Source organism: Micropterus salmoides, unplaced genomic scaffold (assembly GCF_014851395.1).
Source record: "Micropterus salmoides isolate LMB-PRFRI ecotype aquatic unplaced genomic scaffold, ASM1485139v1 Ms_hic_scaffold_4, whole genome shotgun sequence".
NCBI classification, from domain to species: Eukaryota; Metazoa; Chordata; class Actinopteri; order Centrarchiformes; family Centrarchidae; genus Micropterus; species Micropterus salmoides.
This window is the reverse complement of record NW_024043372.1, coordinates 23,628,649-23,768,600: the sequence shown is the minus strand read 5'-3', so window position 1 is coordinate 23,768,600 and position 139,952 is coordinate 23,628,649. Positions and strand designations below refer to the sequence as shown.

The following is a 139,952-nucleotide window of genomic DNA, read 5'->3' as shown; positions in this document are numbered from 1 at the left end:
TGTAAGGCGTTACTGCCCAACACTGGTCATATGTGTTTCCAGCAAATAGTCATATGATCCATATTAAAGCTGCTTTAAAGATGTTGGAAATATATTAAGGAAAATGTTGCTTAACAATCTTCTTGGTTATTTCTTCAGGAAAATGTGTGCTTAGCTCTGTGATTTCAAATGTAATGGTGATACTCGAGTAGTGGTGGATGTAAGTAAATTTACTCAAGTAACTTAGGCTACTGTTAAGTAAGTACAAATTTTGAGGTACTTGTAGGCTACTTGAGTGTTTTTCTTTTCGTGCCACTTCCTACTTCTACTTCGCTACATCTCAGGGGGAAATATTGTACTTTTTACTTCACTAAATTTACCTGACAGCTTTAGTTACTAGTTACTTTACACATTAATTAAGAATTTTACACACAAAATATATGAAGAATTTATAAATATTTTGTTAAAAATTAAAATCCCCAACAGTTTAAGTACAGTTGAAACGATTAGTCGATTGACAGAAAATTCAGTGGCAACTATTTTGATCGTTATTTTTCATGTAAAAACATTTATGTGACAGCATTTCTCACTAGTTTCAAAAATTTTACAAACCAATCAATCAATTAATGGAGAACATAATCAGTAGATTAATGCATAATGAAAACAATCATTAGTTGGAGACTTTTACAAAATGTGTAAGTAATAATAATCTCATGATATATAATAGTTTAGCACTCACAGGGGACATTTTTCTTTCTGTATGGAGTATTTTAATTTTTAATACTTTAAGTACCTTTTCCTGATTATATATTTAATTAAAGGTTCAGTGTGTAAGTTTTAGTGGTAATTGCAACCACTGGCTCAGTCACTGCTCCCTTTCCAAGTGTGTAGGAGAAGTTACAGTGTCCTGACACACTCTGTTGGCGGTGTGCTCGTCTATTTGGCTAAATTTGACTTTTCTTCTTACTTCTAACAAACCAGACGACGACTACTACTACTACTTCTTCTTCTTTGTACATAGTGATCAAACTCTGTAGAGCAATTTGTGCAACTTTCATGTAAGGGGACCCTAAAGATACCTTAGAATGGCTCATTCTAAGGTAATAAAGACATAACGGTTCATTATGTAAGGTCTTCACACACCACTGAAAACATAGTTATGTGTATTATACTGCATTTCTGTCAATAGATACTCCTAAATATTACACACTGGAGCTTTAAGTAACATTTTCAATGCAGTACTTTTAACAGTATTTTTACAGTGTGGTAAAACAAACTGATGAGAGTCACAAAGTGGGGGATAAGTGAAAACATGCAGATGAGCTTTTCTTTTTCATTAATTTATTTTATGATTTGCCAGAGACAATATATTCATTAGTTGAGACTATACACAAGTAATTTTTCCCATCTTGAGGCCTGAGTATTTGACAAACTCCCTCCATACGGAGATCTTTGAGACATTTTTTTCATGTGGTTCAACATCTGTTAAACAGCTAAGACATCTACCCTCTTTACCAAAATAAAGGGACATACTAACACATGATGGAAAAAACCTAACATGTCCACAGAATAAAAATAAACATCTTACAAACAAAGACATGTTATAAAAAAAACATCCAGAGTGAAAAGGGGAAAAAACAACATGATAGTCTTGGAAGTACAATGTGGTATAAAATAAAAAGGGTTTCAAAACTTAAATTTCAAAAGAAGCACCTCGCACAAGTATTAAGTCTGCTTCATGATACAAGACGGCTTTTCAAATGTTGGAAAGCACCGAAGACTAGGACATCTGTAATTCAATGTAGATGTGCACTAATCACCTATCTCATTCATTCAAGAATATTCATCTTCACATTTTCTCTGGTCACCTCATAACTTTAGCTTTCAACTGAAATAGACCAAGCCCCTCTAAGCGGCCTACACATGTCAGCTAAATGCAAGAACATTGATATTCAATAGAAAAATATATTGCACTACTCTTTCCTTAACTGAAATGCCATGGAAAATTATTTAAAATCTATTATGTTTGATTCTGATTTAAAGGCCTTCTAAAGCTAACCATTTCAAGGGTGTTACATTAGGACTGAGGATGGAATCCTTACATAACAATGATAATTTTTGCATTGATAATTTGATGCTATAAAACAGAAGAAAAGCAGATCAATATACAGTGATAGTATGATGATACAAACAGTGGTATTCTTCAGCCTTGAGTAAACCATGCAGTCAATAGGGTTTAATACATACATGACTAATGTAATGACATCCATTCCAAAATGGCTTAAAAAGGGTGGTAAAAAAAGTCAGGCACACACTCACAGGGCAAACTGTGTACACATCTACAATTTGGTTATTATTCAGTCAGCTGACTAAACCATCATGTGTATTTAAGGAGAACAAACTCAAAAGGGAGATACAGACAGAAAACTTAAGGACAGGTTGAAAAGTAAACAAAAAAAATAGCATTAGCAACACTCTCCAGGTTGCCTTTTACTGCAATCAGCCAGCCAATCTCTCACTGTACTTTCACTGCATCAGCAAAACATTATGAAAACAACCAGTATCAGGCATAAAAGTATTTTCTTCCAAATTAAAAATACTAGTAAAATTATCAGCCTGTAAAGCAACCAACCTCATCACAGCCAGTGTGTGGGACAAAGTTGGACTGAAGATGCATTTCAAGTGAAATGAAAACAAATTTTCACAAAAACACTTTTCATCCCAATCTAAAACCTTTTCCAACTGCCATACCTGAACAAGAAATGACCCCAAACCCTGCAGAGTGAGTGTCCGACGTGTTATTCATATTTACATACAGAGAGTGACGAAGCTTTCTGAACAGGGAGCCTGCTGGGACTGGAGGGTTGACGGAGGCACTGTGCCGTGTCTTTGTGTGATTATCATTGGCTGTGAGGGGAGGAGAGTATCTTAGTCTGGGGTTGAGGGCGGGTCCCTCTTTTCAAATACTTTGCACTAGTCCGGCCTCCAAATGCCACTCAAGTTCATACTGGCCACCTGCGTCAGCACATCATCTTGGGGCTGACTGTGACTGCGACGTCATTACAATCCCTCCCGGATGACCCGATCCCATGCCGGCCAAGACCGACATAGCCACCGCCTCTGCAGCGCGGACGCTCAGCCCGTTGATGGTGGCCCCTGGACTGGATGCCGAGGCGGGAGGTGATGGCCCGTGCTGGATAACTGCCGCCGGGGAGCCGATGGGTTCAGTGGAAGTATCCCTGGAGGTTTCCTCTCCTCCTGCAGCTAGAGACAGAGACAGAAACATTCACCCTTAGAGAGGTGAGCGAATAAAAAGAATACATTAGATGGATGGGGTGATAGATGGATCCTGACAAAACAAGTAATACAGTGCAGGACAACTCGTTGATCAGTTCCTGACCAAAATGGTTACCTAAGAACGCTGCCTTCTTCTGCATGACAGTGACAGGGCAGTCTTTGTGGGCCAGGAGGAGCTGCTTCAGCTGGGCCACCTCATTCCTCAGTAGGGTAACTTCATTCTGATGGCAACACAAAACATATAGGATACAAGTCATTCCCAGCATGCCCCGTCTTGTGATGTTATCAAGGAGACCAATCTGTGTGCATGCTTAAGTAACTGATACAGCGGGAAATGGAAGACTCACCGTCAGGGACACATTCATGTTGGCGAGATCATCTGCCTTCTTCTCCAAAGAGTTAACCCATATCTTTCGTTTTTGCCTGCAGCGGGAAGCGGCTGCCCGGTTTCTCTCCAGAAAACGCTGCCTCCTCTCATCAGGGTCCATTTCTGTAGCTCGCCGCCGCCGGCCTCCTGTTGGCTGAGCAGGGGACACCTGGGAGAAGGCGGGAGGAGGCTGTGAATACTTTTAGGTTACATGGCATGTCCGGACCTTTACACGTGGAATTACAGAAACTGCTTGTCAGAAAGATGAAGATTTGAACTTTGCTTTTGGCATAGAAAGTTTTGAATGACTGCATTTGTGCTACGTACTTCTAAGAATAAAATGAATGTTAATAGCAGACAGAGTAAAACAAATGTGATCCCTATGTGGGGGCTGAAATGTGAACGTTCATTCATTCATCTTTGACATTGAAATATCAACTTGTTAACATTCCTTAGAGGTGGGGTGTGCGATTCTAATTCAATACAAGTCTTTTTTGTTTAATTCAATGAATCTCCTCAGGGTCTGCGCACTGAAAAGAAATCTGGTGTTCGTACACAGCCCTGGCCTAAATGGCAAACAAAGTGGGTTGGACTGAGCCACACAACACTATTCTAGCCATGATTTGTGTGTCAGGTAGTGTTAAATTACTCTCCCACGGACGTTCGGCTTACTTTTCAGTTTGCCAAGACATGCTGTTGTTGTGATATTAGCTATAGTAGCAGGAGAGTTGTGGGTATCGCTGTCTGGAGCTGGTGTGCTGGCTCTGGGACCATCTCGTGCACTCTGCATGTTAGCTTCACAGCAGCAACTGTAGCAGCAATTTGCTAACCTTTTGTATGTGAAAACTACACCAATAAAGAACCCAAGTGAATCCAAACATTTAACTTTACCAGGGCAGGTCATTCAAATGTTAACATAGAATAGAAAAAATTATTTGCAACCACTTTCAGTCCAGTATTTTGTAGCAAAAATGGCTAAATATGATATAAATTCACATCATTCAAATATTCCTTATTTAGTAGGCAAAGGGGGATCTGTATGTAAGCTTCTATGGCATATGTTTTACCTGGGGTTGGGCAGGTGACGGTGCATCAGAGTTTTGAGTGGGTTGCTGGCTCTGTTCCTGCCGCTGAGGGACAGCAGGGATGGATCCTGCACCCCCACCAGCTCCATCTTGTGCTCCTGGGCCCTGATGAGTTAGAACGGCCTTCAGTCGCTACAAAGACATACAGATAACCTCCATGTAGGTCAATTAATGTTAAGCCTGCCAAAAGAGTTGTTAATTCACATGTAGTATAATACATTTAAAGTGTAAAGCTGTTTTACAATATATGTAAACATTTCAGAGCCTACAGCTTACAATCATGCCAGTATGACTGATCATCTCACCATCTTGGTCTCGGAGTGCAGGCTATACCCAGACGGGGAGGACGACCCACTGCTGGCCCCTCCAATTGGAGGTCCTGGAATCCCGGGGATGTTTGGCACTGAGTTCACTGGCCGTGCAAGCTCCACATTACAACAAATAGCCAGTGAGAGAGAGAGAGAGAGAGAGAAACAGGGGGATATGGTAAAAAAATATGATAAAAATTATCATTTACAAAGTATCATTAGTTATATTTCTTTTCCAAGTTTTGAAAATGACTTACAGATATAACTGAGGTCATCTGCACAGGACTGGGCAGGAGAGGGACTGTCTGCCCATTGGGTAGGTGCCTCACAAGTGGATAAGAGCCTGTTGGGGAGCTGTTGACAAAATCAGAAACTTGTAAATGTCTGCTCCTCCATTCTGTGCCCACTGGTGTCTAGAGAGGGCATTTAAGGCTTGAAGTGGGGCTATAAAATGTTCAACAAATGTTCAATAAGCGTTTGACTTAATTCATTTGAATCACGAACGAATTAGCACTTATTTTTTCTTTTAAGATATATATTTTTTCTTTCAATCTTAATTGTTTTGAATATTTTACCACAGATTTGTTAAGTGATACAATGTTGTATGTCATGTTCTGGCCATAAAGAACAGTTTAAAACCACAGTAAACCATCTGGTTCCTTCAACTTTCACTCATGATCAACATTAAAAGATGATCTAAACACACTGTCGTTTACCCAAGCTGTCTGTTGGAGGGTGGAGCTTGCGTGATGACAGATGTTGGAGACGGCAGAGTTGGGTGTAGTGGGTCATTACTCATGTGAAGAGGAAGAGAACCTGGACGCACGATAGTCGGAGTGGGGGCAGAGCTTGCCACAGGCTTTGTGAGAATCTCCTGTTGACAAATCAAACAATACTACTTATTCTCCATTTATAAATGCATAAATAGGTAAACCAGCATGCTGACCACACAAAGCACACATTGTGAACATTGTGTCGTACCTTGCCTCTCACCCTCGAGTCTCTACTGTCATCTGACATGCTGGACGAGGAATCTGGACTTCCGGGAGAGGAAGAATCAACTTGTAAAGGACCCTCATCCTCATCTTTTGCTTCAGATGGAGTTTGTAAAGGTGCAGCCTTAGAGCAGAGAGGAAAAGAAAATATAGCCTAATCTCAACTAATAAAATGGTGATATCATTTTTATCTGAATAATCAATGTGCCATAAATTGAACATGTACATTCGTCATTTTTCTCACTGGGTGTTTTATCCTCTGCTCGTCTTCGTGTGCTTTGCAAAACTCCTGTTCAAAGGAGCTGGCTAGCTCATTGAATAATCCAACCTCCTCACAGTTCTTCAGGAAACGTGTGGGTGTGGGAGTCTGGTCTGCAAAAAACAAAGAAACCCAACAAACAGATTATTACATTAGTCAAGAGGACAGAAATACCTCCTTCCCATCAGATATTATTGTAGTATATCAATACAGGTATTCAGAGCATTGACAACTTTATTACTCCTCGTTTCAGCTTCATTTAACAAATACTAATGTAAATTGTAATGTCATTACCTGCAATGATAACAGAGTCTGTTCTGGCAGGACCAAATTTCAATGTCATTTCATGTTTGTGTTTGTGGACTGACAGGTGATCTTCATTTGTGAATCTCTACAAAAGAAACAGCAGATTAGAAAAATACAGTAATTTAGTATTGATGTAAAGAATATAAAGTTGAGCATCAGTGTATCTACTGTGCTGCTTACAAATGACATCAAAGTAACTTAATTATAGATGATGCAAGGTAAATAACAAGACCTGCTTCCTGTGCAGATGATCCACAGTGAGGTAGGCCAGTATAAACACAGTTGTCTTAGTGCCTTTTTACTATCTACTATTTTGGCAATTGTACAGGACCTTAACTGCAAGCTAAACTGCAGAGACTCCATGTAATAAGGTAATAAGAAAGAGGCAAGGACTTGTTTCAGATTCTGGATGATGAGGGGTGTCAAATGAAAACAGAGTGGATGAGAGTGTTATGCATATGAATTTATGCATTGAGAAATCATACCTGCCCACATCCAGGGGCATTGCATACAAAGGGTCGATCATCCCCCATCTCAGACAAATGTTCTGCAAAAGACAGCAACAAACTCTTTATTGGTTTTATTCATTTCTGCATATGAAGGAAATCAAACAGCTGATGCTCATGTTAAATAGAAAAGATGTTTCTGGTAATGGCTGAATGTTACTGAATGCTTCATAAGTGTATTATAGAGTTATCATTGATCGATACTGGCTGTAGGCCATTGACAAATGTAGGTATCTTAGCCTGTGTTTGTATGTATCAACCAACAGCATCAGTCTACATGACATTAATGCCATGCACCTGTTGAGAACTACAGTCTGTTTAGCGCCATTAATTGCATATGCTCACCCGTCACCAAGAACATAAAAAAACATGTGACAACTGCCGCAAAAAGGGCGATGACCGTCGGCCTGTTTGGACCATTTGCTTCGGCCTCGGACGATCGAGTCCTAGCGTATAACGGGAGCGATGAGGCAGCAGAGCAAAGACAAGCTGGCATGCAACCTACCCTACAGTGTCACCAAGCCATTAGCGTAAGCTGGCTATCACTGTCGAGGTCGTGCGGCTATGTAATATAGCTAGCTAGGTGGCTGAGGTTGCGGACTGTGGATTGGTTAAACTACAGTGCCAATTATTTGGCTAGCTGTGACTTTATGAGAAATGGGCCTTAAACTAGCATAATCTTATCGCCAACCCCCACCAAAACATTTGTTTCCGACACATGTCAGTCGTGTCATTATACCGAGCGTGGAAGCTAATATCATGGACACTAATAAGAGATAACAGACGGCCGGATACGCCGAAATGTGTAATGTAGCTTACCACTCACAACACAGCTAGCTAAGCTAATGCGAACAGCTAACCGTAGCTACGTTTAGCTCAGTGTGAGTTACCATAACGTTATGCAGCCTACGGTTCACAGCTCCGCCAAGTTAGTAGCTAAACGTTAGCACGCTAATGCTAAAGAGAGCTGTACTCATAAACTGAGCAACGATCGCGTGAAAACATCACATGCTTCATGAATAAGTGACTGAATATATGTCGCTAAAAATCAGATTTGACGTTAGATGAATTTAAATGTTAGTGAACTCACCCGACATTTAAACAGCCTCTTGACTCCCCCCTCCCTGCTGCTGCCTGGCCGTTGTTGACACTCTGACACTTCCATTAACAAAACACCGCGAGAGCTGGAGCTCGGGAGAGTATTGCGTAACAGGATTGATGTCAGGGTGGAAAACGTAAACGTGCAGTCGAAACGACCAATATTTAACTCAATCTTTACATTTCATTTGTACGGTAGTATACCACCATTACTTCATGTCGATACAAATGCTATTCCGCTGCGTTAGTGCCACGCGTAAATTAAATCTTCTGAACAAGCTCACAAAAAGATCAAATATGCTTAAGAGTTACATAATGGTCAAGGGTATTTCCGGATGGTTACTTGGCAGATGACATGTTAAAATCCGTTCACAAATCCTCTCTGGTGCGGTGGGACATAAATACTGCCCATGTCTGTCAATGTCCTGTCTGTTGTGCTGAAAAGAACAAATTCCAGGTTTAAAAAGAGGCAAAGCAACAATTCACACATCTGATAACTTATTCACTTCTTGATAAACACACACACAAAGACATGACTGTTTAAAAAATAAATTTTTATTCTCCTACATTGGGCTCAGCAATAAAATATTCATTTAATAAACCAGTGTGGCTGAAAATTGTTTGATTGTGAGAGTTATAAGCAGTATTTTGATATAAAACTGAAATTGCATCGACAAGAACAAAATAAACTGTATCCAACACATAATGGACATAAAGCATGTGAGCGTGCACACACACACACACACACACACACACACCACTCCAACCAGCCCCAGCCCCGCAGCTACATCTATAAGATTTACATTGGACAAGATATAGTGTTGGTTGTCATAAACGGATAATGTTGAATTTTGAAAACCAACTAACCAGCCTTGTTCAGTGTGAGAAATGAATGTGCTCAAAATTCTTGCACTCTGTATACCGAAATGAAACACCGTAAAAGGCACTGCGGGGGTTTGGTTTGAGAGAACAGTTCCATGTAGTCTGAAGCAGAAACAAGCGCTCTCTTGCACACACAAGTTATCACCACGAGACAGACATATTTACAGAAGACAACTGCACTACTGATTTTAAAGACAAAGTACTGTACACTGCGGTCAAGCCCCTACAAGTGTAGGACTCAAACACTTATCTAAGGCAAAATGTTTAAAATCTGTAATTTATCGTCACCCAATTTATGTTCATTTTCAACACAGACTATTCAGATGAAATGCATATAAGCACAAGCTGAGCATTTCTGTGCGACACCTTTCTATTTCTTACTTCTTAAATGATTAAAAGCCTTGAGATCAAAAGATTGTGAATTTCCATTCAAAGCACTACAGGTGAAGGCATTTTCTGCTCACTGTTGAGCCAGAAGGGGCTGTATGGAACGGTATCCAATTCACTTGCCCACAACAAAGTTATCTTTTCTCAGATCAGTCCACACACCAATTTTCAAATACTACAGAAACACTGAATACCATGGGAAAAAAATCCTTACAAATGAATAGAAAATGAATGTCGTCTACAGCAGGTCAAAAAACAAATGTGTATACAAACTCAAGGAAAGCTACCACATGAAGACAAAAATCAAGCTTGAAAGTGGTTTTATGCCAAAAGTTGTACATTCAAAACAGATGCAGGAAATCAATGTCACCAAATCAAGTTTAAACACAGGCCATGGCATCAAACGTCAAAGAAGAAGAGGCAACAAAATTCTAGTGTGGAAAAAACATCTAATTTCTGCTCCTGAGGTCCCTCAGATCATCAAATACGTTTGAGCTATTCACATGCAGACGCTAGTCAACGACGACGGACAGCTCATTCTTCAAGATTTACCATCCTACTCTAAAAACTTTCCTTAAACTGAAAATACACAAATATTCATATCTGAAGCCAGGCCTGAAGCCAAAGTTAGTGGTGTAACCTCTTGCTTTGTGAGACAGGCACCAGCATTACTGATATCTGATAAAACACAAAGACGACTAATAACCCTCAGCATTAGTAGGTTATTTGGCTACTATTCTCATGGTTATTTATGTTCTATACTTCTTACAAGACAAAGTGATTAGCACAGGAGTTAAATCCCTGATTCAATCTTGCAGATCTACTCCTACAGAGCTTATTTCAAATGTTAGCAGTATTGATCTAATAGCTGCATCACAAAGAAAACTGCTGTAAAAACACTGAATGACTATAGTCATTACATGACGCAATATTCTGAATCCATGTAACTTAGTATTCACCACCATCACTTGTGGAGCAAAGCATCACAATCATGAACAATTCTTTAAAACATGAATACCCATCATTAAACCTCAAACTTTCGGTGGTTAAATCACCCCCAACCCCCCTGTTTCTGATTCTGCCATGGATTCTATTCCATTTAATAAATAACTCCTCCATATATCCTTGATATAAATGCACAAAAAAAGTGGAAATCAAGAGTCAAGATGAATCACATGTTGACAATAACCACTCAAAGAAATTAAATGTGTGTTGTCATTTTGGATGTTCACAACACCTGCTAAATGTTAGACTACTTTACATTTAAAAGTAACATGATCCTTCTTTCTCCTGCTCATGCCCTCTCTCTCTCTCTCTCTCTCTCACACACACACACACACACACACACACACACACGCCTTCTGATAACGTCATGGTGATATTACTTTAAGCAAAGTATGTTTCATCACCCCAATAGTCTGCAGGTCTGTCAGCAGACCATATGCTTTTTCCTAAAGAGGGATATCTTACAGTCTTCCCAAATAATTTCAGGTCTGCAATGTCAAGAGATTTGTTGAAAAACTCTGTCAAATGAATATAACATCTGTCTATTTACATATATTATATATTTACATACATATCGTTTGTATTTCTGTTTTAGAGGTTCTTTTTACTTTAGTTATTTTGTTGACTTTGGGGGAATGTTCTGTTCTTTGCCACTGCGTCTGGCTCCCCTCTGTGGGGAAAACTGTTTGCCAGTATTCAGGCCTCTCTGATGCTCCTGAATCTTCAGCGCTGTACCTCCAGACCTGACTTGGCCATTCGCCCCTCTGAAGGAGCGCAATGGTTGACGAGGAGGACGGTTGTCTCTGGATTTCTCCGGCTTGTCTGTAGCGCGCCTGGAGTTGGGCCTAGGCTCCTCAACCCTGTTGACCTTGAGCTCTTGCAGGGGTTGGCTGGCTGAGGAGGCTGGAGGGGAGGGAGAGGCCATATGTGCTGGGGGCGGGTCCTTGGCCCTCCTCTGGCACACCTCTGCATAGCTAAGTTTTTTAGGCTCCTGGTTAGAGAATAATAAGAGATAAAAACAAAAAGGTTATGGCACATGTGAAGACCATATCATCCAAAATATTAAAACATTACTCACACTGACCATTAAGATCAATGGCATAGAAGTGGATTACGCTGCAGTGGTAGTTTGAAAAGTGTTTTTTTTTGCCTCTACTCTCAATTCACAATTGGAATCCACTGAAATTGCTGTGAATCCAGGCTCACTACAGCTGCCTCCCTCCATAAAGAAGCAAGCTACAAAATGTACAGAGCCAGTGGATACACCTACAAGCAATGCATACTTAGACTAGACATTTTCAGTGGTATAATCTTTCAATTTCATACAAGTTTTATACAATGGCTCCATGTTTATTGCTACAACAAACTAAGCACTGTCTAAGTGGCTCTTGGAATGAGTCAACAGGGAGCTATAAACTGATGTTGCAAGCCTTACCAGCTCTGATGTTGGAGTTGTGAGAGAGGAAGTTGCAGTTATGGAAGGTGCTTCTGTAGAAACCGACCGGCTGCAGGTGAAGGGGGCATGTTCAGAGGCTGCTGGGGAGGTAGCCTGCGTGGACAAGGAGATTTTTCCCTTTGGAATAGGAGGTTCAGCCTTATCCTCTTCCTTTGCTGGAGGAGAAACACTAAAATCGACATAACAAGCAAAAGTCACACTTCATGTAAATTCCCTTTTCGTTCAAACTAATTTTATTATTAACTTGAAATTAACCTTACCTCGATACTGGTGGCACCACTGTGTGCGGTGTCACAGGAGCAGGTTGAGCAACCGGGGTCACAGAATCGGGTTTGCTTACAGCATCTTCTGAGATGTTTGTGTGTTGGGTCTCGTTAACCTCTTGGCTCACAGACTGAAATGATCATAGATTTAAAACAATGATGTGCATTTATACAACTGTCAAACACTATATTCTAACTAAAACCCTAAACTAGCAAAGAGGACAAGATATCTACCTTGTTGGTCACCTTTAGGCCACGAACAACATCAGAAAGGCGCATCTCTGGCGTAGTTTCTCCCCGCTTGCTGACCACAGACCCCGGCAAAGGGGGGAAATTGGAAGCTGCCAGGTCAAACTTTGGCGGAGGTGGCACCACAGGGACAGGCCTCTGAAATTTTCATTGCAGTTAAAGTCAAACGTAAGATAAACATTATGTGAAGTGGGCCCAAACATACTATAGTTAAAGACAACTTTTTGATAAGGAGGTCAGAATCACACTTTAAGAAAAAACAAAACTGGGTAAAAGGAAATGTGCTTACTGGGGAATGTTCATCTTCTTTTTTCCTCCTCATACCTCTGTGGCTACCTCTCCTGCACCAATAGACAGATCATTTAGTTTAGAAAGTTTTACACCAGAAAGTTACATTTACATGTAAGAAACACCACCACAAGCAATGGCTTGTATTTCCCTGGAACTGATTGTGAAAGTCAAAAACAAAATTGATTTATTTAGGCGTTTCCACTAACTGCATAAAGTAGAGAATATAACTTTCAGATGTGAGCAGAAAGGGACAGGACAAGAAGTAAAAATGTGGGAAGTTATCCCCACTGCATAACAAACACCTCTATTTTTTTTTATTGTAAATCTCCATAGTGTTAATAGGCAGAATAATATTCACTCACCTGCCCCGTCCAGCCCCGCTCAGATATCCACTGTGTATGGTGGCCTGTGGAGCGTCTTTAAAGCTGAAGGAGAGCAGAGAGACTGTTGTTGAAGTGGTGCCAGTCAGTGTCCCTGATGTCTGGAGGGGCTGTGGACTCATGGGAACAGACAGGCCATCCATCAGGATCCCCGGAGTCAAAGAAGAAGGGGGCACGTCTCCAGGCCTAGGGTGACCCTTAACATGGTTTCTGGGCATGCACAAAAGGACACACTGAATGTCAGCTCTACCATTAAAAAAAAAAAAAAAAAAAAAAAAAAAAAAAACCCACACATTTTGATACTTAGGGTTGTGCTAGTATAATTAATTACTTATTAGAGAGGGTAAGATGGTCGGTGCAAATGCTTATGAACACTTATTTCGTTTCTAAATGTCATGCATCTCCATCTTTGAAAGCATTTTCAACTATAAATACTTTTTATAAAGAACTTGCTTTGAGTTTTTTTTATGGAAAATAATTTGTACAAATTAATCTTCCAAAAACAAAAGATAGATAAACTAGTACACCTGAAACATCTTAAATGTATTAATGAGATCAATTTTCAGTGCCTTATAACTTGGGTTTTATTCATGCTAAATTAATTGGAAAGAGTAGTTGTGATTTGTTCTGCAATTTAGGTAGAGACTGTGAAAGAGGTCATTTAGACTGGACAGCATTACTATGAATGAGAGAGTTATCACGTCATGACTTGCACCTACCGCATCCTGCTCATGGGTCGATGGTTGATAGAGCTCGAGTTTCCTTTGTAGTTCCCTGAACTGCTGTAACCACCCATGAATCCACTGTTCTGGAAAGGTGCCTGAATATCACAAAAGCAGAAGAAAATCAAATTAGACTGCTCCAAACAAATCTCTGACGCTCTGAACAACACATATGTACAGTATGTGGACGGAAGCTGAGAAGATCAAATGCAACAGACACTGCTGTGACCGCCTTGATATAATATAATTTTAAATAAACCTAAATTATTCTCAACAAAAAGAAGTTTGTAAATTTCTATTTTTTTAGGAGACATTCAGGTCCTTACCAGTGGCGTTTCAAAGTAAGGCATGATAGAAGGGTTCCAGGAGGGAGACACCACAGGGTAGACAGGGTACTGCTGCTGAGAGCTGTACACCTGCTGCATGTAGACTGGGGAGCCATACTGAGCCTGTGGTTGGGCATGTTGACTGTACACACTCGAGTCCACACTGTGGAAGACACTCTTACCAAAGAATGTGTTAATGGCCTTAATGCGGGCCTGGAGGGAGAGGAAGGGAAAAGAAAGAACAGAATCAGGTATGTGTGCAAGGAGTGAAGCTGAGACACCTCCACTGTACCCATGATGAGTAGCGCTGTAGCTCTTAACTATCATCCTTCAGTCCCCTCAGATCTCATAAACTCACGGTCATTAGGCCATAAAACACTGCACTGACAAGGGGAAAGAAGGGGGAAGGGAGAGGGGAGAGTAAAAGAGGGGAGTGAGGGGGGGGGAGTAAAGGAGGGTGAGTGAGAGTAGATGCAGAGATACAGCAGACTGATAGAGAACTACAGATGAAAAGTTTCTCCCAGCCAGCCACAGTGCCTATGGGTCCTTCCAAGCGCGATACCGATCATCACTGGGGTTTAGACAGGGCCGTTAATACATCACAGCTGAATTTGTTTTATCAGGTGGAAAAAGGGCACACAAGGTTAAATCAAAGTCCAGCTGAAAATGGGTGTATTAGATACCTGAAATGCAAAGTTAAATGTCACACCGTGATAAGAAGGGCAATCAAACTGTCTGGAGATATGGGCGTGCAACAGTTCTAACAAACAACTCCTTGCTTATCAAGTCTCTGTACACACAAATCCCAAGGTCACTCCTGAGGCTACGGCTTAGCCTAACAGCCTAGCCTAAAGAGCAGTGACGTGACAGCTAACTCATAACACGACTAAGGCTCCTTCCTGCTGTCTAAATAAATAAGTGGTGATCCAGCCCGAGATAAAAACTTCACTTAGTAGCGTACTAAATAAAGTCAATCAGTGGTTATTTAATTGACCCTTCGCTAAACCCCGCCCCCCTTAGTTACTGCTGCTAAATCCGACAAACTGTTGACGCTGCCACTGTCTTATTACTGCACTCCCCAGAGAACTATTGTCAAATTAGTTGGAAAAAGCGATCTCAGACAGAAGAGATCGCTTATTAATACAAGAAGTAGACAGTTTTGCAGTTGCATTATGGATTTGAAGGTTGTATTCAGGCTGTCGAACTGACTCAAACAAACGTGAAAAAAAATGAAAGATAGAAGCTAAAGCCTACCGATCACACAGTAACGTTACAAGTGAACCACCACATCCCGACGATTGAGACAAAAGACAACTATATGAACAATCAACACTGTTCCTGTAAAGCTGGGTAGGCCTCTATGCTTTTATTACAATGATTAGAAAGCAGAACAGCAGGGATTTATTACATTCCATTGAGTAGGAAGTTAGATAGCGTTGGCTAACTAACATTAGGACCGATCCACAGCCGACATTATTCTGGATTTATTTTAGGTTTTGGAGAATAAGTCGTATTTTTCCTATCAATCTCTCTGGGTAGCAACTATAACTATTACAAGTGCCCCAGGAACAGCGTTTGACCATATCTTAGAAAAATATAGCCAAAAAAGCTAGAAAATGACTCTTTTTACATTAGAGTCAATGGAGCGCATCCATGATAGTGTCGGACTTCAGTTAGATTGAGTCCTATACTGCGCTGTTATTGGCCAGCTGTGTATTCGGGGCGTGGCTTAGCAGAGGGTCAATTCAGTGACAGAACTCACCATGATTGGTTTTCCCTGGAACATTTTTACCTCCTCTCTTAGGTATCTGTAAGCCTGAGGACAAAAGAAGAAAAACAAAAATTCTCAATCCTGTATAATTGTTCCCTTTCAAATACAAAAATAACTTACTAAGCTTCCCTTCCCTCACCCCCCAGAGCACAGTCAAAAATATTCAGATGTTATAACTGTGTCACTTGTGCATAACAAGATGAAGATGCTGTAATAAGTATATTCTAATAAGCAATTTCTTGATAGCATCTACCTTTAAAATGCTGCATGTAACAAAGCGAACAGACCGTTGTAATCAAGACAGGCTATATTGTACATTTCCAATGTTAATAGGACATTATAAATGGCAAAATAAAAGTATAAAATTTGCATTCAACCAAAAATGTATTTTATTAATGTGGAGACGTACCTGAAGTGCATCCATATCTGACTGAAAAGTTATGTACCAGTTGCTGTTGTGTGCAAACTCAGCACTTAACACTTTTGGACAGTTTTCACTCTTAAAAAGAGCCTCCACTTCCTGTGAAAGAGATGCGAGGCACATGTTACACATTTCTGCCTCCAACACTGAACTCATACCACATCTCCCCTTATGCCGCACTGCAGCTGCTGTGACAATAAGCTGTCAATGAACCACAATAAACCCACTACAATAAATAAATCCACAGTTTTTAACACCAAAATGCACTGACGCAGGTAATGCACCATCTCGCTGACAGCTGCTTTGTCTGACCACAGTGTAAGAAAGCTCAAGCATGTGGCAGCACTTCATTTGTAGGACTTACTGGTCAGTGAGGTAGGGGTGGTGTTGTGTAGGACAATGCTTAGCATGCAGCATGAACTTTCTTTACCTCGACTGGTGTAGTCTCTGGGACCTCTCTCAGAATAATGATGCAGCGACTGTGATTTGGTCGAACCTTCTCTCCAGTTTCATCAACTTGCACCATGGGAGATGCTGTAACAAAGACACAACCTAAAGATAAGCGTTTTCACCATCTCAGTGTCTTTATCAACAGAACAAAACCCTGGTCAGTAGATCCATGATAAAAAACATGAACGTTAGCAGAAGTGCTATGCATCACAGGAAAGAACCAGGTGTCTGCACAAGTTTAAATATACCGAAATTACCCTTTAAGATGTGCACTGTTCACACAAAACCCATTCCACTTATAAAACTTAAACTTTTTAACTCTCAAGTTTTGTATAGATTCAGTCTGAAAATTAAAGTGTCAATGAATCTGCAAGCATTTCTCATAAATACAGGGAGAACAGCAGCGATGGTACCTCGCAGAACATCCAGAATGAGGTCCATGTCAGTGGTAAGGGCTTTGATGTCCTCCATGCAAGCAATGGTCCAGATGGGGACAAACTGATCAATATCCATCTGGGAGATCAGGTACAGGTCCTTCGAAAGGTTCTCTCTGAAAACACCCGAAACAGCATTGTACTAAAATCAATCAAAATGTCTTTGCTACATACTTTGTCTACCAGCTCTGCCATGTTAAGAGAATAATTAAAGACTCATCTCACAACATTAAAACTCTGATATAAAGTGTAGGGGAGGACGGATTCATTTGGTGCTTCAATTATGAATTCTGCCAATTTAATGCTCACATTTGTGTTTTATTTTAAGATACTGTTCAAAACATAACTCTTTTATCTACGTTGTAAGAATGTAGGAAATTGCAGATAGCCTAAGACAGAAATCCCTTTGTTAGGCTAACTGTTATTAAATTGTATCATGGTTAGCACAAATGAATCAAGAAAAATGGAAAGTGCTTTCAAATTGTCAAATTAAATAATTAAATTCCATAAATGGCTGCTGATAGTGCACACACAAGCTAGTTCAACAAAGTATATACGGGCAAGTGTAAAAAGAACAGGAATTAACACTGGAAACTGCAATCTGTGGTATTATAAAAAAGACTTTGTACATTGCTATACCACTCACCTTGAAAAGCAGAACTCGAGCTGTTTCTTCAAAGACTCTCGTAGGTTCTCCTCAGCCATCGGTTGTTCCTTAGAAACCTCATCATCTATGGCTGACTCGCATTGTGGGTCAAAGACCAAATAGCTCAAGTCAAGGTGGTCAGTGCCGTTCACAATGCCCTCTGTGGGTATTGGAACATAGTTGGCAGTGGTGTCAGGATATTCAGTGTTGTATCCTTTTCCCCCTGAAGAGAGATCGTCGGAGTAACCTAAGTGAGAGGAGACAAGTGGTAACAACATTGTTGTGAAATAACTGTCATGTTTAGACATCATCTAATGCTCTGAACAAGCTTCGTCTTTGCTGCGTAACCCTGAGGACGAGACATACAATGATTTCCTCAACATATTGTCTACTGTAATTATCTTGGTAATCTTCAATAAATACTATACATGTCTATGCGTGTCACACATGGACTATCCCCATACTTAAATGTTGCAACAGTGCAGGAGAGACATGGGTTTGGTTTACATTAATGACAAAGTTAGAAGGAGAAAAATTAGGAAAAACTGACATTAAAAAACATTCTCAGCACAGAGAACTGAATAAGCTCATACCATCTGTCATCTCAGCAGGAGGAGGGTAGGTCATCAGCCAAGGTGAATCCTCTGTCTCCTCTGGGATGTCATTCTGGTCAGCAGGGATCTCCTGCCACACTTTAGCGTTGGGGTTCAGACCAGCTCCCTTTGTGGTAACCTGCATGATTATAAGAATATACTGTGATTTGCAGAAGACAGTTTCGGGTACAGACATTACACTGCATGTTACAGGAAGCACAATACTTCAGTTAGAGCAGGAAAGCAGTGTTATGATCCAGCAACTGATTTCAGACGTGTGATATCAGTCATTAGAAGAAATTTGTGTTCTTGGTAAGTGTTAGTTTCCAAAAGTGGAGCTAGGACTTGGATGCTAGACCAGTAGAATTGTGGACGGAGGTGTAAAGAGTTGTGTAGTGTAAAATTGCAAAAAGAACCTCTTTTAAAAGCACCTTCCCACTACCTAGAATAAATGAATTACAGAAAGCTCTTGTGAACCGCAGCTTATGTGCATGCTTTCCACAACTCCAGGTAGAAAAATAAAAAGTCTTCAAACAGGATAATTTGTTTAACATCAGTCATTCAACATTTTGAAAAAACCCTGTGAAACAAGGCAGATTGATATGTAGATTCAGATGTCCTAGTTTTACCAAATAACATGAATATCACAGATCAATGTAATGCATTTATTTAAAAACCAGAGTGGAACTTCTGGAAAAATATCAACATGCAATGACAACGTATTGAATAAGCTATGGAAACTGTTTTTACATGAGCATTAGTAACTTGAAGCATGTTTTAAGTTACTAATGCTCAATATCAAACCTGAAAACAGGTTTAAACGAGTACAACATTCAGAAGTAACTCCCTTACACGGATATTTCACAGCCAATCCAATGAATGAGGCAACTTCAACCGAGATCCTTTAATACTGCTTTCCGTCCTTGCGAGGCCTCAGATCGTTGCACACAAAACAAAACCATCCGAGCTCAGGTTTTCATTGGCTCCCTCACCACTCTCACCCCGCCTCTCAAACGGTCACATGCAACCATACATGGCGCAAAATCCGCCCCTGAGCTTCAGCGTGACTTGAACTAGGCAGTTTGACCTGTCATCCATTGCAAAAACCTCGAAAGTGTGCTTCTGTCATTGACACTACACCGCCATACGAATCTGTCTCTGACCTTTTGGTCCTAACTGTCGGCTATCCAACATTTAGTTACAACTCAGCTCGGCTCTGCAGCCAAGAACAGTAGCGTTACGTTGGCCGGGAAGAAAGAGCACATGGTGCCGACGTGCTCATGCAACTTAAAACGTGCGGCTACATTTGTTTCTCTCTAAATCCGATTAAATAGAGCTGATTGTGGGTGCTGTTCGACTGTAGTGAATTGATTTACAATGTTAAATCATCCCAGATTGATCTCCTTTCAAAGTTGACGTCTCCGCAGCCATGACCTTTGTCACGGACTCTTTGATAACGTTAGCTATTTAGCTACAGTTGTGTAACAGCTAACATTTAACTCAAATCACGTGCAGCAGGTAGTTTCTACGTAAGGGAATTAAAATATGTTTAGTGCCACTTGTAATGCAGCGACTTGTCACAATATTCTCTAATTCAGCATGTTCTTCAACACGTGTTTGCAGGGTAGCGTTATGTTTGGCTATATTTTGACTAGCGAAAATACACGCGTTTAGCTAACTAACTTAGCTTAAGTTTACTAGCAGACCAGTCAGAACCGGCCTTTCTTTAAACTCCTAACCTAATATGTTGGATGCGTTGACAATGACACATGTTTACCTGTACATAGATACAGCCATAGTGCGAAGCTGACTCACCAACTAAAGTGTAAAGTTAATACTACAGCCAATAAATCCGTTTGGTCGCGCTTCAGACAGCACGAGACACACGGGAGGAAGGACGCAAACAGGTTGTCGCATGTTAGCTAGCGTGCTCGTTTCCAGGCCCAAAACTCACCATGCTGCTTTGATCCTCGCCTTCGTTTAACGTCCTCTTCAGCTCAAAAGATTTTAAGTGCTCAGTTGTTGTTGTTTTTCTCCTGCGAAGGGTTTTTAAAAATATTGACGGCACTTGGTGGGCCGTTGTTGCTTTCTCCCTGGTAACGTCACTCTAACGGCCGAACGTGCTCCAGTCCAAACGGTGCAGACCACAACTTTGAAAGCTTCTTCTTTAACCTTTTAACACTAACTACTGTTTCCCTGTGTTTACTCAAACATTTCCCATTTGACGAAAAATGTTCCTCGACTCCTCAGCACCGCTCCTTCACTTAGTGACAGCTGCGTCCTCTGTCTGCCACCGACCGTCCCAACAGGCTGCACCCCGCCTCCACCTCCCCGGCAACACCAACGCTAACACCGCAGCTTAGCAGCGACTGACCTCCCCAAGGGGAGAGTACGGCCTCAGGAAACGAGGCACTTGACCCGCCTTCAACTTGTATGACACGCGTGTGTATGTATATATTGTGCTATAACTGACACAGTTAGCATTAAAGGCTGCACACACTGAATTATTCCCAAGCGGACTATAGGACATGACCCCATGCAAAGTCTGGTGCTGATAACGTTATGGCCAAAGTTTCGTCTTGCAACATCAAGGGAGAGTAATGTGAGCACTGTGTGTTTACTTCATATTTAAACAGTTTGAAGTAGGGCTGGGCAATAAAACAATAATGATCATTATCGCAATATAATTTTCCTCAGCACCATATAATAATTGTTCAATATATCGTCAAATACTTGGTTTAATTCATTTGAATCACGAACAAATTAGCACGTAATTTTTCTAATAAAATATTTATTTTGTTGAAGAAAAGGGACTGAAAAAAGATTTACTAATCATATGTTAAATTTTTTAACAGTTTTGAATGTTCTCCATCAGATTTGTTAAGTGTTCCACTGTTTATACATAAAGCGTTTGTCCCATTCTGACCATAAAGAAAGGTTGACCACATAATTAACCATCTGGTTTCTTCAATTTTCAGTAAGGAGCAAAAATCAGCCTTTAAACTTGAAAGAAATAAAGATGTAACATTTATTGTGGTAATTATCGATATCGAATGATATGTAACGTTTTTATCGTGATAACATTTTTGGCCATATTGCCCAGCACTAGTTTGAAGTGACACAAATAATAATGGGAGATCTACTTATATGAAATTTAAACATATGAATCTAATAATCTATTTTAAAAAAGCAGAACTGTTTAGGGCTGATAAAGTATAACTACAAATTGCAGTTGCGTTTACTACATGCTATCAAGGTTTCTCAATGATCAAGCCACTTTTATCAATTTAAAATCATTTTAAAATGCCCAAAAATCAGTCTTGCCTAAATATGCGAGGTTTACTTTCAGTACTGGAACTTAAAAAAGGAAGAAGCTGTATAAAAGGCTAATGTTCATTGAAACTGTAATGAGCATATCTTGGAAGACTATGTTTCTGTTGATGATGATTCCACAGTATCTCTTACACAAGAACTATTCTCCTCTGCCATCATACCATCACGTCTGCCTTAAATCCACAGGTGATTTTACTTGTGGCTGATTAGACCTCTTCACAAGACTGTGTGAATGTGTACCGCCTTGGAGTCCAGTGACCTCATGTAAGTCCCAGATCTCTGCCCATCTTCAACCTGGGCAGTTTTAGTTAACCAGAATAAGTGAACACACCAACAGGTATCTTTTTTAGCACATGTTGAAGAAGATGTAGTTTACTTATTATATGATTTAAACAAAAAAGGGAGGTCTGGTAGTTGATGAATACACAACAATGAAATCTTTACCTTTAAATGTGACCTCTTTAATTATGCAAACTAATTGGACACCCAATTCAATTATTTAAAAATTGTCCCACTGACATATGATCTCTTTGCCGTGACAATAGCCTTAAACTAGACTTCTAATTTACTGGGGACAAGGTTTGTGCATCTATTTCAGATACAAACAAAAGAAATTCTTTATTCTTCAGTATTTAACATGACTTCATTAGATTAGTGGAGGGCATTTTCTTGTCCTACAACATGTACGTTTTTTGCACACAAACTTAAACAGGCGTTCCCATTAAGCCTTGGTGGCCCCAACCATCTGTGACGACTGCTGGCTCTGTTGTAGCTGCTGGATCTTCACGTTCATTACTTCAATCACAGCTGCAAGACAAAACACAATGTATTAAGTAAATAGGTGTGTTATATGTTTTGAAAAAAGAGGTTTGTTAACAATTTGTTTATTTTTCATCACTTTCAGAGGTGAATATATAAAGATTAGGAATGGCTACAGTAAAATCTGTTTTTTTGCCATGGCCTGCAAAATTCAGCAGAAAAAAAGGACAGTCAAAAAAGGTTAATAAAACGGTGGCCTGAAGCATTATGTGAAACTTCTCCTGTTACTGACCTCATACAGCTTGATCTGCACTTCCATATTTACTAATCACACCACTATATCACCTTGCTTGAGACTGTATTATTGACACCAGCTGTGGGTACTGTATATGTACTGATACTGCCTGTAAGTTTAATTGCTCTTGTATAATTTCTATTTTATTGTATTCTTACTTTATAGACATTTTATTTTATGTTTCTCTGTCTGTCTTCGTGCTGCTGGAACACCTGAATATCCCCTCTGGGAGATCAATAAAGCATTATCTTCTCTTTTACTAGCAAACTTATTTCATTTGTATTGTGGGACTTTGTCTTGTAAACCTATAGAAAGGGCTACAGTTCCTGCACTGTTCACCCAATATGGATCTGAACACTCTTAAATTAAACCTTATTGTTTGTCACATCCAGCATACAAGACTATAGAACCAAAACATATGTAGTCCAAATAGTTACATTCTGCACTGTATGCTTACCTTGTTTCATGGCATGTTTTTCCTGAAGGGCAGGCTGAATTTTCTCTATCTGCTTTGTGAGGAAGTCTATTTTGCGTTTGAAGAATGCCTTTGAGTCTTCCACTTTCTACAGAGACAGACAAATTAAGTATAAATTTCAAATGTACACATGTTAAGATAACTGTTCTACATTATTTGAATACATTTAAATAAATAATTTGTAAACGATAATATTTATGGATTTTCAAATGCAAATATATTTGCCTTTTCGACGTAGTATCCTGTCCCCACATCGACTAAAACATTGTCCACGTCGTGTAAGGATCCCGGGACGTACATCTGAGAAGTAGAAATGTCAAGGACAAGTACGCACATCTCAAGAGCTACATAACTTCATTTCAAGCACATCACACAAAAATGAAATGCTGGGACTTCCACGGTACAGGAAGGATACCGAGCTGGTAAGTGGCACGAGCAGTTCTTTTCCTGCACGAGAGAGGAGAAAGTTATTGTTTGTTATTCTTCATGACAAATGAAGAACCACTAGTAAGCTAAATTTATTTTCTCAATTATTCCACTCTTTTCAAAGCCTGGTCACAAAACTTATTTTACTCACCTTTATTGTTCTTGTTCAGCACATTCAAACTCTCTTTTGCTTCAACATACTTTGTCTGGACAACTTTGAGCTGACCTATTGAAGACGTCAAGAACTCAATCTCCTGCAAAACATTAAAATGAACGACAAAAACACAACTGGATGTCAGATAAAAAACAAAGCGATCACACCCATTGCATACAAAACCTCACCTGTCAGCTATCTGAATAACTCAAACGCACTGATTTACTTGAAGAATAACAATGTGCCCACCTAACATTTTAAAGCATTTTTTTTACCGTTGAAAACGCGTGAAATATTAAGTTACACACCGGGTGGGTATTTAACTAACGTTAGCTTCAGAGGTGTTAGCTAAGTTAGCACACCCTCCCGTCTTCACGGGAGGGTGTGCAGATTATCTGCCTCATAAAGTCGATATCGAACAACACAGTCAAGACTGAAATACACTAAACCTTTTAATATTACCTGATCTAGTTGGGTTTTTAGTCCCTCTAATTGAGGCAGGGAGAGGTCTGTGAGATTCACCGCCATGTTGGAAGCGCGATGCCAAATGACCCTAAGTGATTGTGTTTCCGGGTCATTAGTCTGACACTCTGCCGCCTCGTGGACAAGACACGAGACGCACCCGCTACTTTCCCGAAGAATGCTGAACGTTTCGGACTCATGTTTTAACTAACCCGTTTTATAAGGTCTATGGTTTTAACTGAAACGCGCTTAAACTGTTTAATATTAATAATTTAATTGATCTAAACAACACCAACATTTTCATTTAAATGCATGACAGCCGTATAAAATAAAATACACGCATAGGTCATAAATTAAAAATTATTATATATTATATTTCTATCAGCAATAAAAATGAAATAAAATCTTTATTGATTAATCATTTTCACTATACCCCTAAAGATAAGTCATATCAGTGTTATGGTTACACTAGCTACATTTTAAAATGAAAGTTTACTGTCCAATTGGGACTGAACAAAAGCGCAGAAAATTGTATATTACATACATACATCGTTTCAGAAAAATCACAGTACAATTGAAATGAAACATTAAATGATCTCATTAATATTGGTTTTCTTGATAACCTTCATACTTCTGCTCTACGGCCATCGCTTCTGACCACCTCATCCAAATTGGCTTTTTTACAGCAGACGCTTGTTATACCACTTACATCCAAAGTAATGTCATGTTGAAACCTACAGTCTATGGTTGAAACATGACAAAAGCTTCAAATAATGAGGTAAAAGTATTCAAAAGAAATCCCTGTTAGCCAAAACCTCGGATTCTATCAGTTAGGAATTACATCTACAGCTTTTAGTTTTAATGAGAATAGTGCCTCAAGGAAATATACACTGTAAGAACAACTATGTGTATTTGACTTGTTCCCATAGTATATTGATTTTTCTTGTTCCAAGATTATACAGAAAATACAATTTTTCAGCTGCCCCCAGCTCTTCGTAAAAATGTGACTAGATACAATTTCCACAACGCAGACAGACTGTGCTTGAGAACACATTTATTCAAAAACTGTTGTTCAATCAACACATTAAATGCATTCAAACACTTATTAAAAGTAAGCAGGATATTTAAAATCATTCACACTATCATAACATTGGTTTAAAAATGGAAGCGTCAGATTAAATAAAATGAAATGCAGTACTTTAATAGTACCAAAACAAGGTTTAAAATTCAAGTTAAAGTCACATCCTTCAGCTTGTGTGCTGAAACAATAAACTTAGATACTGCATAGATTGCATACATGCTGTTTTTAGAAGAGTTTCCACCTACAGCAGGTGGACTGGTAAACCATAGACAACAGGTGCAGCTCCTATGAGGTGTTTCAAGTGTGTGGCCTGACGTGATGGACCCATATAATCCAGGAGGGGAGCTCCAGACCCAGCGGATAACCAGGACTCCAACAAGGCTTTAGTGAAGCGATCAATATCCCGATCGGTCACATCCCACAGGTTTCCCAAAACAAAGGGGCTAAGGAGGAAAAATAAAATAAAATAATTCATGACAGACACCACAGGAGTCTAGAGCATTAAATTAAATTATAACTATTCCAAATACCAACCCATTTATATGCCTTATAATGTTGTAATGGTTTCCACAGAAAGACAGGGGTCTTATTTTCCGCAAACCAGTCAAAAATATGTTTGGTCTCTAATAGTACTGAGAAGACAACATCCTTAGATGTGACTCCTGTTCAGAGTACTTGACATTATCTACTGCATATTGTTCAGCGGTGTTGTTGTGAAGTTGATATTTAATGTGGTAAATGAGATTCATCAAGTTGCTGGTATTTAACCTTCCCCCTCAAAAATAAAAGAATTCCAGTGAAGTCTGCTAGTGAAGTCTACAACAAACATTATATATTAATAGGACAGTATTAACTAATTCATATTCAATTGCAAGTAAAGACATATCTCACCATCCTGCTATGAGGTAATTGAGGATGATGCCTTGTCCTTCCTGATCCCCACGCACTGCCAGCGCAGCACTACTGCAACCAAAAAGTAGAGAGGCTGCTCTCATCTGCCGCTTCAGGACAGCCTGACTATCTAGGAACCGTGCACCTGCACCGTGTCCCACGTAACTGCAGCACCCCGGAGTAAGAGGGACATAGAGAAGATGTAAAGTAAAACAGATGTACAAATCAAAGAGCTTAATATACAGCAAATAAAAAACAAACAAACAAAAAAACAGTGTTTGTTAAATTTTATCCAACTCAGAAGACAACTTCTGTCTTAGTTGAACAGACAAGGGTTTTTAATAGGGCTGCAGCTCATGATTCATTTCATTAGATTAATCTTTTTAATTATTTTCGCAGTTAAACAATTAATCGTTATGTCTATAAAATGTCAGAAAATAGTGAAAAATGTTCAAAGGTTTTTGGAGTCCTAGGTTACATCTCATCTAAAAGTTGTTAGTTTCCACTGTCCAAAAGCTATTCTCTTTATTCTCATATAAAGATGAAGAAAACCAGCAAATGTTCCCTTTTCAATTAATTTTTAGCATTTCTGCTTTAAAAATGACTTCAAGGATTAATCAGTTATCAAAATTGTTGCAGATCAATTTAATAATCCTGATTGTGTCCAATCCAATGCTTTACAAATTTCAGTGCAAAATATTGTATTCTATAGAACTGGATTTTGAATGAACTTATTTTCAACATCTAACACCGTTATTATTTCCTCTCCCTATCAGACTATTTAAGATTGTCACAAACTCACATGTAAAGATCCTTATTGGCAACTGCTTCTTCCAGCTGACCCGAGTCAGGAGCAACTCCACACACACCCTCCCAGTCCGGTTTACTTCAATTAGAACAGTAATGTAATAAATGGGAAGGAAAACAGACCCGTGACAGAAAGACATGCAGACAAATCAAATGGATCACTTTTAAAACGGTTATGAGTACTGCTCTCACCTGCTAAACCATTCCTTGAATCGGTCTTGAGAGTGTCCTAAATTGGCGTCAGGGTCCAGCACATAAAACACCTGCCTTGTATCCACACCTTGCTTCAGGATAGACTGAGACTCAGTCTAAAAGGGAAGATTAAAATATTTAAATACATCTGCACTACAGGGAATATTGGCACAGTAATGGAGCTTAAACTCACCTCTTTCTGAATGCTCAGTCCAATAAGTGAGTGCAGGGAAGGCATCCGGCTGACAGAGCGAGTTCTTAAGATGGAGATGCTCTCCCACGGCAACTTCTGAAGGTACTGCAAAGGAAACGGGACAGAAGTCGATACCTTAGCATTACAGTGCTTTGGAGATATTCTCTCTCAAAAAGCCCATTTATGTACAAATCAGACTGTAGGTAAATTCAATATTTAATAGAAATGACGAAACCAACCTTGTCCAGGATGAGAACCATGTGACTGTGGGGCTCGTCTCTGTCAGCGAGTCGAGACACAGCTGTACGGAGAAGCTGGTCACACTCTATGTCCCACTGTGGAGAAACTCCCAGAGCAAATCTTTTAAGGTCTTCTTGGGAGAGCACCGGAGAGGCAGACAGCACAGCCTGAAACACAACTAAGAAGTGTTAGTGGTTGTTGCTTTGCTGTTCCTTTTCCAGCTGATTCTGAGACCAAGACAGAAAGGAAGGTCAGATGATTAAGGTCCATGGAGAAAAAACAAACAAAAAAAAAAAAGCACCACACACCTTCAACATCTCCTCACTGACTGTCACTCCCTTTGCAGACAAGGACTTGCAAAGGTGCTGGGTCTGTTTGGTGAGCTCAGGATGCAATGAATGGGGTAAGAGAAAGCTCCTCCAGCATCCCAGCAATCCCTCCATCTCTGTCAAAAGTTGCTGAAAGATGGTTTAAAGAACTTTTAAGAGACATTTTGTAATCAACTTGACTAAAAATGTTGTTTGTGTCCTGTTTTCGTATTCTACATGTGTTAGTGAAAGTGTATAATCTGAAGTTAAACTAACTTTATAAAACGGGCATTGTGAAGCCCTCTGACTTCCCAGCAGTACCCTCGTTCTTCACCACTTACCTCAACCCGAGAGTCGAGCGCCCTGCGGCCCTCCCACCACTTGGCTTTCTCAGACACACAGCTCACGACCTTCTGTTCCACCTGAATACTATCTATCTCCTGCACCAGCCAACTGATCGGGTGCTGAATAACACAGAGACACAAAGACAGAATTTTAAATCTGGGATGTTAAAGGAGACCTATTATACTACATTTCCAGCCCAATATTGTAGTTCTGTGACTCCTCTATGGCAGCTTTGCATGATTCAAAGTTTAAAAAAAAAAAAAAAAAAAATTATATTATATATATATATATATATATATATATATATATATATATATATATATATATATATATACACACACACAGGCCCTATTTCAGCCTCTGTCTGAAACAATCTGTAGATGCTCCTGTCTCTTTAAGGCCCCCCTTATTCAAACTGTGAAAAATGCAGATCAACGTTTCCAAAAGTCCAAGATGATTTCCTCAAATGTCATATTTTCAAAATAGTTGCACATTAATTTAATAGTTCACAAGTAATCAATTAATCGTTGCAGCTCTAGATAGATGACTTTATATTTAATTCAACTACTGCTGCAGTAGATATTCTCTCTTTCAGTTAGGCTGCTTGATACTGCTGGTACAAAATGAGATTGTAAGTATGGCTACATTGTAAAGTAACTAGCATCTCCATATTGCTAAAGCCATGTATTTACACGACAACTGTTTGGTTTCAGATTGAGGCCACCATCCTGTATTATTCATTGTCCTCACCTGCTGTTTAGATGTGGGGATGTGAACGGTGACAGGGACAGATCCCTTCTCAAGACGTGACAGTATGATGCTGTCGCCTATCTCACCAGGTTTTACTCCAAGCACAGACATCACGCACACAGTCACCCCTGAACAAGATGCACAGAGGGAAAGGAGAAATTACATAAGCTTATCAAGCACAAAAGCATCTATTAATCTGAATGAAATCAGGATATGGACAAGACAAGAAAGTGCAAGTACAGTTTACAGTAGCATTACTGGCATGTGCAAACCACATATTTGACTGGAATCAAATATGAAAGTGGATACATTTTGCTGAGATCAAGAGAGTATAGTATTTTTTACCTGGGGGAAGGTGTTGAATTTGTTGGATAAATTCTTGACATTGGCTCTTGGGGAAAGTAGAGGAGTCGGCGGTTGAGAAAGAGAAGACGTTCTCCAACTGCGACAACCTCTGTTCGGTGCCGTTCTTGGACTCATCCAGACTCAGAGAATCCATCTTGTCTACTAGCTCATTAGACACCTTTCTCAGCTTTCTGTTCCACATCAAAGCAATGGCAATGTTTGAACACAACTTGTAATACAGTAAATATAAAACAAATGTTAATCAGTCGTCAAAAGTAAAATGTATTTTAATCAAGTTTGAGATATTTTGTTGAAATATCTTGATATATAGACCAAAGTGTTGGTAAGAGGGAATTCACACTATTTATACAACACATTTGCTTACTTGAGAGAACTGGCTAAATGCCTGATCGTGCGGTGACGACTTGTGAGGCCCAAGGACTGGGCATGCAGCATTGCTGTAGTTATGGGGTCCTGCTGTCCCATGGTCAAGGCAAGAAGAGCACAGAGGGTCGTGTAGATGGAGGGGGAGGGGAAGTGCTGAAGTGTCAACCAGGATGAGCAGAGCAATGACTGAACATCCTCCAGAGAAAGATTTTCTGGTGTGGAAAAAGAAAGACGCCAAATGACTAAGGTTAAAGAGCTGCCTTTAAGAATTAAAGGTACTTCTATATTTGGTTAACAGTTTAGGTATCATAGCCCTTATTAAACATATAATACATATCCATACTTCACAATGCTGTAGATGAAGTTTATGATCAATTCCTGCTTTAAAAAGAACTGGATGGCATGTTTATCTTTGGTGTTATACATTTTTAAAAATTAATATTTCAGAATTCTTCTTAATACCGAGATACACGGGATCATTGCAGACCAGCTGTGACTGCAGCAGTGTGTAAAGCCTCACCTGGCCTGGTGTCTGAATGAGACAGGTGGGTTTGTGGATCGTCTCTTGCATGACCTCTGCTCCTCAGTTCAGACAGACCGTCTCTCTCCAAGTCGCGACACATATCCCTCCGCAACACCTCAAAATCTATGTCTAGAGAGAGTAAAGAAAGAGATTAGAACTCTGGCCTTTATCCAAATTTTGTTAGACACTGGGATTTAGTTTTTTATTTGTTCTGCTCTTTTCTGGCATCCTGCATATCTTACAAAACCTGTGGTTTTGTTATGGTGCCGAATATCACCCTGCACACCCAAATCTACAAATTTAATTTATGTTCATTGATAATAGGTTGAAACTTAACTATGAATGTGAAGAGTTTCAAACAAAAACACTGTGCTGAGAATGCATCTGGGGTTTCAGAGGCTCCATCATCTACTGAAATGTTTCAATGCTTAAGGTGTGACTGATATACTGCTATAATCTAAACTTCTAAATTGTATTATGGTACATGTACATTTTGTGCAAATGTTCTCTAATAAAAGGGAAGTTTCACCATGTGCACAAAATACATACCTATATCTTTGCTTGAAGCAAGACTGTCTTCAGTATCAGTGTCTGATGTCCGAAGCTGCTCAATGCTTATGTCCAGAACTTCTGTAGTTTCCTCCTCAATTGTCCTCATTTTGTCCGGCTCCTCCACTGAATCTGCCTCTGCCCTTGAGGATTCTCTTCTGGTTCTTCCTCTTCTTGTTGAGGCAGGCTGACAGACCAAAGTCTCGTCATCCTCAGTGGAGGGGTCCCGAGGCACTGCAGTGCTCTTCTTACCCTTGGCCAGCCTCTTGGGTGGGACCTTCTCCGCGGGTGGATCTGGGGCTGTTTTACTGTTGCGGACAGCTCTTCTTGTGGTGGTTCGCTTTTTAGGGACATCTGTCTGTTCTTTGGGCTCTGCTTGGGTGTTGGCTTCTGTGTCACTCTCATCACTAAACTCCACCTGCATTGGCATATTAAAAAAGGAAGATAGTTTTCAGAAAAACACAAAGCAGTATGAGTTTAGTAACAATCAAACCTCTACTCTGATTAGGTACCTACCTTGAAACGTGATTTCTTTGTGCGTTTGGGAGCTGCAGGCACAGGTTGGGCTTTGTCTTGTACTGGAGACAACTCTTCATACACATGAAACTGTAGCTTAGTGGCAGTCCTCTGTGCTTTCTGCACAGAGCCAGCGGCTTTCACCCTCTGAACAGGGGTACAAGTCAAAGTAGGTACCACTGTGTTAAAGTCAAAAGAGCTAAGCTCCCTAGCAGAAGCCTTTGACTTAACCATCACTGGTGTCATGGGAACCAGTCCCTTTCCTTTGGCTGAGGAGCTTGTCACTTGAATCTTGGGCTTGACAACTTTGACCTTCTTTGCTTTGTCAGGAATATCTGGGTTTTTAATAGACTCTTTGGGTTTCTTAAGCAAGGATGAGGGAGGCACTGTTTTCTGTTCTGATTTCAGCTCTTTATCCACTTTTGGTGCATTCCAAGTCCAAGCATTTGAGAAGAGTTCCTCTGGGGTGCAGCCCTTTTTGGCAGCCAAGGTAATCAATGACACTATGGCTTTGGTTGCCATTAGACCTGCTCTCACAGGTCTTAGCACAGGAGAGGGTGTGGAATCAACAAATGCTAAGCCAGCCTCCAGTACTTTCCATATACCACAGATCTTGTTGAGGCCTGGTTCCAAACCAGTAAGGGCCATGCGAAGGTACACACGGCCCACCAAGTCCTGCATCAGGGAGGGTCTAGAAAAGCTTTTGGCAGGGCCACAGGGAGGGAAGAGTTTAGCCAATTTGTCCCCGAGTTTGACAGAGACACTCTTACAGCGGGCTAATGTTGCCCATTGAAGTTTCAAACTGACTCTAGCTTCACTGGGATCCAGTTGGAGAACCAGATCAGCCTGTGTAGCTGCCCAGCGAGCAGTGGCCCGGCCCAGACAAGGCTCAGAGCAGCAGGGGCACAGGCAGTCAGATTCATGGGCAAGGGAGGAGAGCCAGCGGCGAGGCTGAGCTTTGAGTGGCGGGGAGCTAGTCAGTTCTCTCACTACAGGTTCTTTGGCAATCCACCTAGTGCTCAGGACGCCCTTAAAATCATCCTCTGAGGTAGGAAGGGGAGACTGAGATTTCTGTGCTGGACGTCCTTTCCTAGGTTTGATTTTCACGTCTGCCTTCTTCACTTGATCAGAAAAATCTGAGGAAAAAAAAAACCCAGTCCATTTAATAGCTCAAGGAAACTGACACTAATGTAATGCATTACATTAGACAACAATCCCATGCCTTTGCTTATTTTGCTAATTTTAAGTACAATTTACTACAATAACACAATGTGATCAAATCCCCCAAAATTGTCTTAAATCCTCACAATACAATTGTGCTGGAAGTCAAACAATAATATTCAGTGTGTGGCTTTATTTGAACTGGCGGAGCTGTACATTTACCAGACCTGTGCAAAGCTCCAGAAGGTTTCTGACTCGGTCTAAATCAATTCCACTTTCCTCTCTCTCTCCTTGCATCAGCTCCAACTCAGCTTTCATCACCAGCAGCTCTGCACATCTGAAAACAAAAACGGTCAAGAAAAGAGTTCATCAAAAAAGCATGTCATGTGCATCAACACTTCACTATTGGTTCTATGTATTGTGCTGTGCTCCAGGCATATTATACGTATAGAAAACACTATTTAAGAATGGCCAGTATACGATACTGATAATATTAGAGCACAAGTTCATTTACATTGTAACCCACTATACCCATATACCACTATATACATACTGGCTGAGTGCTTGCAGCTTGATGGCCAGTTTGAGAGCTTCTAGGCATTGGAGCCTTGCATCATTGATGGCTCCACAGCTGCTCCTCACAGCCACCATCTTCATAGAGCAGTTTAACAACTCTGAGAGCAGCTGCCACTTCACCACCAGGTTATCTCCTGCTCATAGAACAAGGGACAGAGAATCAGCGTGGCAGGCAGTACTAAAACATGAGTTATTGTCCAGTCCATGTGGGACATACGTACCTTGGTCGATGAAGCGCATGTCTGAGCTGCAGCCGTTAGCCCCATATAAGCCCTTCCCCACTAAAGTTACTAGCAGGCTGCAGAGAAGCTTCAGACTTTCATACAGGGCAGTGTCTGGGCTATTTATACCTGAGACACACAAACCATCTTTAGCTCCACATTCTCACAAAGCAAAATCAAAACAGAAAACCGTATGGTTATATTTAGTGTTGCAAATGCTTTAGCAAACCATGCTGAGTGATGTGGCCCCGCTGGGCTTGTGTCAGTGCAACCGTGTCCAAATTCAAATACGAGCTGCAGGTCTGGAGCGTCCGAGCACGGAGCAGGTACCAGCTCTTCGACTGCCTCTGCTCATCCACTTCTTTAAGCACCTCACACAGATACGGCACCCCAAGGTCCACCTGATGTATAGTCAAACAGGAAAGGAGCAAATTGATAAAAATGACCTATTTAAAAAAAACATTGCAACAATATGAGAAATACCGGTAGGAGACATGTTTCCCCACCTGTCCCGTGCTGTAGCAGTACTGAGCTTTCAACAGAATGGCCAGCATAGAGAGGGAAGAAGGTCCATCAGCGGTGGAATTTGAGGTAAGAAACCTTTCTGCTTGTTCGAGCTGGGCCTACAAAAAAAATATATATATATTATGTGTGTGTGTGTGTGTGTGTGTGTGTGTGTGTGTGTGTTGCATTGACTAATTGTTACAAAACTGTATTACCAAAGCCAGTTCTGGGGTGCCCATATCCAGAAGGATACTGGCTGATTGACAGAGGGAGCTGGCACATCCGTGGGAATCAGCAAGTTGACTTGAAAGTCCAATCGCAAGTTGATAAGCTTCCAAAGCCTTCAGAGGCTATATAAGAAGGGGAGATTTCATAAATACACAATACTCAATGTGGATGAAATTACCAATGTGAACACAAGTTATAACTGTAAAAAGAATACAGCGTAAAATAACCCTTACACTGTTCTTAAACCAGTTGTTACAAATTTATAATGCACAATCCCTAATTCATACAATACTTCATGAACTGTGTGAAGTGGTAACTTATTTGATAGATGCTCAGAATGTATTGTGTTGGAGAGAAACTAAATAACCTCAAGAGAGCCTCCAGAAGGATTTTGACCACATTTTATGTTGTTACCTTTCCCATGAGCTTGAAGAGAGCTGCAGTCACAGCAATAGAGCTACAGGTCTGTTTGGGGTTTCTGATTGAAGGCAGGCCTTTACTCTGCAGAAGAGCGGACCACTCATCCAGTGCTCTTTCCAAAGGCCTGCACAACTCTGAAAGTAAAAAAGAATGTCTATTAATCTCTCAAAGACACAGCGTGTGACCGTGTGATAGCAAGTATCCATTTCTGATTCGACCTACCACTAGTTCTTAGCGGAGATGACAGATTAACAAATTATGGTATAATATATAGCCTTCATATAATACAGAGGTCTACCGTAGGATGATTGATGATATGAAAAAGGGGTTCCCTACTGTTCTCTGCAGCCAGGTTGAAATGCAGTCCTTCATAGACCAGGATGCTGTCTTGTGTCTTCTGCTTGTCTTCATAATCAAAATCATTGGTTCCTATGGGATTGGCCACACGTTGTGTCTGCTCACGCAACTCTCGCTGTTTATTGTCCCTTTCAATGGCCTGGCCAAAAACACACAAGCATAATTTATTAATCACAAGACACTTGGTTGATGTATTAAACCAAGACCTAATTCCAGATAGCCGATCACTAATTATACAGTCCGATATTAATCTTACAGTAGTTCCATGTTAGAAAAATCCTGGAGACCATGAATACTACCACACTGTTACTTTTATTATTACACACTTTCAAAAAATTCTGCATGATATCCTGACAGATTCAACAGGACTCACCTCCTGAAGATTCTTCTCAAGAGTGCAGATATAGAGCCAAAGCAAAGCATGGGCCTTGTCATCCTTCAGTCTATCGGCATTTTCTGGAGTCTCTGGTTCTTCTTCGAGAAGCCGTAAAGCTTCATAGGTAAAATCAACTGCCGCACTGTGAGTTACAAACGAACATAATGAATATTGAGACTGTAGGCTGCTGTCTATGATGGTCCAGCAGGGCTCCAGACTAACTATTTTAATTGCTGGCCCCCGGTACCAACAACATTTTCTACCACACAAACACAAAACAGTGTATTTGTATTTTTCAAGGAACGCCACTCATTAGAAATGATGATGTAAATAAAACCTCCTACCAGTCAGTCTGTTCACTGAAATCTTGGTAACACACAACTTGGGCCATTTCACAGAGGTAGACCGCACGCAGATGGGTGTGGGAGCTCTCCTCGTGGCAGATGTCCAATAGATCACACAGAGTGTTGTAACGCTCCTGAGCAGTGTCCCCTGCCACCTCCTTATAGGCACGAAGCTCCTCTTCCAAAAGGCAAAGCATTACTTTTTCATCAGGAACGTCAGGACCAAAACCATCATGTAATGTCCTGTTCAAGGATGGGACAAGCCAACAGTTCTAAGTTCCCATTTCCATTCCCATGATACCCTTCTCTGAAAAACAAAAATTAAAATAAACTAAAGGGGACAGAGCTTTTGCTGTCAGGGCCCAGAGACTCTACAACGACCTGCGCAAGGATATTAGGCTGTCAGAGTCAGTGTCTCCTTCTAGAAAAGCAATTTTATCGGAAAGCATATCCTGATTTTATCTGGGCTATGTTTATTTTATTGGTTTTCATTTTCTTGTAATTGTTTTACCTTTTTTTTTGGTCCACATGTATTTTATCATTCACTCCTCTGTCTGTGTGAAGCACTTTGTACTTGGTTTTGATAAGTGCTCTATGAATAAAGTTTAATATAAAAAGCCCATTGATTAGAACTTGTCTGTACCTGAGTCGAATGTCTTCCTCAGAGTTACGGGCTGCGTCAGTCTTCGTTTTCACCCACAGAGAGACCGGTTCGGCCATATGAGTAGTTATTTTGTCTCCCAAAGCCTTCAGCCACAGGATCACCCAGTCCAGCGCTCGCTCTAGTTGTCCAGCCCGCCGAGATGTCTGCACAGCCAGCATGAAGGGTCGGCTCAGCTAGGTAGTCAAAATACATAATAATACAGATGACTGCTAAAATTAATATACTGTATATAATAACACATTTCCACAAGGATAAATTAAGGGTGCTCTATCTAACATAACCTATTTAAAATAAGGATATAATCTTATTAATGCCGACCCCCAAGTCTACAAAGAGAAGACAAATTGTGTATTTTTTAACATCTTTAAGATGATACAGTGTGATGCATGATCAAAAAAATCACACTTAAAGAGCTTACCCTATCAACAGAGAGAGAGACAGGGCAATTCTTGCATAGATCCCTGCAGAGGATCTCAACTAGCGTGAAGGCCTGGTCATAGAGACGCCGGTTGTACAATCCACAAGCTAAGTTGCTCACAGCAATCACTACAAGAGACATGGTAATCACAAAATGTCATAATAATAAAATATTATGTGTCTATTTTTTGCAATGTAAGTAAGCTTTCACGTGACTTGACAACATTAACGATGTCGATTGTAATCACCTGCTTTGATGAGAAGGTTTTCACTAGACAGTTTACGCAGTTCAGTCATCAGTCCAGCTGTGGCTTGGCAGTAAAGCAGCACTCTGTCCAATGTGTCACTGTTCTCCAGCTGAGAGCAAAAAGTCACAATCAGTACTAAAACTAATCAGTACCTAAATTAGAGTACATGTAGAACTGTAGCTACATGTTGGAACAGTGCAATTCATCTGTCTTTATTTATGTTTTTGTCATTTCTATCATCATGAAATTGGAAGCAGCCTCACCTGTGATGCGAGCATGCTCTCATAAGCAAATACAAAGCCTTGGTAAATACTGACGCAAAGAGCCTGTTGCAGTCTGCTGCCCTCAGCCTGGCATGTTGAATTCTGTCAAGAAAGCAAACCAAAGATTAGCAATCTGTATGAACTCTCAAGACAAATAACTTAACCTTTAAATACCCTTTTCACGGCAAGTGATAAAAATCTACTCCAACACGCTTGATTTTACAGAATGATTTCCCTGCTCTTTTTTCTAACACACACATACAAACTCTTTCTCCTGGGCAGTAACAAGACTCACCTTCTTCAGCACAGTTAATATCCGTTCTTGGTACTCCTCAAGAAAAGAAAACCAAGCCAGGAGCACAGATCCACTTAATCCCTTGCTGTGGCCACTTTCGACAGCCCACACCACTAGTCCGCAACCTTCCAGAACAGCATGAGCTTCTCGGTGTCCCAGGTCAGCTGAAAGAGACCTCAAGGCCCTGGCACACTTTGTCAAAGCCTGGCCACTCTCCCCACCAGCTGTCATTGCAGAATGAATTTTTACTGCCCATTTGCCGAGCACCACTGCCATACAGCTGACCTTGCTTTCAATTTCATTCAAAAAGTTAGAGGCCAAATCATAGTGGCCAGCCTTACAAAGCAACTTCGTTATAATTAGCACCATTTCGGCAAGCATGTATAAATTTGATGTCTCAGTAGACTGCTTGGACCCATCCCCCTCACTCCCTCGAACACCAGGCCAGAATCTGTTGAAAAGAGTGTGTATTTCCTGGAGAAGAAAAGAAGCATCATCCTTGGTTATGGATCCACAGCTACTCTCAAACTCTGTGATGGCATCCTCTGTGTATATGGGAGCTTTGGATATCGAGGGAGTTGCATTTTGTGTGTCCAACAACAGGAGAAAGCTCAGAGCTTGAATCTGACAGCAGAGTTTGTCACGGGGATCCAGGATTTTCTTGTCTTTGGTGCCAGACAGTCCGCTCCAGAGAACTGAGAAGCAGCTACGCACAAGAACACAGTAGTCCTCAGCCTATGGACCATACAACAGTGTTAATCATGTTAATGCTAACAGGGAAAAAGCAATCATGCAGTATAGATGTGGGATATACCACACATGTTTATGTAAAAAAACAAAAACAATAAGTGATACATACCTGCTGGGCTGGGCTAAGCCTGCTGCAAAGCAACACTGCTACACGGCTGCATAGACTGTGAGCTCCTAGGGAGCTTAGCTTCTTCACAATATGGAAAATGATCTTTTCCATGTACAGTGGACTGCTCTGAGCAACAAGCGCTGCAGATATATCATAGCCATGAATGGAAAGCTCCACCAGCTGTACCAACTGATCGACATGGTCGAAGTCAGGAGATCCAACTCCAAGTTGATGGTTACAGGCTCTGATGACCCTGTCACACAGTGTGCGACCCTGAAGGCCTGGCTGACTCTTCACATAATTCTACAAGGTAAGAAAAGTGAGATTTATAGTTAACTAATGTGTTTTGTATTTTAAACATAAAACATGTCAAAGTATAGCACAGCATATGGAACTGGGCTCATTTTGAGGCAGTTAATCCTGGATTTGTGTTATTTAAGTCAAAGTATGTTCACTAGTAAGATAATATTAAGTAGTAACGTAATTACGGACAGGGGTAACTCATCCTAAGAGACTGATGGGAAGAACCACATAAACATGCCAACCTCTAGTTCTTGAAGTAAAAGCTCCGTCTCTTTCACAGAAGCCGTCCGCTTGATATACTCATCCACCTTCAAACACTTCATGTCGACAGCTGTAGAAAACGCGTTAGTTGAGAGAAAGTCAATATATAATGTTAATATTAAATTTCGACAACCACATATGCTAACGTTAGCCAAAACGTTGACACTTCAACCAACGTTAACGTTTGCTAACTTAACCAGGAGAGTGAACTGGGACTTACTTCAGAGACCTTTGTTGCAACACTTTTATTCACGGCAGGTAAAAAGCAGACTTGCTGTGCATGATAACACGACTAAGCAGCAGTTTTCTGCTAAACTTATCTTCAACAATCTTAGAAACTGCCCCCACCCCCGCGCTGTTTTTTGAAAGGTGTTCGCTAACCAATCAGACAGCACATCCGCTTTTACCCGGAAATGGAAGGACATATGGGTATTGTAGTTTTATTATCAAACGACTGCCAGACCAGAAGAGAAGTAGTAACATTCACTAGTCTGTATGAATAAATGGCATTAATGTGCATTTGTATTTTATCAAACCATGGCTACACAAAATATATCCCTGAAACTTACTTTCCTTACCATGTAAAGTTTTTAAAAGTTCCCCTGTCCATCCAAGTGAGGTAGGCGCTAAATGTTTTTGTTGATTTTGAGATTGACTGAAAAATGGCCTGGACAGTATTATTTCAGTCGTAGTAAATAGTAAATTCTGTAGTAAGGGGTTGTAACAAAGGGAAGTGCTTGTTCTTGGAGATTTGGAGTCTACTGTAGACTGTTTCCACTATACACTTCCTGCCATACTTAATCATTATAATCATACTGTTCAATTGCCACTTACACGCTGGCACTTCAACCCACAATAAAATCTGCTTGATTCTCCGATTGAATAATGAGTCACCCACGGAGCACTATACATTATAGTTATACCAGACATTTTAAAATATTGTGTTTAATAACAATTTAGGTATTGCCCAAGAGTAAAAAGCAAAATAAGTTGGGAGATTATTCTGTTTTTTCAGCAAGATATCAGTCCCAAATGTGAAACCAAACTCAAAACAACAATGTTAATGTCCTTGTATAGACAGGTCAAAGTGCAAACGTCAATGCAAATCAAAATTTAGTGGCAGGATTTGAAAATTGCTGTTCGCTCATAGTCCCCATGACACACGACAGAAAACAGTTTTGCAAAGACGAATTGGGGGAAAGTGATGAATAAACATTTCTCTTTGGAACATATCCACTAGAGGGCACAGGTCCACACTTCCTCACTTGGGCCTCTGCAGAAATGTAGTGTTTGAAGCAAGTTTAAACTTCCCATCCCAAAGCTCAAGGAATTTTATTATTAGTGGTGTGTTTTTTCATTAGCCACATAACAAGCTTTTACAGATTTCCATTTTGGTGGAATCCCTACTGCCATCTCAAGTTCTGATCCATTACTGTAAGTACTATTTACTAGGCCTGTGGATGATAAAGGCACAGGGAACAGTTAAACAAAAAGACAGAACAGAGGGTAAAGGGAGGTCACAGACAAGAACGGTGCTGTGTGCTTTAATCTGAGCTATTTATTTAAAACAGTCACACATCTAGTAGCTTCAGAATGATTTAGAAGCCGCATGCTGGAAGACAGGTAAAGATCCAACTCAGGCAGGGGGTTGCTCTCTGGGTGTCAGGTAGCAGCCCTATCCACAAATGAGCTGAATCCAAATAGATAGGCTATACAAGCAGATTCTTACAGCATGCAGAGCTCCATGAGTTGATGAAAAGAGTTAGTGAAATTAAGCAGAACAATAATCTTTTGTTTTGTAAGAAAATCCCTCAAACCATTCTAATTCATTTATTCACATACAAAGAATAGGGTCCAAGTATTTATCAATTTGCAATGATTTCTAATGCCAATGCCTGAGCAAATTTGGACCCAAGTCAATTTCCTCGAAATGGAATTCTGATAAAAAATGATTTACCATCCAACGGATCGGCACTTCAGGACACACTGCTTGATGAGATCCCTGATTTCTCTTAAAAAGTGTGTATAGTTGACAGGAAATCGAAATGGAAAAAAAGATGGTAATTGGAAATGTGTATTTAATTTATATTTGAGACAAAGATAGAGGGACAGAAAGTAGAGTTGAGGTGCACAGACAAGACAGACCAACACCACAGTTTTTAGTGGTGTCCAGCAGCTGCAGTGGCGTGGAAACACAAGCTTCTGTGAATGGAGACAGCTCTAAAATAGACTACATCACACAAATACCTTCAGTTTGTACCTCACAGCACAGCGTAAATGTTTTCTGTAAAAAGAATAATCTGTGTGGCTTTTGATTGTTAATTGTGAGACTTGCTGTGATTTTGGTGACATAAATATTATCTGTTTTATCTTCTAATTATTTATTTGTTCTGCACTTTACAGGGACAGACTTTATAAAGTGCTTTTAACAGAAAAAAGTCAGGTCATCATGAATCAGGTTCCGAAGGCAAGGACAATCACACAGAAAGGCTACTGAGGAACTAAGCCTCTCTTCTTGATGACATGTTCCAGCGAAGCCTTTTCAGTGGTGTCCAGACTGATCTTGTACTTGGCCAGGATTTTCAGGATGGGCCTCAACTTCAGCCACCACTGTATCTTTGGAAGACGGTGTCTGTGTAGGACAACATTTGTCAGTGAGGAAAGTGAAAACAAAAGATCAAAATTTTGAAAACCTAGTAGTCAATTAATTTATGTAAGATTTTAATTAAACTGGATCAAGAAATTTGTGACCACTAGGGGCAAAGTAAACTCACAACAAGCTGGTTTAAGCTCTTTAGCTAACTATATGGGCATTGGGCATTTTACTGGACTCCTCACTAGCTTACTTTTGTTTTAATCCTGGTTTGGATCACTCGAACTCTAACTTTGCAATTTGAGTAAATACTAAACAATGCAGATGAGAATAAGCGACAAGAAAAGAGATTGACAGGATAGAAATGAAGTCTTACTCAAAGTCAGTGAGTTCTTTAAGTTCTGCCAGAGGCTGAAAGACCAAAGATCTCTTCCTCATGCCCAGCACACAGGCTGAATCTGTAGAGTTGGCAAATATACGACCTGGAGGTTTTGAGGTTAAAAACATAGTCAATATTAGCACTGGGAGCACAGGAGGTAACCATACAATAACTGTCTACAGCATGTCCTCACCATGTCTGTAGCATTCCTTCAGCTTGTTGGTCAACCACAGCACAGACTTCATCCCCATCTTGGTGCCAAAATTCCTGTCGAAGGGACTTGGTGTTCCCCCCTAATAACAAAGGATGTGTTTCATAACGTATATGAAATTGAATTGGGGGGCAAATATAATGAGTCTGTGCACAACATGTTCATCTAGTGGCCCACCTGCTGCATATGTCCAAGTACATTCTTCCGGCAGTCAAACACACCCTTGCCCTCCTCTGAGTACAGGTTGAAGATAAAGTCTGTGGTGTAGTTGGGATTGCTATTCTCATTTCTAAACCAAAAGTAGAAAATTAGGTGAGATAGGAAGCCACAGTGAGCTGTAAAGTTTATTCTATGTAGAATGGCCAATTCCCATAAACCTCAGAATCAGTCCTCTCTTCACTGTGGTCTTCATCTTTTCCACCAGATGTTCCACATTCACCTACAAACAAATCAACCATCAGACCAATGAGTAAAAAAATCTCCAGCCATCTCTCACTAAAGGCATCTCTTAGCTTCCTCTCTTTTATACATTCATACGGACAGACCTCTAGGTCATGAATGTTGAATGGCTCCTCATAAATGTAAGCAGCGTCAGCTCCAGATGCCAAGCCAGCCATGGTTGCTAGGTAGCCGCAGTATCCTCCCATAGTCTCAATAATAAACACTCTTCTCTTGGTGCCAGCGGAAGATTGTTTGATCCTGTCGCATGTCTGAAAAGGAGAAAAAGAAAGCGAAAGAAGAAGAAGGAAATGAGTAAGATGTCATTTTTGGATTGTCTTTTTGTATTCTTTAAGAATTTTACCATGGTTATGGTGTTAAGCGCAGTATCAGTGCCAACACTGAAGTCAGACCCAGGAACATTGTTGGAGACAGTAGCAGGAATAACGACAAGGGGAATACAAAGTTCCTCGTATTTCTCTCTAGCCTGCACCATCTCCAGACCCCCAACAAATGCCTAATGAAGACGGAAAAGAAGGGGGAGAAATCAATTTAATTACTTTCACTATTATTTACGCACTGGGTTTTAGTGTAAGGGCTGTGCTCAGGAAGATTATTTTAGCAAAGCCTCAATATTTTAGCTGCTCACCTCAAAGCCTCCTATAATGACTATAGCATGAATGTTGAACTTAGTGATGCTCAGACTGATCTCCTCCATGAACTCATGTGGCAGGGACCTTTATAAAAAGGGCAAAAAAGAATCAAATAAAAGCAACACTGCCAGTGTACACTTAAAAACACTGAGGCATTCACTGATATTACTGTACCAGTCAACATAACGGGTTTTTTTAACATCCCACCTCTTTGTGCCCAGCATGGAGCCCCCCTTTCCAGTCCATCCTGCCACTCCAGACCAACCGATAGGCTCAATCTGTGCAGGGACAGAGTGTGTGCTCCGTCATGCTCCTTCGCATGTGTAGGCAATTCATTAACACTGTAAAGCGGATTTACTATTGTGACAGGTAGAGCCTTCTTGTTTATTTCTGTATGTTTAACTAGAATTTACCATTCCATGAGCCAAGCCCTCAAAGCCGTCGTGCACTGCCAGCATCTGGTGGCCCTGGAGGAGCCCGATCCTGACAGCTGAACGAACTGCAGCGTTCATTCCAGCACACGGTGCTCCCACGTTCAATATGGCAATGTTGATGTTACTCTGGCATGGGCACATTCACAGAGATGTCAGTCAGAATAACTGTATTTTCCACCAGAACTTATTGATTTTGAGACAGTTCATGCACAATAAGACAGTAAAAATGTAGTTTCTGACCTTTTTATCTGGGATGTGCACATGAGCCAGCATTTTGTAAGTATTCCAGTTGTTCTCAAAGCTCCTATTGTCATGAAAATGAGCAGAGATGTGCAGACACTTGAAACTCAAACACAACACTTGAGAATTTCAAATAGATAACAAAAAAGGGCATGCCTCACTTTCCCCTGAGCTTCACTGCTTCGTCAAACCTCCCTTCAGCCATGGCTATGGTGACATCTTTGGTCTGATGTGACAGAAGGTGAAAAGGCAAAAAGGAAAAAAAAGAGTTGAATCAGCATATTGTGCTAAATAGTGTTCATCTAGGTCATTAGGAGAGCTAAAAAACTCATCAAGTCATCTTCATTCGTTAGTTCATTCGATTGGTTTTGCAGATGGAAGAGATCTGACTCACCACTTGCACACACTCCATGAGGGGCAGCCTGACAGCCATGTTTCCAGACAAGCTGACAACACACGCAGGAGTGTCTGGCGTGGCCTCCAGCAGAGCCATTACAGCTTCCACACCCATCCTGCTGGCCTGAATCATGACAATCAAAAAGCAGACACTTAGAGAAGCAGGTACACTTGTGTTTATTCACATTGTTAACAATAAATAAGATAAACGTTTATTAATATTTAAAAATGTTTATGTTTGGGGCAGTGGTTGTATTACCAGGATTCTGTCAAAGGCAGAAGGGGTTCCTCCTCTCTGCACATGGCCCAAGATGGTGGCACGGGTGTCAAAGCCTAGCTTCTTTGATACCAGCTGGACAGAGAGAGATTATGATTTTATAAGCAGTCTGTCTTATATGAAAAGCCGACATGTGCTGATATACCGGATTTCTGCCATTACTGACCTGTTTGATTTGGTCACATGTGATAGGTTTACCTTTGCGGTCCATCGCTCCCTCTGCAACAATGATAATATTCAAACGGGAGCCACGGCTTCTTTGCTGAGAGGGACAGAGAAAACCTTTAAGATCAACAAGCACAGTCAAATTAATCATTGAAGACAATGCAGGGCAAGGCCTTTACATCTGTCAGTCTTCTGCACAGATGCTCCTCCCATCCCTCATCTGGGGGCATCTCTGGGATGAACACCCAGTCAGCGCCACAGGCCAGAGCTGTCACCAAAGCCAGGTATCTGTAGGTAAAGAGTCATAAGCAAGGGTTCAAGTGGCGTTTGCAAAATTGACACTGAGTGATAACTTTTTTAAGTAAGCATCCAAAGCTGGTGTTTCACATCATATTATTGACTTGTGTCATAAAAATAATTGTCAGTAGGATGTAAAAGCCTCTGAAACCACCCAGTTACAGTACCAAATTCTGTGCCTCCACATAGATAAATGAACCCCCATGCCACTCTTGCTCACAATGCACACACACGCAGGTTGTACTCACCCACAGTGCCTACCCATTACCTCCAGGATGAAGGTCCTCTGGTGACTGCAGAACAACACATTTCATGTCAAAAGTCTCATGCTAACATGGCAGGTCTGTCTGTCAAAAATAATTGCGTGAATGGTCCCATGCATACCTCTGTGCTGTGGTGGTGATGGCATCCACTATCTCTATGATGCGATGCAACGCAGAGTCCGTGCCGATGGTCATGTCAGTGCCACAGAAGTCATTGTCAATGGAGCCCACCATGCCAACGATATTGAGATGGGAGGAACCTTTGGCCTCACTTGGGGTGATCTTACCTGAGCACAGATTAAAACAAATACAACACTCTCAGTCACTTCTTAAACAGTGGCCAAGGATTTCAAATTTTCCCTGTTCCCCAGTTAATGCAAACTCAGCAGCCTCCATGTTTACCTTTTGTTTTCACACATTCAGTATTGTAATGTCTATTTCCTCAGCACTAGTTCCATCAGTTCAGAAAGAGAAACTCAGAGCAGCAAAGTGGTGAGTATGACACAACTCACATTCACATTCACATTATACAAAATTTTACTATATGTTTTATTACCAATCAGCCTTTATTTGTGCATGCTGTCCCTAACTATTATTTGTGACTCTGCCGTTATTTGAATATTGACTTTTATATGAGAAAGTACATCATGTTACAATGAATAACCAATGTTATGAAAAAAAGTGATCCAAGTTCAGGTGGGAAGAAGACTAGACTGATGAAGACTTACAAAGTATTTGTTTATTGAGCTCGGTCGAGGAGATGCAGCGGCAGCATCTGAGTGTGAATACATGCGATGCCAGCACCAATCTGAAGGATACTTCCTGTTTAGGGATATTTGTCCTTCCTAGACCTAAAGAGATTCACTAAATGAGTGTCTAAATGAGATTGTTGTTCACCCCTCTTTACATGTGTGAAGAGTCTATTGGATATTGGTTCAAATCAAGATGCTAACTTACACAGTAACTTAAACCACATGCCAGTCTGTCTGTCTGTAATGAAACAAAATAAAGATAAATCTCGACTTTGGGTTACAGATAGCAGTGCATCCGTCTCAAGACAGCTACATCAGTCATTCGACCAAGCAGGCAGAGAGGAGAGACAGACCTGACCTAGTGTTTTGGAGAGGCTGTCACCTCTGGCTTACTTTAGCTCTGCAATTGACCATAACATGACACGGGGAAACCTGTGTCATAGTACCCCTAAACACAACCAACATTCCTAAACCAACTGCAACTTGTGCCATAATATCAGCATTGAAGGGCAGACGTGTGAAAGAGACATTTGATTTGAGGTTTTGTTGCTTAGAACAGTACAGTTTGGGCTCATGCCTCTCACCAGCTTTGACCAGGTCGGCCAGCAGCTCGCTCCACTCTGTTCTGAACTGGTTGGCACCCGTCAGACTGCCGTCACCTCCAATCACGCACAGGTTGGTGATGCCCAGCTTGACCAAGTTGCAGGCGGCCTTGGTGCGTCCCTCTTTGGTACGGAAGTCTTGACAGCGGGCACTACCAATCACAGTCCCACCCTGATGACAGGCAAGGAGGAAGAGTTTCAGTACCAAAAAAGGAACCACAGGGAGACAGATAAGGAGAAGGGGGAGGATTCTCTGAAACCTAAGTGCTCATGTCTAAGGCTATTTAACGAACTTTGGCATTTAAATGACCATTTGACCTACAGAACTGCACTCTAGAGGCGAAGGAGTTGCTAGAGTTACACAGAGCATCCATCCCACCTTACTGTGATGATCACAAGTTAAAAACAGAGTGGAATTAATAAACATATAGTTAAATATACTTTTACATCTTTGTGTTTGTTCTCACCAGCTGTAGCATCATTGACACACTCTCCCAAGTAGCAGGGCGAATATTGTCTCCTCCATCCACCAGACCCTGGTAACCCTGTCAACAAACAAAAAAACAGCACAAGCAGCTATTTCAGTCTAACACGTGTTTTGTTAATTATACTGGGATTTGCAGATTATTTATAGGTAAGGCTGATCTTGTGTGTTAGTCCATGGAAAAGTGCTGGAAATATCATAATTGATTAATTGCTCAATTAAGTAATTTCTCTAGAAAAAATGGAAACCATTTGCTGGTTCCAGCTTCTCAGCTGTGAGTATGTGTAGCTTTTCTGTTTATTTTACAGTCAATTTAACCAGGAGAACTGGGAACTTAATGGTGGGCATTGTAAGTGAATGTTCTATTTGTTTTAACATTGTACAGATTAAACAATTAACTGAATAATCTAAACTAAAAATTCAAAAGCAGTATTTACCTCATGGACAAAATACACCTTGGCTCCAGTGTAAAGTCCCACTCGAACTGTGGCCCTCACAGCTGCATTCATACCTGTAGGCACAGTGTTAGATCTTATAACTATATGAGAAACCCTGTGATAGCACTCACACAGGTGGAAAGAATGATTGTGAAATAAGTTACTGTTATTGTTTTTACTGTATTTTAGTAGTTTGTGCTCATGTTTCTGCAATTTCATAAATATTTATAAATGGGTATAAAGACGATATATAACATTTAAATGAGCAACTTATACTTAGGTGGGTTTTGGGTAGTTTTACATCTAAGTATGTGTAGTTTAAACAAGTTAGCAAGGAATAGTTGATAGTCCAATAGATAGAATAATTTGATAGTCCTTCTAAACCTCCAATTTGCTTGATGCTATGGTGCATGGATGTTGCAGAACTCATACTTTGAATAATATTAGTATTTCTTTTTTTGGCCTTTACATTAACCTGCTGCAGCTACTGAACACCAGACCAATTCCTTTACCTGTAATTTTATTGTTTATAACTTATAAATTGTCAGCAATTGCGGCAAGCTTGTATTCCATGAAAGGCAACTGGGCCTCAGTCTGCACTCTCAATACACAACGGGTCGCTTAAAGGACAAGATGTGGATAGATTAGCTTTAAGGGTGCCAAGAACATCTCCACTTACAGTGTAAAAGAGGAGGGAGCGAAAGGGAGATAAGAACGGCCACCTCACTGCTTTACAAACACATGACAGAAAGGTCATGTCTCTATAATTAGTCCTCGTAAGAGATACAGTATTTTAGAGAGAGAGGAGGAAGGGAAAGAGCAAGAAACGTGGACTTAAGGACATCAAGACTAAAAAGGTACAGTTGTAATGAGGATTATGTATTTTGGAAAGTTGAAGAAGAAGAAGAAGGGTGGGGGTTAGCAAGCTGTGCAGTTTTGCATTCACACACTTGTCCAGAGGTCTTATAAAGTTCATAAAGACAGAAAAACAGACAGACTGGATAGCTGTCACACTCTCACACCACGGGGTTGGGGTCACTGATGTACTTCCCAAAGGTCACAGTGAAGATAATCCTCATGAAGTTAAAGGTCAGGGGAGAGGCATGTCTCACTCTGTGGTCATAGCACCTTTAGGTGAAGGAATTCATGCTGCCCTTTCCCATAAGTTAGCTCTATGAGCTAGTTAGCTATGATAGCTCTGTTTCCACAGAGAAGTCACTGTTACTATCAGTAATGAAAAGGATTATGAATAGTCAAAATTACTAACATTCATGATTGTATATGAGTGATATGTGTTATTTGTAGTGGTATAGCTACCTAATATAAAACGATGTTTAAACTGTTAACAACATCAAAAAGGAAATGATGCACTTAAACTATGGAGATCTATGTAGACTACAGTACTTGTCTAAGACAACCAATGACTTTTCAAGATGCATCAAGTTTTGGATTCTAGATTTCTAAGTTTCTGATTTACTTTACATCTCAAATACTAAATAATTAAATCCTGCTGTTGAGTTACTAAGTAGTGACCTCCCCACACACCACATCCTTTAAACCACCTGCTGAGGCAAAGAAACAGCAGACGTGCCTTGCGCTGGCAACTCCACACTCACATACCACCCTGGAAACCATCCACTTACCCTGGGCATCGCCTCCTGAGGTCAACACCGCAATCGCCCGACCCTCTCCCATCTTGGTGGGGTCAATGGGAGCCTTTTGTGCCATGGTCCTGGAGCTGAAGCTGGCTGAGGAAAGGAGGCCTTGAGTGTAAAAATCCCTGCCACCCTGATGTACTGTGTGGAGTATGAGCCCCTCACCTCTAGCTCTGACTGCCTGTTATGGAAAGTAATAGCGGTTGCAAAAGCGCACAGCTTAACTATCCTCTTGGCAGACACTGAGGCAGACACTGAGGCACACATAGTTGTGCAAATGTTTTTAGATTCACACACACACACACACACACACACACACACACACACACACACACACACACACACACACACACACACATAGACAGTGCCTATTAAAAGTATTCAAACCCCCTCCTCTATTTGGAGTTTTCACATTTTACTGTTTTACAACATTGAATCACAGTGGATGTAATTTATTTACACTTATCTTCCTCAATATAAATCTCACAAATACAAATATGTGGAAAATGATCTAAATTAAATTCAAATAAGTTATACTAAATTATAGATTGTATCGCCTTTTCTCATCTGGACTGTTTCTTCCTATTTCAAGATGCATGAGGACTGTGAGTAAATGGACCCTGACCTCTGCAGGGTATTAATATTGCAGATTTCAATCCATCCCCATTTAGCTTATAAGCTTACTGTGTGGGGTAAAATACATCTTCCTGGTTGAACTTGCAAACAGCAGCAGATTTCTATAATTTTGCAACATCCTCAAAAGTCTGTTGAAAGGTTATTTTCATGAAACATTTAAAGGACATTGATTTCCAATTCAATTTTATAAAGATTTGTTTAACATGTGACAATTCTGCAATGAGTGCCATTTATTTATCTATTTATTTTTTATCTCAGGTTTGTTTGAAATATCTTCTTTATGCGGTCTTTGCAAGAAATAAGTAGCTGTTAGTTGTTGGATTTTGTTATACCTTGATTGCACAATGGTGACCTCCATTCAGGTACGCCAAATGTCTGGGGTTTTTTGTTCAGCGTCATGAAAGTCTGTCAACATCCACTGTGATTCAGTGTTGCTATCATACCCTTATTTATTGTACATTGCTATCGGCTGTCAAATCAACAGCAGGTATAAATCCAGTCTGTACAGCAGCAAATATACACATGCTTTTTGGCTTTGTTTTTAATTACCTTACAATAATTGTAGGTGATTGATCATACGATGAGGTGATCTCTTAGGTCTTTAGGGACACACATCATATTCAAACTAATAGTGATCCTTTAATTGCAGTCTAGCTTACCTGCATCCCCCGCTGCAACAGAGCTCTAGGACATCTTGCTTTCACATTCAGATGCTGAGAGGTCATCACCAAGTGAAGAAGAAGAAACATAACACATTACCCTGATCTAGCCTAAACTGTAGTGTGGCTGTAGCTGATTCACCAGTTGTTAATATAAAATAAAACCCTCTCCGTACAAGGCAGCATCTCTCTCACATGATGGATCTTTTCAACAAAATAAGAAAACATGCTCCTGCATCATTCCTTAGCATTTTCTCTGTCTATTTTGTTACATAAAGCTTTTGTGATTACCATGTAACATCCTCTATCTGTACATGGCAGATTAATTTACTCCCACCTGCCTTATCTTGTCCTAACATCCCCAACCCCCAACCTCCCACCGCCCCCAACTCACAAATAGTCTCCTATGCATTCAACAAGTCAGATATGTCCAGTTCAATAAAGACTGATGTTGTATTTCTCGCACATAAACAAGACCTCTGGGTATTATAAAAGGATGGCTCCCACTCACAAAGTCAATAATAAAAAATACAAAAACAATTTGTACTTGTTTGTAATTTCTTTGTGGAACTAATTTCTGTATGGAGGAAAACTCAATGCCCCAACCCTCCATGAGACAACTGTCAGTTACATTGCCATTTTAATTGACTCCTCTTCTACAAGCAGCCACATTATATCTTGTTAGTCTGTTATTCATGTCTGGAATTTTGAATGAGATGAGTAATTGGATACAGCACAGTACTACACCTAGATGTGGATATGGGCTTATGTGTGTATCTGGATGGTTTTGACTCGTCGTCGCTGCCAGTGAAGCTAATTTAAAGACCAAGAATGCAGAAATAATTACTTTAATTTAGTCTCTTTTTATGATGTAATGTTAAAATACATAAAATGAGAAATACAACAACAAGCATGCAAACCTTAAAGCATCTGAAGCTCAATATAAACTCTGTGACATTAAATGTAATGCACACTGTGGGATACAGTAATGCCTGCAAAAGCATCAATGTGACACCAGAGAGAGTGGGAGGCTTGTCTGTTGCATGCAGCTTACTGGAGTTGTCTTTAAATAGATACAGGACGTCTGGATGCAGACACAGTGCGGCTATCTATAAAACACACAGGAACCACTCCCCATTTTTTGCTGCCATTACCGTGAAACTGCACAGTCATCCCTACTGAACATGTCAAAACACGTTGTGTGTATTTATGACCTGGTATATATATATTATATATACCAGGTCATATATATATATTCCAAATGAAATGTCAAAAGTTCCCCAAGTGATTCTAAGGCAATCTGTGGACTAGGCCTCTATTACAGTAACACTCAAACACAATAAGAGCACAGAATGAAATGGCACAATAGGCCCGTAACAAACACACAAAGACACAGATATCCACACCGTATGCATACCTTGACCTCTCTTTCTGAGCCAGAGCAGACAGGCCAGCAGTGTGATAGAGAGGAGCCACTGGGCTGAGAGGACGCCTGGGTACCACATCCTCACAATACCTCTCTTCTTGGGAAACCATTCTGCATCTGATCTTTATTAATAGCTTTGATACTGTGGACTAATGACCTTCATCGCTAAAGCATGGCGGGTAATCCGATACAATCCACCAGTGTTATAATAATAATCAGAGGGCAGTGATGCTGGCGGATGTTCAGATATCTACTTGTTGTGCATGAATTGACACAATACACTACTGTGTGATATAACAGTATAACAAAGGGCATGTTGACAAAATAACAGGAACATCTTTAAATGTAGATGATTTTGGCTTAATGTGGCCCATTGTTCAATATCCTATTTATATCACCATTACTATCTGAGTAATACTATAAGAAATAGTAACATATCTAATGCTATTTTATTTTACTTGTATCATAATTTAATAATACTATATTACTGATGATGTGCTTTTATATTTTTATGCAATATTCCATTTCCATTATATATATTTCATAGCTGAGTATTTTATCACTGTATATTATGGATACAACATATACTGCACATATCTTGTATAGAACATGACTTATATTATGTTATATTATAATGTATAATCTACACCATATTATAAAGTTCACACATGCTGGAGTGGTACTATGGCCTAAGACATTTTAATGTATAGCATGTAATGTATGTATACATAGCATTTTTTTTTATATCAGCTCTAATTTCTTCTTCTCTTCTTTTATGTCATTCATATAGTACTTTAAATGTATTTTTTCCTCTGTGCTTCTGTAACAAGGGAATTTCCCCTCAGGGATCAAAAAAGTGTTATCTATCTAAACTACGGACTCTAAACACGCTTGAATCAACACCTTTGTTTACTTTTGTGCAATAGTGTTATATATAAAACATACAAATGTAAAAATGTTACAGATACAGATCAGGCTAAATTCACAGTCAGTAGTCATACAATGTGTAATATTCCCATATACACCACATTGTGTCATATTAGGACTTCCTGTGAGACCTTATGGAGAAAGCAAAGTCTAATCAAGTTATATTTGTTGAAAAATGTGGTGAACTCCATCACTGTATGTCTCCAGAAACAAGTGACGGTATGGCGGTATGGCTATGGTGTGAAGTAATATGGGGTCAGCGTTTTTTAAATCACTCAGCAGACGCTGAGCTTTGCAGCAATGTGGCCATGACACTGGAGTGATTCTCATGCCGGAGATTACAGCAGTGAAACACAGGCAGACAATGTGAAAGCGCGCACACACACACACACACACACACACACACACACACTATGCAACACTACATGCTTAACTAGGGCTGGGTGTTGTTTAAAGTTTTATGATACCAGTACCAAAACTAGTACACTTAAAGTGATACAGATAACAATTGAGTACTTCATTTGACACCTTGCGTAAAAAGCTGTTTAAGCCATACTAGTTGATTGGTATTATTACTTTTATTGTTGTTATGGACAAACAAGGTGATCTGTTCATTTTCATTTTTATTTTAAAAAACTGTTATTATTGGGAAATTGTATCAGATTGCTTCTCATCCTAATTAAGTCCTCCACACAGTAGTATAATCAGAGGAAGGATGACAGCTTGGGATTTTTTTTGCATTTGAATGAGAGAGCAGGAGTGAAGTAGTTCAGTTAGTTAGTTAGTAGTTTAGTTAGTTTAGGATCGAATGCAGGACTTGTTTGACTGAAGACGTTTCGATACTACTTGATGGGCTATTTCACTTGATTCCTGTTGAGTACCGATACCCAGCCCTAATGCACACACTCACAGTCTATGTGAGTTTGTGAGGACCCTCATTGACATAATGCATGTTCTAGCCCCTAACCTTAACCATCACAACAATATACCCAAACTCATCCCTAAATTAAAATAATTTAAACCTAATTCTAATCCTAAACCCTAAAATGTCTTTGAAAAAGTGGTATCGGCCAACATGTCTTCACTTATTAAACATTTCCCACCGCCTCTAAAATTCAAATTCATCCCAGCGATAGAAGTACAAGAGCACACTTACACGCAAACAAGCACATGCATTATGATTGTTTAAAAGGTTTTAAATTATTTAAGTGATTTGCTATTGATGGGATTCATCAGCTCACGTCGTCTGTGAAGGTCACGACTCCACAGCTTGCTCCTTTAACACCGCACTTTCCCACCAGCCCCGAAGCAGATACATCACTGTGGACAAAAGGCAGCTTGTCATAAACACACATCTCAGGTGGTGTTTGTTTTGCTCGCTCTTTGTGCAACATCTTTCCAAGACTGTGCGCCTCTGGTGGGTTGAGCGACGTGTAGCCCTCTCCTGAGGCAAACCCCCGATCGATAGCTCCATTTCCAGGTAATCCCCCCCTCCTGTCATCCCGGACAGTATTAACACTCGCACAGCCTGTAATAAACCATATGGATCAATACAACACTAGTTCAACACAAAACACTTCCAGCTCAGCAAATGCAGTGAAATGTGGACTGGATATACTGTTACAGTCTGACCCCTCACTCCAATTATGTGACATATACTGTAGGTTGCTAGGTAATGACATATACTGTAACACAGTTCTCAAAGATTGCAAAATTGTTTCCAAAATGCTACATGTAATTAAAATTTGCATAATGAAACTACTCTGACATATGAAGCTGCATATTAACTATACATTCCAAAACCTTTTACCTAATGCCCTATACACTTATTTCTGTCTTTCCAACACTTTCTCTTCTCTTTCAACCTGTAACAATCTGTTGCCTTTGTTATCTATCGATAAAGTTAATATTCATGGCAAGTTTTGCCTAATTCCCCATTCATGATTTATTCCACATATTGCAACTTGTGACTAAGTATCTTTGTCATTTTAATAAGCAGTAAGACAGAATGATCATACTGGGGCGTCTTTGTCTTGGAGCTGAATTAGTAGATTAACTGATTAGTCAATCGGCAAAAATACATATGTATATATAAAAACATCTTCACTTTTTAAGCAAAGAAATATCACTGGTTTCATCTTCGCAAATATGAATATTTACTGGATTTGTTAGTTTATAACAGTAAAAAGTCTGAATATGTCAGTTTAGGCTTTAGTGACCAAACATTTAATCCATTAATCCATTAATAATTGTCAGAGTAATCAGTAATGAACATATAGTTTGGTGTTGGTTCTATCTTTGGTGTCAGAAATTTCAGAAAAATTATTAACACTTACTAATATTAACAAACACTGAAACATAATATAAAATTATAAAACTGAAAAATGGACTGTGAAATAGTATCCAAAATATCAAAGAAACATGAATTTAACAAAAATTGTATATTTTGAAAACAAGTCTTTACTCACTTGGCATTGCTTGAACGGTATTAAAACTAATGTGTTAAAAAGTAATCAGAAAAAAAAGACAAAATGCATCAAATAGTCATTTTAATGTCAATACTTTGCTCTATTTCAGTCTAGATTCTGTTGAAAAACCTGAGTGAACTCTCTCCAGCTCACCGTCTGCCAACAGGTGGCAGCAGCATCTGATCTTTCTTCTCTGTGTGTTTATCCGGTCCGAGAAGCACATGCCATGCCTCGGCCTAATAAATCATGCACTGAAAGTGTCATTGGAAATTTTGTTAGATTTTATTGCAGTTTAATCATCTCAATGAATGTTTTAATAGGCTGATATTTCAGAGAGAGAATGGCAATGCAGTGATAAATTGTGTGGGGTGAGCCCCCTCTCCTCGCCTTTTTTCGCTGCAGAGAATTACTAGTGTAGACCTGCACGGCTATTTGTCCACTTATTGGTGCAGGGTAGATTTGTGTTATGCACTTAGATGATCTATATTCATTTTTAGAACAAACAGGCTCATCTGTAATTGGCCTGCACGGCAATAAGTGCTGCTGGTTCTGCTTTTTTCTCACAGCTAATGCTCAAACTTTCCATTTTTCTTATTTAATTTCTGCATTTTCTTATTGTTTTGCTTTCCTCCTTTCTCTTCCAAAGGGCTTTTATGAATTCATCAGGTTAGACCACCGGGCTCCACCTTGCTCTCAGGCCTCCCAAACCATTTAACATGTCTTTACCCCTCCTCCCCTCTCTGAGGATTGCTCTATTTCTCCATTTGTCACCCCCTATCCCTCTTTCCTATTATGTACATATCTTAATCTGCCCATTTTCCTCCTCTCCTCGATTTCATCCATTCTGTTTTATTTTTTTCTAGTTCTTTCCTTTGACCTTCAGTTCCCTGGATTCATTACTCTCCCCAATATCTGTATCTATTCCCTGTTTTCCTGACCATAAGGTGGTAATGGAATGCAAAATCAACATGCCCATGACATTTTGGGCACCAGTCCTCCCTCCTCAGGCTCTGTCTCATATATACTGTGGTCTTCTGTCAGCATGGATGTATGATGTGTGGTATGACTTTTCTAATAAGGACATGGATGAGAGAATGGAGGAGGCTGGGGGCTGTAATTAAAGACCGAAGGGTCTGTGTGAATAAGTAGGGAGGGAGGGGAGGTAAAACGGTGGCTATCTGCTGCTGGAACAATAAATCAACCTGCTCCTTTAGCCGCCCTCAACACAATATCACCATATAGCATTCAGCCCCCCTCTTTGCAAAAGCAATTCCGTCATGTCTTGTTAGCTCATTCGTCTTCATCAGTACCAGTGGGAGGTTCAGACTCCCCACCTCACCTCGATGCCCCCCTCCCCAATGCCAGGCACCACTGATCAAAACAGAACCAGCCTGTGCATCACCATGGGCATGGGTGTCATATCATTCTCAGAGACACACGCACACACACACCCCTCCACACACACAAACATAGTGGCAACAGCAGTTAAACTAATCTTAGCTTGGACATGCAGATCCGGGTCGCACAGTAATGTTATTAATGAACGCATGGTTGACACACAGCGCGCTGATGCCATTCAGGGCCAATTAAGGGATGAATAATTAAGAGACATTTCCTATATGGCTTAATGATATGTTAATTTACAGTCATATAAATCACAGTCCTAATTGTACTGCCTCTATATAATAAGGATTTTCTTTACATACAATTATTAAACCAACTGAATTGCAACTATATTCCTTTATTTTGTGGAAGCTCACGATCCTTTCCTTTAATACACCTTTCATTTTTTTTCATTGTTTTATTATTTGTGCAAATAAATAAATGTCAACTAAACAAAACTGAGTTAAGTTCTGAAATTCTCTCCACATTTATTTACACCTGGGTGGTTCCCAGTATGAACAGTATGTTTCTGCTGCTGGGTTTTGGTGTTTTGGTTCGAGTGCACCTTTACAGTCAAGAGACGAGAGGGCATCATTTTCCAAGATGATCCAGGGACTCAAACTGAGAACTTTCCCATTACACGCTTGCTTCTTTAACCTTGACAGCTGCTCTAAAGATACAGGTTTTATACGAGAATTGTGTGGACAACAGCTTGAGGGTGACAGCTATGTGTCAGTAATGCATGCATCAAGTGTGCATGATCCTGATGCAACGGGCATCTTGATCATCTTTACAAGATTTAATTTGTCATACCATTATTTATTACTGTCCTCTGCTGTGTGGCATAGACTGTACGTGTGGCATTACTATAACAACTGATGAAGTCAGATTTAATGTAATGTAGTTTGCAATGTAGCAATATGCAGAACTTGAACTGAAATATTGTACTTTTTACTTCACAACAGTAATTTCACAGTTGTTGTTACTTTGTCGGACCAAGATTTTAAACACATAACGTATAGCCAGTTTAGAAAAGTGAGCATTGTTATGGATAAGACTACTCTAACAGTCTTTAAAGTTATTACATAAATAAAATGTTCTTCAGCTTGACGACATTAAAATGGTGCTCACATGACAATAAATCAGTAATCATACTGATTAAGAAAATATATTTAATAATAATAATAATAATAATAATAATAATAATAATAATAATAATAATAATAATAATAATAATAATAATAATAATAATAATAACACTCTGAAAGGGGCCTTTTTTCAATACTTTTGATGTTTTGAGTACATTATGCTTGTAATACATGTTATGGAGTATTTTAACATTGTGGTATTAATATCAATACTTTTACATGATCTCACACTTCTTCCACCACTGCATTCCCCCTCAGGTCAATGGCATATTTTACACTAGTGTAATTTAGAGAGAGACACACTGTTAATATTGCATCCAATTTCAATGCTACATTCAAAAACAAGCTACATTTTTTTTAAAAGCTGTGATTAAAAAAAATAAAGTTTCCTTTTCCTGCCTAACACGACAGGTCACTCGGTTCAGCCATTATGTTGTCCACACAGTTACGGCTTGAGTTCCAACCTGGCTGCCATAAATAGAGGGGTTTGATCTGAATGCTATGTCATTAGTGGTTTGGTGGCAATGGAGAATAATAATGCAGATAAACAATGGATGTGTCTGCTCCCACACAACAAAAAGAGCCAAGCTGAGACATCCTCCCTGCATTGCTCTTTTGCCACCAGCTATAAAACATTCAAGTGTCTGTAAATGTATGTCTTACTCGACACAACACTGAGTAAGTCTTTTACATTGAAATTGATTTGTAAGTGATGAAAACGATGAATAATTCGTAGCCTATTTTTAACAACCCCTGTGATTAATGTTTTATCAACTACAAAGTTTTGTTTGAACAGCTCTGATATTAAAGAATGCTAATCACATTGTTCATGCATGTAAACACATACAGAAAAACGTAGCGACTGTCTATCAATGCATACCCCTGTCACAACGCAGCCCAGACACTTGATTGACAGCTGTCAATGCAGCTGATGAGAGCTGACTGAGGGGGTCAGTCATGTTACCAGGGGGCCGCCTGTGTCGTCAGAGAGGGACGGAGTGAGAGGGAGATGGAAATAGACAAGGTCTGCCGTGGTCCACTGGGCTCTCCTCTGCCCCCACCCCAGAGGGACAGGCTAGTCAGAGGGCGAGAGAGCTAGAGAAACACACAGAGAGACAGAAAGAGAGAGAGAATGAGCAGCCCCCTGGGTTACTACATGCAAGTTGTTTGACAAGAGACCACCTCGTTTGACTCAGTGACAGCAGACAGTCACAGCTACAGACATGAATGTAGACACATGCTGCATGCACTCGACTCAGGAGCAGGGCATAAGATAATTAAATTGACTTAAATGTCTCTAAAATATCTGTCCGTCCATTAGTCTGATAGACAGAAGATGGAGACTGGAGAAGAAGATGACAGGAAGAGACAAATACATTAAGTAATAAGTTAGGAGGAAAATGCACCTCACGTCCCTGCTCCTGCCAGCTGGATACAAATGAGTAAAAGAAAGGCAGAGAAATGAAAGGAGGCATGAGACGAGAGAAAAGGTAAATGGCTGAGGGGAGGCATACAAGTGTGCTTTTTAAAATAAGACTGTATATTTTGGTCACTGTCTCTGCGGAGGTGAGAGGAAGGGAGACAAGAGAGGAGAGAGGGTTTATAAAGCAGCGGGAGAAAGTGTCAAAAACAGACAGCTACATAGACAAAAGCAGGACGCTGAAAGTATTCACCTTTTAAAGGTGGTGGTGGGGCGTGGGGAGGGGGAGACAGACAGTCAGAGAAAAGACCGCTGGTGTTGACAGAGGCTATTAACAGTCTTTCAGTACACTGAAAGACTAAAAGGAGAAATGGATCAGGCTGTATTCACAATGAAGATGGAGAGCGACAAACAGGAGCTGGAGTGCAAAGAGAGGTGGGGTATGAATAAATGTAATGGAAGAGAGGTAGCCAAGCAGTCAGTGGTCTTTGGTCCTTTAGTCCATGCTAACTTCCAACATGGCTGCTGGTCACACACACACACACACATATATATACAAATTCATTCCTCCTGCAGACTGTCTGATCCTTTTTCCTCAGGGAGGTGTTAGTCTGGAGGAATCTAAGGGGCTACATTTGGACACCAAAGTGAGGGGAGTAATAATTCTCTCTCTCTCTCCCACCCTAGCAAGCAGGCAACACAGACACATCCTCCCAGCCAAAACACACACACACACACACACACACACACACACACACACACGCACACCAAGTTAACACACAGTTACATTCAATACAGCACAGGAGTGTGTAACAATGAGTGCTGTTATCATGGTGGTTGGGTCTCATATCAGATTCAGCCCAAATCCCTCTGCTCTTCACTGTAACCCAGAGCTGACAAACGAAGGAAGGCTGCTAAAAAAGGACACAATTAGAGGTCAGTTACAAGCAGGCAAATAATGTATTTAAGTATTGATTTTAGAGGAAAGGACAGTAGGCCTACATGACAGCCAGACGGGAGTAATACTAAAGGGGCTTTCACACTCTTGTTGGTAAGAATTCAGGAGTTGCAGGGATTGCCACCGTGGACCTTCACTGAAACAGGTAAAAGTTAGGCAACAGTTTGCAACATATTGTTCTTTAAAATGACAATTCAGTAACATGGTAAATGAGAGCACAGTTGAGATGAACAGAGAGATGGCAGTTTGATTAGGTTTATACACCAAAACTACTTGGTTAGGTTTAGGAAAATATCATGGTTTGGTCTGTAGAGACACAAGTCACATATGTAACGTTTTGTAACTTCAAATAGCTCTACTTAGACTTTTGGTTTCAGACAGCAGATGGGTAACAATGGAGTTACTTGAAAGCCTAGGGCGTCTCATATGGATGCTGAAGGTACATGGTAGACAACCTGGGATGAGAAGGTGTTGATGTTGGTGTGTGTGTGCGCGTGTGTGTGTGTGTGTGTGTGGCCAGATCAATATCAAACAGTGCTGTGATACCATATTCAGCCCGGACGCCTAGCAGAGAGAATGTCAACACTTCTCTGGTGATATGATCCCACCAACCATCTCTACCGAACACACACACACACACAGTCCCTGCATCACCTTTATCCCAATTCATTATTAACAAGCTTGCCGGGCCTCATTAGCAGCAGGCCACACAATGCTGCTTCCACAAACAAAACAAAACGCTCCACAGTAATTGCCTTCTTCCTCCATGTCTCCGCCTCCAAGCCTCCTCTTTCAGCTGACACCTGCTCTGTAGGAAGTTTAACAGGAAACAAATCGACACACACACTAACCAGAGCTGCCTCTCCAGGACCACTCTTTCTTTTTTTCTTTACAATTGTGTCTTGTCTTTCTCAAGTTAGACCTATAATGATTTTAAAACAATAACAACCAAATCAGTAATTATGATTGAATAATAGTTTTTCATATTTTTTAGAGGAAAGTTGGTTTTAAACACACACACTATACTTTTAATGCTTAGAATCTGCCACCTTCGTCACTGATTGTTCTTATGAGTACACCTCCTCTCATTTGCTTCTCTTCCGATCTCTATATACTTTACACTTGCTGAAGGTCTTCCCATATAATAAAACATACAATAAGAAAAACATAAAGGAGAAAACAGGGAGAGAGGAATGAGAGAGAGGCAGCAGGAGGAACAACAAAAATAGGTAAAATAGACAGAAGGGATGCTCGACTGCTTGGCTGACACACATGGGATCTCTGCAGACTGAGAGGATGCTAGAAGAGGAAGGGAGAGAGAGAAAGAGAGCTATGTGGTGTGGTGAGCAGCATCCTACCCCCTCCTCCCTCCCTTTAATCCTCCACCTCCCTCCACCCCCACAGTGGAACTGTATGCTTGGCTTCTCCTGGTTTCTTTAGCATTCCTCCCCATCCTCTTCCAAAGCCTGGGAGAGGACGGAGGCAGACAGCAGGGCTTGTCATAGTCACAGGCCTACGTCCAAGCAGTGTGTGTGTGTATGTGTGTGTGTGTGCAGTAGGTGCATATGAATCCTTCTACTGTATGTGAATATGTTTGGACATTGGTATGTGTACTTCATTTGTATGAGCATGTGTGTAATGAGCTAATTTGTGCTAATTTGTTAATGCATGCTTGCGAGAAGGCAGATCTCACTAGTGGCATTTCATAATTATTTGCATGGAAAGCAATGTCAAATATTACAGGTGGATACAAGCAGTGCTTTTGTTTCATAACTGACCAAACTGACTGACCTTAATAAACCAAAATAATTCACCTTAACCTAAACCAATCTTTTACCAAACTTACCAAAAACAAAACAAGACATACAGCCACAACTAGGTGTCACTGCAATTTAATATTTGACAAAAATACCGCTATACAATCACCTGTATGTTTACATATGATAGGACATGAAACACTTTACCAATTGTTGAGAGAATATATAAGTTTGTGTGTGACGTTTTAGATGAATGCATATGGGTGAAACAATCCTGTATCCTAGAAATTACTTTCAAATAATCCTAATTTGCAACAGCAAATACATTTAGAGACAGACGTAATGCCACCAGCATAACGAGGAAACGTTTTTGATGAACCTGTTCATACAGAAGGTATCTTTTAAATGATCACAGACAATGCATTTCATTTGTTTTCTCCTGTAATATTCACTCTTGCAACACAGTATACAAATATGCTGTATGATGTTTTCTTTTTACAATTTTTGGTTTGATTTCTCTGCTGTATGGTAGTGTATTTTGTGAAGTACCTTGTAACTCTGGTTTTGAAAGGTGCTTTAGAAATATAGTTTTTTAAATTATTATTATATTATATTATTAATATCCGCCTGTAGCAACTAAAGCATTATTCACGTTTTTATGGGTATGTTTAGTCACTGAAAGCACTTGGTTAAAAGAAGGGAAAGATTGAGCTTAGTTAAATATTGAAGTCTGAAGTGACATAAAGAAAAAAACAGATTTGCTGTGTCATAAACCACCAAAAAGGTAACACTTCCTTCATGGAAAAAAAAAAACCTGTTACTTAATTGAGGCAGCAATTATGTTTTTCTCCCTCTCAAACGTTAGTAAGTTTATTTATATAGCACTTTTCAAGAGCAGACATCACAAAGTGCTTGACAATAAAAGACAGAGCATGAAATGCAGACATTAAGCTAAAACATACAAAGAACAAGATTACACAAGACAAGACACTTAAAAATAAACAAAGCAAGTTTAAACAAGTGGGTCTTGAGCTACTTTTTAAAGGTGTCCAGAGTGTCCAGAGGTCTTTAGTCAAATGGGGAAAGATCCAAAATGTATTTGGAAAAACAAATTAATAGCATACTAAAAAAAAAAAAAAACAACTAAATTTTTTATAGGAAACAGGTGCATGTGTTTGTGAATGTGTGTTCGGTCCATGTGTACATGTCCATGTTTGTGTGTGCTATTTTGTGCACACTTTGTGTATGTTTGGCCTGTCAGTGTGAATGAACATGAGATCTTAGCTGGCAGACAGTATTGGTATAAAGAACCCTGTGACTTGTGGAAGCTTAAAAACTCACACCAGGGACCTTGACTGGACGCACACATCCTCTGCCAACTATCTTCTCTCCAATATCTATAAATTATTCACCAAGTCTTGACTGATGGGACAGAGATCCTAATGAGAAAAATGTTGCAGGGAGACGCTCGGCGAGTCAGTGCGTGTGCATGAGCGTGCGTAAAGTGGCAAATAGGCACCATGTCATTACATATGTAGAGGGCGTGTGCATAACTGTGTGTGCCTGTGTGTGTGGCATGTGTACAGAGTAACTAATTAGCATCAGTGCCGCTGGACATGAGGAATGATTAAGTCTCTCTGTTTAATTAAGCCATGGTGGAATAGGAGGAGAAATTCACTCGAATCTTTTACACTCACAGTTTTTAACAGGATAGATCACTCTGATGCAAGAGTAGGCAAACACACTTTCTCTATCTTTCTTTTGCTATTATATATGTAAAAACTACTGTTTTCATGCAAACACATTTGGGATGTGGTTGGCCTAGCAATCACAAAGACAGACTGGAAGCAGGGGGAAACAGCTCGCATGGCTCTCTCCAAAGTACGCCTTTAAACTAAGCTGTAACCTTAGCTTAGTGTTTCTCAACGGGGTCGATGGGGGGCGCTGGAAGCAATATTTTGGAAAGGGGGGCGTGAGCTGCTTTTGGGGGGGCGTTTGTTAGTTGGAAATTCTAAGGTGAGTTTACACCAAAGATTCACAACAATACGAGTTTAAACTTTAAACTACTTAAAAAACTGTGGTCTAAAACATTAAAACCTGCCAGATTAGTCCACTGTGACTGGACGAGATGGTGTATTTTTCCCCGGTCAGCTACTTGTGGTGCAGCTCCCTGCTGCCTTCACAGGAATGGGAAGTCAGAGTATCCAACGAAGGTTAAAGTCAAGGGCAACTGGACTTGGTTGAAGATACTGGAAAACGTTTCCCTCATCCAAGGGACTTCTTTAGTCCAGACTAACTGGTAGGGAAACTCAGCTATTTAACCTCACTGGCATTGTTTGCCAGGATCGTCGATACTGCTGGTTCGTTAGTGTTCCTGGTTGTTGTAACGACAGTCGTTACAGTCGTTAGGACTACCCGAGGCTAAGACTGAACGACCATCGTTGGCATCCTCACCTGAGGCCAATAGGTTACGTTTGTTGAGTTTCCTGGGAAGTGATGAAAGGACAGCATTGTAAGTGGGGGATAAGTGGTGTCGTAGACTCCCTCCCCTGTTCAATGACGTTCAACTTGCCCATATGAACGGTAAGTTGAGCCACATTGGGGTCGGGGACATCAATGTTATTTCATCATGCAAACTCAAATGCCACGTTCCAACATTCAATTGCACTTAGACAGTGAAACATTGCAGCTATGTGTCCAAGTTGTTTCATATCAATGTATCGCTTTAAAGTCATCCGGTTGATCGTCATGTCCTGTGCCAACTGACGTATGGAGTTTCCATTTATTACCTCTCCCGCTATCCAAATACACAAGAGGAGTTGAATCCTGTCTGTCTTCCATTTATAGAAGCATGACATGATGGTTTCTGGTCTAAAATGCATAATGTCTCATCATTTTGGTGAAGCATAAAAATGCTTCACCAAAAACTTTGACACTTTCACAGTGTGTTGTCAGTTCATGAAACTTAATTGTATAATTTTGGTTGCCTAAAAATGTCTTGTTCAGTGTTTGGTTGAACCAAAAGACACTAAGGAGTCGGCTGTATATTTTTTTTCAGTAAGGACATTGTTTTTCGGTAGCCAAAAATAGCATCCCAATTAATTTCACAGTTAGCATAGTCACTTCTGGTTCCAAAATACCAAGATGGCGACAGCCAAAATGCCAAACTCGAGCCTTCGAAACAGTAGTCCAAAAACCAGTGGGTGACGTCACAATGGTTACGCCCACTTTCTACACAGTCAATGCTTATCTTTGTTTAAACAATGCTAAAATGTGTTGTTTTAGAGGGCATTAAATAGTGTACTATGATTTTTTTGGCTAACAGCAGCTGGGCCTACAGACAGTGCATACTGAAGTCTTGGTTTCAGTTTGGTATCATTGTTCCTGTACAGAGAACTCACCAAATGTTTCTGGTAACTTTTACCTGTGCTATAACAGCAGACAAAAGAAAGTACTGGACAGATGGATAAACTATCCACTAAGTATAGCATCTAACTCCCCCTAAAGTCACAAGTTGTTATTTTATTATTCCTGTTAAAGGCTCTGCACACCCACTCAGGTGTTTTGAATTCACCAGACTGATTGGACTTCTGCTGAGGGTGATGAAAGAAATTACTTGAGGTCATCAATCTTAAACCAATAAGAATGATATGTAAGCCTCAACACATGAAGAGAGAGATGTAATGTCAATCAAGCACACTTTGTACACGCTGTCCTAAAAAGGGTTGAAACACCTGTGCAGGGGGACCGTAAGGACAAAACAGTGTACCTTTTCATTTTGGACAGAGCCCTGCTAAGCTAAACACATCCAGGCTAGAAAATAGGTTTGGATTTTTCCAAGTCTTTAAACAATACTCACATGCCACATATACTTAGAGAGAAAGCTACAGTTCATTGTAATCCTTCCTCCTGTCCATAAAGTGTAGGGTTAGGGTTAGTACACTGTACACCGTGAGTTTTGTATAAAGACATTAAGACTCATTAAATCAAAATCTATGTGGGTCATCTCACTCTCAGAGAGAAAGCAAATATGCATGTTTTCTAAAGTGTTGAACAGTTTTTTTAAGCAGCCTCTTGGCTGCCAGCAGTTTTGCTGTGGGACACGGCAAAGCAAATAGACAGAAGCGCGGATGACACAAATACGCTGAAGTTTCTATCTCCCCTACCTGTCGACTTTCTCCTTCTCCTCCCAACAACCCTGCACGCCTCTCGCTGTCTCTCTCTCTCTGTTACCTTAGAGTCTGGCCGTCATGCTCCTGTGGCTCCACTCTAAAGGTTACGCTGTGTACCCACCGTCACTGCCTGTCACCCCCCCCCCCCCCCCCCCCCATACACACACACACACACACACACTCGCGCTCCATCAGTCCCACGCCCTGTCAACTATATACTATAGACCATAGAATCACCTACCTATCCACCGTTTGCCTTTGCAAAGAGGATGTTGTAGTGAATAGTTAGAAAGCTTGGACAGATTACAGGTTAATAGCTCTGGTGATAGAGTTGGTGGAGTGTTTGTTAGTATTTGTCAAACCACTGGTGGACTCATAGGGGATAGATGCCCCTATGGTTATGTACCACACTGCATACCGCTGGTGCCTATTTTATGTTTTTTCACCCCTGCCCCTCAAACAGTCCCCCACTGAGACAGACACTCTACAGAGAGACGGAAGGGCTGTGCATATCAAAAAATACCAGAGTGTGCTTGTGTGCTCATGTCCATCTGCAGTCTGCTGGCCTTGGCACATGGAATTAAAATGCCGCTCACTTGACAGAAATCAGCAGGGTCCACAGAGGCCTCATCTCCTTCTCACCTCCCTCTTCCGACCTTATCTCCTGCCTTTCTTTATCAAAGATGAATCCTCTGCAAAATGAGCCGAAGGGAGTGTCTGGTGAGGGAAAAGGGGTAAGAGAAGAGGAGGATCATTGTATTACACCTGCCATATTTTGACAGTGTGTTGAGATGTGTCATTACAGTGTTGTAACTGAAGAAATTGTTGACATTGTTTGAGCCACTCTTGATCATGCCCTATTGGCTTTTACCCTGAAGATTCTTCCACAGTTAGTCCTCAATCTCTGTGAGCTTCACTATTTTATTCACTGCAAGGTATTATATGCTTTAATGCTGCATTCACGCAATGTGCGCAGAATATGAAGAACAAGACAACGTCCCGTTATTTCAGCTTGGGAATGTTCACAGATTAATCAAACATGGTTGCTTCCACCCCCACGACCCTGTACACAGAATAAGAGGTTGACAATGGATGCATGGTTACTTTCACTGCTAGTCTTGTATTCACAATAAAAATTAGATACCTTTCCTGTGTAATGTATCTGGAACTGAAGTTAAACTAGATACAAACAATCAGTGTATAGCTCATTTTAAATTGGCAGGACAAACTTTATTAGTGTTTATATTGGATTATATTTAGATGAAACTGCCATCAATTGTAGCTTTGTAGCCATTTTGCCAAAAGTTTGTTGACACACTCGGACTCAGTATTACAACCCAGAGGATATGAATGCAGTATTATAGTCAACATCTGAAGGATCTCTGAGCATATTAACTGTATCATACACACTTTAAAGTTTATGTCTATGGAGGACTTAAATGGACAAACCATTCCATTTTTAGCCATGCTAGCGGCATGGCAATATCAGTCGGTTTGTCCAGTACTGTGGTTCAGATTGAAATATCTGTACACCTCACGGATCGATTAACATGAAATTCTGTACAGACATTCATGGTTCTCAGAAAATGAATAGACTGATTTGACTTTGGAGGTCCTCTGACTTTTCCTCCAGCACCACCATCAGGTTCACATTTGTTGTTTTGACTAAAATGTTTCTACATCTTTTGGATGGACAGTCATGTTCCCTTCAGGGTGAGTATAGGGTGGAATATCCTTGGTGACACTCTGACTTCATCAGGTCAACATTTTGTTCTACAGTATTTTAAAAACTTTCTCCCTTTGCTCTACTCATTGCCAATTTTTGCCTTCACTTGCTCATTTCAAGGAAGGAATATTTTATATTCTGAAACTTAGGGAGACAGAAGAAATAAAGAGTGGAAATGCTCTTTCCACATTCACAGTACAATGAATCCATCTGAATTTGAATACAGAGTCCAATATCTGCACACTCATATAATCACACAAATACACACAGTTGATCTATCCTATGTATAATGAAACATTTTTTGTTTTGTAATTAACTAGTGAATGACATTTTGAACTGGGTTTAATGAAACTAATCTGAAACACACACACACGCACGCACATGCACACGCACACACGCACGCACACACACACACACACACACACACACACACAAACACAGACCTCTTACCTCTTAGATAAAATGCCTTACTTTCATGAAAAATAGTAAAACCCAAATCACACATACAGTATCACAGCTGCTCCCTCTGATATATGTGAAGTTCTCTGTTGTTTGAACAATAAACATTGTTTATTCATTTATCTTTCCTTCTCTTCTCATCCCTCTACCCCTTCTGTCTCTCCTTCATTCCTCCTCTCTGTGGGCCATCCGTGGAGCGTTCAAGCGCTCTGACGACATGCACCGCTGAGTTCTCAACATCTTGTCTCGTCACGGCAATTACACACACACACACACACACACACACACACACACACACACACACACACACACACACACACACACACACACACACACACACACACACACACACACACACACACACACACACACACATTTAACATACACACTCTCAAAATGTGCTCCAAAGTGTCCTTTATGTTGAACAATATAGTATGCTCTTTTTAGTCATACAGACTTACACAAATACCACATTTCTGTTGGTGATTCTTCAGAATGGGGAAAACTCCTTTTATCTACACTGGATCAACCTTTCCTATCCAAGAACAGACAAACAATCACACACTGCCTCACACTCCAGCAAGAGAGATAGTTAAATTCAGGAGCGAGCGACTGAAGGAGTGAGCAGGTGGTCTGAGAGGTCAGGGCAGGAACCAGTCACTGACCCCCTCCATACTACAGTGAAAGGATAAGGGTTAATTAACATCAGGCTTTAATCGCCTCTGATGAATGATTCATAGCTTCCTGGTCTATAACCAGTATTTAAAACACATGGACGGAGCCAGAGCGGGCATGAATTATTCAGGGCCTATGGTACCCAGTGCCACATTTCGCTCCCACTGAGAGAAGACAGAGCTGAATTTCTGTGAGCATCTTGCCAGCCCGTTGATAAAGGGGAAACAATTAATGTTTTGCAATGCTGCCATATATAGCACAATCTGACAAAGACAATGAGAAGGGTTAAAGAGATGATTACTCTTACTGGCAATTTCCTGAAATGAAGCAATTGTGATGCACAGTCATTATTTGGAAAAAGAGAAGAAGACAAAGAGAGACACGAGAGGCAAAAAGAAATGTTGGAAAACTGACTCTGAAAAAGATAGATGAACAGAAAAAGACAGAGGGAGTAAGTTTGGTCAGCTGAGATTTACTGTCTTGGCTGTGAATGTTGCTGCATAATAAGTCAACAGCTAAGCAGCTTCAATATATTCTTAAAATCCATGGCCGTCTTGTCTCTGCTTTTTCAACACATCGTTCAACCCCGTTCACTCCTTAGATAAACTGTGCTTCAGCCCACAGACATGCATGATAAAGTACAACAGTGACCAAGACGTCAGGAGGTGGGGAATTAAAAAAAACAAAAAAGTGGTATAATGATAAAGAGTAAAGAGTGAAGAATAAAGAGTCACTTCATTTAACTGACAATACCACAGATCCAACAGCCTTTCAGCCTTTCACCTGTACAGAGGTCCGGACTAGCCCTCACAACTCACTATAGTTATACTACAAGTTTCTGATCAGAATACACTGGAGAAAGGGAGTCGTACAGATGTTTCCCGTCCAGACATAACAGCTAATAGCAACTAACTGACTAATTGCTCCTTCTTCTTTTCTCAGAATTATTTCACATCTCCAATAATTCCACTTACTGTCCACTGGCCTGCTGTGGTTCATCTATTGTTTTTCTGTGGCCCCATATCCTGATTTCCCAGGACTGCAGAGCCTTCTGGTGGCTTTCCTTTCTCATAGGCCCAGTGGGCATCCAATTGGGATGAAGAATTTTACTGTTTGTTCAGCTTTGTCAATAAGTGCGTCCATCAGTCCATTAAACAAGCCTCAGCAAAGCATTATCTACAGTAAAATGCACAATTAGACAGTTACTAAAAACGTTTGACGGTTGGCATTATCCACTGATCATCTGAAAAGATCAATAACCAGTCATGAACACGAGGAGCCATTCATCCCTCACATTCTGACATGAGGAAGCACAATTAAGGTGAGAGGGCTGAAAAGAACAATGCATCTCTGCAAGAAAATCTGAATAACTAAAGCTCTGGCACAACTGTGACCCAAGTTTTGGTTTAGCAACCCACCCAGGCACACGCTAAATGAAATGTCACTAAGCACAAGATTAAAAACAAATGAGGCCACTGCACTTGTGGTTTGTGGAGAGAGCAAGAGGAATAGAGCGAGAGCTGGAGGTAAAGCTTAAAAACAAGGAGAACGAGTGAGAGTGTGTGGGAGGAAAATAGAAATAGCGCGGTGGGGGGGATTTGTTACTGTAATTGTGTCTAGCAATTGTTTACCCAACAGCGAAGACAGGTAGAGGCTTCAGGTTAAGGACACAGGTGGATAGATCAGTGTAAGAGAAACAAATTATGAGACGGATAGCTTTTCACTGTTAAATTGTGCATTTCAGACAAAAGGATGAAGCCGAATGGCTAGTTTGCCTCAGTTTATAATGTGTATTTTTATATATAGACAGAAAACACACACATTATACTTTAGAGTGTGTCTACAAAATGTGTCTGATGTGGTTTAAAACTTTGCCCCTGGCTGACTTTTCAAGTTTCCAGCTGACTCTTTCAGGCAAATGTCAGCATCCTGACCAGCTGTTGGTCCATGTAAAAGACACTGAAATTAAGGATCAGTGTTGTTCTTGTATCATAGTACAGCATAGAATAAATAAATATGTAAAGAAAATATTATTTTTTTAAAACCTTGTTTGAATGAGTAGCCTACTTTAGAAAACATACTAAAAACAAATCAACACAGAGATTAGATTTATGCTTTATTGTTTGTAATTTCACTTATTCAAGAGAAAGAGCTGTAGGGATGAGCGCTAACCAATGCGATTGGCTCGGCTTGACTTCCCCAAACCAAATAAGGAGCAGGAAAGAGCTATTACTGTAGTTTTAAATTTTATGTAGCCTGTAATAAATAAGAACTAAGAATAATGTAATGATAAACTCTTCGGCCTTGGATTGCGATGAGCTACAAAAATATACAACATTTTGTAAATAATTTCTGTTGCACAATCTCACATTGTGTGGTACATAATGATGTATGTGTTAAATAAAGATGCATTTGATTTTAAGCAAGCTAAGTCAGCTATCCATTCCTTGCTATTTTGTTTTTAGTTTTGGATAAAAAAGAGACACCACCTTCAAAAACTCTCTGTATACAAGAGTGTCACTTTTACTACAACCAAGCACACTGCTTCAACGTGGAGAAATCTTAAGCTTCACAGACCCGTCGTGCCCAATCACTGATCATCAATAGAGAGCAGAAGTGAAACCATAAATTCTGTTCCAGAAGTGAGAAAACCTCATTCAAAATCACATTGACGTTGTAATTACACTAAAATCCAGCCCTGGAACATTTGTTTTGTCAACAGCATGTCTTGTGGCTCATGGCTTATGTTTCAATAAGTAGTTTTTTGAAAATCTAAGATTGTTGCTCATTCAGTGTTTTTTTTTTTTGGCATTTGGCATTTAATGACGGCCATTTTCAATTTTCAAAGTCCAAAAATGTTTGTGGGCTGAACGTCACGGCTCGAGAAAAGATTTGAGTCCACAGGTGAGTCGAGGGTACAAGGCAAGCTAGCTCAGTAGTGCGACAGTGAATTACAACTAAAAATGGATGAAATGGATATGGATGAAACAAGTACCCATGCTGCCATGCCTGTAGTTTTTTCTGCTCCAACAAAGTAAATGTTTAAAAAATCACGGTGGTTTCGATTTCTAATTCCAACTGCTGTAGGGGATGCTGATTTGTCTTAGAAGATGGACAGGAACCCCAGAAACAAAAACAGATGAATAAAATACTTAATAAGAGATTGTATTGAGTTATAGAAGCCAGTGGAACAGAGGCTAGCCTAGACGTGACGTCACGACTTCAGCTCTCTATGTCTGTGTTCTACAAAAGTCAACTTTCAGACAGTGATTAAAAGGACTATCAAGCCCCCTTTCAAAGGAAAACACAACATTTTAAATAAAGGGTAAAGTCACAAGGACACTGAAAAGATGTTAAAAAATAACCCCAAAAAGGATTCAAAGTTTAAAAACAATTGGTTTATGACTAACTCAGTTATACATTTATTCTTACATATATATTCTGCTTCCTGATTGTGTTTTGTGTGTCTGATGTAGATACAAAAACCAAATAAATACAGTGGATTAAAGCTGCTGTATGCCAGCAGGTGTATTTGTTGAAGTGCACGTGTTGAAAATCTATATGCCGATTAAAGTAAGATCGGTCAACATATGCATCAAGATTTAAGGAATCTCTCAGCCATATGTTACAGCATGCATGAGCCTGTTTTACTGTAAATGAAATTGCACAAAGGAAAATTGTGTGTGAGTGTATGTATGTATGTGTGTCTTTGTATTAGAGAGCATTGTCCAGTATATCAGACAGCCCCTGTCATGTTCATGTCGCAGCAGCAGGGTATAGGAGGTGTTCTTGTCTCTGAGTGATGCGATGGCATGAACAGCATGGTTTAAGAGCTAAAAGAAGGTCATCGATGTCTCGCATCACAATCTCTCCCTCCTTTTCTCTCCTCTCTCTGTTGCCCCTGTCATCCCTACTGGATGATCCCTCGCTCTCTCTTCCACCTCAGCTGTCTTTCTGTCCTTCGTCACGGGTTGCTGTGTTCCATTTCTTTCTCTTCTTTTTTTTCTCTTCTGCATCCTGGTCTGTGTTGAACTCCACTCCTCTGGACTGATTTTATTTGTGCTAGATTCACAGTCCACGGAAAGGAGTGTTTGTAAACTGTAAAAGAAAGACGTGTGAGATATCTACAGTACAGAGAAAGACAAGGGTCCCAGACGAGCCCAGGTTTGTCACTCAGTCCCAGGGAATAAGACATGCTTGGAGCCACTGGACAGAGTTGCCAGAGCCATCTCCTGTCATCATTTAGAAAGGCCATGACCTCTGAGAAGCGAGAGGATCACCGCCGCTGAATAATTCACAAACTTTTTCTTCTTTTTTTTTGTGTGTGGGAACAAGAAAGTGTGGCTAGGTGTCCGGGCAATTTGGTGGGTTTAAATGATCTGTTGACGACTGTCACAGCTGCTATCTTTGGTGACAGATGGTTGCATCTCCTGACAGGCTCTCACAAAAAAAATCTGATTAAATTGCACCATATCACCTCTGGCCATCGTATTACAAATATCTACATCTACTGGGTGTAATACAGTGCATGGTTGGGTGTGCAGTTGGCTTATCTGAAATTACGTAGCAAGTCAATGTTCTGTGCAGGAATGTGACCCTGACTGAGAGTCTTTAGCTGGGAGCGTATCTATGTTCTCAGGGTCCAATGTTCCCCAGCTCAATAACCTCTTAATATGACACATTAACGAGACCTTTCAAATGGTTTTATGTTCTTAGAAATGTTTTTCCTCAGGTCAAATGTTCAGTGTGTGCTTTCCTGGGTCAAAATGTTGAAATCACCCACATACAGCTTATAGCCTACTGATTATACTGTTGGGTTGGTTTTGCACATCACAGTCATCAGTTGAAATGACAGTCAGTATGTGGGTGTCACTTTTCATCAATCTTCACTTGCTGATGAATCTTAAGTGTCTGTTGTTATCAGGGATGCAAAAATGCCTTATTCAAATACAAATATGAACATGAACACACAATGCACTCCCACTAGTACATTTTGTGTCTTGTCATTGCACAGATCAAGTTAATGTTTTCAACTCATAGCCTCCTCACAGTAAGCTATGCTCTCTAATGTGTCGAACCTGCTAACACATACATTGCACACACATCTCAACATACCTTCAGTGACACTGTCTTTCAAACTGAATCCTAATTAACAGCACTGACTTACTTTTCTGAGAAACAATTGGTGTTTCATTTCTTGCCAACACTGTTTGTAATTACTATCATAAGTTGTAGTGCAGTAATGCCTACAATACAACAACGATTTTCATAATTAATCAAGCAAGAATTATTTGATCATCTTATCGTTTTTGGGGGACTAATTTAGGCACTATTTCAGACAGAAATAAACAAATGACATTTAAACAAAAAGGCTTGATGTCTGGATCAAACCTTTTAATAGTTTCATGCATTTCTATCAGAAATACATTTTTTTTTGATTTTCAGAAATTGTAAAGAATTCAGATTGTCAGATCTACTTCAGGGTTTTAATTAAAGGACATGTTTGAATGTAATGCTCATCAGCAGCAACTCATGAGTCCTTGTTGTTTTCTTCAAAAAATTTAAACTCTATTTTCCTTCCTGTGGACCAGAGGATTTAACAAACATAACTATTATTTTAGTTGTCAGCAGAAACAAAACTTACTCTTGTGTGTATAAAAATGTTACACTATCAGTATTGCTTCACATCTGTTCCACTTCTGTGTGTGTGTGTGTGTGTGTGTGTGTGTGCGTGTGTATGTGTGTGTCGTTCACCCAGTGCGGTCTCGCTCTGTGTTTCCCATGTTGGAGAAATGCAGAACACAGATTTCCTGTCGGGAGCAGCAGGTTGTTGGGACAGACAAGAGCTTTAATTAACGTTCAGTATGGGGTGGAAGATTTCTGACACGGTTGCTCAGCAGGGATTCAGTAGCTACTTTTGATGCAAGAGTAATGAACTGTACATGTTACTTTTAAGAATTTCATTCATCCTATACCGTACCATAACTGTACTGCAACTGCTAGTTTTCACACATTGTGTTAGTCATGCTTTCAAACCAAGTACCATCAAAACTACAAACTTTTGACAGCATAGAATCACAAACATAACTGAAGCGTCTGAAGAAGACAGAGAAGAGGGAAGTTAAGAGGTGACTTTTAAATAAGCTGTTCAGTATTTTTTAATTTTGTCAAAAAGCCATATGTCTGTGGCAAAATATCTAATTACAGAGTACCAACGCAGATATGAATTGGAGTGATAAATCATTATTTACCAATGTGAGAGGACTTACTTAACCTTGGAGTGCTGGCAGAATTAAAATGTGGATTTCAGGAGGAAAACCCACTCAGTATGCTTGACCATGCTGTAGAAGGAGAGCAAGACACAAGTGCAAAAGGGGGAGGGGGGGATGCAAGAGCTGAAGATGGAGATGCAAGTAAAAACGTCAGGAAAGGAAACAGGTGCAGAGCACAGAACAACACACAGAAAGACAGCAAATTGAGAGACGAGTGTTGTGTGGAGAATCTATTGAGAAGTAAGTCAGGAGGAGATAAAGGGATGAGATGGAATCAGCAGCTGGGAGGAAAGGGACAGGTAGAGGAGGGATAGTGTCATTTGGAGGGGAGGAGGGGGGAGAGGGGAGAGTGGGTGTGGAGAGCACAAGACAGATGACAAATTGTGATTAATAGATGGGGTCCGGGGCAGCAGTGTGGAGCGCAACTCATTAATAGAGAGAATTAGAGAGGCTGGGCAACTCAATCTGCACACTGTCACTCGCAATCAAGGCCCATAATCAGATCTGCACACAGACAGAGAGTTGATGTACGAGAGGCGGGGTATTCATACACTTACACACTTCTCCCACCTATACTTACGAGGATTGTCCACAGCAGCATTTGACCCCGGGCTTAAACTATCCTGAACACTTAACCATGACTAAAACCCAACCCCAATTCTACTGTTAACCTTAAACTGAACTCCTAACACTGAACAGACAAAATTTGAGGAAGATCAACAGCTACTAAATGGGCCCTCAAGAATAAACTTTCAGTCTTGACAAAATATGTTGTCATTCCTTCCCAAGTGGCCCATATAAGTGTTTTCTGATCCTCTGCCCATATTGGTAGGACATCATTTTACAACTTTCTTTAATGATAAAATTCTAATTATTAGAGATAAAATTCATCACCTCCTGATCTAGGAGTTTTAGACAACTATAGACCTATTCATAACCTTTCCTTTCTCTCTTAACTCCCTGAGGAAGCAGTTGGCAAACAGTTGTGTGACTTTCTACATAGCAATAGTTTATTTAGGGATCTTCAGTCAAGATTTATAGTTCATCATAGCACAGTGAATATTACAAATTACCCTCTAATTGCATTAGACTAAGGACTTGTGTCTGTACTTGTCTTGTTAGATCTTAGTGCTGCTGACCATCAGGTTCCTATTACAGAGACAGGAACATTTAATTGGCATTAAAGTAGCCAAGCTGGTTTAAGTCCTTTTTATCAGATCGATCTCAGTTTGGACATGTTAACAATGAATCCTCCATGTAAGCTAAAGTTAAGTCAAGGAGTTCAACAAGGGTCAGTGCTTGGACCAATCATATTCACCTTATATATGCTTCCTTTAGGCAAAGATATTAGGAAAAACTCCATAAACTTTCATTGTTATGCAACCAGGGCTAGGCTGGGACAAAAAAATCACCCTTCACCAATACACCATCCTTCCATATATGACATGTGTACCTACTATAATATTCCTCCAAACCAGCTGAGTGGTATGTGCCGTGGATAAGTGTATGTGTACCAGTGCAAGTGAATCAGTGTACTCATTTGCACTCATTTACTGACTATGGTGATCAGAGGTGGCCATGGAGTACACAACTCGTACTCAACTACAAGTTGCCTCCAAGTCATTTTCACAGCAGTGTGGGATTAGCCAACATGATGCTGACAAAACAACCTCACCCCAGCCATTAGGACAGTTAGCCAAAATTAAGACTGCAGAAACAATGGTAGCTACAAAAACAATGTCTAATATCTTACGCAGCTCTGTGTGACAGTGAGTGATCACCAGCAGTAGGTGACAGTCTCACTTTGTGAAAGCGTTATTGAATCTTAATAATCATCATTGTCACCACAGCATAGCACACAGTCTACCCAAGGGCACTTAAGCTTAAGTTACTTTTTTTGGAAAACGGAGGTGTTTCTTCTATATTTACATTGCATTGAAGGTTTTCTTATTGTGTAACTAAACCTTTCTCAAAGCATTTTCATTTGTTAATAAGTTAATTAGTTAATAAGTTGTTTTTTAAAACATTTTTAACAAATGCTTTCAAAAAGTGATGGGGACAACATCTGCCATTTCAAAAAGTGGTGCTCACATGTCCCCAGCGTCTCCAGTGTAAATTTCACCTATGACCCTATCTCCTTGCTCTCTCCCTACAGGTTGAGCTGCTCCATGCTTACCGCTTCACCTCTACTCTCCTCCTGCTCTCTCCCTCGGCCCTCTCACTCTGCTTTGTTGTCACACGCCTCCTCCTCTTCTATCCTGGCAGTAGCCACGGCTCTCCCTTACTCCTTCAGGGGCCTGTGCTTGTACTATGTTGGGTACTGCAGCTGATGTTGAAATTACTGCAGCCCCGCTAGCAAACATGTCTGTTATTTTCACGCATTTGGCGGAAGCATTTTCTTTTTGACCCGCAACGCAAGAAACAGACAGGGCAGAGGGGGAGGGAGTAGGGGCCAGTAAGAAACAGTATAGAAAATTACCCAATGTCTGTTCTTTATGGGCTGATTGTTAGCCCATTTTTTAAACAGTTAAATAAATAAATGATTTACGTTACACCTGGCCCAAGGTGTGTCCGCCCACTGGGCATTTGCCTGGTATGCCAGATTACCTGTCCACCCCTGGATGGGACCCAATTAAATCTATCAGTCACGCCAGATGAAACCAATCAGTTAGCTAAAACCTAAAAGCCTGAAGGACCTGCAATTTTCTGAAGTGAAATGTCCCATTTTTAGGTTCATACTTTTATTTTGGGTGTCTAGAAAATGTTTACATGATTTAATGTTCAAAAAACACATTATTTTTGTCATTCTGTCCATTGCTTCAGCATCTTCATTCACCCTCTGTCTTAGCACTTAGTTTTACATCCTGTCTCTTTAATGCTCCTATCTCTAAAAGCCCACTTTCCTCTGATTGGCCAACTTCTGGAAGCCTGCAGAAGGACAGGAACTAGCTGGCACAGCGCTTACACAATGTGCGGAGATAAGTCTGGCTTTATTCTCTTTATTGATGCTCTGTCTCAACTCTCTGTGATTTAATGTTTCGTGATGAACAAATATCTTTGTGGTTAAAATATCTTTGTGGTTGTGGTTAAAGTAACTGTTAACAAGTAAAGCTAAAATTTGAGCATTAAACATTTAATTTTTCTGCATTCTGGTAACATCTTCGACACAAATTTCTCTGCAACAATTTATGGTGGAAATGTCTTTAGTTATATAAACGGAAACACAATATTCAAAATATAAAATATGATAGAATATAATATAGTAAGGCTTTCAGGCATTTTGTATTGCTTTCAGATATTTTTCTCCTGTTGATCAACTTTTCTCATTTAATATAAACCCTGCTGAGTCAACGCATGTTGTGTCTTTTGTTTGGTGAAATAACCTCTTGAAATGTGCACGGAGCACATTAATGTTACATTAATTAATTAATTTATTCCTGGATTTTAATAGCTCCTGTGTTTCAGCAAGTTTTCTGCTCACGCACAAAACTTTCTGCACATTCAAAAACATATATCTGTGTTCTCTGACATGTCAAGAAAAATGACATGTCAAGGAAAATGAATAATGTAATGAGAATTTACTATATTTTTAAAAAATCTATCTGCCCTGTACTCTGCTGTGCATTAGCCCACGTTATTGCTCTGCTGATAAGGTTTGCCACAGAGTCACATAAATTGTTTCAGAATGTCGAAAGTCACAATGCTTGCTGATTAACAAGCTGCAGTGGGTATTCACCAGAAGAGATTGTGCAGTGTTATAACTTTATTTAGTCACTTTACCTTCGCTGCCTCTGCGTTCTCCGTCCTTCGCAGGTTCTCGCTCTCTCCTTCTCGCTCACTCTCTGACCTGTGAGATTGCAGGTCAGGTCAAGCCCCTTTTCCACAGCCTCTTACTTGTATTTGTGACTCGCCGTGTTGCACCTCCACCTTGAATAGGCTGGTTAATACCATGGTAACCTCTTTGATCACATGCTGACTCTCTGCTCATGCCCTGATTGGTTTTCTTGACTGTTCTAAACAGAGAGAGTGACTGACCTGCTGTTAAATCACTCTGTCCAGCCTTATCTATCTAATTGTGCTGCTGTCTGGAAAACCAGAGAGTATCAGTTCATTCCAACAAGTAGAACCTGTTTTTAATGACCATAAATCCAGTGGAACACAGTAGCCTGTTGGCCTGCAGAGACCTGAGTTCAAACTGTAATGCTGGGAAGCTTCAGTAAGACATGAAATTCCCACCAGCTCCAGGTGTGCTGCTATGTCAAGACAATTTAATGAAAAAAATGTTTTAAACACTTTTTGATAGGACAGTGGATAGAGATGGGAAACAAGGGAGAGAGAGAGATGGGGGCGACACACACAGGGCAAAGGGCCGCATTCAAACCCTGGGCCGCTGCAGTAAGGGCTCAGCCTTGTACATGGGGCATGCACTATACCAGTTGAGCTAAACTACGCCCCATGTCAAGACAATTTCAGAGGAAGTAAATGGTACATTTTTTATTAAGTTTACGGTAATGCATTACTGTGCTAAGTAACCATAATTAAATTATCACAATCATGCATCCACATGTTATCATGCCACCAAAGTTTCATACCTGGGTCGTAATGACGGTTAAGAAAACGCCATCTGCTTCGGAAGACCATGAGATGCAGTTGAAAGCTCTGGGAAAAGCTGGTGAGAGAACCTTCAGATTTATTGACAAACTAATGATGTGACATAAAACACTTTCACCACAACAACAACATCAGCAAAAAACAAAACAAAAAAACAAATGAAACAAAACTACAATTCCTTGAATGTTTTGAGTCCCTTGTATTCTCAGATATATCAACACTTCCTAAATACATACCAATATACATACTGTATACAGACATCTATACAGAAATCAATATTCCAAGTATATAGAGGCATATATGTATATATACAAATGCCATTTCAAATATTCTTTTTTCTATTAATGTATATCAACTATATGCCCTTTTTTGATGTACAGTAAATTGTTCTGTCTGTCCCGTTGACCCCTTGTGATCTGACATTCTTCACATGTAGCTATTCTGTCAAGTTTTAAAAACCTGTCTTGAAATTAAATGAAATATCTTGCTTTTCCCGCCTGTGTGAATAGCACCCTTGTGTCTTGCCTCTTCTGGCCTATGTGTGTAGTCTATCGTCTTTCCAGGTCTCCATGGTTCAGAGAAGGATTTGTGGTCCAAGTGCTTAACAGCACCTGAAAATTTAATTCTCTGATCCATTTTCTTCGAGTATGTTTGCACTTAATTTACCAAATAGTGTTGAGTTGTTGTTGTTGTTATTTCTGTGTAAACTGTAAATGTGACATCTATTTTAAGGCTAATACATATTGTCTGTCCTGGAAGAAGGATCGTTCCTCTGTTGCTCTTCCCGAGGTTTCTTCCTTTTCCCCCTGGCTCTCAGGATATTTTTTGTTGTACAGATTGTAAAACTCTGTAAATAGAATTGACTTGTCTTGACTTTCAAGGCTATTCTTGGGATTTTAATTTTATAATATTATTATATAGACATACAAAGTTTTACTCACCTGGAAAAAAACATCCTCTATTATTGTGTGCTCCAGCATTTGACTCCAGTTTTTCTCTTGCTCTGGCTTATTGACGGGGTTGGGTCAGCAGACCTTTGTGTTAACAACAACAGCCATGTCCCACATGAGACTTAACCCTGTATCCCTCTGGTCTTCAGATCTTCCAGTATGTTGTTGCTGTAAAGCCTTTATATGAATCATATCTCCACAGCACAGACACCTAAAGGTCAGAGAAGAGAAGGAAGGATATCGGAGTCAAGGACAAGAGAGGAGATGAAACAAGTGATCAAAAAGTTGTTGTTTTTTTCAGATAAAATTTAGTATTGTACAAACCAAAAAAAGAGATCAAACTGTTTCTTCCTACAAACCTGAGCTTTAATAAAAACCAGGAGAGGATGATACAGAACAAGAACATGATATCATGTATCATGAGAGTCAGAGACGGATATTACTGCTTCAAAGCTTATACATTCATCGGCTTAGTTAATATTTCATAGGGCTCTAAAAACCTCATTCTCTCTAAATTGTCCTCCCTTCCTGGCGATAATAATTTAAATGCAGGGGAGCCTCAGAGTGTGTCACCAGTGTGTCACAGCCCACATGTAAATTATATGTGCATGTGTGCACATATGTATGCATGTAGGCACTCACACTCAGGCCATAAAGGCACATAAAAAAGCAGGGCCAGGCATGTACACTTTGAAAGTGGATGTGAGCAGAGACCGAGTATACAGTGAAAACACATTTATTCACAAACGCAACAATTCTTTAGACTCTATTCTTCTGATTTGCCAATTTTGTAAAAATGTAGAGACCACACAGTTTCCCACTTCCTGACAAGCAGTAGTTATTTTCTATCTCCAAATGCAAATGTGACTAGAGGCTTGGCATCTGCCTGAGGGCTCAGTCGGCTGACAGTGTGCATTCTGGGGAGTGATCTATTGATCCATATTCAATATCTGCTACACTCTCCTGCTCAGTAAAGTTGGGAGATGAATAAATAAGGAGCAGAACTGACAGTACACTTGTGCCTTGGAGGACTGGGGGGCTGCCTAAATGCTTTACTCGCCTGTTCCTTGTGTAAATGCCCCCCGCCAGACCAACATTTCTAACATGTAAGCAAACCACGGGCTAGGGTCAAACAGGTTAACAATGGTAGCCATGCTGGATTTCAGGACAGATGGGTTTCTCATGTCAAGTGTGTGTTTCTGATGCAACTACAGTATGGTGTGACAGAAAAGAAAATCACATCATTCAGAGGAACTCTATTGGCATTCCTAAAATTAATGACATAAAAACAGTTTGACAATTAATTATTTATGAATGCTATAAATGTAAACTCAGGGAGAGAGAAAGGAAAAGAAAGAGACCAGGAGGAGATGGAGGAGGATGGGGTGGTGGGGGTGTCAGCATCAATACATCTTTCATCTCTAATGAGGTCTGAAAGCTACAGAAACTCAGACATTGACAACAACCCTGAGAACACTACTCTCCTCCTTTCACTTCATCCTTTTCACCATCCTGCCTGATGTGTGTCAGTCTCACATAGCCCATGCTTTGTTCTCACACTTCAGTCTCTTCACACCTTGCACCTGCTGTTCTCCCAAACACAGCTCCGCAAGTAGCTACATCTTACTTGGAAGTCTTTATTTGGCCAAGCAAGGATATAACACAGATCTACATTGCGTGATCTGCTGTCTGGAGCGTGGACCTCATGAAGAATGGCTGAGGCAATCCCAGCATTTAGACCTACAAGCAAAGTATAAAAAATATCAACTTGAAATGATATAGGCCTATATGTTACAGCAATAGAGACTTATGTCAAATAAGGAAGCTGTATATCCACCAAAAGAATCACAGCCACACTACAAATATTGTCATATCATTTTTTTGGTTGTGGTGCAAATAAATCTTCAATATTTGAACGTAGAAGGACAACCTTTGATTAAACTATTAAACAGATGTAGTCATTCGATTCGTGAAAAGGTCACATGCAGGATGGGACGGTGAATTTAAGTGTGTGTGTGTGTGTGTGTGTGTGTGTGTGTGTGTGTGTGTGTGTGTGTGTGTGTGTGTGTTACAGGAGGGAGGGCGGGGGAGCAGTAGTAGGCAGATGCTGAGGAGAGAAGCAGGACGGAAAATACAACAAGTGAGTGAACTGTTGCTCTAAAAATAAAGTCGCTCTGCAGCTGGATTTCTGCAAGGCGAAAGTCTGTAAAAGTAAGCATATTTAATTTTATTGGAAGAAGCGCAGCGACTTTGAATTACGTTAATATCCCCCCCTTTTTTATTCCCTCCGTGTCTGCTCGGACTGCCTGTGAGCGCTGCCTTGAGCATTTTGGACGGTGCGATCCTGACACCATGCAGGAGTACTGGATGAGATGCTGCAAGTTTAAATATTAGTGTGAGTTTGAGTTTGCAACACAGTGCAACTTCACACGATGCGTCTCAGTCTTTGATGGATTTCACGCCGGTCCTAGACCAGTTTTCCTGCGGTGTTTCCATCTGAATACGTAGCATGAAAAAACACTGAGATCCGGGGAGAAAAGCGAAAAGGAAAGGGGAACAAAAACAAAACAGGTAAGCTGATCTGTTTTTTTAGTTCCTCAAAAGTTTCTGGTTAAATCATTATTTTCTCTTGCTCTGATTAAATCCTTACGAGTCACTTCTGTCACAATTTTAATTAAAAGTGAATTTATTCGTATTAAAATTCGGTGTTTCCTGTTAAAAGAAACTGACTGAATTTGTAGACCACAATGAATGTAGGCCTGTAATAATATCAACATGTAACTGTGAACCCAGTTCGTTTGATTGATATGATCCTGAGGTTTCCCATGTCTTTACTTTTATCAGTGACAAAGTTGTTTAAATAGACTTAGGCTACAGTAAGGCAGTATGAATAATCTCTCTGTAGCCTATCTCATGTTTTCAGTATTTTAAAAATCTGAATACAAATTTAAATAATCAGTAATTACAAAATGAAGTGCTTTATGTGATGTATAAAAATAAAAGTTAATATGTGTTATTGCAATGTGATTTGGTTTTGCTTATTGTGTGTGTGTGTGTGTGTGTGTGTGTGTGTGCGCGTGTGTGTCTTCTTTTCCTTCTAGATTACAAGAGATTCATTAATTTTCTATGATGCTGTGATAAAATCCTCATCCAAGCTACGTGTAAAACAAGAGTTTCCACGTTCAATCCAATTTGGCCCGCCTTTTCCTCAGAATTAGCCTTTTTATGACCTGTAAAAAATCTGCACTTTGAATGGAGGAGTAGACTGCTGATATAAATCTAACCCAGGCTCCAAAAACAACATATAGCCAGAGGCGTGAGCCCATCAACAAAACACACACGGGTAGGAAGGAAGAAAGGAGCAGAGATTTTGTAGTTTCCTCATTCTTCTCTTTCGTATTCCTGGACAGACAAGTGAAGCGCCCTTCCCCGTATGTGGTGGGTGAGATGAACTCCAGTGGGAATACTGTAGACCCTACCTGACAGCTCTCTGCCTGAGCAACTGAAAGCTTTTCACTGGAGCCTCCACAACCACAGAGTTGGATAAAAAAAAATTAAAAAGCAGTGTCCCAAAAGGGGTGATGCTAATTTCTGACATGGACACATAAAATATTTATGTTATTTTTGGCTTGCAAAATGATTTATTATGTTTAGACTGACTTACAAATTGAAGGATACAAAACAAATGTACTGAGCACCAAGAGATGGTCATTCTCCCTCCGACTTCTGATTTTTTTCTGTGTGAGACTTGCCGGCCCCGCTCCTAGAATAGCCCTCTGTTTTTTTCTCTGACCCACACAATTACATATTTTCCTCCTCCACCTTCTCGATCCACTAGTTACTTTCTACCCAGAGTTCAGCCTGGCTGGCTCAACCATTCCAGCTAAGGGGGAGGAGGACTTCCTCACGCTGGCTGCCTCCCGGCTCAGTCGCAAGAAACGTGTCATCGGGGCTGGAGTCGGCGTGGCCATGGTCCTGGTCCTTCTAGTGGCCATTCCCCTATTGGTCCACACCACCAAGGGGGGAGGGTCCGGAGGAGGAGGCACGCATTACGAGATGCTTGGGAGCTGCAAGATGGTGTGTGACACTTTCACCCCCCCACAGGGAGAGCTGACAGCTGTCTCCCCTCAGCCCCCTGACTTCCCAAGCCGCAGGGGCAAACAGGGGTTCAGAGGGACCCCTGGACTTCCTGGTCCTCCAGGTCCTAAAGGGCCCCCCGGAGAGCCCGGCAAGCCCGGCCCACCTGGTCCACCAGGGCCAGGACCCGGTGGCTACGGCCCATCCTTCTACAGTCCCAAAATCGCCTTCTACGCAGGCCTCCGGAAACAACACGAAGGGAGTGAAATACTGAAATTTGATGACGTGGTGACCAACGTAGGGAACTACTATGAGCCGAGTACCGGCAAGTTCACCTGCCCTCTACCTGGCATCTACTACTTCACATACCATGTCCTGATGAGAGGAGGTGATGGGACAAGCATGTGGGCTGACCTGAAGAAGAACGGACAGGTGAGTGTGTCTATGAATATGAAGTGTCCCTCTGATATTGTGATCTGAAAGTTCAGCCTTTTGAAACCAACTCTCCGTCTGCAAATATTAACCAACTGGGCCAGCAACAGCAGTGGACACGACAACAAGAACATGTGAAACATAAACGAACCATTCAAATTAAACAACAGTTGCAGCTGCCCTCCAGAATGACACAAATAAATGTTTTCTAAACTGAAAATCCAAAATGGTTACTAAACACAAAAATTTAAAAGAATAAGAGACCACAAGGTCTGGTTATCTTTAGGCACAAAAACGACAGCGGTAGGATCCTAATTTGGTTTAAAATACTGATCATTTAGGTCCAGGAACCTTCGTTGTCATGGTTACAAGGTCATGTAACCAAAATCATGTCATGATTAGAAACGAACATAACTTTATGTTACATCGATAGTTAACCGGAAGCAAACAGCTTGTCAGGTCAAAATCCAGCGTTGAGCCATCCATCCACCTCGACCTCCTCCCTCTGTGGACTTTGTGGTTCTAAAACATTGTCACACAACTTCAACCTTTTTCTCCTGACAGACAAGAAAACTCCTACAGATGCTAGAGGGCTTTGTCACTTATGTGTTTATATATAAGTGATATGTTGCTTTTTGACATTTGCTGAAACGAGTGATGCTGTTGCTTTTCTTGGTAAGACCATGTCTAAATTAATGGACATCCTGAAAAAAGTCATAAGCAGCACCTCTCTGACACAGGGTCAACAAAATCTGATCATTAGGAGCATAATTGCAGGGCTGCTGCATTGTAATGCACAGGTGTTTCTGGTGTTGCGTAATAGTTTGACTGCCACTTTCTTGTGTTTCTTGACAATAGAACATTGAGAGCAGTGTGATGAAGTTTAAAACAAAGAAAAGTCTAAAGCAAAGTTCCACAAAAGAGGAGAACAACTATACACTCTCTGTTTAATGTTTTTTTTTAAGTTGTTGATTTACTTTAGAGGACAAAGAAGAAGAAATAAAGGCAAGATAAAAGTAGATAGGTGGTAGGTGAGACTAAGTACTGCATTACATAGAAAACGAAAACTGTAATTAATTGTACAACGTGCAGACAAAGGGAGAGAGAGACAGAGAGAGTGACAGCCAAGTTATCAAGAGGATAACAATCCTCCATGTCTCAGTGGAACAAAGCCAAAATGCAACAGCTGGCTACTGTCCTCTGAGGAACTCTGACTTTAACTCGAATAAATAAACAAGTGAAAATGCCTGGAAAAAGCCTTGAATGCTTCCATCTGGAGATCCGTGACAAGCTTGAAGTACTAAGCCCTCACTCTGTTGAGGAGCCCTGATTCTGACATGTGTGCTGCAGAACAGAAGAGTGACGTCCTGGGGATTACAAGAGAAGTAGAAAAATCGCTTTGCATTGTTACAAGTGTTTGATGGTACAAACAGTAGTTTCCCCACAAATAATTTACACGCTACATGAACTGACAGCAATATGCTACTGAGCAGACCATCACCCTGCTGGGCTGCTGTTCACGGATATGCTTTAATGAATCTTCAACTTAAAATACAGGATATGGGCCAGTAAGACTAATCCTACGTGAAACATGCTGGTTGTTCCTCATTATGAGAACACTGTTGAGACTATTGACACTATTATTATTATTATATTTGAGTTATTTTTGGTTTTTCTTAAAATTTTAAATTGCCTGTTTTCCTGCGGTCCTTAACACTTGCTCTTGGTGTTGCTGCACAGAAAGCTGCAGCCAGACACATGGCGTTGAGTGGTTGTCATGAATTTACACACATGAGCTACACAGTAGGAGGTTAACGCTGCACTCTCGCCAATCAGTAGGAGCACTACAGCAACAATGAAACGCAGCTGGTCTTGTTGGCTTACCCACCGTTAATCGCAATGCGCTATAAGATAAGTCTCACAACGACACCATATTCCGCTCCTGGGAATCAACCCTGAGTTGGTTGCTGTGGTTGACTGAAGCTTTACCCCTGGTCCCATTTGTTTGTTAGTTAGCAGGATAAATTTTTTTAAAAACTGTCACCAGATTTCAGTACATTTTGGTGAAAATTAGGCCATAGGCCAAGAAATATGTGTATATATATATTTTTTATTTTATTTACATTTTACCTATTTGTTTGAAACATAACTGGTACATCACAGTGGTATTTTGTACAAATCTGGATCCAGTTGGAGATTTAAAATTATAGCTATTATTATACAGTTTTTTTCCTTCTCAATTAATCTTTGAGTCTGTCGCATATAAAAAAACACAGCCCATCACCATGTTCTTATTGCTTGTTTTGTCTGATCAACAGTCCACACAATGACACAATTCAGAGACTGATAGCAAATATATTTGAGAAGCTGGAAACAGATAACGTCTGGCATTTCGGCCTGAAAAATGAAAGCAGGCCTCTACCAAGGCTGCACAAACCACCAAATTAGTGTTAAAAATGTTTAATCTGCATCTGGAAGCGCATAAAATTCCGTACAACATGCCAGATTTTTCAACTGAAAATAAGTGCAATAGAGAAAAATGGGATAATGTTCACAATACAATGTTATAAATTTCTTTTAGAATTATTGTAGCTACACCAAAATCAAATCACTTGTTCCTTTATTTATACATTTTTGAGATATTCTGCAAACTCCCATCAAAGCTAATGATGTTAGATTAAATACATGTCATACTGCTTTGGTTTTATATACTTAGCAAATACATACTTTTTTTATGACTGATCAAGTCCATAAAAGTACTTATTCTCTTTTTCATAGATTTGACAGAATGTGCACAAAGTGCAGAGTTAAGAGGACAGACAGTTAAATGCCAGATATAATTGGGGGACTTGGTTTGTTGCGTGCCTTCACAGACATTGTCATTCCTGTCTTCTCCTGCTGTTAAATCTTTCATAGCCTTTAGATGAGATCTTCTCCCCTCCACCTGTGCCCCTCCTTTACACACATACACACACACACGTTTATCGTCCACATTGGCTATTGACTCCTTCCCCATTAATTATCTTTTCCAGCAACTAAATTATTTAACCCAATTCAGTGCTGATCTTGCCCTCACACTTTCATTCACCTGCTGTTTTGTTCTGTGAATAGACAAGTGCTCCTGTAGCAGACTGAACCAGATAGGTCATTGAGATAAACCTTGAGGATAACACTGAAAAAGTTTGTCATTTTAGAGACTCATAAAGGCATTCAATAGCACATTACTCTATTTTTATTACTGCAACAATCTTTCTGAATAGGTATTTTGTTCATGTAGACTTGATTTAGTCCATTATGAGATGACAATCTTCCTCTGAGATTCAGATAAGTGATAACATGCACTGAAGGAGTAGTTTGGCATTTTGGAAAAATGCTTTTTCATTCTCTTGTTAGATGAGGAGACTGATACCACTCTCATGCCTGTACAGTAGAATATGTAGCAGGAGCCAATTAGTGTAGCTTAGCATAAAGCCTTGAAATGGGGGAAACAGCTAGCCTGGCTCTGACCAAATGTTACAAAATTCACCAAGCTCTAATGAACAAAGCTGGACAAGTTACTTGAGAAATGTAAGCAATTAGTCATTAATATAGTAATTACATTACTTAACTAAATACTAAGTTACGGAAGCCCTAACCTGATTTATTGTGAGCAAGTGAAACAGTCTCTTCATAAGAACTTTGTTGAAGAGGATTCCAAAAAAGATAAAAAAAGGAAAAAAAATCAATCTTCTGCTAGGATCAAACACACAACCATTTAGCTATGAATCCTGTACTCCACCAATTGAGCTAACCAGTGACACTAAAAACCTTACTGAAATAACCATTAAGAAACGCTCCTGCTGAACCCCGTGTTAAACTACTGTTTTGTTATCTCGAGATCACGAGAAAATTATCCTATTATCACAGGAAAACAACATTTGTTGTCTGAATTAGCCGTCAGGAAATGTGTAGTTAAATGGATTCCCCTGAATGAGAAGCGATGAATTTCCTCTGCCTGGGAATGATGGGGAAATGAAAAGTCCATAGGTTGATGAATGTGGACCAATCGCCAGGATGCCCACACTCCAGCACGTATTTTATTATAAGCATGTGAATCAGTCATCTTCATACCAACTTTGTTGTAGATGAATCTAAAAAAGATTTTTTTTTAAATTGTCTTCCATAAGGATCAAACACTGTGCTTTACCAACTGAGCTAATTAGGGACACTGAAAACTCCTTTAAATTACCATTAAGAAACGTTCTTGCCAACCCCTGTGTTAAACTACTGTTTAGTTATCTCGAGATCACAAGAAAACAACAGTCGTTATCTCGAGATCACGAGATAATTATCCCATTATCACGGAAAACGGAGTAAAATAAAGATATGAATCGATGGCCGCTTAGGGATTCTGTAGATTAGGACGTCCATACTTAGTTACATTACTCATTGCATTACTTTTGTTAGTTAGCACAGCGCCACATATCATACCACACACATCTCACTCTCATTTTTGAATATGTCTTAGCAGTGGTTAATGTCAGCAAACCAGCTAAGAAGACGAGTTACCGTGAAGCGCATTTCTCTCCTGTCTTTTGGTGATGACTAACCGCCTTCTCATTTAACTACTGAATTTCTAATATACTTTACACTACACGTTACTGAAAAAAAGAAATTACATGCATGTAACACACTTTTTGCATTACTGGCCAAGACTGCTAATCAACATATCTTTGTTTTTGCTTGATTTGTACAAAAAGTTTGTAAAAGTGTAAAGAGGAGGTTATGTGCCAAACTATTACGCTAGGCTAAGCTAACAAGGGCCTGTCTCCAGCTACATATGTACCATTGAGAGCAGCATTGAAAGCAAACGCATATTTCCCAAAATGTCAGCCTATTACTTTTAAGCCTGTTATGCCAGTCTATAGTGTGGTTCGCAGCATGGGTGGATGTTTGAGTTTGTGTGTGCATGTGTGTATACAACAATTGTCAGACTGATATGCATGGTGTTGATCAATGTCTTGTCAAAAGGGAGCTGAGAATAAAACACATCCTCAGGAGGGATCACAGCAGAGACAGGCATGACACAGACAAGTGGCCTGACAAAGAGATAGATAGCTGAATGGATGGATGGATAGATGGATGGATGTTCACAGGAGAATGGATGGAGGAGGTGGAGAGAAAAGGCAACATGAGAGCGTCCTCTGTCCTCTGGTGAAGGGAGGAGTCGAGAAGAGGGGATAAAGCTATGTATCTGTACATATGTGACATACACGAAACAAATCAGAGTCATACTGTCATTTGGTGGTCTCAGCTGTTGGCTAATTAAATGTGCAGCTGATGTGCAGTTTTACAACAAGTTTGCAGAGCTGGATCACTCAAGGCGAGGAATCCTCTTCACTCCTTGTGTCCCATAACTCATCAAAAGATTGTTGTTGAGGTAGATGACCTTTTCAATGGATATATAATTCACCACCAATATGTACTTTGACCTTTACAGAGATGAGCATGGAGTGGGAGTATGAATATTTATACATTTATACCTGGTCCAATATGGGTTGGTCAGTTGGTTCTTGCCCCCCCCCCCCCCACACACACACACAGACTAACACACACACACACACACACACACTATAGTTTTGATGACATCAGTGAGGTAGTACAATGTTTCAGCATCTCATCTGCTATTGACACACAGTAACCTCATTATGTAGCAGTGGCATTAGATTGGATCTGACCTTCTGGAGCTTGAGACTGGTGGACAAACCTGTGCCTTATTAAAGCCCAACAAAATGTTTTGACATGAAGCTCAGCCTTAACCGTGTAAGGTCTATAGGTTGGAAGGAAAGATGAATGATTGAATGAGATAAAAGTAGAGAATTAACCTTTGGATTAAAGGTGCATTAAAGGTTTCCAGGTTGAAACAATAGATGTTTAGGTTCAGATAAAGGCCCATATGTTGTTTTTATTATTACTTCCTGCAAGGTTATGAATAAGGGTTTGGACTGAGCAGGAGACTGGAGTCTGGCTCTAATTAATAGCTATAATTTTCAGTGTGATTCCCATAAACACTCCACAAACCTTTATTTTTTTATGCGCCTTTAAGTGAACCCCACGATTTATTCACTCACATGAAAGCTTATAAGAAATATGAGCTAATTAGATAATTAAATATACCACTTAAAAGCTGTGGTGATGACAGGCTTGGACTCAATTAGAAGACAGAAACAGCTCGCCTTTAGTAGGTACATGTGATGTGGGATTAATATCATGTCAATTTTGAAACTGGAAAAAAAAGCTTTGAAAGGCTGAAATCTAATGGATGTGGTATTTAAAGTTAAAGTAACTTTGTTAAGATAAATTAGGACCATCCATTTCTTCTGAATGCAACATATGATTGGACTCTACGCTAGCGTTAAGAGCAAATGCTTTTTTCCCCCAGACCGTCTGTTTCAAAATTTCAGACCAGAGCTAACTGGTCTGTGAATCACATGACTAGCAGACACGCAGCTGTGTGGGCAGATCTCTGAAAAGTGGGTTTTGTAAACTCAACTCGGAAGGAACAGTCTGCAATACGAGTGCAAATGGACATCCACAAAAATGTCAAAATAAAGATTTGCCCTTTCAAAACTCAAGTTTAAAAGTTTTTTTCCAACATATGTGCACCACTTTTCAGATCACCATTTACAAGACAAGACAAAACAAACTAATATACCAGGTGAACAGTGACAGATCTGAAACTCTGAAAATGTGTTGGAGAAACACTGCAAAGAGTGCTGCAGAGATTTTTTTTCAGCCAATCAAAACATTATGCAAGCCTTCCAAACTGAGTTTTTACCTTTCAAAGCTTTTTCCCCAGTTCCTAAATATGACATGATACTCATCCCACACTGTGAGAGGTGGAAGCAGCTAATTACAGTAAGTAAGACAAGGTGTCATTATGGGCCTCATGCTGCACAGTTTCAAATTTCTTTTATTTTGGCACTTTGGGAGATGTTTTTTTTTCCCCAACTGTGTGTGTCAGCAGAAGAATTCATAATCAAGACAAATTTTCTGTGTGATGCATTGCTTTAGCATCAGACACAATGGCCTAACGGAGCCAACAATTTGTGATAAAGGATAAAAGTCCACCCTTTCAGGCAGAATATCTTGTAGAGCAAGCAGAAAGAATGCTCTCATACACCCTGCTGCTTGCCCTTGCTTTCTCTTCTTGTCTTTTCTCTTCGAGAACACACACATTTATGCACATGTTCATGCACACAGCCATTACTTCACTATATGTTCCTGTTATAATGGCTGAGGCCATTAAATCCTGTCGACTAAAAACGACTCGCCTGGTTGTTACTGTGTTTTGTCATGCCTTTGTTGTGCTTTACTTTTACCTCTCCATCATATCATTATTTCTCCTCATCAAGGAAACAGGGTTTTGTCCCTTTCATAAACAGCAGTGTTTCACAGTGTTTGATAGTGGGAGACCTAACATGAACAATGGTAAAATTGGATTATTAAAATGCATTTAAAGATTAGGTAAATCAGAATTAGAGGGACATCGATTTCTGACCGGTGAACGCGTTTTATATGATGAAGGAGTGCTGCTGTTTGTGTTCCTGCATGTTGTGTGTCTTCACTCTCTATGCTAATACAGATGTAGGTGCACATAAAATACACACAGTTAATACGAGACGGTAAACAATATGTCATAAAGGAATAGTATATTTTAACTTCAGACCTAAGGCTTTGCTCTAGGTGATGCTCTGTAGGTAGACCATCTACAGAACCCATTTATATCCAATTAGGGCATCTCCTCTACCCTCAAAGGTTTCAGTCTAGAGCCAATTAGAGACTTTCTAATCAACATCTTGACACCTTGGGTCTTGAGTGTCATGGCAAAACATTAACATTTAGTATGCCAATTAGTGTGTGAGTCTGCAGTGCAAGAAAAGGGTTACTTGTCGACCTGCATAATAGAAACAGGATACCTCAGGCTGGTAGACACGGGTGGAGGCAGAGAGGACACAGCAGCTTTTACAAAAAGGGCCATTTCAGTTGCCCTTCTTCTCTCTCCCAGTTCACCGTTAGAGGTCCCTCAGGTAAGTTTAAGAGACCCCGTCTCTATCGCCTCGCTCCGCTCTGAGAGGTCTGTACATCACAGTGAATGAATCCTGTCAGTTTTATTACCAGAGGATCAAGGCACCATGCGAAACAAAACAAAACTGAAAAAAATAACACACGGACAGCCCACCTCCCCAACCTCATTTATACCCTCCCTCTGAAGCAGGCATGCTTGATCAGTTTGTTATCCAACAGGCTCCCTCCCCATCACTCAAAGTCCTTCTCAACTTTGGCTTCCTTTTCCCAAATCCTGTGCTTAGACTGTTAAAAGTGGATGCAGCTGCTCACCCGTCTGTGTGTCCTTATCCAAATTTCTGCTGTCACACCCTCCTTTTCACTACGCATCCTTCTTTTCTCCTTTCCCCTTTCTCCTTTCCCCCATGCCCTCCTGCCATCATTTTTATCTGAAACAAAAGCTCAGACATAATCATAACGAACACACACTTTGATACTGGGTCGATGTAGACAAAAACAATGATGAGATTTGGCTACATAAGTTTGAAATACATTATGCCAGCCCTTAAATATGTCACACAAATCAGTGGCACACAGCTGAAAATGTAGATTTTATTGAGCATTTAGCACTATCGGTGAATTATTTCTAAGCTGTCAATTTCCTCTCTCTTTTTTTCTCCCTCCTACATTTCTCCCTCTCTCTCTCCCCATTTAATGTTGCCCTTCTAATGAAAAGTGGAGGCAGTGTAATCTTCTCTATTGTCCCACAGGGCTCCCTTCTCCCCAGCAGCAGCAGATCAAGTCAGAACAGCGTTGGGCCAACAGACAGAAATTCACTCCCTTGTCGCTATCAATCTCCGTCGCTGTTGACAATAATCCTGATTTGCCTTTCCCTCTTGTTTTCACTCCCAAAGCCCCAGCGCCTCCTGCCCACTTTAAGGAAACAAGGTTTCACAGTGATTGTTGCTGACAGCTGAAGCTCCAGATTCATCTGTGCTAGTTTCAGAGTCACAAAGCTCTGCAATGTCACCAGCTCCACAAAATTACAATACATTTCACAGTGGTGGAGGAAGTATTCAGATCCTTAAACTAAAGGAAGATACCAATAAAACAAAAAATCCCTCACTGAAAATTGTACATCAGCACACTTTGAAAGACCATTTATGAACTAATTATAGAGTTATATTTAGAGTAAATTTTAAAAGCAGGTATGTATAAAGTAAGATAATAGTTAGATTTATTTCTTAATCTTAATTTGAAACATTATTTGTAACAGCTGTTAGATAAATGTAGTGGAGTAAAAAGGACAATATTTCCTTAGAATCAAAACACTGTAGTACAGTATGTACCACTAAATTGTACTCAATTGCAATAGCTCAAAGCAAATGTACTTAGTTACTTTCCTCCGCTGATGATCCATTTTATGATGCTCAAATAACATACTCTGCATACATATTTAAATGTTTCCTTTGAAGTCAAGAAATATTTATCATAAACAATTAATAATTAACCTGTAGAGATCTCTGATATTTTTTTGTTTTACTGAATACAACTCAGATGACTATTAATTCATGACAAACTCATTGATTATGACATATAATATTCTAAATGTCACACTATTAAAAATCTGTGCATAAAATGTAAAACAGCTAACTTATCCACTGGGTTACTGTATATGCAGGAGGAGAATGCAACAATGAATTAATCATAAACATAACACATTAAATGTCAGCATCTTCGCTGTCTGAGTTAGTAAACCTACGTGTCTCATAAGGAAGTCAGCCATAAAAAGTCATAAATAACATTGTGTCCTTTTGGCTGGCAAATATAATTAGCTGGTGTTCATGTTTAAAAGGCCATTCCAATGAGGTGGTGTGAATATCACTGCGGCAGCTTTTGTTATGACCCTTAATACAGGTACCGGGTACAGGTACTGCAGAAGCCTTTTGTAATGTGCTGCATGCAGTTTGATCACATGTATTTTTATTGATTATTATAATGTTGTCCATACACATGTAGAGAAGTAAACCAGTTTTAATTGTTGAGCTTAACTGAACTGTCTGTTGCTGTTCTAAAGCTGGTGCTGGCAAATGCAAACGTCTGTGCGCACGGCTATGCACTCCCCTATGTTCTGGGAGCGCACAACGGAGCTTTTGTACATTACACTGTATTCTAGCAAGATACAGCAGCCTGTCAGCCTCTAACTCAGCTGAAAATACCATCAAGGGAATCCTGCCGTTCAGCCATGTAGACAGATGTTGGATGTACAAAATGTCAGAATCTCTTTACTGTTATATTTTTCCTTAAACCTATTAGGTCTCCTCAGGGGAGCAGTTCAGTCCCTTCAGAGCAAAGCAGTCTCACCGTATAAAATAACAAAATGTCTCATGTGCTGTGTGGTTTTTCTCAGGTGTTCACTTGAGATTCATAAAAAGCAAGCAGGAAAGAGAGTTGCTCTTATCGAGACGTAGAGAGGGAGAGTAGGGTGGAGTGTACGTGTTGGATCTTGTCCTGACCTCTTGCTAGTATTTCATGGGCCCATTTGACCACTGTAGCCTATCCTGTGCTCCCATTTATTGTGATTGTATGGAGTTATTGAGGAGTTGGACCTATTAGGTGGGGAACTGCCCTGGCTGTCCGACTAGCAATTACTGTAGCCTGCAGCCATGTATAGCCTGCCCTGATGCATCTAGAGGTAGGGAGGGGTGAGGGGTGCTGCAAGGCAGCGAGGGGAAAGAGGCAGAGGGGGTCGTGTGTGTGTGTGTGTGTGTGTGTGCGTGTGTATGTTGGGGAGGAGGGGGGTCCTCAGGAGACCTGCCACAGCAGCAAGCCGTTAATCAATCCGATTTAGACCGGACAGGGACACACTTAGTCGCTGCTCTCGGCAACACCACCATGGTGGAGGAGAGAAAATGTGTGCGTGACCTGCATCTCATTGTAAGGACACAAAAAGAAGGATAGATGGGTCCAGAATGAAGAGATAGCGATGGGGCAGCCAAAGGGAGAGGGATGATGGAAGGGGCGTGAGGTGTGGAGGGAGAGACAACAATTAATGGAGTGATGTGAGCTGAATTAAAACAAAGGAAATGCATTGATTATTTTCTGTCTTAAGGAGGGGAATAAAAATGTTCACCTTCTCTACATGGAAGACATGCTTGTATGGAGAAATATATTGAGTTGGATTGATGAAATGGGTAAAAAAAGAAAACTCATTATTGGATGGAGGAAGAGGAGAAATGGGTAGTTTAGTCTTATTTGATTTGTCTTAGTGATCACAAGAGAGTCAGGGAAGCTTGATGACTGGTGTAGATGATGGACCATATCCTTAGTCAGTCCCAGACCCAGAGCCTGAGACAAGGATGAAGTGAGGGTATATTTGCATTCATTAATATGTATGGGCTTGTGTACTTTATTTTCCGCTATTAAATGGATCGTCTGCTTGAATAGTTGGTTACTTACCTAATGATAGTGCAATTTATTATAAGCAGATTTGCTTACTGGGTGCAAAAACAACTTGGACTAATTAATAAATCTGCCCTACTCACCATCAAAACAGCTCTTTACCCACCTTGAAATGCTGAATCGTGACCTGCGCCAAGTGGGTAACTGTGTGGGATGCCGCAGGTGTTTGACACCAGGTCATCATGAAACCTCTCACTAATAGCAGCAACATGTATGGGAGCATTATGATCTTTGAATATGGGGCATCGTAAGTTCGGTATCATATTTGTGTTAACTACCATGTAAACATGTACAGAAATCATCCGAGGTAATGATGTCATATCATTACAGAGCAAGTATCATGTTTAATCAGAGTGGATGACAATCTATCTCCTCACATAAACCTGTCCAGATGTAGATTAAAGAGTGAAGAATGACTGATCAGGCCATATCACATTTCAAAATGGTGTCAGGCTCCAGGTTCTGTGGACTTCACAGCAGATAATGCATCTTAAGTGTGGTTTTGAATATGGCAGACAGTTTTATGAAGCTGATGATGTTAAGCTCTTGTTGTGACTGTGTCATAGGTCATATAGCGGTGTTGATTACATTGTTTGGTCATTTTGGAGCTATGGTGTTCAAATGTCCCTCCCTATGCATGTTGTCCATACTTAGCATTTAATATGTAAACAACCATTTGAAAAAAGTTTGATTTGAATATTAAAAATATTAAAACCTGTTTTAAAGTGCTATTTAGAATTTATCTTAATATGAGCCGCTGACTCACTCGATGTGAATGTAATTTAGTTTCTTCTAATTTAAAGGTTCAGTTTGTAAGTTTTAGTGGCATCTAGTGGTAAGCGTTGCAAATTGTAACCAACAGCTCAGCCACCGCTCACCCTTCCCTTTGCAAGCATGCAGGAGAAGCTACAGTGGCTGTCACGCTGTCTGCTCTTGTGCTAAATAATACGTGTGGTCATCAATTTGTCCAAATTTCACATCTCTTCATACTACTAACAATCCAGACGACTACTACTTCTACTAATACTTCTTCCTCTTCTTTGTACGTATTCAAAGTTGTGACAAAACATGCTCTGTCAACACATTCTCACTCCTGACTTGTCACATTGATGCTTGGTCAAGGCCTATTTGTGTTGCTTTTTAACGCCCTGGGTAACCTTTTAGAGTTGTTTAGGGCTGCGTGGTCAAGTTACCAATGATTTTTAACAATAAATATACAACACCCAGTGAAGTTAGCAACAATAAATATGCGTCCATCCACCCAACCAGCTGGGAGTGAGAATGGGTTGGCTCTGTAGAGCAGTTTGTCCGTTTGGGCTACTGTAGAAACATGGCGGCGCAACATGGCAACTTCCATGTAAGAGGACTCGCGCTGTATGTAGATAGTAATGGCTAATTCTAGGGTAATAAAAACATAACGGTTCAATATGTAAGGTCTTCATACACCACTGAAAACATAGTTATGTGTATTATATTACAATTCTTTAAATAGATCCTTCTAAATATTACACACTGAACCTTTAAAGCTGCTACAAGCACTATTTTTATAATAACAACTGATCAAATTACTAAATTTTTGTTCAATCTTAATGCTCTCTTCAGCATTGTTTTTGGTAGTGAAAAAGGTGGTAATTATAGGTGAAAAGCTGAATATAGTGGCGCATTTAGCAGTTCAAAAAGTGAATATTTTTCTCATGAGTTGGTGGAGAGCAAAACAGGGCAAAAAGGATAAATGAATGAGAATGACCAATAGACTTAACATTTGTCAGGTGGGCACAAACAAACACAAACACATATCTGCTGGATGTGTAAATAGGTTAATAACAGGTTCACCATATCACTTTGATGCACATATACACTCATGCAGCTTTACAAAGCTTAATACCTGTGAAATAATAGCCACAATTTGCCAGAAACTGTTAGTAGCTAATGATATCGAAGAGAAATTGTTCAGCTGGAGTAAAACAAATGTCCATATATCATTACGTCTGCATGTTCATTGTGTTGGCTGTAATTGCTTGAGAAATGAACTGATGTCCTCCCTGATGCCATCATTGCAATCCCTATCAGACTCGTGTCTGCAACAGGTGGATCAGGTGTGAGCATAACAGTCCTCTGGAAAAATTGATGGTAGCTAAGAAAGGTTGTGCACTCAGATGGAGGTCTGAGGCCAAAGATCACTGCACATCTCATCTATCTACCCAGTGGACAGGAAGGCATCTGTACTGATGACATTACAGATCGCAGAATGAAACAGGAAAATAAATGGCACTGGTTACATCCAGATAAAGTGAACAGACTGGTTGTGGGTGGGATACTGTGTTAAAAAAAGTTAAAATCATCAGCCTCTCATATAAAAATTGATTAGGACTATCCTGATTAATCAATCTGGTAATATCTGCAATTCTAACATTGATATGTTGCATTAGATCACTTGATTTCATAATACTTGCTGAACACATAGATATCCGTATCTGTTTCCTCAACCCGGTCACAAACATTTACTGTAGATGGCTGCGGTGAACATGTCTCCATTGCAGGTGATGATTTGGGTTTTGGGACTTCGTACGAAGACCAGCGATTCAAAGAAGAGCAGAGATGATTGAGGGAGCAAAGACTTGTAGAGACACATTGATGGGGCCAATAACTCAATTTCTTCAATACACAATAATAGAAATACATACATCTACTTCAATGAACTTCATTGACATAGAAGTAAAAAATGTAGAATCTACATGAAACATCCATGAAATACCTCTGTTGTGTTTGTATGGTATGTATGTTAGAGCGACTGTATGTATTAGCAGGAGTTCAGGGTGCTACAGTGTAATTAAATATGTAGGCTGTGTTATCCCGAGTCATTATAAAAAAACAACTCTTTTTAGTTGAATTAAGTGAAATGGTTTAATGCCAAACTATCAGCATCTCAAACACAAAATGTGCCATATATATGTCAGTAATCTGCAGTGATAGTGGCAGGTGTTCAGTTTGAGTTGAAACTGCTCTTCAAAAATCTGCTAAGCCTAAAACAATTACACAATGTCAGAGGAGAGTTGCATTTTCCTGTCTAGCTTTGTACCATTGAAGAAGTATTTCATGCCATCAGGCATCAAGTGATTGTCATATATGGTGTGAAAATGGTCAGATTTAAAGATAGTTACTATCATCACGAGATTTGTGGTACCCCTGTGGCTTAGGGGTTAAAATACAGACCGTGGGTGAGAAATTTTGCTGGGACCTTTATAATACCGTTATACCTCTTTCTCCTTCATTGTGTGACTATCTGTAAGAAAAACCCCAAATGCCCAAGAAAGAATAAAGCAGAAAACAATGACAATCAGCCGCTTCAACACAGACCACAAAACTCTGTAAAACACACATCATGACGTCAATGATGTACTTTCTCAATGGTATTTCCTGGTGTTTTTTCCCCCATCTTTGCAGCCCATCAACATCTTTCTGTCTTTGTCTCTACCCCAGGTCAGGGCCAGTGCAATTGCTCAAGATGCAGATCAGAACTACGACTATGCCTCAAACAGCGTCATCCTGCATCTGGATGTGGGGGACGAAGTGTGTGTGCAGCTGGACGGGGGCAAAGTTCACGGCGGCAACACCAACAAATACAGCACCTTCTCTGGCTTCCTCATCTATCCTGACTGACAGTGTACTCACATTTATATACTCTCTTTCTGTAATCAAGCAAAACGCAAAACGTTTCCTCTCTTTTCTGCATCTAACACCCCATGTTTCCATAATGTCATTTGTCATTTCAATGCAGTTCGCAAAACATGAAATAACATGATCACAGTTAACAAATAGAGTTTGAAGAGAACTTAAAATGAGTATAGTATTGTATATATTACCAGTAAACATTTACTTCTGATACACACACTTGTGTTATCATTATTCTGTGCCATGTACAGTATGTGTAAGCATGGCTAAAACACATTATCTCTTTCACTTGCACTCATTCACTTGTGCGCACACACACACACACACACACACACACACACACAGGCACACACACACACACACACACACAGGCACGCACACATGAATTGAACTTCTCATATCAGTTGTTACACTGAGACAAGTTGACCATTTCAGCCACCGGTCTGAAATCGACTGAAATTATCTCTGAATGTAGACTGTAAATCGAAGTGTGTGTACTCTCGCCTTCACTGTGACATGAATTTCCAAATGAGAAAAGTCATGAATATATTGATCGCAGCTGATAATGCAACCAATACCATGAACATAATCCAGTGTGCTGCATGTGTGTGTATATGCCCGTGAGTAAGCGTGTGTGTTTACCCTTCCGTTTGTGTTGAGGCTTAAAAGCGTCACGTTGCTGTTAGTTTGACATGTCCCTGACTCCTGTTATGAGAGGGGGTGTCAAGTTGACGGTAACAATCCCTTAACACACACAGTATATCGATACTGAGGTTTAGCTTTGAGATTTTCCCTGAGCCAGAGCTTATGACAGAGCCTCATCATGTCTTGCTAATGAGTTGAGGCATCCTCATCCTCATCTGTGCAGTCACACTCGCCCCTGACACCCATAGTTTGCTGTATAACTATATCTGAAATAGTTTGAGATTTTGGGAAGTGTCTTTGCTTTCTTGCAAAGAGTAAGATGAAAAGATTGATACCGCTTTCATATTTTTCCGTTCATTGTAATGCTACGGCCAGCAGCCGGATAGCTTAGCGTAGCATAAGGGCTGGTTCATGCTTGAAAGGAAACTGTTTGTAAGAAGTGTTATCCAACCACGTTGGAAATCAAAAGTGTTTATATCAGTTCAGAGTGGCCGCACTGGAAGGCGGTGTAAAAATCCTGTATATCGTTTAAATATAGGGATAACTGCACACATTTTCAGTCTCTCCTGAAATGACTTTCACAGTTCTGCTCGCGACTCGTTCATATGAGAGAAATAGTTGGGTAACAAAAGGAAAAAAGAAAGCTAGATGTTCAAATTCTGCACAGCTGGCGGGAGTGGTATCCATCACAGGTGTCAAACTATTTCTTTAATTTTACTGCAAATAGACCCTTTGAAGATTTTTATTTAAATGCAGGTGACTGTTGATGTTGATGTTTTACTGCCATATGCCATACCTATAGGTTTTCTGTGCCTTACACTATCTTTTTCATTTTGACTTTCTAATGCATGACACAGTTTCCCCTGTTGAGTCCAGGCTTTCTGAGCAGGCTGATCCCTACACTGCAAACAGCAATCTGACGAGGATTTCTGATGAAAACCTCCCCAATACAGTCAGTCCATGCAAAATGTTCGCCAACTGAGGACAATGACCGTGAGAGTTTGTGTGGAACTGGATGTAACTCACTGCTGTAAATAAAAGCCCGAAAATGGCGACCCAGGTTCATTCTGTATGGTGGGAACCACCTGTGGGTACGAACAACAGAAGCATGTCACTGTGTCTTTCAAAAAAATTATAAATATGTTTATGTAACCAAATTATTATATCTAACAGTTCTATTTTTTTTTCACGATATAATGCTAAGACAGGTACAATATAATGCTTCTTTGAGCACATCTATTGTAGTTTAGTGCCACTGAAGAAGAGAGCTTCATATTGTTCCAAAAATACACTTGATAAAATATGTGACAGAGACTTTATTGTCCTAACAAGTGACACAGATCCATCTTTGAAGCCTGATAGCATGACTGTACCCTGATGAGTTTTGGATGTGAACCCTTCTGATCAACTTGTCATTCTTGTGCTGTGATTGAAAACCACCCTGACGTTGTATATTGTACACAGACATTCCTCCTGAGTGGCTTCACATTTCCTCTGTGCCATGCTGCATCCTGCTGTGTGTGTGTGTTTTCCTTTACCTTTGTTCCCGAGCAGTGTGGATTCATAGTTGTCACTGTACTTTGCAAGCTGAGTTGTGTGTATTGTTATGTATGATATCAGCATAGATTTTCCTCTGCCCTTGAAGACCATGAAACACAATAAAAAGAGAAAATTCAGGATTATTTTGCTGTCAGTGAGTCAGAGTAAAACTACTGCTTTCTTTATTTTATTCTTTTTCCTTTTGTTCTTTATTCTCTTCTGGGAACATTGCAGGAACTCAGCAGGCATTGACTTCTGTTTTCAATGCTGGGGGTGTTTTTTGATTTAATCTCAAGATTTTAGCAGCATTAGTCAAAACTTATCATAGAGTTATGTGCACATATAGAAATAAAAAAAAAACAGCTGACAAACATCTTCCAGTACGTCAAACAAGAGCCAACAATAACCTACTTGCATGTCCTTGTTTCCATTGATAAAGAATAAATCGTCTGAATTTGTGGACATTGTTTATTTGATTACTTTTTTGCTCTTGTGTGGAATGTACATGTGCTCTATCTTTACCATCTGAGCAGAAAAAAGGGGTAAAAAGAAGCAACCTGAGTACATAATCAATTCCTGCAGGAGATATACATGTGATGTTGATAGATTAGTTTGACAGTCAAGATAGACTGAAGATTAGGTGGATTTCCTGGAAAAACAATGATACGATTAAATAACATACTATTCAATTAAAACCATGAAAGCCTGCCAAATGGATTCATATTTGGCGCCCTGGTCTTTCCCCAAACATTTAATTTGTTCAACCACTGAGGAACTAGAGTCGCATCTTCACAGATGGTGCTTCTTAGGGATGTAAACGAATATGATTTCAGTATTTGGATTACACATGCTGTGCTCTGAACACATTCAAAGTAGTTTTTTCACACTTCAAACAAGCTTAATTGTCATCTGGATATTTAAATAATGCAATATGGGCAATGAACAATTATGGTCCATTTTTAGTCAATAGTCATCTAATTTGCTTTAATTATAAACACTAACTGTAAGGCAAACTTCACCTTTATCCTGGCCTCCTCCCATTATACACACAACCTCCAGTTTTTAAAGAAACATCACACCATGTGGCCGGATACTGTTCTGAATTGGACTTTCCCAGTGTTAAAATGTTCTGTTTTCATTTCCAGCTGGAACATTACAGCTTTTATCTAAACTTACTTTTGTTTGGGGTTTTTTAATGATGCGGTTCAAATAGCTACAAATGCTTTATTATTTGATTAATTTAGGTACGTTGCTAAAAACTAATGTTATTTTGTGTATTTTGTGGGCAGCAATAAAAAGAGAGTACCCACCACTGTCAAAGCCCGTTCACCCCGCTGCCGTCTGGCAAGAGATACAGAAGTATCTGCTGTCACACCACCAGACTACAGAGCAGCTTCTTCCCTCAGGCTGTGAGACTCCTAAATTCATTCCCAGCATTGCCAAATGCAAAGCAGTATTATTTTTATAAAAAATTTTACATTGTTTTCATACAATGTTTTATTTTGTGTGTAGCATAAGGAGAACTACAAACTTTTTGATAGTGTCGTTTATCAATGTGAGAAAGGTCTCGTTTGACATAATGTCTAAGCTCAGCACTGTGGGCCATAACACATAGGTATGGGAGAGGGTGACATCATCCTTTTGGCATTTCTCACAATAATTTTAAACTTCATAGAATGATGCTTGTGACTTTGTGGACATTATATGTTCCAGGTTTATTATGCGTTTTATGAAATAAAGCAAGTCTTTCAATAACAAGTCCATAAGTAAAGGTTTGGTTCTCTGAATTCTAGTTTAGGAGAGAGTCAAACACAAATATTAAGTGGTCAGATGTACAGCTATGGTAACCTGTTTGAAGATAGCTTTACCATTATAGAAGCAGCTCCTGCTGTTTCTACACTCTGTAAAGTCACCCTGTGAAAATGAAACACTGGCTGAAGGGAGTTCACACCTCACCAGAATAAAACAAGGAGATGGAGCTTTAATTAAAGGTGAAAGGTAATTCTGGATGAGGAGGTTCTTACCAAATGTGGTGCATACTAGAGGTTTGGGAGATGTTGGACTGGGAGGTGTTGGTAGGGTTGTATCTCAGTGGTGCCCCCCCCCCCCCTTGCCCCCCCCACCTCTGAGTCCCAGTGCTCCCTCCTCACAGATTCCAGCGTTAAGTTAATTGGACAGGGAGAGAGCGGCTGTGGAGGGAAGCGTTCAGCCCCATTAGCAATCCCCCTGTGGAAGGCTGAGCCGAGAGGATCACAGACTCACAAATAGGAGGATTAAAATAATCAATAGGCTTCACTCTCTCTCCTTCAGCGCAGACGGGTGCACCACACACACACGCTCATGAGCAAATACAAACACATAGACAGTCTGAGGAATACTAGTTCAAGGAGCACTACTCTCATCAGTGTTGTCTCTGGACTTTCGCAAATTAGCCTGGGTCATGTAAGATTCACACACACACACACACACACACACACACATGCGCACGCACGCACGCACGCACACACGCACACACACACACACACACACACACACACACACATACCCCTATTCTCTGTTAATGAAGTTTAATTTGAGGCTCCAGTTAAAAGGTCAGAGACATGACAACAGTCTGATATTTTTCTCGGTTATTTCTGTATTCTCATGTCGGCTGAATATCTCGTTTTTTTATGACTTTTAAAGTCTGTGTTTATTTAAGTCTTTCTCTGGATCAACTCATTATGTGAGTATGGAGGGCAAAACTTGCTGTAGTCCTCTGATATCATATTGAATATAATTCATGGATTATAACTTGAATTTGGGTATTTTAATTATTTCTATATATTTTTTTGTCATATAGTTGACACATATTTTACTCCATGTGGGGACTTATGCTGTGATATTTATATAATGCAATTTAGGATTATAATTTTTTGTTTGGGCAATATAACGTCCCTAGTAACTAGAAATTAATTAAATACTATCACCCCTTCCTTTTTTTGTCAAAAAACAACAAAAGCTTGTTTTCTCACACATTGCCTGTATTTAACACTGAGCTGAAGAAGGTAAACAAATAACACTTTATTTGTTAAATATTACCAGAGTAAGTTCATCATTCCTCTCACTGTCCTCCTGCTGTCACACCATGAATCTCCTGAATGAAATGTTAAGCAGGACATAGGGAACATTTCTGAAATAAAGAGAGTGCCTTCATAGTTCATGTCTAATGCAATCAAAATAATTAACTGATAGAAGGCTACAGTGATTCACAAGAATGATTATCAAATAGATTATTAAATCAGTGCCACTGAATCAGAACTTGGCCCTTTAAACTTTGTTTGGTGATCTGACTTCAGGTGTCTCATCAGTACAATTCCTCAGGTCCTGTCACAGGAGGTCATTTAATTTCTACGGAGGTCATTGATTGCCAATTAAAATAATACATTAAAATATATTTTTTTCTTTTACTTTTCTTTTTCTAGATGTACAAGTTATTTTGGCAAATTAAATGTTCCTCCATGTGTAGTCTTTTCAAGGCACTGGCAATTAATCAACCTGTAAATCACGCTCAGCGAGGAAGCAGAAAGTGACAGACTGAAATGTGCTGAGATGGCTGCGTCATACTTAATTTCCAAACAGATGTGCTTCTTTCAATTGCCACTTACAGTGTGCACTGGCAGTGCTTTGTGGTGTGTCAAAGTACCCTCTGATTCAGAAAAGGGTTTTCTTTTCCAAGTGTATACACTGGCCTGGTGATCGATCAAAGACAGGGATGGTTTGTACAGTAGGCTTTGCATTTATTTTTTATGGCACTGGGAACTTGCCAGACCTAAGTATATCCAGATTATAGTGATGGATGACATACAAAAAACATGTTTAATGTTTAACACTTCACTATAGACTACAAACATGTCTTTCAAAATGCCAGTGTATTATAAGAGTCTTTCCACCAGTGTGGTCCAGTTTAATGTTTGATTGGCTCCTGGCAGATTGTTTTTGCATTGCATTGTTTTCTCAGAGTATTTAAAGGTGTGTGTACGTATGCCCACTGTTACAGTGAAATTCAGAACTCTTTGATGAAGTAAAGCTTCCAGTCTGTCTTACAGGATGGAACTTGACTCATACGTAACAAGATCTGAGTGAGTGTCTGTAGTGATGAACTAGTGCTGGGCGATATGGCCAAGAATGTTATCACGATAAAACCTTTCATACCATTCGATATCGATAACTATCACAATAAATGTCAAATCAACATTTCTTTCGAGTTTAAAGGCTTATTTTTGCTCCTGAGTGAAAATTGAAGAAACCAGATGGTTAATTGTGGTGTTAAACTTTTCTTTATTGTCAGAACATTACCACAACACTTGATGCCAAACAGCGGATCACTTCACAAAACTTTCAAAACAATTATGACAAAATCTTTTTCAAAAGACATCCATCGTCAACCGCTTATCCTGCGTACAGGGTCGCAGGGGGCGGGGTACACCCTGGACAGGTCGCCAGTCCATCGTAGGGCCACACATAGACAAACAAAAAGTCTCACTCACACCTGACATTGACTGTAATATGCTGTCCGTGGTTCTCTGCAAGTGCACTTAGGGCAGTCATAAAGACTGTGGACAAAACATCCTTCGTCCAGTTCCTCACTTCTAAAGAATGAGAGGACTGCTGGATAAAGGTGTGATGATTACATGCAATTGATATGAATGATATTTATTTTTATTTTTTGGGACATATTTCTCATTGATTGGTTTTCGACTTTGGGCGGGATGAGGAAATCAATAACTGGTTACCAAGTAAAAAAAACATACTATCACCTGAAAAAGAAGTAATAATCACAAGAAATAATCACAAGCTGCTTGGAACAGATTTAGTTTGTGCCCTTGTCTTTAGCGCTACCACCATCATGTATCATCTCCGCTCATACTGCACTTGTCATGTTTTTCCAGATGAGAAAGAATGTGCATGCCTATGGATGAAAGTAAGTAATTTCAACTACTGTACTTATGTGCAGTTTTGAGGTTTTTCACTCGAAAATTTCCATGTTAGGTAACTTTGTACTCCATTATATTTATCTGACAGCTATGGTTACTTTTTATCTTACATATAAAATATATAATCCCTTCAATCCACTAGGATGTATTGCCATGGATTATACTGAAGTATATAAAAAAACAATTAAAATTAGCTCCACCTTGACCACCAACAACATTCAAGTACTGCTGCACACATCAATAATGATGATCTACTAATAAAATAATATGACACTCACAGGAGCCACTCTGCATGAGTTCTGATGTGCACTGAGAGTACATTTTGTTGCTAACCTTTCTACATGCTGACTTACAGTTTTTGAATGCAGGACCTTTACTTCTAATTAAGTGTTTTTACAGTGAGGTTTTGTTGGTTTTGTTATTAAGTAAATCATCTGAATACTTCTTCCAGGATTTATGCATTTCATTCCTCTCGCATCATGAAGAATCAATTTTAAAACTATCCCTTACACAACTGCGCCACCTGCTGGACCTTGCATGTTATTACAGCCACTGGGTTGTCCCGTAGTTGCAGTAGCAGACTTTGGCCGCTGGACGGCAGCCGACGTCGACTAGTTGTCTGCAGGCAAAGATGGCGGTGCGGAAGAAAGACGGCGGCCCGAATGTAAAATATTTCGAAGCGTCTGATACCGTTTCTCAGTTTGATAATGTCCGCGTCTGGCTGGGAAAGAATTACAAAAAGGTACCGAGCGCATGTTTTGTAACCTTAGCCTCTAAGCTTACCTTTTTCACCTTGAAATGTGGACACTTACCTATTGGGCAGAGGCAGTGACAAAGAGAGGAGGGAGGGTGCTGCTGAGCGTCCAGCTGTTTGATTCACGCGAGCGGGGATACAAAAGGATGCTGAGCCAACAGCTGCACCAGATGCGGCCACGAATGGCATTATCCCTACACGTTATTGTTGCTAAACCGATCCAAAAGCAGCACAAAGTCAGACCTGCGAGGATGGATTTTTGCAAAAGGGGGTGACTTTAGCCGGCCAGCCAGCTAGCTAGCTAGTTAGCTAATCTGCTAACGGTAATGCAGCTCAGATCCAGATGTTGGCTCTGTGGCGCGCCGCGCTGACTGAAGCCATGGCCCGCCTGGGATAACAGCGAGCTGTGTGCTGCCGTTTACACACATTGATGTAACAAATAAATGCATTATTTCTTCAAAACTCCACAAATAATGATGAAATGAACGATATTTAATCCCCATATCAGATGTTATAAAGCATAATGAATAACTTACCCTGAACAATAAAGCAAACAGCGGTGCAGCCTCCAGTTTTTTTTGCCGTAACTGAGCACACATAGCACCTATAAGCAGACTAGTTTATCTGTGTATGTGTGCTCTCTGTGGCTCAGCTCTGACTGCCTCTCTGTTTTGCTGTCCTCACAGTACATCCAGGCCGAGCCCCCCACCAACAAGTCTCTGTCTAGCCTGGTGGTCCAGCTGCTCCAGTTCCAGGAGGAGGTGTTCGGGCGACATGTCAGCAACCCTCCGCTCACCAAGCTGCCAGTATGTCTCTTCCATTCATTCACACACATGACTTTACCTCACAGAGGCATTCTGAAACTTTTTGTTTTTTTTCCGCAGATGAAATGTTTTCTGGACTTCAAGTCAGGAGGGGCTCTCTGCCACATCCTGGCTGCTGCCTACAAGTTCAAGAGTGACCAAGGATGGTAAGACTTTCTTTCCAGCTGGTTTAAAGAGGCTGACAATAAATTGTATTGTATACATTTACAGTGCTCAGTTGGATTTTGGCTATGTTGCCGTTTCATGTGTAACTCCAGTCTAATTTCCTGGTAGGCGCAGGTTTGACTTCCAGAATCCGTCGAGGATGGACCGAAATGTGGAGATGTTCATGACAATTGAGAAGTCCTTAGTGCAGGTGTGTTTGGAGCTTTTCTTTATAGATGTTTATAGAATACAATTGTAAATGTTTGAGGTTCCAATTTCGTGAAGTGAAGCAGTGTTTATATTTGTATATTTTGTGTTAAAGAATGCTTCTTTCACTCTACACACTATCACAACAGTCCCACAATGACAGTTGTTGTTTTTAAGAGATCAGCGCTGAGCTTCAGTGACAAATTTACATTTTTTCCTGCTGCTGGCACCAGAACTAAATGACTACAAGAAAATGCTCAGTTTTACTCAGAGGTTTGAACGTCTCTTCTGATTACATCATATTTCTGATGTATGTGAGAATCAGGTTGCCTGAGCTTTGGCCACCCAGTCATGTGACTTGACGAGTAATCCTATTTAATCAGTCCTGCAGTTACACTACAAGCTCATCCTAATCTGACGAGCTCAACAGTGCTCTGACAGAGTTCTTAGTTTAATAGACATTTGATGAAATAAAATATGTATAGAATATTTATATATATTTTCCTGCCTGTTTATGAGTTTATGCTTTTGAGTGTCTCAGTTTCACTCATTCACACATCTGTTGCATTTCTTCATTTCAGAACAACTGCCTGACGAGACCTGTCATCTACCTGAGCCCTGACATAGAGCAAAAACTGCTTGGGAAACTGAAAGACATCATCAAAAGACACCAGGTGTGTTTTTGCTTTGTTCAAAGTCAGATAGAAAGACTCAGAACTTGACTGCATGCGAGGGCCCTCAATCAGATTTTAAAAATACTTTTATGTTGTAAGCTCCTTGTGTTGTTCCCCGCTGAATGTTAATTGTGTGGACTTTCTCTGTTGCAGGGCTCAGTGACTGAGGACAAGGCCTCCAGCTCCCATGTTGTCGTTCCTATTCCCACCAGCCTGGAGGAAGGTGAGGCTTCAAATGTTGTGTTAAAACACAGTTTAATGTTGTTGTGAATTGATGATGATGCACTGATGCACTCGCTTTCGTCTTCTTGCTCCAGAGGAGTGGGTGCGTCCCGTGATGAAGAGAGACAAGCAAGTGCTGCTACACTGGGGATATTTTCCTGACAGGTGGGTTGCTGAGTTTACAGAGATATGAACACCATCCAACATTTTACACTTAAATGAAAACTGTTACTGCTTCAAGTATGACCCACTCCCCCATACTGTAGAGTGCATCTGCTTCTGACTGCCCTGAACTCTACGAGCTGAAGTTACACATTTGTCTACCTGAGATGTTTTTACAAATCCAAACCTGTAATCTTTCCCCTGCCTTGAACTTTGACCTTGCTCATCTCACCATTTAGTTATGATACCTGGATCCCAGCCAGTGAGATTGAGGCTGCTGTGGAGGATCCTCCCAGCCCAGAAAAGCCCAGGAAGGTATTTCTCGTATTCCATTTCTTGTCATGCTCTGTCGGTAAACGCTTTGCTTGTTATGTCTTGTCTCTCTATCTTTCTTTTGTCAATTCCTAATTTTTAAAACCTGTGTTTATTCTCTCTTTATTTTCACAATTCAAAATCTTTTTTCTCTGCTTACTCTGCCCTTAGGTTAATTAAACATCAAACATTTCACACTGTTCATCTACACCATATATATGTGTTGTATCTGCTTGTTCCAGCCCTTTATTGAGCCTAAACACTCAGAATGAGTGACATTAATCAAATGTGCAGTTTTTTTACATATATAATTATAGATTATATAAATTATAGATAGAGCCTTGTGCTCATTTTACGTGCATAACCTCTTTACGGTGGCTTAAATTTAAAATGAAGGCCTTGTGCTTTTCTGCACAACATGAGTAATGCTGGAAGTTAATTTTATGTGTCTCAGCATTTTCTTTATTATACAATCCTGTCAGGGGACTGCGTACACAGATATGATAGCTCCCTAGTTTGGTAGCGTTACTCTTCTCATATTTTTCTCTCTGTGAAAAACATCCAAGAACAAAGTACCGTGTCAAATTGGCACTTGGAGCAACAGAGCTTACTCCAGCCATGAATTCAAAGCAGTGTCCGAAGCTTATATTGTGTATTCAGAGCATCACACGCTCAAGGCGGTCAGCACTCACTAGGACATGATATTAAGAGCAGCGAAGCATTCAAACATTTAGAGCTGTAATCACACATTAATCAACACACTGGGCTAGTTTTCTATCAAGATTACCATCAGTCTGTTTACTCTCAGAAGCCCTCAGACCACAACTTCAAAGTGGCATATTTAAATGTTACATGTAATGTTCTTGACTGCCTAAACACATTTCCTGAAATTACAAAAACTGGTTATAAGTAATGTTGTTTGTTGTTCTCTCCCTCAAAAACCTTTTCACATGATGAATACAACAAATGTATACATTTGAACATTGTGTATTCCTTAGTGTACTGTACACCAAACGACAAATTATTCTGCTAAAGCATCCTGTCTTTGGTCTGTGACAGGCCAGAGATTCTCGTTCTCTACCTCCTCCTCCTACTTCTCCTCCTCTCTAGTGTCCTCTATCTCTTCCTTTACATCTTACTGGATGCGTTGTTTCAAAACTAAATGAACTGATTCTGGTCCTTTTATCAGTCTAGTGAAGATTCTGATTGGTGTGTTATCAATTATGACTTCTTGTGTTTACACCTGGGTAGCTGCGCACTAATTGAGCTCAACCTGTACAGACTTGAGTGAACAATATTGAATGTTAGTGCTTTCTAAATGACCACATGGTGTAGGCTATGAGGAGTGAAGAGATTTGTGTGTAGAGTTTAGGGAAATAGGTGTGCTTTTTGAAAAATGTTATGGTTTTGAAATTTAAGTTAAAAAGCCTGGTTATAGTGTTTAAGCCATTGATAAAGTGTGCTTGTTCCAAACAAAAATGCTTCCCTATATCTGTTTAGCATCTAACATGTGCAGTACACTAAAATTTAGGTCTCTGTAGAATTGTTTTCACATTGTTTGTACATAAATCAATAAAAACTTTAACTGAACATATAACAACTAATAGATTTTTTTATCCACCCATTACTGCCTAAATACAACAGTTTTTCCAGCCACAAAACCGACATATTGTCCAGAAATCATCCCCACTGATGTTCTTAGCAACATTATTCCTGCTTTGTGTCCACTTACTGAATTTGTGTTTCCATTTAATCTCTATTCTAGGTATTTGAATCCATGTGTGCGTGGTTAAATTGTGCCTTATCAAAATGTAACCCAGATCCTATTTGTGATTTCTAGGAGATGTCGCTATTCTAGTTAGTCTCTGATAAGGTGTGCAGAGTATGCAACACTGCCTGGTTAAACTGCAGAGGAAGTTGGTGACATCTAATTTTTTTGATTGTGTGGTCTTTGTTCACAGGTTCATGCCAAGTGGATTTTAGACCTGGACCAGTATAACGAGTGGATGAACGAGGAGGACTATGAAGTGGGCGAGGGCTGCCCTAAGAGGAAGAGGATCTCAGCCAAGACCCTGACGGACGAGGTGACCACGCCTGACGAGCGCAGGGACAAAAAGCCTGGTAGTGCCAAGAAGAGGAAGCGCTCACCGTCACCTTCCCCTACACCTCCGCCCCAGGAGAGCAAGAAGAAGAACACCAAAAAAGGGTGACCAGACACGTCTTAATGCCGTGTCATCAGCTGTTAAAGAATAACGTGTTGCTTTAGCTGTTTTTTGTAGAATCAGCAACACCAGTTGTATCAGAGACATAAAATAATGTCCTCTGTGTGTGTGTGTGTGTGTGTGTGTGTGTGTGTGTATGTGTGTATGGACAGGCCAACGACCCCATACACCAAATCTAAACGGGGCCAGAGGGAGGAGGAACAGGAGGATCTTAGTAAGGACATGGATGAAGCGTCACCTGTTCCAGCATCTGAAGAGGGAAACCCAGCTAAGACAAGTACACACATGTTCAAAATATATACAGTACAAACAACCATTCAAACGACTCCAACATGGATTACCATTATAATTAACCTCAGTTGTCATCTTTTAAGACTTTAAAGTAGTTGTGGTCTGCAACTGGCTGACATTATTCTTTCTTTTTGCAGATAACGCCAAGAAGGACTCTGATTCAACTCCAGTAAAGGGAGGAACAGATATGGGTAAGCAGAAAACGTTTATGTCTCCTCCAACATGGCCACCTGTAACTACTTTTTCCCCATGTAAGAGCATGTTGTTTTTCACCTGACTGTTGTGTCTCCTGTCACGGAGGAAAAGTACAAAATCCAAACTGTCAATAAGTCATTCTCTCACCCAAAACAGACCATATCACCGATCTGCCTCTCTGCCCTTCTGTTTTATATTCACTTACCGTCCTTTTGTGATTTGAACAGATGAGCAGGAGGACGAGTCCATGGAAACAACAGGCAAGGTAAGGTAGTTTGTAAAAGTGCAAGGAAACATTACAGTGAGGACAGTAAACTCCGTGTATTGTCTTGAGTGTGTGTTTGCGTTGAAACAGGAGGAGGAGGAAGGATCTCCGAGTGTGAAGGGTGAACCGGTGAAAGGCTCGGACCTTCACGAGGACAATGTGACTGAGCAAACCCATCACATTATTATACCGAGCTACGCCGCCTGGTTTGACTACAACAGGTAAGGCAAAAAAAAAAATGATATTTTAGTTTTTTTGTTGTTGCTATTTCTCCACTTTCGGCAGTAATCTGATTTCAGAGACGTCAGTGACGTATTTGTAAAATCCTGACACATGAAAAGTAAGAAATTAGCTGATGTCAGTTTGGGCTGTAATGAAAACCAGTACTGTCTTGGCACTGAAGAGCATATGACGCAAGAAAATAAAAGTCAAAAATGAGTCATTCACATGTGTTTCAGCTGTGAGTCCTCATATTTATTTTTCCTCAGTGTTCATGCCATTGAGCGCAGAGCCCTGCCAGAGTTCTTCAATGGAAAGAACAAATCCAAAACACCTGAGATGTAGGTATTACTCGGTACACAACACAATATTGTATTATTACAGGTACTTACAGAAATATTTCTCTAACACGCATTTAAAAAACAGTAAGTCTTAGTTGAAATATCTCTATAGTTTTCTATGCACCTCCTTCTTTCAGTTACCTGGCGTACAGGAACTTCATGATTGACACCTACCGACTGAACCCTCAGGAGTACCTGACCTCCACCGCCTGCCGCAGGAATCTGGCAGGAGACGTGTGCGCAATCATGAGGTAGGTGGAGGCGGAATGTGCACATTTCTAGTCAATGCAGAGTTTTAACTGTCTGTATCTACACAGTCGCTTGTTTTAGTCAAACTGCTGTTGGAGAGGTATTTACTCTTAGCTCCTTCTGCTGCAGAGTCCACGCCTTCCTGGAGCAGTGGGGTCTGATCAACTACCAGGTGGACTCCGAGAGCCGGCCCACACCCATGGGTCCCCCACCCACCTCCCACTTCCACGTCCTGGCAGACACTCCGTCCAGTCTGGTACCCCTGCAGCCCAAGACTTCCCAGGTTAGCATATGTCCACCTACAAACAAACACACACACAAATAGTAACGTGCACACTTATTAATTTGTCCTCTGTCATTGTGTACCTGTAGACCCCTGCTACCCAGCAGATGATATCTTTCCCAGATAAAGTGAAAGATAAACCAGCAGATCTGCAAAACTTTGGGCTGCGAACGGACATGTACAGCAAGAAGAGTGGCTCTGTAAAGGTACGGGGATGTATGACAGAATGGTTCTTTTGCTGGGATTTACAATGAATGTTCTAACTAAGTGGTGGTGATGTTTGTGCACAGAGCAAGAGTGCAGCAAGCTCCATGAGGGACTGGACAGAACAAGAAACACTTCTACTTCTTGAGGTAAAAAATGTTTTCCCTGAACTCAAGTGTGTGGTGATGCTGATCGTTCCTTTCAAAAACATGAAAATGAAACAGTAGAAATGTGGAGCTAAAAGTAGCCCCTCACTTCCCTTAGGGCTTGGAGATGTATAAGGACGACTGGAACAAGGTTTCAGAACACGTGGGCAGCCGTACGCAGGATGAGTGCATCCTGCACTTCCTGCGGCTGCCCATCGAAGACCCTTACTTGGAGGACAACTCCTCGTCCATGGGACCGCTGGCCTACCAGCCAATTCCTTTCAGCCAAGCAGGAAACCCCGTCATGAGCACGGTGGCCTTCCTCGCCTCTGTCGTCGACCCGCGTGTGGCCTCAGCTGCAGCCAAGTCTGCCCTGGGTGAGAAGCAGCTTATTTTGAACAAAAAATGGACGCCCTGATCTCCCCACATTAGACTTAAATCCTCATGGTCATTATTGATTAATCATTAGTCATTCCCAAATCAAAATTATGCTTGTCTCTCTCCCTCTCAGAGGAGTTTTCTCGCATGAAGGAGGAGGTTCCTGCAGCACTTGTTGAGGCTCATGTGCGGCGGGTGGAGGAGGCAGCGAGGGTCAGTGGCCGACAGGACCCGCTGTACGGCCTGGAGGGGAGTGGCATCGCCGGTACCGGCCTGGAGGAGGGAGATAGACCCGGTAGGATGACATGCACAGCATACATACAGCATTCAAAAATGCAAGAGAGGAAATACATTTGCAAAGTCAAAAATGTCACAGGAAAAGCAAATAAAAGGTTCTGACTTGTCTTCTCTGTAGACGAAAGCAGCGATGAAAGTAAGAGTGACGGCCAATCGGGCGAAGAGAAGAGAGAGGCCAAGGTATGTTGCACGTTGGCTGTAATATAAGATTTCTTATTTGTGAGTTCTGCTGAGGAACTGCAGCGAAGCTCATTGTGCTGTGGTTACATTCCCCACACAGGAGAGCAAAGATGGAGCGGCTGAGGAAGAGGAGAAGCAGGCAGAGAATGGGAAGAAGGAAGAAGAAAGAGGAAGAGAACAAGAAGGAGAAAGGGAGGCGGACAAAACAGAGTCGGAGATGGGTACGAAAATGCACCTCAGTCGGATACAGGAAATACAGAATTCTTGTCAAAGGTGGAAAAATGTTTACCTTTTTTCTTCCTCTTAGGCGATGGGGAGAAAGAGAAGGATGGAAAAGAGGGCACAGAGGAGGGACAAAGAGAAGCAGAGAGTGAAGGGGAAAGGAAAGCTAAGGTGGAGCGTGACGTAGGGGAGGGGAACCTGGCCACTGCCGCTGCGTCTGCGCTCGCTGCTGCTGCTGTCAAAGCCAAGGTACAGTTAATTATCACCGGGCCTCAACATGCTGCATCCTTCATCACCTTTTTTTTCTTGTTCTGCATTTTCTTTGATCTAAAGTTTCTCCCTCACTTTCTTCACAGCACCTGGCTGCAGTGGAAGAGAGGAAGATCAAATCTCTTGTGGCTCTGCTGGTGGAGACCCAAATGAAGAAGCTGGAGATAAAACTGCGACACTTTGAAGAATTGGAAACCATCATGGACAGAGAGAGGGAGGCGGTGAGTGTGGGCTTCTGGGATATGTAGTATCACAAGAGAGTAGTCAACCTAATTACAGTACGAAACCTTAAACTTTTTGTGTGTCTGTGTGTGCAGTTGGAGTACCAGCGTCAGCAGCTGCTGGCTGACCGTCAGTCCTTCCACATGGAGCAGTTAAAATACGCTGAGATGAGGGCCCGCCAACAGCACTTCCAGCAGATTCAGCACCAGCAGCACAGTCAGGCAGGAGGCCCTCATTCCAACCAGGCCGCCTCAGGCCCCCCACCCCAGGGCCCGACCGCAACTCAGCAAGCTCCCAGTACACCAGCGCCGCAGCCGGCCCCCAGCCCCGTGCCTCCAGCCTCTTCTGCCCCAGCTCCTGAGTCCCAACCACCTCAGGGTGCTCACACCTCGCCCCCCTGCCCCCCTGGCCAGGCCCCAGCTGCCCACTCCAGCTCCAGCTCCAGCACTACTCCTGTACTCCATGGTGAGTTTAAAGTTAAACAACAGTGTAGCAGCTTTAACAGTTAGTGATGTTATGATTAAGACAGACTTTTGCTTCCATTACCTCCTAAGTTATAGCTTGTATTATTACATTTATTTATTCATACCAGTACTTGTTAACATGTCAGACTGATTCAACCATATCAGCAAATAAGGCGGCGTGCTTCTTACTGCATATATGTTATTATCAGGCTTCCCGACTGCTCTGTGGATGTTTAACAGCCAATGTAAAACAGCACAACTCACTAGTTAATCAAATGAGACTTGAATGTGTCACACATCCAAGGTTTCGTTGATTGTTGTGAAATGCACACAGTATTATTGCAACTTCATGTACAATTTGGAACTAAGAAAAAGTGAAATCAAATATGTGCACAATGCAAATCGAATAACCCAACGAATGTTGCTAAATGTGTTTTAATCTAGGGCTGCAACTAACAGTGATTTTTATTATCAATCAGTCTGTCAATTATGTTTGTCATTAATCAATTAATTGTTTCATTGTTTTCAGGATTGTGTCAGAAAGTGTCAGAAAATAGTGAAAAATCCCAAGGTGAAGTCTTCAAAATGCTTGTTTTGTCCGACAAATAATCCAAAACCCAAATACTTTCCCGGTACAATGATGTAAAAACAGGGGAAAGCAGCAAATCCTTAAAACTGAGATGCTGGAATGAGGGAATGTTGCATGCAAATTTAATTTCTAAATGACTTAATCGATTAAGTCTGTCAACTAATCGATTAGTCATCAAATGTCAGCACTATTTCAATCAAAAGTTTATAACTACATGTCATACATGAATTATTTTGGGACGTAATCTTCTGTAGTAGTATATATTTCCTGTTTTTCAGCTCTCAGATCTGAATAGCCATTATCAAATATTCAAATAAATATGAATTGGGTTGGTGTGAAAGTAAAAATAATTTGGCGAGTGTATTGAAGAGGCCTTTCTTTCCTGCACACCATGCATTACTGCAGTTGAAGTTTGACGAGTCCCAATGCAAGATCATAGAGTAAATTCTTGACCCATGCACCAGCTTTATTTCAATTATTCGTCCTGTTAACAGTTATTCTACCTGAGACTCAAAACAAGGAGAAAATGTTATATTCTAAAACCAGACGGCTTCCAAGTTCTTAACATTTTTCTCCCCTTCCCTCGTGTCACCCGTCACAGAGCCCACTGCCCCGCTTCCCGGGGAAACACTCCACCCCTCAGCTCCAGTCCCGCCTCCACAGTGAGAGAAAAATAAATTGGCTGAGAACCCGATTGACTCTGACCACTTTGAATCCTGCCTGTATCACCTGAAATGAAGAAATCTAAACTGAAGGATTATTTACATTATAACCGTTTTACATTTCCAGCTGTTTTGTTTTGTTTTGTTTTTCTTTTCAACAGGACAATTGATGTGAGAAAGGGAAAAAAAAATGATAACGTCTAAATCAAACCACCTCCACTTTGACTATCTGTTGAAAAAGAAGTCCCTTTTAAACTGAATCTGCCTATGAAGAAAACATACTTTCAAACTGAATCTATCCCTCCTGTGTGGTCGACTGGACAGCAACATCTCACTTTGTCATTTTAAGCTTAACAACGGAGATCTGGAAAACGGAGAAGGTCTTACCACCATGCTGACACTCAAGGAGAAGAAGAGAAAAGACTCATCTTGTGTTTTCAGTGTTTTGGAAATGGTTGCATTTATGTTCTGCAGCAGTTTGTTACAGCTCGTGAAGTCTCATCCTTCATAAACCCTCCCCCTTTGTACTGTAGGTACTAATTAAAATATATGTAAGGAAAACAAAATGCACTTTTAACATGTTTCCCTAGGTCTCATTGAAAGACTTGAAGTATCCATGGAATTTAACTTTAGCACTTATATCATCCTTCTGTTGTCTTAAATACTTTTTCATACTGAAGGTTTTGGAAACTTGATTGGGGATGTTACATTTTCCTCTCTATTTTTACCTATATTACATGGACAAACGGTCGCTCTACAGGGTCTGGCCTGGCAGTCACATGTCTAAAACTAATGTCTCTCTCCAGAGAAAATGTCTGTAATGAGTGAAAATGTTCAAATCAGAAGCCATTTGGAAATTACAATATGCTGGTGTGGATGCAGTTTGAGAAAATGTACTGTAAACTGGATTTTCTGTTACAAACACACCTTCTGTCGCCCTGTAATGCTAATATTTGAAAGTACTGACAGTATGAGATCATCATCCTGAAAAGACTTCTCTTTGAATTTATCTTAATAATGTCCCTCCTTTTCAACAGCACTTAAGAGAAAAACATGTCAGTGAGGAGCTTCATGTTTTGCAAATTTGGATGAACTCAAAGCATCTTGGTTGTAGTTTTATGAGGAATGTAGTTTTACTCAAAAGGAACGACTGAAGAAAGGCCTGGGAATAATCGTTCTACCAGCGATCACAAACGTGTTCTGTTCATATTTTGACTTTGGGTTAATTGCTAAACCAAAATGTTTTTTTATAATCATGTTTATCTCACATTTATTCAGTGAGTTTTATTGCGGTTGCTTGGGAAATTAAGAGGATTTTTTTTAGCGGCTTGTTTTTTGCTGGTGCATTTCAAGTTACACATGGAAGAAATGTTAAAGCTGTCAAAAGCAAGGAAGCTCGCACCTTAAACAGCTGAACAACGGAGAATTGTGTCCTTAATAGCTGCAACAGTATCCTCACTTTTTATCCTATCAATTTTTATATTTTTTACTGTCCGTTTTTTCCATCTACTTTCTTTGATATGTCAACATTGTAACTGTATATTATTACCTTTGTAGCCTATATTTACCCCCTCCACTGTTGTGTATGATTCGGGCAGGTCTGTCGGACCCGTCCTGAGATGTGACTGTGAGTGTGTCTGTGAACGCATGCCATTAAGCTCTGTAAACCACATTACCATTCAGTTTTATTTTTCAGTGCCATTTGCTGTGTGTCACAAAGTTTGAAGAATTGTAAAATAATTTAAAAAATACATGCTTTGTTCTGCACACTGCACGTCACGTCAGTGTCATGAAATATAATCCAGTCAGATGGTGAAACTTTACAGTTAATGTCCGTCAAGCCAGTATTGCAGACCTCACCACAGTTGTGAGCATAAATGGACTTCTTTTATCCGTGTTATTACTACATTGTGTGGATTTTGTGATATGAAATAAGTGTCTGTTCAGTTTCTGTATGTTTTTCACTATGCTGAAGGTAGCAGCAGTTGCATTGATTATTATTATACAGTAGAAATCAATTTTTCCTCAGTAAATCATCACATTAGTGCTGACAGTTACTCTGGCAGTTTGTATTAAAAAAATGCAAAACAAAAGAGGTTCAGGTTTTAATTACAAAATGTTGGGGGAAAAATAAAAGATGTGAAGAGGAGTCATTGTGCAGAGTGGTTTTGTTTTTTGTCAGCAGCTTCACAGATTGGGAACTCCAAGAACCATGTACTCGAGATTTAAACATTTAAAATGCATCTTTTTTAAGCTGACCCTGGCAGCTGACAAAACAGGGTCCTCATACTTGCATGTTTTTAGGCTTTCAGCTAAAAAAGCTTTAAAGAATGACTTTACATTTCATTTGCGTAGACGTAACTTTTACCAATTCTTCATTTAATTCATCATTAAAATTTTTGTTGAATGTGTGACTTCCGCTGTTTTATTGTCTCATATTACCAGAATTTTCCTTTGATATAACGCACACTAGAGATTTTTTTATTTATTAGATGTTTTACTAGTTTTTCCAGACATTAAGGACATTTTCCACAGATGATATTCTAATATTTATATATATTTATTTATACTAATATTTTTTTCACTTATCTATTTATATGATTGTTATATTTTCCAATTATATCCCAGATATTTTTCTGATATTAATATTTTTTTTATATAATGGTTTTGTAATGTGATAATATCTATAACCTATAAAAGAGACATTCGGTTAAAGCAGAAGACTCACAGGCTGAACGACACTTTGGAAACCAGGATTTTTATTGAATATGGTTAAATGAAACATTATCACATTATCACATTATCATATCCATCCAGAAAAAGAAAATACGCTGACAACAAGACTGACGGGAGTTAATTGACAGAGATGGAAATGGGGAATGTTACTGCCAATTGTACCTGCGAGGCTGAACAATGTTTGGAAATTAGATGAAAGGGTTTCTTTCACATTTGACAGAAAAGGCACTTTTAAAATAAAAGAAAGAGAACAGAGACTTGTTGGAGGTAGGATGGCATGGATGGAAGGGCAAGATGAGACAAACAATACAAAAATATCTAGGAATAAAATTAAAGTGTGTGTCTGAATTCCTCAACCGCTCATCACCATCCGGACGAGTTCTGTCACAAGAGGGAAGGAGAAAAACAACAGTCAGATAAAATCAGGCACGAAGTGAACATTCAACATCTGACAGCTGGGATACAAGCTCTCTCCTCGCTGTGAGCACAGCAAACGGCATTAGCTCAGTCCGTGGAGGCCTTAGCATGGGAACCAGAGGGTCGCTGATTTGAGTACAGCACAGACTACTGCTGAAGGTATCCCTGAGAGTGGCCCTAAACCTAACTGCTCCCTGGGTACTGCACAATGGCTGCCCGCTGCTGCTAATTAGGACACTAAATGCAGATGGAATAGGCTACAGCAATAGTGATCCACAACAGTAGTGCCACATGTTTACATGCATTACATACATTGGACAGTACAGCACTCGGTACAGTCTGGTTTTGTTGTTGTTTAGCTTTTAGGCTTCTCAGTACATCTTTCCACATACTGTGCAGTTTTACCTTCATAGTTAATGCAGCCATTGGCGTCTTCGTGTCCCGCTAAGAGAGTCTCCACCTCCTCCTCTGTCATTTTTTCACCTGGAACACAAAGAACATTTAATATGTATTTTAAGACGCAATAAAGAAAAGGAGTACTCTGACAGAGGAGACAGCACGCTTGTTAACACTGTTCTCAGTACAGATAACTTAACTCTACTTCAGATATGCATGACAGGTCAGCTGCAACTTCTAGATAAGGATGAACGACAAATCTTTGTGTTTTGCAGGTGTTTGAGGACTTACCTAGTGTAGTGAGAACATGACGCAGTTCTGCCCCCATCACCGTACCGTTTCCCTCCTTGTCAAAGACACGCAGACCCTCTACGATGTCCTCGAAGGAGCCCTGGTCCTTGTTCTTAGCGATGGCCTGAAGCATGGGCAGGAACTGCTCAAAATCCAGCATCTTGTTGTTCATATCTGCAGGTGAATTAATAACAAATTCACAAATTTCTTTATTTCAAACACCTGGAACAGTAATGCAATGAGGCAGATTTGTATGGACGCCAGGAAACTTTACCAAAATTAATTCCCAGCATATTACGCAAAACATGAAAGTATAAATGCAGTTTACACAATATCAGAGCTTTATGGAGCAAATCTCCATAAATACCACTTACAGTCAACATTAGTTCCCGATCTCAGGACCTTACACAGTTCATTAAGAACAGAGGAGGACTTGCAGGGCTTGTATGGGTCATCATTACTAAAATAAATGCTCTGTATGCTCATGTCTGAACCCCAAACGTCTAATATAATAAGCCAAAAAAAAAACAGCAGAGGGTTTATAATTGTAGACACCCAACCAATGATAACGTAGTATGTTGAACTGTTCTATGCTAGGTGGTACTGGTGAATCAGAGGCTTGCCTTCTAACTTGGGGTTTCCCAGGACCTTCAGCACCTCAGCATTGACAGGATTCTGTCCAAGGGCCCGCATGACATCGCCACACTGGCTGTAGGTGATCTTCCCCTCACCCGTCCGGTCAAATAAAAGGAAGGCCTCCTTGAACTCTGGAGTTTGAGAAGAGAGAGGTCGAACTCAGATTCAGCTGTGAAATACATTAGGTTAATAAGCTTTACTCACAAACTCTTGAGACACAAGAGCAGAGAAAAAGGCCACATGCTGATGCCACTGCATACCTTGTTTTCACAGTAGACACATGCAATTAATAATAATCTTTATTTATAGAGCACTTTTCAAAAACCAGTTACAAAGTGCTTTCACAAGTGTAAAAACAATAAAAGACATAAAAACAATTACATGCTAAAAACAAGTCTCTGCATGGCAGGAGCAGAGCCTGGCACTGCTGTCTAGGTTGGTATCTTTATCAGCTGATACTGCTTGATGATAATGCAAAACTAGCTTTCGTGCATTTGCATTGGTGTAATTTCATCGGGAGAGAAGGTTATATACAGGCTCATATACAGCACAATGACAAGGAAAAAATATTCTTCAAATAGGAGCAGATCCTGGGATCCACTTGCCCAGGATGTATGGGTGTGCAAATCAATGTCTTATTTACAGTATCAATACCAAACTGGACCTGTCTCACATTTTATTATGTTCTCGGAGCATGATCAAACATCAACACACAACACAGTACTTATTAAAAGTCCTGCAGCCCATTGACGATGCATTTATCTCACAGAAATTGACACCATAGATGGCACTTCCCTACGTGATACATTAGCAGCTTTTGATAATAAAAGTATTTCAGTTTTCTGGCCACAGTATGACTCGGTATCAGCTCGGAAACACGGAAATATACTGTGTTTTCTTCGCACACCATCTACAAAACTCGCCTACAGCCACTTCTGTCATGTTAATAATAATAATGACTTTATTTGTATACCACTTACAATACAATACAGGTGCTTTCCAGCAGTATATGTAAAACGTAGACACATAGTCATAAAACATAAAACAAGTCCATGTACAATTAAAGCAAGAATAAATTATGCATCACAAATGGATTTAAATTTAATAAATAAAATATTGCCTAGTCAATTTACAAATGATGGAGAAATAAACTTACACACACTGAAAGCTATTCATAAGTTTTAAGAAGTGAGATGAAACCAGGAACGAACTCTGTGAGCCTGATCTCCTCTGGCAGACAGTTCCAGAGTGTAGGGCCCTGACAAAGGTCCTGTCTCTTTTGGTTTTTAGCCTAGGCCTTGAAATAATTAAATGTTAAACTGAACCACTCAGTAGCTGGTGTCCTGCACACAACCTGTTCTAACAAGCTGCAGGGTCTCAGTGAGAGCCACAAAAGAATAGTTTCAGTGTCCTCTGTCACGCCTCTAGGTACACCAGAGAAGTGAAGTCTGGGGCCAACACCCTGATCCATACACTGCTCTGTTAAACACAACCTGTCTTTATTATGCTGCTGACATGTCACACATTTAAAGTGTATATTCGTGCATCAGCATGCAAAAACACAAATATGCTTTACTAAATTTTTTTTTATTTTACATGTTAGTACAGCATTCTGTGGCACTCGTCCAGATGTGTCCAGTGTGAATTGTGACCAGCATTAATATAAACACTTCACACCAATCCCTTTTGCAAATCAGATGTTAACTCACCCATGATCTGGTCCTCTGTGAAGTCGGACTGGTTTGAGGCAGGGTTAAAAGGCACAGGAGAAAAAACAGTCAGTTATAAGCGGCAGACAGACAACAGATTGGAATTAGTGTGATTTTCAAATGAGTCAAGTTAATCCTCCACCAACGCTAACCTACAGTTAAATAAAGGCTAAAGGCTTAACGTTAAAGCAGGCCAGGGGAGCTAGCTTAACGTCATCTGCGTTAGATGTCTGCAAAACCTTCCAGTGAGGAACAAGTCACTGATATTGATTTCAAATCCATCAAAAGAGGCTACTTCGATAGATCACATCTTCGGTTACCATGTCCGTGTGTGGTTGTCGGATGACAGACGGGCGAGGGTCTCGGATCTCTTCACGACGCTGTGAGCAGGAGCAGGAGGAGGAGGAGGAGGAGGAGGACACCGGCTGGCTTCAGCTCATCATCGATGATGTCACCGCCGCTTGTCCAGCAACAGCCAATCACACGTCTCCATTTCACAACCGCGTCGCTCGCATTTTTGCACAGGTGCATAAAAGCAATAGTAAGCAGAGGTGGACAGTAACGAAGTATATTTACTCAAGTACTGTACTTAAGTACAAATTAGAGGTACCTGTACTTTACTTGAGTATTTTCTTTTCATGCCACTTTCTACTTCTGCTGTATTCTCAGAGGGACATATTGTACTTTTTTCTTAACTACATCTATATGACAGCTTCAGTTACTGTTAGTTACTTTACAAAGTAAGATTTTTTACACATAAAACATATGAGGAGTTTAAAGAATATGATGTTTTGTTAATAAATTAAACTGCCCGACATGCAAGCTATACAACTAGTACATTAGTTGACTGACATAAATTTAATTGATAGCCTATTAATTAACTAGCCTATTTTGATAATCATTTAAGTCATTTTTCATGTAATAACATTTCATGTTTTCAGCATTCCTTTTTAATTATTTTAATGTATTTTTAATCATTTTGAGGCTTGGACTGACAAAACAAGTATTGTGAAGGTGCCATTTTGGGTTCTGGATAATTGTGACAACATTTTCTTGTAATTTTCTGAATTTTTACAATGAATGAAAGGAAATGAAGGAAATTATCAGCAGATTAATCCATGATGAAAAAAGTATTTTGCAGTCTGATCTCAAATAATTACAACAGTAAAATCCTGCTTTAACATTAATGCATGAGTAATAATAACAATCTAATGATATATAGGATTTAATATATATAGATATGAGTACTTTTACTTTTAATACTGTAAGTACATTTTCCTGATTATACTTTTACTTAAGTAACATATTTAATGCAGTACTTTTACTTAATTACAGGATCTGAATACTTCATCCACCACTGATCGTAACAATTAAAAAGCTTCTGATAATATAAACTTATAACTGTATAACTGTTACACTAAAGTGTGTTAGTAATTTACTAAGTCTATAACGTACCAAACAAGCCTTCACTCAAGTAGCAACAGCACTGATTAAATGTACTTGTATGTACTGCAGTGCTTGGACCAAACAGTTTCAAAATAGTTTGGATAAACTCTAAAAAAACAACAACAATGTGTTTAAGCCTGTACTTTGTCTGTATATCTGATTGTTTCCATCTTCTAGGAAGGTTTATGGCTATGTTTTGTTCAAAATATTGTATTTCCTTTAATTATGCTTTATTTCTTGGGGCAAAGCATATCAGGTAAAAAAAAAAAGCCAAGTCCCATGCAGACACAGACAAACATTTTGTTCCGTTCAACGTCATATGTAAATGCATGCGAGCATGAAAGGAAGAAAACAGGAAAAACAGATGGAAATTGTGACAAAATGTTGGCACGGCCAGCGGGTTATGGATTAAGAGGATGGTCATGTGGACAAAATATTTCAAAATAATTACAGCATGACATACTGACTGAGCAACAAATACATCTGTCCAAAAGAGATTTAATAATTAAAAATACTAAATATTATATACAAATTAATACAGACTAAGACTTTGAGGACAAAACATTTTATTGTTGGATCGCACCACTGGTGGTAGGCCTACATATTCTGCTTTCAAATTCATGATGACACCATCTGAATGTTCAAGAATGAATAGGTAATAAACACATGACAAATCCTTTTAGATAAATGGTTTCCCTCGCTTCATTGTGCTTCTTCACTGGCTGTCTCGCCACATTGAAATCGGACAAAGTCCAGCACTCGAGCCTGCTGACCCCTGAGGAACTGTGCCACCGTCCTGCTGGGGTCTCCCAGGAAGGTCTGAGGAAGCAGGCGTGTCTCACTTTCCCCGCAGGGAAGGTCATCCATGTTGCCCAGGGACAAGGGGGCCTCTCCCACAATATGCTGTCCCAGCTTACGTCCTAAAACCTTCTCTTCTCCTTCCTTTCCACCTTGAAATACGACCAGGGCACCGTACCGACCCATGGCCACCTCAGTCTGGCCACTTTCACCACCGTGAACATAGGAGCCGATGTTCCACTCAGCAGGGACACCCACTGTCACCGCCCGCCTCACTGACATGTTCTCACCAAGGCGACCTGAGAAAAAAAAAAAAAAAGAAAAAAAAAAGAAAAAAACAATATGAGGGAAACATGTTTGATCAATGAATGGTGCAAAAATCTGATTTCACTAAAATGTGATTCATTTCATGTTAAAGAATTCACATTGAGGTTTGAATGGTTCATTTTAATCCTCCTACCTCAAGTATATACACAGGTGCTGGTCATATAATTACAATATCATCAAAAAGTTGATTTATTTCAGTAATTCCATTCAAAAAGTGAAACTTGTATAATGTATACATTCATTCCACACAGACTGATATATTTCAAGTGTTCATTCCTTTTAATTTTGATGATTATAATTGACAACTAATGAAAACCCCAAAATCAGTATCTCAGACAATTAGAATATTGTGAAAAGGTTCAATATTGAAGAGACCTGGTGCCACACTCTAATCAGCTAATTAACTCAAAACACCTGCAAAGGCCTTTAAATGGTCTCTGTCTAGTTCTGTAGGCTACACAATCATGGGGAAGACTGCTGACTTGACAGCTGTCCAAAAGACAACCATTGACACCTTGCACAAGGAGGGCAAGACACAAAAGGTCATTGCTAAAGAGGCTGGCTGTTCACAGAGCTCTGTGTCCAAGCACATTAATAGAGAGGCGAAGGGAAGGAAAAGATGTGGTAGAAAAAAGTGTGCAAGCAATAGGGATAACCGCACCCTGGAGAGGATTGTGAAACAAAACCCATTCAAAAATGTGGGGGAGATTCACAAAGAGTGGACTGCAGCTGGAGTCAGTGCTTCAAGAACCACCACGCACAGACGTATGCAAGACATGGGTTACAGCTGTCGCATTCCTTGTGTCAAGCCAGTCTTGAACAAGACACAGCGTCAGAAGCGTCTCGCATGGGCTAAAGACAAAAAGGACTGGACTGCTGCTGAGTGGTCCAAAGTTATGTTCTCTGATGAAAGTAAATTTTGCATTTCCTTTGGAAATCAAGGAGTCTGGAGGAAGAGAGGAGAGGCACAGAATCCACATTGCTTGAAGTCCAGTGTAAAGTTTCCACAGACAGTGATGGTTTGGGGTGCCATGTCATCTGCTGGTGTGGGTCCACTGTGTTTTCTGAGGTCCAAGGTCAACGCAGCCGTCTACCAGGAAGTTTTAGAGCACTTCATGCTTGCTGCTGCTGACCAACTTTATGGAGATGCAGATTTCATTTTCCAACAGGACTTGGCACCTGCACACAGTGTCAAAGCTACCAGTACCTGGTTTAAGGACCATGGTATCCCTGTTCTTAATTGGCCAGCAAACTGGCCTGACCTTAACCTTATAGAAAATCTGTGGGGTATTGTGAAGAGGAAGATGCGACACGCCACTACCCAACTATCAGAGCAACCTGGGCTCTCATAACACCTGAGCAGTGCCACTGACTGATCGACTCCATGCCACGCCGCATTGCTGCAGTAATTCAGGCAAAAGGAGCCCCAACTATGTATTGAGTGCTGTACATGCTCATACTTTTCATGTTCATACTTTTCAGTTGGACAACATTTCTAAAAATCCTTTTTTTGTATTGGTCTTAAGTAATATTCTAATTTTTGGAGATACTGAAATTGGGGTTTTCATTAGTTGTCAGTTATAATCATGTGTTTCAAAACATCATTGTTTCAGAGCAACAGTGAACAGTGTCACTTAAGAAACAAATTTTCTTACTGACCTATTGTGAGAGCCACCCGGTCAGCAAGTGAAGCTCCTTCACCCACACTGAGTTTGCTTAACTCATCTCCTGCCAGGACACTCTGAAAACAAATGTAGTAACAAAATCAAAGTGGAAAAGGAAACAAAGGAAACAGGGCTGATGCATACTGACATCAGTTAACAATGTTGTATGTATCTTGCTTTTAACATCAACCTCCAGGAGGTCTTACGCTGTGTTTCAGACATGTTAGATAAAAGTTAGATAAAAGTCTTGGAAAGGTTGTTTGAGTCCTCATTTCTCAAGTTTTGTAAAATGCATCATGCTGTTATCCATGACAGACAAGATTTGGGAACCACTGATCATTACTCCCAGACTACCCAAAGAAATTTCACATAGCAGAGTGCGGACATTATGCCTGCAACTGTGTAACTGATCCACAGGCCTTTATCACAGCAGACATGTGACTGGTCGTAATAGGAAGAGCACAGGTGTAACTTTACTGTAATTAACAATGACTCCGTTATATTGTAAGCCACGACAGTGTTACAGTGAGCCAGCATGCACTATATCAGTACCCTGAAACTTCAGCCATCATTCATTTTATTATTTAAACCAGTGCTTTTCCTACTGTTTTGCCCTTTACCTTCACATATCCTGCCTTGCTTTGGGTTTTATTCTGGTGGTGAGCAAAGGTGGCAAATGCCACATCCTTAACCAGCTGCTGGAACTTCTCGTTGCGGGCAACAAAGTCTGTCTCACAGTTCACCTGCATCAAATAGACAAGAAGAAAGACAGATATTGCCGAGTACCATCATGTTCCGACAAACTGGAAAGTGATCCACTGAAATAATGATGCTGGTTATTAATCATTGTACAGCTGGCCATACCTCCACCATAACTGCAGCTTTATCTCCTATAAACAGGCCAATCAGACCCTCTTTGGCTTTGCGACCCTCCAGCTTGTTTGCTTTGCTCCAGCCCTCCTTCTGGGCCTGCTCATGCAGCCATGTCTCGGCCTGAAAGTTTTCAACAACACAGACACACAGCCAGTTGTTACCAAAGCTATACATACATTGTTGTGCGTACCACACCTTGAATTGTGAGTGCAGATGCCGACTTGGAGAGAGGGTTTACCTGTGTTATGTCATTATCAAACTTCTCCAGTGCTTTCTTGCAGTTCATGAAAGTGTAGCCAGTGTTTTTCCTCAGTTTCATCAGGAGGGCTTTCTCAGCCACCAAAAGCTGACAACCTGTGTGTAACGACTGTACATGATGGCAATTGCTGACCTGAGGATGAAAGTACAGGTGAGAGTTACCATACAGCGTACAGTACAAGTTCACAAGGCCCAGTGACCTGGGCATACTGTGTCACCACAAATGCCATTAGGAAGTATAATAATCAGCAGAAATAACCCGCCCCAAAGATATTTAAACATCAACATATATACGAAATAAGAATGAATTAGCAAGATAACTTATTGAAACCGGCCCAGTAACGTTGGCTGGTGAAACAGAGAGAAAACTAACTAACAAACCTGCTCGTGACAGCTCAAGCTACAGGTACAATGTTCAAAACATGACTAAGCGTAAGGTTTAAACCTGCTCACCTTTGCGACGTCTCCTATAACAGTTCTGAACAAAAAGGATAACGACATCTTTTCAGCCTGTAGAAGTGAAATGTCTTGCTCAGTGTCATTGAAATCCACGCTGTGTAAGGAAGCCGTGTAGGGCCAAAAGAGTCTATGTAAAGTTACTTATGACTGCTCAGCGCCCTCTACAGTACGGGAGTAATGATTGGAGCAACATGTGATCGGTAGTTTGCGTGATTATCACTTAAAAAAGTCAATATTTCCCACTTTATCCACCTTTTCTAATTCACTAGTGGAATTATTTTAGGGGGACAATAGTGATTTAAACTGCACAGACAGAAAGGCAGCAATTCCCAGGAGAAAATGCAATGCAACCGTTCTTGTTCTACTGTTAAACTGAAGTCTCTTCCTGCTTAAAAAATCAAGTCAAGTTCTTTTTTTCTTTTTTTTTTTTTTACATTTTCTGTTTGAAAGCATCTGAAAGAGTATCAAAAGTAAAAGTACTTATTATGCAGTGTGGCTACGGTTAGTGTTTTGCATTGGACCATTACTACAGACGTATTAATATGTAAACAGCACTATAATATTGTAGTTGGTGGAGCTAATTTTAAATACTTTATATAGGCTATTTTTGTTAGTTTAATCTCTGGCAATGAACCATATTTTATAAACTATGTTTTGTAGGCCTATGTTAAATCGTAATTTAAACTAATTAATCTTAAAATAAGTACCAACTATAGCTCTTAAATATAATGAATTAGAAGTATAAAGTAGCATTAAATGGAAACACTCTACCCTACAAGTGGGCTACCTCAAAATTATATGTAAATGCAGCACTTAAGTGAATGTACTTACTTAGTTACTTTCCACCCAAATACGATTTACTGTGTAGGCTAATATGCATAACTTACAGGATGTACATGGGTCTTTGGTATTTGCAGTGGGAGCACGTGAACATGAGCAGGGACACTGAGGCAGTGGAACTATTCTGAGTTATCTTAACCTTGTGAAATACAGCATGTGGTCACACTGGGACGTCCTGTGTAAATATAGTTTATAAATTTAAGGTTTTATTGGGCAATAGGCCTACAGCCTTAAAATGCAGCAGGCTAAAATACACATTCAGCTTCACAGTTTAATTCAAAAGAAAATATATCAATAAATTGTCACAAAAAAGCTATAAAATTTAACATGGCAGCCATTATCACAGTTCACACCAATATATGGTCTTATTCATACTTGTGCTAAGCAGGTGTGCAGTTTCACATAGAACTGATAGAGTAAAAGTTACTCTATCACCTTTAGACCAACCTGATTAGGTTTTTTATTGCCGTTGTTTCAGTGGTGCCAACAGAGGTTGGTTGAGTAGCCCAAAACTGTACTCAAGTAAAAGTACTGTTACTTTGCAAAAACAAGTAACCTACTCATGTAGAAGTAAAAGTGGTCATCAAAATAACTACTTGAGTAAGAGTACAAAAGTATTTACTAAAAAAAATACTTGAGTAGTCTAGTGAGTAACTTAGTGAGAAAAAAAGGTAATTTCCCCCAAGTCTTTTATTTGATGTGGATGTGACTAGAATTATTTCAAATGTCCTTTATAGGCAAAGGTAAAGCAGTGAACATATATGTATTTGTGATGAAATGACAAGTCATCATTTCCTGCTTAGATAACCAACCACATTTACAACAGGACAATATTCCCTGTTTGCCTCCATCAAGTGTGATTACAAAATATTGCATTAACATTATAGTCTGTTAGTACTCCAATAAGTAAAGATTGTTTAAAAATATTAATTCTTTCTTGTTGTCCCCAATAATAAAATATGATTTGGCAAACAAATCAAAAATTAGGAAATAATTCTGTGATGTTTCATAATTTTTTGCCTCTTGAATAGGCTACAGGTGTGTTCACCTCTTCACATTTACCTGAGGAAGATAATCTGTGGTTGAAACATTATGTCAGTCACATTCACATGATATAAGAGTAGTTTGTCTTTTTTGTCTGTGCATAATTTGACCTACTCCTACACTGTTAGCACGAATATTTACATTGCCAACATCACGTAGGCTAATTCGGGTTTAAGAGGCAGTGGTCATTTCACAATTCTGTGAGATCAGGTTTCTGTTGACATTATTGAAGTCAACAGAACCACTTTTTTTTTATTGAGGATCTGTTCTACAACTCACAAATCATTAATCCAACAAGACAGGATCACGATGAAGTAAATGGCAGTACGTTTGGATTGGTCGGGTGAAACTTGCTATAAAAGGGAGACCAAGTTAGCAGTTCACCTTATTTTCAGGTTGCAGGTGGGCCAAGATGAAAGTCATTGCTGTCCTTGCACTTTGGATGACCCTGTTCTACCAGGGATACAGCAGTAAGACATTTCCTTACGATCTATATCACCATATTATTACAGAATAACCAGTTTCAAATAGGATTTAATGTAGACTAGGCATACTGCGGCCAATCTGTCCTGTTGATTCACAGACACACTGGACTCATGTCGGGGTCGGTGTGGTTACGGAACAGATAACACGTTCTCCTGTCAGTGTAACTCCTCCTGTGAGCGCTTCAGCGACTGTTGCTCAGACTTCATTGAAGTATGTAAAGGTGAGACACAAAAGCAGGCTGTTGTTTTATGAACTCATTGAAGACGTCTGTAGAAAATGTTTCCTTGCCTCTTGTCGCAAACGTGTTTCCTCTCCTTCTAGCTGCAGCCACATCGTGTAAAGGCAGATGTGGTGAGAAATACAACTCTCAGAACCAGTGCCACTGCAATTCCAAGTGCGCCCAGCACAACAACTGCTGCAGCGACTACGCAGCCGTCTGTGACAGTAAGAAACTTCTCCAATCACGCGCGTCACCGTATAGCATGACCCCGTCTCACGTGTCACAGGATAAATCGCCACTGATCGTTAGTTTCTACCTTTTGTGTTGCACATGACACCTGGTCACTTTCACATGGAGGACACTGAATCTAAACAGTCAGCAGTCAAACAATGAGCCCCGTGGTGCACTGAAAAGCTCCATTTCTCACTCAGATGAGTTTTTACCAGTTCCGCAAAAAAATAGATTATTATGGTTTCATCTAAATAACTGTTTGCGGCTCTGCATCTGTCAAAGAGTCCAAATAAATATAACAAAGTTGTGTATTAGATCGTTGTTTTGTTAATTGTTTTGTGCCACATTATTCATACAACAACCCCTCAGTTGTGTCCTTCGGAGGGGCCAAAATTACATGAAATAGCCTAGTTCAAATTAGCTCCATCTCGACCAGCTACAACAGTAAAATGCTACTTTTACGTTTACTTAAGGGCGATTTTAAATGTAGGACTTTTACTTATAATGGAGTATTTTTACATTCTGGTATCGGTACTTCTATCTAGGCTAAGTAGTTAACGGGTCTTAATTCTTCTTACACCACTGTTGGGTCGTCTGGCCAGCCTCTCTTGGTCAAATCTTCTTTCAGTAGATGACCAGTGGGTGTCACTATTGTGCTACACAACACATTGAGAGTAAAAAGGTTCAGTTTACTCTTCCCTCAATTAAGCCTGCTCCCCCCTTCTACTGTAATACTCAGTGGTGGCAGAAGTAAGTTAAAGTATCAGTACTGCAAATAAAAATGTACTACGTTAAATGAAAGTCTTGCTTTCATAATTTTAATTATGTAAAAACGCAGAAGTATTATATACAAAATGTAGCCTACATGAAAAGTAAAAACTCACCATAGAAAATGGTCCCTTTCACAGTGTATTATTATATTATTGTTATTATATTATTACTTATGCAAACAGCATTTTAAGGTTGTAACTGGTTGAGGTGGAACTATTTTACCAAAGTGATGCTTTATGATATATATATAAGATTTAATCTAATAGTAGGCTATTTCACATTGTATTTATATATAGATTACACAGTCTCTTCATAAAATATGTAAAATCTCAATCTGAAAAGAGACTTAAAACTGTAAAGATAAATGTAGTAGAGTGAAAAGTATAGTATTTTCTACTAAATTTAGTGGGAGTATAAAGTAGCACAAAATGGAAGTAATCAAGTAAAATACAAGTACCTCAGATTTGTACTTAAGTTAAGTACTTGAGTAAATGTACCTAATAACGTTTCACTACTGGTAATTCCATTATTTGTGTTTGTGAGGTTCTGCAGGTGAGGGAGGTGGAGGTACTGTGATCACTGATGCTGAGATCAAGGCTCTCTCTGAGACGTTGTATGCTCTGGATTCAAACAAGGCTTCAGCCTCAGAGTTGATCATTGACCCTCAGGCATTGGTGCCAGGCTCTCAGACCAGCTCCCAGAAAGATCTCTCCTCTGGAGTGTGAGTAGGCAGCCTACACAATCTTATTAACAGCTCTCTCACTTTGGCTCCCCTCTTTTTGATTTTGATATCCCCCCCGTCATTTGGTGCCTGTTTTTGTGCTTCCAGCTTGTTCCAATACCTGGATGAGAAGGCTCTATTCTCCAGACCCACCTACGCTGCTCTCCTGGCTGTGCTGGACAACTACCACAGGATGACTGGACAGACAGAGGACTTCAGTCCCCAGCAGCTGGCTGAGCAGGAAGCCTTCGTCAAGGAAACCATGTCCAACACCGAGCTGGGCAGAGAGCTGTTTGCTTTCCTTTACACCAAGGGTAAGGTCTGGTAATGGTAGTTCAGGGTATTTCTGATAATGTGGACCCCAGGAGGTATAATGTTGAGTCATTGAGTTAGACTGGGGGCTGTAACTTCAGATACAGATTCTTTTGTCTACATTTTATCGACATTAAAAGTAGAACTAGTAGAACTAGCCATTAACAGCTCCTGTTTGCAGATTACCCATGGATGCACAGACAACTATCACTGGATTCTTAGGAAAGTTGTGTAGTTATAAAGAACGTAGTTTTCGTAATTTCTGTGCCCGTCTTTTGAAAGTCACACTGAATCTAAAAGTATGTATACCATGTGTTTGTTTTCAGATTCAGTGCAAATGGCTGTGATCTGCTGATAAGGGTTTTAAAGTATCCTAATTGCCCTTTCACCCCAAAGCAGTATCTTTGCCCCATGTCTCTCCGTCCACGCTCCCTACCTAAACTTGTGCCTGACAATTTGAAAACCTCTGCTCTAGTGTTTAAATGTGTGTGATTCTGTATTTGAAGGCGTCTACGCATCAGAGGAAGCGTTCATTGAGGACCTGAAGATGATGTGGTTTGGTCTGTACTCCCGCAACAACAACAAGCTGGACTCCAGCGGCTTTGAACACATCTTTGTAGGTGCGGACAAAGCAGATTTGTTTAATCACAGATGTTTTGCAAACATTTTTTCTTTGTGATTATAATAAACATATTCTGTAATAGGAGAGATCAAAGGAGGAAAGGTGTCTGGTTTTCACAACTGGATCCAGTTTTACCTTCTCGAGAAAAGAGGACAGTTGAACTACTACAGCCACAGCTTCGATGGACCTGTAAGCATCCAATATGATTTATGCTCAACATGTTGATTTATACTGTGATGTGTAGCACTCCCTTCAGATTCTGTCTTTCTTTCTTTCACCTGCTCTCAGTGGACTACCTACCCTGATGTCATGGGGATGCAGTTCATGTGGGACGGTTACTTCAAGCAGGTCGGTTCTGCAGTCATTGGCTCCAGCCCTGAATTTGACTTTGCCTTATACAGCCTCTGCTACATCACTCGCCCTGGGAAACAGTGAGTACATCTAGATGTCCTGTGATGTTGTCTTACATGTGGATCTTTTCTGATTGAGATCTTTTATTGCCCCTTATCCACAGGTGTCGTCTCAGCCTGGGAGGGAAGCAGCTCATTATCCAAACTTACACCTGGGATAATTCTTTCTATGGTGATAAGAAGAAGTTCATCGCCTCTGCTTATCCTGCAACTCCCACTAACTAAAGCTGCCATCTCCTAAACAATTAGTAACTCACAGAAGAGTCTGCATAAGGAGTCTCCTTATTCATTTTAAAAGTTAAAAGATATGATGTGAGATAAATTATTCAAAAGCTTATCTTGATTCCCAAAACATGGAAAAAAGAATACATCTTCTCATATTGTTTCTTTTCAGAAGTGGCCCACTCTGGCACATGCATGCCCACTTGCATAAATAAAACAGTAAACCAGACTAATCTGCAGTGTAATTTTTCCGAGTAGTCTTATAGAGCAAGAGAATGTGGTGTTCTCCCAGGGGCACCATAAAAATCTGCCTAATGGGGCAAAAAAATGGGTGTTTACATACCCTGGATGGGCACAATACAGACACCAACCCTTCAGTAGTAAGAGCATGTGTGCATCTGACACAATCGCTTATTGTCTTATAAAACAACACAACAAAAAAACAAAATGCAGTCTTTTGCAGTCCGAACTATAGAAACAAAACGACATTAACTGATCCTGTTCTGCTTGACCTGCTTCAAACAGTAGCCACCAGCTAAACCTGTTCTTATCAGCTGTCCATAAAGCTGTGTGTAACTCCCCAGTGGGCGGCTAAGTGTGTGTGCATGTGTGTGTCTATGTGTGTGCCTGAATGGGTGCATCCTTGTGTGTGTGTGTGTGTGTGTGTGTGTGTGTGTGTGTGTGTGTGTGTGTGTGTGCCCAGCTGGGATGGGGGTTGATTTTACTCTTTCACTCATCTAGGGTGACTAACAGGATAAATTCTGGTCTGCTGACAGAACAGGGGGACACACTTGCAGCCCTGTTTGAAGAAAGTATTACAGGAGATGGATCTGCCACTGATCCCATTGTCTACCAGTCTGTGTGCATTCATGCAAAACAAGAGCACAAGACCAGTCAGTTCACAGAATAACTGTGGCCTTCAGTGATTCTTCTGATTTGGGCCTCACATGTAGTCAAGGTGTTGCAGCAACATGACAATATAGTTTGCCCAGGGAAGAATTTCTCTTGCTGTTTGGTCAGACCATATCACATTTTGTGAGCTGGTGACTAGAAATTAGAAGAGTAAATCTTCTCTCTTTTCACACTGCCCTCTTTTAAAGCCCCAGTGGAATCAAATCAAATCACAGTGGGGCAAATGAAAGAAAAAAAGATTCAATTGTTTCTTTTGTCACTCACACAACTTCATAATCGAATTATAGCTGGCCACCCGCCAGCGTGTCCTCGCATCTCCCCCAAATGGGCTCCTCCTGGCAGATCTGGTGAGCCACCTGACTTTTGTTTTGTAATTATATTATCCCGCTCTCCCTTTAGCATGTTGTGGCTAATAGCTGCGCAGGCTAGCCCAGCTGCACATGCAGAAACAAAGCTGCTTATGGGGCCAGACAATGGACCCGTGGAAAAGGGACGCCTGAAGGCGGTCAGCCAATGAGCACGCACAACAGGGGGCCAACAGAGGGTTTAGAGAAGGGTTAAGGGGGTTTAGGGGTTCAGGCAGAGGGGGGTGTCTATTTTACCCAGTTGTGGGGTCCATCAATGAGATGGTTAGTAGGAGGACACATGGTCAACATCACCCCTGTGTCCCCAGGGTTGGTGCTGGGCTGAAGGGAGGTTCAAGTTTGGCTTAGATGCTGGCCAATTCTAAAGTTGATGGGGGACCATGAAATACAGAGCAACGTTCATTCTCTGGAGTTTATTGTATGCTTTCTGAACAATTTGATGACCATATTGACTGTTACCAATGGTATACATCTTGAAATGTATGCAGAGTGAGAGAAGGAACCTTCTTATAGATTTGCTGCAATAAAAGTATATCCAAGGCTGCTGGCAATTGTAGGAAGAAAAATTCTCTTGATTGCTGTTCATGCAAGACATCCTCTACCCTAGACACAAATGTTCACACTAACATGCACACACACCTCATGCTGTGGCGTTGGCATCTCTCTGAGGACTTCCAGTATGACAGATGGACAAAACCCACTTGCCCCCACTGTCACAAACAGAAACTCTGGGGATTCAGAGGAAGGTCATGTTTGTGTGTGTACTGGAGTGAAGTTTTCAGTCCTTCATATTTTACATTCTAATAAACTAAATCCCCACCTCACAAAGATATCTAGAAAAGGTGAGGGAGGCAGTGTCCTCCTGAGCAATGTGAACATGCTGAGTGAGCTGAGCAGCCAGTAGAGGATAGATGAGCATCTGAGCCACAGACTGTTAAAATAAGAGATATGTTTAAGAGAAGACCATCTGCAGCAGGACTTCATCATGTGCGGTCAGCACTGAGGGACCTGGGGACATCATGGCATACATACAGTGCTACACTTGAGCACCACTTGTGGAACATGAAGACTGGCTGATGTACAGTAAGTGGGTCAAACTGAAAATAAAATGATATAGGAGCAAAAAAGAGCAGTTTAATAATGACAAACATCATATTTAGCAAGTTGGGACGCTACTGATACCCATAAAGCTAAATAAAACACAAATTCTAATTTATTTTAGTATCATAAACAGTGTTAGGAGTACACACAATGGGGACACAAGGCCTCAGCTATCATATTCCCCTGCTAGTTCCACTCAGGGGATGGCCCTGCTCTGCTATTCCCATTTCAGGCTGCAGGTGTGGAATAGGAAAGGCAAAGACCCCGGGGGGAGAAGCAATGGGGAAGGTGGTCGGCCTGGGAATGAGCGGGAGAATGAGAAGCACATCGTTTGGGTGTGCACATTACCTTGTAACCTATCTCAAGCCTCTCTGTTAGAGCATGTGGTGCCCTGTTTCTAAAGCATGCCTCTCTGTTCCCCCATCAGTGATGATGAGTGTCACCTAGATACCCTGTTGTTGTTCACTCCTTTGTCACAGAACATCAGTGTAGTTCAAGGACAGATTATGACCATTTATTTGTGGTACTCTCATCGACAATGTACAAAACAAGATGTTTTTATTCTTGTAATCTGACCGCATTGTTTAAACAATGAGAGGCATTACAATCACTTCTTGCAATTTGAATTAGTGTGCATATGCCAAGTGTACATCTTGAATTTATGTGATTATTTTATCTGTTTCATGATCTGAATCACAGATGAACTGTCGGTCACAAGCCTTTTGGTTGTGAGTTAACAGGTGAACTAAGAAGGACATGAAATGATCTTTGAGCATAAATTTGTCCTGTTTAGACACAGATATCTTTGGTTTTATATATGTTCCTTTTAGATACTTCACCAGCTCTGAAACATGAGAATCTACATATTTTGAAATCCCTGACTGGGTGTTTAGGCACAATGTTTCAATCAAGAG

At 40.3% G+C, this 139,952-nt stretch overlaps 10 protein-coding genes across 19 annotated transcripts; 3 read left to right on the top strand and 7 right to left on the bottom strand.

The window, feature by feature from the left end:
* Positions 1-1,303: 1,303 nt before the first annotated feature.
* On the bottom strand, positions 1,304-8,343 carry atf7b (activating transcription factor 7b). Of its 6 annotated transcripts, none has more exons than XM_038696697.1 (12): positions 8,193-8,343; positions 7,082-7,143; positions 6,585-6,681; positions 6,276-6,403; positions 6,030-6,155; positions 5,753-5,910; positions 5,294-5,390; positions 5,034-5,153; positions 4,711-4,860; positions 3,624-3,812; positions 3,392-3,497; positions 1,304-3,243 (listed from the first exon to the last, which is right to left on the bottom strand). In XM_038696697.1, the coding sequence occupies exons 1-12, from the start codon at positions 8,197-8,199 to the stop codon at positions 3,008-3,010; spliced, it is 1,476 nt and encodes a 491-aa protein (XP_038552625.1). In that variant the 5' UTR covers positions 8,200-8,343; the 3' UTR covers positions 1,304-3,007. The 6 variants fall into 6 exon arrangements, with proteins under 6 accessions (XP_038552625.1, XP_038552622.1, XP_038552624.1 ...); XM_038696694.1 differs by having other exon boundaries at positions 6,258-6,403; positions 8,193-8,342; XM_038696696.1 differs by having other exon boundaries at positions 4,711-4,833; positions 6,018-6,155; positions 6,258-6,403; positions 8,193-8,341.
* A 394-nt stretch (positions 8,344-8,737) lies between these two features.
* On the bottom strand, positions 8,738-21,014 carry larp4ab (La ribonucleoprotein 4Ab). Of its 2 annotated transcripts, XM_038696688.1 has the most exons (15): positions 20,431-21,014; positions 18,477-18,615; positions 17,884-18,130; positions 17,217-17,353; positions 16,784-16,887; positions 16,342-16,452; positions 15,924-15,977; positions 14,162-14,374; positions 13,833-13,933; positions 13,096-13,323; positions 12,732-12,783; positions 12,428-12,580; positions 12,191-12,324; positions 11,910-12,099; positions 8,738-11,465 (listed from the first exon to the last, which is right to left on the bottom strand). In XM_038696688.1, the coding sequence occupies exons 1-15, from the start codon at positions 20,431-20,433 to the stop codon at positions 11,088-11,090; spliced, it is 2,244 nt and encodes a 747-aa protein (XP_038552616.1). In that variant the 5' UTR covers positions 20,434-21,014; the 3' UTR covers positions 8,738-11,087. The 2 variants fall into 2 exon arrangements, with proteins under 2 accessions (XP_038552616.1, XP_038552615.1); XM_038696687.1 differs by lacking the exon at positions 20,431-21,014 and having other exon boundaries at positions 18,477-18,621.
* A 1,137-nt stretch (positions 21,015-22,151) lies between these two features.
* On the bottom strand, positions 22,152-24,502 carry pfdn5 (prefoldin 5). Its single transcript, XM_038696710.1, has 6 exons — positions 24,381-24,502; positions 23,916-24,018; positions 23,754-23,785; positions 23,564-23,638; positions 23,321-23,426; positions 22,152-22,616 (listed from the first exon to the last, which is right to left on the bottom strand). The coding sequence occupies exons 1-6, from the start codon at positions 24,444-24,446 to the stop codon at positions 22,531-22,533; spliced, it is 468 nt and encodes a 155-aa protein (XP_038552638.1). The 5' UTR covers positions 24,447-24,502; the 3' UTR covers positions 22,152-22,530.
* A 915-nt stretch (positions 24,503-25,417) lies between these two features.
* espl1 (extra spindle pole bodies like 1, separase) lies at positions 25,418-40,373 on the bottom strand. Its single transcript, XM_038696676.1, has 32 exons — positions 39,225-40,373; positions 38,986-39,074; positions 38,441-38,743; positions 37,582-38,316; positions 37,287-37,388; positions 37,024-37,132; positions 36,777-36,904; positions 36,338-36,531; positions 35,695-35,937; positions 35,348-35,492; positions 34,954-35,113; positions 34,612-34,751; positions 34,185-34,319; positions 33,972-34,088; positions 33,695-33,866; positions 33,466-33,594; positions 33,222-33,378; positions 32,896-33,005; positions 31,508-32,643; positions 30,992-31,409; positions 30,440-30,571; positions 29,918-30,131; positions 29,533-29,723; positions 29,188-29,315; positions 28,434-28,556; positions 28,093-28,242; positions 27,784-27,951; positions 27,545-27,649; positions 27,352-27,467; positions 27,155-27,238; positions 26,353-26,517; positions 25,418-25,904 (listed from the first exon to the last, which is right to left on the bottom strand). The coding sequence occupies exons 2-32, from the start codon at positions 39,064-39,066 to the stop codon at positions 25,703-25,705; spliced, it is 6,492 nt and encodes a 2,163-aa protein (XP_038552604.1). The 5' UTR covers positions 39,067-39,074; positions 39,225-40,373; the 3' UTR covers positions 25,418-25,702.
* Positions 40,374-40,542: 169 nt separating this feature from the next.
* On the bottom strand, positions 40,543-50,827 carry pfkmb (phosphofructokinase, muscle b). The gene is made up of 23 exons (XM_038696681.1): positions 50,576-50,827; positions 49,269-49,461; positions 47,626-47,699; positions 47,172-47,249; positions 46,687-46,876; positions 45,472-45,637; positions 45,336-45,380; positions 44,970-45,078; positions 44,792-44,887; positions 44,608-44,700; positions 44,347-44,472; positions 44,114-44,178; positions 43,953-44,016; positions 43,692-43,838; positions 43,486-43,556; positions 43,275-43,362; positions 42,990-43,142; positions 42,733-42,897; positions 42,565-42,626; positions 42,365-42,476; positions 42,170-42,269; positions 41,974-42,079; positions 40,543-41,636 (listed from the first exon to the last, which is right to left on the bottom strand). Exons 1-23 carry the CDS (start codon positions 50,663-50,665, stop codon positions 41,495-41,497), a joined length of 2,535 nt encoding a protein of 844 aa, XP_038552609.1. The 5' UTR covers positions 50,666-50,827; the 3' UTR covers positions 40,543-41,494.
* Positions 50,828-83,047: 32,220 nt separating this feature from the next.
* On the top strand, positions 83,048-103,258 carry LOC119886159 (complement C1q-like protein 4). Its single transcript, XM_038696709.1, has 3 exons — positions 83,048-83,498; positions 84,029-85,436; positions 100,425-103,258. The coding sequence occupies exons 2-3, from the start codon at positions 84,897-84,899 to the stop codon at positions 100,602-100,604; spliced, it is 720 nt and encodes a 239-aa protein (XP_038552637.1). The 5' UTR covers positions 83,048-83,498; positions 84,029-84,896; the 3' UTR covers positions 100,605-103,258.
* A 5,108-nt stretch (positions 103,259-108,366) lies between these two features.
* smarcc2 (SWI/SNF related, matrix associated, actin dependent regulator of chromatin, subfamily c, member 2) lies at positions 108,367-120,920 on the top strand. Of its 3 annotated transcripts, none has more exons than XM_038696679.1 (27): positions 108,367-108,515; positions 109,214-109,333; positions 109,412-109,497; positions 109,631-109,706; positions 110,284-110,376; positions 110,530-110,599; positions 110,694-110,763; positions 111,000-111,075; positions 113,034-113,278; positions 113,447-113,571; positions 113,723-113,776; positions 114,008-114,045; positions 114,136-114,266; positions 114,534-114,605; positions 114,743-114,856; positions 114,984-115,137; positions 115,227-115,343; positions 115,428-115,490; positions 115,606-115,864; positions 115,999-116,160; positions 116,281-116,342; positions 116,443-116,563; positions 116,650-116,813; positions 116,921-117,055; positions 117,152-117,521; positions 118,050-118,091; positions 118,711-120,920. In XM_038696679.1, the coding sequence occupies exons 1-27, from the start codon at positions 108,405-108,407 to the stop codon at positions 118,773-118,775; spliced, it is 3,195 nt and encodes a 1,064-aa protein (XP_038552607.1). In that variant the 5' UTR covers positions 108,367-108,404; the 3' UTR covers positions 118,776-120,920. The 3 variants fall into 3 exon arrangements, with proteins under 3 accessions (XP_038552607.1, XP_038552605.1, XP_038552608.1); XM_038696677.1 differs by having other exon boundaries at positions 109,625-109,706; XM_038696680.1 differs by lacking the exon at positions 118,050-118,091 and having other exon boundaries at positions 109,625-109,706.
* A 588-nt stretch (positions 120,921-121,508) lies between these two features.
* On the bottom strand, positions 121,509-125,407 carry myl6 (myosin, light chain 6, alkali, smooth muscle and non-muscle). Of its 2 annotated transcripts, none has more exons than XM_038696711.1 (6): positions 125,277-125,407; positions 124,957-124,984; positions 123,235-123,378; positions 122,612-122,785; positions 122,330-122,407; positions 121,509-121,888 (listed from the first exon to the last, which is right to left on the bottom strand). In XM_038696711.1, exons 1-6 carry the CDS (start codon positions 125,277-125,279, stop codon positions 121,860-121,862), a joined length of 456 nt encoding a protein of 151 aa, XP_038552639.1. In that variant the 5' UTR covers positions 125,280-125,407; the 3' UTR covers positions 121,509-121,859. The 2 variants fall into 2 exon arrangements, with proteins under 2 accessions (XP_038552639.1, XP_038552640.1); XM_038696712.1 differs by lacking the exon at positions 125,277-125,407 and adding an exon at positions 125,113-125,235.
* A 1,544-nt stretch (positions 125,408-126,951) lies between these two features.
* tsfm (Ts translation elongation factor, mitochondrial) lies at positions 126,952-130,892 on the bottom strand. Its single transcript, XM_038696707.1, has 6 exons — positions 130,776-130,892; positions 130,303-130,455; positions 130,056-130,184; positions 129,812-129,934; positions 129,187-129,268; positions 126,952-127,499 (listed from the first exon to the last, which is right to left on the bottom strand). Exons 1-6 carry the CDS (start codon positions 130,821-130,823, stop codon positions 127,105-127,107), a joined length of 930 nt encoding a protein of 309 aa, XP_038552635.1. The 5' UTR covers positions 130,824-130,892; the 3' UTR covers positions 126,952-127,104.
* A 2,078-nt stretch (positions 130,893-132,970) lies between these two features.
* endou (endonuclease, polyU-specific) lies at positions 132,971-136,889 on the top strand. The gene is made up of 9 exons (XM_038696705.1): positions 132,971-133,135; positions 133,249-133,371; positions 133,473-133,595; positions 134,917-135,094; positions 135,203-135,408; positions 135,913-136,026; positions 136,111-136,217; positions 136,317-136,459; positions 136,543-136,889. The coding sequence occupies exons 1-9, from the start codon at positions 133,078-133,080 to the stop codon at positions 136,661-136,663; spliced, it is 1,173 nt and encodes a 390-aa protein (XP_038552633.1). The 5' UTR covers positions 132,971-133,077; the 3' UTR covers positions 136,664-136,889.
* Positions 136,890-139,952: the final 3,063 nt, after the last annotated feature.

Coding starts and splice junctions, on each gene's coding strand:
- atf7b (XM_038696693.1), bottom strand. Junction 5,154..5,293: donor AGATGACCTCAGTTATATCT/GTAAGTCATTTT, acceptor TGTAATGTGGAG/CTTGCACGGCCAGTGAACTC. Junction 3,244..3,391: donor GAAGAAGGCAGCGTTCTTAG/GTAACCATTTTG, acceptor CTCTGTCTCTAG/CTGCAGGAGGAGAGGAAACC.
- larp4ab (XM_038696687.1), bottom strand. CDS start 18,621: ATGCAGGTTACCACAAAGGGAGCTGGTCTGAACCCCAACGCTAAAGTG. Junction 17,354..17,883: donor CTCGAGTTCTGCTTTTCAAG/GTGAGTGGTATA, acceptor GGGTGTTTTCAG/AGAGAACCTTTCGAAGGACC. Junction 16,888..17,216: donor CATTCTGGATGTTCTGCGAG/GTACCATCGCTG, acceptor TCTTTGTTACAG/CATCTCCCATGGTGCAAGTT.
- pfdn5 (XM_038696710.1), bottom strand. CDS start 24,446: ATGGCGGTGAATCTCACAGACCTCTCCCTGCCTCAATTAGAGGGACTA. Junction 23,427..23,563: donor CAGGATACTACGTCGAAAAG/GCAAATATATTT, acceptor CTGTCTCTGTAG/AAAGTGGAAGACTCAAAGGC. Junction 22,617..23,320: donor AAAACATGCCATGAAACAAG/GTAAGCATACAG, acceptor TTTGTCTTGCAG/CTGTGATTGAAGTAATGAAC.
- espl1 (XM_038696676.1), bottom strand. CDS start 39,066: ATGAAGTGTTTGAAGGTGGATGAGTATATCAAGCGGACGGCTTCTGTG. Junction 37,133..37,286: donor AGAGCATGCTCGCATCACAG/GTGAGGCTGCTT, acceptor TTTTGCTCTCAG/CTGGAGAACAGTGACACATT. Junction 34,089..34,184: donor GCACCCCAGAACTGGCTTTG/GTAATACAGTTT, acceptor TTTTTTTTGTAG/GCCCAGCTCGAACAAGCAGA.
- pfkmb (XM_038696681.1), bottom strand. CDS start 50,665: ATGTTTCTTCTTCTTCACTTGGTGATGACCTCTCAGCATCTGAATGTG. Junction 45,079..45,335: donor GTAATGGGTAGGCACTGTGG/GTGAGTACAACC, acceptor CTTTACCTACAG/ATACCTGGCTTTGGTGACAG. Junction 43,143..43,274: donor TCATTATAGGAGGCTTTGAG/GTGAGCAGCTAA, acceptor CGTCTTCATTAG/GCATTTGTTGGGGGTCTGGA.
- LOC119886159 (XM_038696709.1), top strand. CDS start 84,897: ATGGTCCTGGTCCTTCTAGTGGCCATTCCCCTATTGGTCCACACCACC. Junction 85,437..100,424: donor ACCTGAAGAAGAACGGACAG/GTGAGTGTGTCT, acceptor TCTCTACCCCAG/GTCAGGGCCAGTGCAATTGC.
- smarcc2 (XM_038696677.1), top strand. CDS start 108,405: ATGGCGGTGCGGAAGAAAGACGGCGGCCCGAATGTAAAATATTTCGAA. Junction 110,764..110,999: donor TGGGGATATTTTCCTGACAG/GTGGGTTGCTGA, acceptor CTCACCATTTAG/TTATGATACCTGGATCCCAG. Junction 115,865..115,998: donor TGCAGCCAAGTCTGCCCTGG/GTGAGAAGCAGC, acceptor TCTCCCTCTCAG/AGGAGTTTTCTCGCATGAAG.
- myl6 (XM_038696711.1), bottom strand. Junction 123,379..124,956: donor CACAGAGGACCAGATCATGG/GTGAGTTAACAT, acceptor CTCAAACTCCAG/AGTTCAAGGAGGCCTTCCTT. Junction 122,408..122,611: donor TCATGTTCTCACTACACTAG/GTAAGTCCTCAA, acceptor TTTGTGTTCCAG/GTGAAAAAATGACAGAGGAG.
- tsfm (XM_038696707.1), bottom strand. CDS start 130,823: ATGTCGTTATCCTTTTTGTTCAGAACTGTTATAGGAGACGTCGCAAAG. Junction 130,185..130,302: donor TTGATAATGACATAACACAG/GTAAACCCTCTC, acceptor GAAAACTTTCAG/GCCGAGACATGGCTGCATGA. Junction 127,500..129,186: donor CCGGGTGGCTCTCACAATAG/GTCAGTAAGAAA, acceptor TTTTTTTCTCAG/GTCGCCTTGGTGAGAACATG.
- endou (XM_038696705.1), top strand. CDS start 133,078: ATGAAAGTCATTGCTGTCCTTGCACTTTGGATGACCCTGTTCTACCAG. Junction 133,136..133,248: donor GTTCTACCAGGGATACAGCA/GTAAGACATTTC, acceptor GTTGATTCACAG/ACACACTGGACTCATGTCGG. Junction 133,596..134,916: donor CTACGCAGCCGTCTGTGACA/GTAAGAAACTTC, acceptor TGTGTTTGTGAG/GTTCTGCAGGTGAGGGAGGT.